At 44.5% G+C, this 144,179-nt stretch overlaps 1 protein-coding gene across 1 annotated transcript; it reads right to left on the reverse strand.

The window, feature by feature from the left end:
* Positions 1-3,414: 3,414 nt before the first annotated feature.
* On the reverse strand, positions 3,415-120,292 carry NPVF (neuropeptide VF precursor). Its single transcript, XM_069646747.1, has 3 exons — positions 120,111-120,292; positions 10,747-11,213; positions 3,415-3,870 (listed from the first exon to the last, which is right to left on the reverse strand). The coding sequence occupies exons 1-3, from the start codon at positions 120,249-120,251 to the stop codon at positions 3,774-3,776; spliced, it is 705 nt and encodes a 234-aa protein (XP_069502848.1). The 5' UTR covers positions 120,252-120,292; the 3' UTR covers positions 3,415-3,773.
* Between the last annotated feature and the right edge of the window lie 23,887 nt (positions 120,293-144,179).

Genomic DNA, 144,179 nt, shown 5'->3' on the forward strand with positions numbered 1-144,179 from the left:
AAAGCATCTTTTTGCTCTTTGTGTGTATTCCATGCACTTAAATGCACCTTTTTGTTAAATGATGTTTTAATACAATATCGGAATACAATCACCCCCACCCCAGGCAGGGACGTCATTTCATCCAAAATGCCAAGGGTAGCGGAAGTGACATCACATGACCTTTGAACTCTAATGACATCACAGGAAGTGATGTAATTTGACCCCATTCTCAAATGACATGGGAAGCAATGGAACACAACCTTTCATCCCTTGACAAAACAGGAAGTGGCATCACATTGTTCCTAAGTACGCTATGAAAGATACGGTTATGATATCACTGTAATGTGTTCTACATTTCATACAAGAATGGATCGCTATATTTATTGTTAATATCAGTGTGTATAGGCCCATATTACCAAACTGCTGTGAATGCAACCAGACGTCCAAGGCCAAATGATAATGATGTGGTATTATATAACACTTAAGTTTAAGACCTGTGTAGATACTTATTTATCAACCTCAGAATGAGTAAAGGCTGAGTTAACCTAGGATTCGTAACCGGCATCCTGCAGATGCCAAGCTATTGCAGCAGTGAACACTCAACCCACTGAGCTATCTTACAAGCTATAGAGCGATTACATGTCTGAATATTCTCGGACACAGGGCCCTATTCTCATCCAGGTGTTAAGTACTGAAAAGGAAGTTAAAAGACGTAACAACTTTTTTGGTACTTAAGACCTATTCTGAAGGTGGCACATTCCTCCGAAGTCGTAAGGAATGCGCCACTTTTGGAATACATGTGGCGGTTGCTCGGATGGGTTGAAAACCAACCTAGCAACCGCCACATTCGTAAAGTGGCTTTTTGGAAGCCTATTCTTGTGGCACTCTGCCAGTTTAATATGTACGCTAAACTAGCGCATATGTACGGTTGCCTTTTGGCTCTGTTAAACTGAAGGAGCGCCACAAGAAGCCTTGTTTGGTGTAAATGAAAGTGTTCATATACACCCATGTGTTGGATATGAACACTTTCATGTACACCAAAGCAAGCAGCTTCAACACTGATCTTAATGATACATATGGCGATCCATTCTTGTTCGAATGTACATCACATAGTGATATCCTAACTATATTTTCCGTAGTGTACAATGCTATGTGATGCCACTTCCTGTTTTGTCAACGGGTGAAATGTCTTGTTCCATCGCTACCTGCGATATCACTTTGGGGCGGGGTCAAATTACATCACTTCATTTGATGTCATCAGGGTGTCAAGGGTCGTGTGTTGTCACTTCCGCTACCCCTGGCATTTTGGTGAAATGACGTCCCTAAATGCCATGGTAATTCATGAATGAGGGCCCTTTTCTTTCACTTTGACAACTTCACATTTCTCAGAGTCTGTACTGCAAATTAGCTCTATCGAGCTATGCCTTTAAATTCCATACATACACTACAACAGATACACAAGTGTTCTTGGACCAGCCTGACATTTTTCAATTTTATTCATAATTTGTGATATAATAACAGATTTTATCTTTAATGTCATGTTCTGCAAAAAATTATCTTTTAAAAGCGATTTTTAAATATATAACCTACATTTTGCCACAAAGCATTTTGGGAGATTCTCTGATCATCTTGGAGATCCTCTCATCCATATGGCATCTTTACACTTTCATTTCAGAAATCTCATGGCTATCAGAAATAAAATGAAATATGATTGTCCATTGTACAAGAGATCCTTGGAATTTGATAAAGATCTAGGATACTGGAAACAAGAGTAGTCTTGAATTCACTGCATTTATTGAGTCATCAGGACATGTACGTTTGAATTCTTTAACAATCCAGTTGTGTTCATTATCATTCAGAGGTGCGCAGGAAAGATGCAGTTGTTTGCAACTAGGGTTAACAAACAGAGACTTAAATGCAATTGTATGAGAATTCGAAAAAAGATGTGAAGAAACATTGATTGAAAACGAGGCCTTATTATTAGTATACCGGCATGATAGAATATATATATATATATATATATACATATATATATATATATAGACATTATACATGCTTGCTGTCTGAATGGAGAATCAAAACCTGGCACATTGTAGTGAGGTATTACTCTCACGTAAACTAATTGCAGCCTCAGCACACATTTTGTAAAATTGCTTGCCTTGTCAGCAGGATATTTTTCTATTAACCGATTCTCCTTCAAAGGCCTAGTGATAAGAGAAATTATGGCACAGTTGAAAAATGAATGTACATCTGTAATGATATCTCTTGAAGGTGACAGGAGTGACCTTGGAAGGCCAATGATTGCTCGTCCCTTAATAAAGAAAACTTTTGTACTAACTGAAAGGAGTACAATCTTCCCTAGTGACGTCCTAAAATATTCTTTTGGTTGCCTTAGAATCAAAGCTTTCAAAAGCCTATACAAGTTGTTGTACTGTGGGATTAGGTAACACAGCTTTGGGATTGATTTGCGGTCATGTGCTGTCTGCTTCTGGCTTCACCTTGCAGCACTGCTATTAAAGATTTACTGAACTAACTTCACCCAAGAATCAAGTCTAGAGTTTGATTTCTTCTACAGTGGCATTCAATAACGTTGCTAACAACTCACAAGAACCCAATTCAGGAGAGTGAAAATGTGTTTGAGATGGAGGGGAAAAGCCAAATATAAGATTTTCTGAATTATTAATGATGCGTCCACTACTTCTAATACTTCTTCCACAGTACCAGAAAACACAAACATAGGAAAAGGCTTGCTTCCACAAATGGTTTTATTTTCCATTTTTCTCGATTAGTATTTAATCTAATGAAATGCCTACATTACACATGCACCCTTTTTATACAATTAACGTATTTAATCTTATGAAATGCCTACATTACACATGCACCCTTTCTATACAATCAACGTATTTAATCTAATGAAATGCCTACATTACACATGCACCCTTTTTTATACAATCAAAATCTCTTTGCCTCGATCCCATTAACAATTTGTTTATTCTGTGTGTTCCTATTCTATTACTTCTTCTCCCTACTCCAACCTTTGCCCTGTTTTCCTTTCTTCCTCCTCCACATTGCATTCCAGCTTTACAATAAATCATCAAATATATGAGCACCTGGGTACTAGGTAGCAATCCCTAACAATGGTATGAGTATGTGAACCTTTCATGACAATGGTGTGAATACCTAGGCATTGACGGCAATAGCTGGTATTTCAATGCAATTCCTGCATTATGATGTTACTACCAAAGCATGCAATAGTAGTGCCTGGGCATATAATGGCTAGAGCTTGCAGATGAGATGGTGAATGCTGGGAAAATGAATAGAGAAAAGCCAATGCTGGCTTTGATTTGTCAATGCTTATTAAATTGCACTTTCCATCATGGTTGTGGTCCTCTAGGAACAGTTCATAGATACATTGTGACACAAACACGTTTGGTTAACATTTTATTCATGAGGCACCCATTTGTCAAGTTCTGTGACAGACCAAAGAAAATACCTAAATATTTAAATTCTTGCTTTCATGAGACTTCCTGTGCACGTTAAAATTGTTAACTATTCAAAACTGCTTGCAGCATGCTTTGTATTTTGACCAAAACTTTCAAAGGTACAGCAAATCACTTAAAATGGGTTGACACAACTCGGGGAAATCAAGTGCAAAGTGCAGCAAACCATGCTCTCCAATTAGAAAACTGAAACAAATATATGAGTGCATGAATTGTCGACATGATTGCCAGTGTAATCAATGTGAGAGAGCACAGGTGTGTTCTTCCCATGGCAGGCAGTTGAGCTGGCGCCCGTCACATCAGCATTGGGTTGTGGTTCTGGTTCCAGTTGTTTGGATTTGCTGCACCTTCTTTTGCTTCTTCATCAGTGGCGTTGTCTAAATCTAGCATCCTGAAAGAAAAGAAACGAAAGAAAGAAATTTCAGAATTCCCCCACGTGGTCTGTCACTGAGTGCAAAGTCACGTTATGCAATTCACTTTCTTGCAGGCAAACACTTAAAAAGTGACCCACGTAAGCGGGAATACATGTTTTGTTGTTGAAACTACTTTCTTAAACGTTAATGTTCAAACCTTTGTAGCTTGTTTATGGATTGGTCCAACCATGTCAAACATGTTGGCCCTGATTCATGGAAGTGTTTTATAATGGCGCAATGCCATAGGAAAACGCTCTGTGAATCAGGCCCAAATAAGAAAGGACTGTATCGTTCTCTGAGGAACTGCAGATTTCGAAGCAAAAACAAGAAAAAATATCTTCAGAGACATTTGGGCCCTCATTACAAGTCAGGCGTTAAGGGTTTAACGGCGCCGTCGCCGCCGTTACCCCTTAACGCCTGATTCACACTTTAATGCCTGCTTTTTGCAGGCGTTAAAGTCCATGGCGCTAAGCGACCTTGGTGCTAATTACGGCACCGTAATTTACGGTGCCGTAATTAGCGCCTTCCCCATCCCCATTATGCCCTATGGAGCAAAAATGGGAACGGGGAAGGGCAAATGGTGAATGGGGAATTACCGCCCCACTCACCTTGGAATGACTGACTTGTAATGAGGGCCTTGATGTGATATGATACGATATGGCATTTATAACGCGCCTATACACAAGTGTTTCAAGGCGCTAATGTGATACATTGGGCCCGATTCATGTATCTTTTAGCGTGATGCTTACTGACTTTGCACTGCCAACAAACAGCCTGATTCACAGAGTGGTGCAGAGTGTATTTTTGCAGTGCAAAGTGACTTTGCAAGGTGGAAAAGTGGTGCAAGGTCACTTTGCACTGTAAAAATAGACTTCGCACCGCTCTGTGAATGAGGGTGTTTGTTGGCAGTGCAAAGTCACTTTGCAACGTGTTTAAAGATGATTCGGGCCCTTAATCTTTATAGACATGGACACAGGTCTGTACTGGGTTCTATGCGCCCTGAAGACTGAGTTAAATGCCTGCGCACAGCAAGATTGTTTAACAGGGTTCATGTGCCCATAACACAGAGTATGGCCCAACATCCAGGTCTATTAAGCTAACATTAACCCCCCTTTCAATGTGTAAAGGGGTTTCCAATGTGCAAGGCCCATTTTGCAAAGTGGCCTTCAGAGAAAGCAGTGAGAAAACATTTCAAAATGTTCTTTTATTTGGTGAAGGGTTTTTCAGCAATGTAATTGTAGCTGTGAAATGAATACACTTTAACACACGCTTCCTCTGGCGTTTTAAACCCGCACTCTGCAACATTTTTAACATGACCAGGAATATACATATTTTCAAATCCACTATCTCCACAACACTACTTTTCATGCATGCCAGTGTTGGGTGTAACTCTTGTAACAGTTTCTCCATATTCAATATACCCACGGATGAACGTCTTTGTGATTTCTAAAGTGAATGCACTATTCCACCACAGCACAATGTTTTCAGTTAGTCCAATAACTGTATCAATTCAAAACTCACCCTTTTGTGATTTTATTTACACGGGACTAACAGAGGCGGTTGGATCACGGTCTCAGTTTTTCTTACTGTAAACATTGCCGAAGCATTACTGTAAACTAATGACGTAACCGTGATTTCAACGCGAAGGCATGTGCTGATGTGCAGTAGACAGGGATCACTTTAATCAGAGGGTGGACTCAGTCCCCCCCCCCCTTCCCAGCTAAAAGGGAAACATTGGATGTCCTCTTTGAATTCATGAATTAAAGCCGACCTCAGTGATCAAACCGCAGTTGTCAGGTTTGTAGTCCAGAAACCACACCACTGCACTATATAACCTGATGAAAACTGACAAACAACTAAAGGTGAAATATCCAATTTCGCTACTGGAAGTCCCAGGGAATACAGTTGCATTGGATCTTGGAGTTTTAAAAATGCACACCTTTTAAGGTTTTCAAAAACACTATTAAAAGAAAATATCCTGTCTTGGTTGTGTGTGTGTGTTGATTTTATGAAAGGCAAACACCATTCGTCCTGTTCAATTTGGGTGGTTATGCAAAGCCAATTTAATGAAATGTTCATATTTCACCTTGATATGCTATTTTCTGGCAACGTCAATCCCATTGCGTTTGTTGATGAGTCCCCCGGCTTTAACTTTTAGGACTTGAGCCCTGGCAGTAGACATTCAAGAGGAGGAGGGTGCCAGAGTTGCAGGGGAAGCTGCAGAGAGCGGCTGCGTCCTTGATAGTCCCAGGCTATAGACATGTGCAGTGTGTGCACCCAGAGAGGTGCACAATACAATGGATGGGCAGCAGAGTGCAGTGAGTAATGGTGGCAGCATGCAGCCAGCGCGCGCAAGCTGTCTGACATGCTAAACAATAGGCAGACTATACGAGTTTGTAAAAGCTGAAGAATGTCCAATGATCAAACATTGTCAGACTGATTCATGGAATTATTTGGTGAAAAACACAGATTTGCGCGCATTTCTGCCCGAAAATCCCTGTTTGAAGTATGGGGATTTTCGGGCAGAAACGAAGGCGCGCAAATCTGCGTTTTTCACGCAAATAATTCCATGAATCAGGCACTGTATGTATCAGTGTCATCATTGGACGATGTTCTTTGCCTGGATGTTGCCTGAAGGCTGTTGAAGAATGGATGGATGCAGCCCATTTACAATGTAATAATGCTACAAGGGAATTTGTATTCTTTGGCACAGATTACCTGGGTATTACTGATGTTACCAAACTGTCTATGAGGCTTCATGTATTCACGAAAGGTAGCCAGCCCATTGGCCACTCTCCCTCCTGCATACCTTTAGGGACTACATTCTACCTTCTTCCTTTCGCTCCTTACTACACGCCCTGGGGTGGTCTCAGAATGACAGGGGGGAAATACCTTATTCGCTGGTGATTCGAGCTGCATTTTAGGGCCACTGCAAGTGTTTTTTTTTTAAATTCTGCAGCCAAAACTATTACAGGAGCCAGGCAGTTTGCTTGTGTTTCCCTCCTTTTGAAATACCTAATCTCAATTAGGATGAGCAATTTTGAACGCTTTCAGAGCAGGTGTTCTGTCGTGTTTAGTATCTAAACATCATTCTCGTGGAAGGAACTTGAGTTCTCGTAATCGAGACGAGGTTGATCTTAACAGCTCCTAAAGCAAACACAATATCAAACTCAGAAAAGGGCTTTTTCAAGTACAGCCCCTATTTTTGGAACAATCTTCCCATTGCTCTGCGCTGCTCCTTCCTTTGTTGTATTTAGGATACTTTTTAAAACACACCCAATTCCCAAATGAAGAATTGATTCATGGATTTACTTCAACTGCTTGCTCTTTATGGAACATGATGTGTGAGAAAGTATAACATAGGATTGTATATTACATTACTCATTGATTTGTAGCTAATGTAATAGTGGTGCTATATTTTATTAAAAGGTGGTGAATCATTGTTAGGCTACTCTTATAATGTAGTTTTTAAATATATTGTGTATTGTTTTATGAAATTGTTTTATATTGTTCAGCGCACGGATAATCAATTTTGGTAAGGTATGTGCTTTAGAAATGTCCTAAATAAAATATATATAATAAATAACATGCGGGCATTGCAGCAAGAGCTAAAATTGAGGCAACGTAACCTGAGGGGGAGGGCGATCCTGCAGGTAATGCCTCGCCACCCAAGTTAAAGCCCAAGTGAAGCGAAGGTCACTTAATGTGGGTGGCAGGCTGCTGTCGGCAGTGGTCGGCCCACCCCCAAGGGCTAAATCACCATTAGCACCCATGTAGATCCAGCGTAGGTGCTAAGGGTGTGTATAACTTAAGAAATAAGAAATCTTACCTTGGGGTGCAGCACTGTGATACATTTTTGAAGTCCACTTTCTGTGATGATGACCGTGACATTATCAACAAGGAAAGTTACTCTGAAAATGGAGCTGAGCACTGCACTGAGAGGTAAGATTTGTTTTTGTTTAATTTTAACACCCCCTTGCACCTGCAAATGAACTACACCGGTGGTGAGGGGTGACAAAGGAGCCGGCATGGGAATGAGGAGCAGGGAAGGGAACAGGGCGCTGCCCAGCAGCACTCCGGCTGCCTGGAACGTGGGCTTATACCAGAGAATTCCGCCCACATTCTGAGCTTCCTGTTTGGCCAGCGTCCCTTTCCAGTGTGCTTGTATTTGATAGAATGAAACAATTGCCTTCATCATAAGTTTAGTGGTACAGAAATAAGGGTGTCGCTAGCGACATACTCGCACCCTTTCTGGACCACCAAACTACGAGTCTGCTGGCAGGGGCATGGTACTCCTGGCAGGCCTGACCTGACGCTAACAGTGTACAAAAAGTCAAGTGATATTCTATTGCACAATATCCAAGGTAGGAAGTGTTCGACCGGCCAGTCGCAGCTACTGAGAAAGGTCTGACTCCTGACAATGGGCCTCATTATAAGTTTGACCGTATCCTGGTAGAGAATCTGCCAGGATACCCGCAAACGTACCTACTGTTTCCGCTGCCTGATATCCAGGTTTTACCGGGATATTACAGGTGGCGGAAAGGGTGGCAAACCCCAATTCCATGGACTCCCATGGGGGGATCTGCTGTTATTTTCAGCACCAGAAATAACGGTTCCCAAAATACCAGCTTTTTTATGCTGGTGGGGGCCCGAGTTACCTCCAGCTCTTGGCTGGAGGTGAGTCTGGTTACCCCCACTGGCATATTTGTACTCTGCTGGTCCGGTAAAGTGCTGGTATATGTAAATACCAGCACTTTATTACTGGACCGGCAGGGTTATAATAATGCAATGACTTGCTACCCTTTCATCAGATGAAATGTCGGGCCATATATTAAAGCCTTCCAGGATCCATATTTAAACGTCCAGTTTGATGATGTGAGGCACAATATTTGTCAAAAGGTGTTTTGGGCAATTGGGGAGTTTTCAAGTAAAAAAGTGGCTTGCACAGCAAGTATGGGCCAAATTATCAAAGCTTTGCACTTGTGCAAAAAAAGCAGAGCAAATTAGTCAAGCACACATTTTGCTGCTTAGAAAATCGGGAATGAAGCAAACAGTTTGAGCCCCAGTTTGTATTATCCTGACATGTTTTCCAAGGGCAAAACGAAACAGACACTTTTATTTACTAGGCTTGCTGGGTAACATGAAATTAAATGTAGTTAACAGATTTCTTTTGATGTTATCTGTCAAGCTTGACACAAAAACACAGTCAGATTTCTTTTTGATTATTGTTGTTATATTTGCAGTCTACTTATGCTGGCGCTGCTACCCAATGGGTTGCTCAGTGCTCATTATACCAAAGATAATATTAAGGACATCAAAGAGCGATTATAGTTTGTTTTTGTATTTTGTTGTATTTGTTGTATTTATGCTGGCACTACTGCCCAATGGGCTTCTCAGCCCTCGATAAGTGGCAAAGAGGGGCTGAAGAGGGGAAGGTTGTTGTAAGGTAGCCTTCCGCTACAAGTCATTTCTGGGCAGGAGGCACCAACATTTTACAGGAGCAAATCATAATTATTGACAGACCACTTGTCAGAAAGGGAGGACAATATTGTAAAACTTCTGTGTACTATAGAGTGTCATTAGCTCTGTTTGCTCCGTATGTTATGTGGGAACTTCAGGTATGTGCAAATTATCTGTAACATATCGCATGAAGTCATGAGCAGTGCAGTGCGGTGGCTGAGACACAGTTGCCTTGGTAACCATGAGTGCATTTGTGTTTTTTTGCAATACATCCTTAAGAGCCCTTCAAATAAAATGTTTTCATTTTTTTTTAATTACTGAGTGTGAACCATAATAGTACACATGTTTTCTTTTTCCAGAGGGTGGTGTTGAATTATATGCACTAACAGACCCACAGTGCATAATGTGGCCATGCTCGGTCTACACTGTCGGAACCTACAAGATCCCAAAGTGTCCCCTGTTCATGGCCACAGACCATTCCCACTGGACACTTTGCCAGGTTCTGGCCTTTGTTCATTCCCAATCACCACAAGAGACCCAATATTCCCAGTGGACACTATGCTGAGCCACCACAATGAGACCTACAATGCCCACTGGGCATGACATGAGAAGGAGACTTAGCCTGGGGCCATGGTGTTAGTCCACTCAGCCACGCCATGGTCTTCTCTAAAAGACTGAATATGACAATCGGTCTATGCAGCTTTACCCAGTGGACCCCTTACCGAGGGTGTGGGCTCAAAAACGTTTGCAAGGGGCCTCAAGGTATGGTGTAGGATTAGAAGGCAGTTCTGCAGACTGATGGGCGGATCGAAATCAGCCTTTCTGATTCACTTATTGTGGCATGCGATTGAGGTTCGGTCTGAGAGCTACACATATCTTTAACTCGATGTTGGCCATTTGCAGCTATGCTTTGGGTCATTTTAGAAAAGAACACTAGACACATATTGACCAGGCAAGTGAAGTTTGTCAGTTGAACCAGTCTGTAGCTTCTCATGCAGGTTTGGTTTAAATCCACTCAGCCACTTTTGCTGTAGTGCAGAGCACAAATGTCCCATGGGTGTTTGCCTGGGAAATCTTTGAGAACCCCTCAATACATTTCACCTCACTTCCCTCGAGACGTAACACTACCAAACTTTCCCAAAATAATCAAGGTCTGGTCTATATTTTCAGAGAATGTTTTGTTCAGTTTTGTTAAAGGACACAAAGGGTATAAGTTTCTGAAAAATTCTTCTTTCTACAGAGTGTCAAGCTTAGCCATAACTGCGGAGTCACAATCGCTGAGTCGCGAATGCAAATCATTATAGTTACAGGAAATACAATGTTGCTTTTGGCGCAGTGAAATATACTCTGAGTGGTGTGGAGTTTTCAGCGTGTCTCTCGTTAATTCCACTCACCTGTTTTCACTGTAGCCAGATTCTTGGCTTTCAAGTGGGCGGCTAAAGATGAGGTTTCCCAATTTCTGAAGAGACATTGATCTCCCAAATCTCTGCGGCAAGTTTGCTAAAGACGGCATAAACTTTCCCACAGATGGTGCTCTACCAAATCTCTGCGGCAAGTTGGCGAGTGGCTGGATGGCGCGTTTACTGGAAAGGTATCGTCCAAATCTCTGTGGTAAATTTGGGACACTTTTAGGGATTCTTTCTTCGAAAGCTCTTGCGTATCTCAGAGGTAAATAAGCAGCAGCATTGATGTTCCTTTCGTCCAGGAATGATCTGCCAAACCTCAGCGGTAGATTAGCAGCCGCTTGTGGCATTCTACTAATCCAAGGGACGCTCATCTTGATGATACTTTTTACTCCCCCGTCTTTGTCTTCACCAGAGTTAACACCTCTCTGTGTTTCTTCAAATATATCTTCATTGGACTGAAACAAAATGAAAATATCATAACTAAATTCTGCAGTTACCAAATGATGAATTTTCGTGAAAAACTAATAATCCACTGTGATGGCAAATATGAAGAAACAGATGATTGTGTAGAGAATTATTCAGACATCATGACTGAGAATAACATAGGTTCACAAATTCATGCAAAGGAAAACACAAACATGAATTGTAAAGCAGGCCAGCAGTGAACACTAAAATGCAGTTTTAATTGACTACTAGCTTTCCAATATCTGGTAGCAAATACACGGGGGTGGGGATTGTCGCCATACTGTATAACTTGTGACATATATTTCTCAGGAAAGTGGGAGAAAGTGGCCACTCTTCCTGAGGTCAGGGAACCTCCTGCTTCCCCTGGAAGCTGGCTGGTATTCGTGCCAATATGGAGAAGCAAAGGAAAAGTCACAGGTGTGTCTAGTTATTTTAGATTCATGCCAGGAGGATTGGCAAGCAACATTAGTTCTAGCCATAGGCCTTGCCTCCTAGTCTTAGGTCATGCAGAAAGCCACACCCCAAATTCATCCTTCTTCTGGCTCTAGAGGGACATTACCATTCGACCAAAGTGAGAAGCGGGAGCTAAATGACAGGTTGTAGATAGGGAGACGTAGCAGTAGGTCAGAAGTGCATGTTTCTTGACTTCTTGTAGTGAAAATGTGTCAGCAGCTGCACAGGAGGGTTTGTTATCCAAACGGATAGGTGTCAGCTCTACGGGGTGGCTTGTTGGAAGTCTAAAGGTGAGGAAATGGTGATATTAGAATGGCAGAGAGAGGAACGGGGGATAGCGAGGGATGAGGGCCTACAGGGTGTTCGCTAACTTTGCAATTTTGGGGTAGAGCTATCTGACAAAATAATCACTTGAGATAAGAAGAAGTGCAGTTGAGAGAGGCAACCATTGCCTGGAGGGTCATTCAAAACCTGTCAGTATTGGTGCAGTTGGAGGGGTTCACGTCAGTGCAATAGTTGTACTTGACTGAGTGATTCGCAGTAGTGAGAAAAAGTAGCAATTTATTGTAGGAGGCAAGGAGAGACAGGAAGTGGGATTTGTACAAGCAGTGAAGGTAAAGGTGAATAGATGTCCTTAGAGCTTGGTCTCTTGGGAGATCTATGGTTGGGGGTATGGACCAGGAAACTTAAGGAATGAGTCGAATTATGATACTCAAACAGAGCTAGTGGTGCTGAAATGCCAGCGTTGAAAAGAGGTGGAGAAAGAGCTTTAAGTGAAGTCCATTCGTTGAGCTAGATAGAAGATCATAAGGTTTTGTTTGAATTTTTGCTTAGTGATTTTAAAAGGAAGGGGGAGGGAGACTTGTGGAGGAACAGTGACATTGAAATGTAGAAGAGTGTGGTCAGAGGGAGATAAAGTAATGGGGGGCTGAGTGAGGAGAACATGAGATTGACTGAGTTGCCATGGTTGTGGGTCAGCAGGTTGTGGGAGAAAATGGTCAAAGAGTTGGATTGGAGATGGGTTTTGTAGGCCTTGGTCATGTTGGTGGGTCTGAGGTCTCTTGTGAGTATGACTTGGTCTTCAGCTGGAAGAAATTTGGTACTGAGAGTTTCAGAGAAGCCATAGATGAGGATTGAAGTGAGGTGTCTGGATATGAAAAGAAGAGAAATATGTTGAAGAGAAGATGGGTTACATTTACAGAGGGCAGTGGGGAAGATACACCTGGTTATTTGATCATAAGACCAATACCACATACATTCTTAGAATGGCAAGAGGAGTTAGAAAAGGTAGTGGAGGAACTTTGTTTCAGTGCCAGTTATAAGCCGAAGATGAAGCTGGTGAGAGTCAGAGTGATATGTAAGAAACTAGGTTTTGACAAAGAGTGATTGGGTGTCACAGATCGATTGGGCATTCCATGGTATCAGAATAGGTTTGGTGGGGGAGAGGCGGGAAGAGGTGGAGGGAATTGGGGATTCCTATTTATATAAACAAAAGGGGTAGGTGTGATTGGAGAAGGTTTAGGGTGAATGTCCAGTTTTGTCGTGAGAGAGGAGAAGGATAATGATAGAGTGAGAAGAGGAGGGAGAGATAAGTGGCACAGAAACAATGAGGGGAGTGTCTACAGACCCCAAGTGAAGAGTAGAGACCGAGTGGTTAAGTGGGTGAAGGGGTAATACAAGAACATGGAGCTAGGAAAACAGTAGAGGACAAGGAATGTACCTTGACATGTAGAAATAGGCAATTACAGAGGGTTGGTGCTTACTGATGCCAATGATGAGTACAGTTGCAGGGAGAAGAAGCTGTAGCCAATTGTGTACCCTTCTCTATACAGCACCAGACAGTGTGGATGTGCCGTGTTGGACACAGGGTCTCTAGTTCCTTTATGGCCCTGCCAGGAATGTACCCAATGGAGTTACTCCTGTCGGGGGGAAATTCTGCCGTGGTCGGCCGGGCCGTCCGCAGGCCTCCGGGCAGGGAGGCCCCAACTCCTCCCGTATATCCCAAAGGAGATAGAGTATGAGACACACACAAGAAGCAATGTGACTCTGCTGTTTATTAAACACAAATGGCAGGGATGGGTCAAGGATCATACGCGTCTGACCTGACACACACACAATCGTGGGGCTCGCAGGCCCTTTTTACTGTAGTATGACGCGCTACCTGCGTCACTTTAGAAAATTAACAAAAAACCTATCGCCACTCTTAATTGGTTGCTCGAGTGGTAGGGTTAGTATAGCATACGTATAGAGAATAATATGAGTGGCCGAGGGTTAGTCAGGTGATATATCTGGGTTGTCCCTACAATTAGATACATGAGAATTGTTACATGAAGACTCCTAATGATTGGTTGATGTTAATGGCGTCAGTGATAAGAGCCCCATGTTCTGATTGGTGCGCCCGTGAGCTTCCCAGCCTGGGACCATCGCTGTTCCCAGCTCTCGGTGTACCTGAAATTTGCAACAATGTTTCACTATTGGTACATGCAGACAATGTGAAGACTTATTCATGAGCTGGACGGCCGACTACTCCCACCGTTGCAGATGTCCATTGATCCTTTCAAGTGTATCTGCCTGTGTCTTGTAACGAGGGATCCAAACGCCTCCTTCCTCCTGGGTTTGGCATCTCGTCAGGTTCGGCTTGGTCACGTGGGATGGGACTGTGTTTGAGGCAGAATTCTGCACAATTAATATTGTTTTTCCACTGTGTGCCTGGTTTAATTGCAGGTGCGACTTTGATGTTGGTGCGCGGCGTGCGAGGTTGCAACATCGTGCCCTTGATGGTCTGCTTTTGGATTGTGGGTTTGCAACATTACGACCTTGGCTGTCTGCTTTCGCCAGGCTCATTCTGCAGGATCAGCAACCTGACTCTTGTTCTGTTAATCGTCCACGGGAGCTCTTGCTTGCGGCCTACTTAGGCCTAGTATATAGGTGGAACCGTCTGGTGCACAGGCGCTTTAGGTTATAGTCTCATATTGTCTTATGACCAGTATCGTGTCTTTGTTATAATTCTCATTACGGCACCTAAGTGTAGGAGAAGCGTAAGCAAGCTCTTTAGATGAGTTCATGGTGCGTCTTGCGTTTCTGCATTTTTGAAAGCCTATGTGGAAAATAATAAAGATGCACGTCCGTGAGTATGTCTGTCGCCTACGTCATAGCACTGAGTATATTCTTCATGTAGACTGGTGTGGGAGTGTCCAGTGTGTATGTTGGCACAGGTGTGCTATCCGTTGGCTAGGTCGTCATGGCATCTCTAACGACGTATAGTTTTAGTCCAGTTGATCCATGCCGCAGGCATCGGCATGGGCAGGGCGGGCTGCTGGGCAGGCAGATGGACACATCCGTATGTTCCTGTACCAGGGTATCTGGTCGTCTGGTAGATGGGCAAACTCTTCTCGTGGCGGGTGCTTGGGCCGTGAACCTTTAGGCCAGGCGCGAGAGGGGAAAGAGGGGAGTCTGTTTTTCCATTTTCCCACTTCAGTCCCCCCTCTGGTCGACTTGTCGACCACAAACATATCCTTTTCGTTATCTCCTCTTACTCTCCACACTTTAGTTATTCCTCCTAAATGTCCATAATGGTTAACATGATCTTCAAATGACCAATACATATACTCACAGGCTCCTCCAGGAGTACAGTATACCCACTTCCCTATGTAACTCCAGGGGTTTCTTGGGTTCTCGACCTTCACCGATGGTGGGTCCAGATGGTTGGTGATGATCTGGTTGTGCAATTTCTCTCTCTCTTGTATTATTATGCCTGTGTGTTGGCCGTCATCTGCTGGCATCAGTGTGTGCATACCGACCATTTCAAGCAACTCGTCAGTGGTGCGTGCCTTCCGGGCTTTCCAAAATCTTATTATGATCAGGGTAGCTCCAGCCAAAATAATACAGCCAACTATAATTTTCAGTCCATCTGACAGCCAAGATGGCATCCAAGACCATAATATCGAAAACCAGCTCTCATCCTTTTTCACACCCTTACTTTCATCCACCATTTTGGAGTGTAACTGGGCCAGTTGTGAAACTGCTTCTGTCAATGTACCGTTGTCAGCATCGTTGGCAGGAATGAATGTGCAGCATGATTGTCCTATCTTTGCGCAAACTCCTCCTTCCATGGCAGTGAGGAGGTCCAATACATATCTGTTCTGCAGTGCTACCATCCTTATTGTTCGAAGCTCTTCTTTTATTGCGTTGAATCCGTTTACTGTAGAATTGATGGTCATCATGAGTTCCCATCTAGTTATCTGGAGCCATTTTGCGTTTGCGTAAGCCTGCAGTCCCGGATGGATTATTGAGGAGAAGAACATTGCTGCTCTGCTGAATAGTCTGTGTTCTGGCGGGGTTGAAGTGAGTGCCGTTTCCGACCTTCCCCATAGGTAATTTCCTGTCAGAGGTTCCCCTTGTCTTTTCCGTCTGTTTAGGACAGTATCATTGCCGTTGGTGCTGTTTCCTGGCTCCCCCTGAGGCGGTGCAGATCTCTTATTTCTCTTGTCCCCTTCATCCATTTTGGGAAAGTTTGCCACATTCACATGCTTCTGGGGTACCACTAGCGATGGTACATTGACGTGCACCATCGTGCATACACCATTCCACAGAGGGGGCAGCGTGTGATATGCCTTTCCTCCACAGGCCCAGTAATGGTCCATTATCACTGCTGTTCCTGCTCCCCCCTCAGGTAACTCCGTCACGCTTCCACAATTGGTGTTATATCCTACGTCCACCTCTCCTTTATGTTGGTAGCATACTTTAGGCGCAGTCAAGGACAGTATTGTTATCGGGTCTTCATCCGTTTCTATCCATGTGAGCATGGGCACGTATTTGATCCAAGTCGTCCAACATCTGTGGTTGTGTGCATCGATAGTTGAAATAGTTTCTTTTGTTACCATGTTGCTGCCAACCAATCCTATCTCCCATTTGTTGTCCAAGTACACTTTCCCCGTTATCGTCACCAGTGGCCTCTCCCAGCATCCTAATTTACCAGGGACTTCAGTGGCGTACCAATCACATGATAAGTACTGCAGTGTTACTTTCTTTGTTTCTCCTTTTGCAGGACCACTTGTTATGTATCTAAATGCTTCAGCATGTAAACTGCTCTTGTGGTAACTCAAATAAGTCTTGAGGAAGTTGTTTTCGTATGGGTATGAGTCTCGTGTTTTCCACGTCATATGCACCACTGTTCCTTGAAATCTTCCTTCCGTTTGGAACAGTGCCAAGTATATTATGCACCGTGGCGTTTTTTCGTCTATTTTTGTGGCAACAAATGTTCGAGAAGCGCTCATGGCGTATGGTATTAATGAGCAAACGTAGCAGCTGTCTTCTGTTGTCTGCTTACCAATGCGGGTCATGTGTTGATACCATATGTTGTTTGAGACGTGTGCTGAATCTTGCATATAATTGTCAATACCTTTATTATCTGAGTATGTGCTGCGTTGTACTCTATTCTGCTTGTGCGCAACTTTGCTAATATCACCTGACGTAACACCTGTTGCAGCTGGGGATGGGGGTGTGTTAGGTTTGGGTACAGCAATAATATTGGTAGCATAGCTGTACTGCCATACAGAGGCAGCTACGAACCCGGTGATTATCAAAACCCCTATTACCTTTATTACATATGCTAATTTCACCGGCATTTTGCTCTTACCTTGCTGCAGTCCGGCAGCAAATTCTTGCGATGTTAGAGTTGCCCGCCTGAAAATTCTTAATATGCTGGTTAATGTTAGTTGTTAAGCTCTCCCTATCAAATAGTCATTCAGTGCCCAGGCGAAGAGCTGTTCCCACGCTACTCTTAGCGATCTATCTCTTAGGGCAGGTAAGTATGGGTGGAGGTGGGGCATCGAATATTCTATGGCCAAAAGGAACGCTGTGTAGTAAACTCGTACCCTTTTCCTTTTCAGGTACGTTGGCCTTTTTATTTCATATACAAATTGGTGTGACAATTCTTCTGGGTAATTATCGTCTGAGGGTACCATCTACTCCTGGGCAGTGAATTTGTTAGTTATCTACTTCTTAGCAATACAATAATGCGCGGTTCCTGCATGTGCGAGAGAAAAGAAAAGAGAGCATTCACGTGTTTACATGTGCATTTGTGCGAGGCAATGTCCTTTAGTACAGTTACTACTGTAATGGGTACAGGGGTCAGTGGACGGTGGGCAGGGGGTGTTTGGGTTCAACCGGTGGGCGTTGTTTTACTCTTTGAGCGTGTGATCATGGGGTGGGCTGGATGGGGATCACCCCTTTCTTCTTCAGTTATTGTCTCTGGGGAGTCTGGGGAGTGATGGGAATACTTGGGCCGCTGGCTGTGGTAGAACTTCCTTCTTCTGTTGTCGATGTTGTTGCTGTTCTCTCAATGGACCTGTCGGTGGCGCTGGGGCGGGTCTGTTGTCTGTAGATCTTTACGTCGTGTAGGTGGTTCCAGGCACGCTTGTCCTGTAACTTTACTGCTCTTGTTGATACTTCCTCTACCAGATGGGGACCAGTAAAGCGTGGGTCATTCCATCTCCTATTGAAGTTGCGAAGTAGTACGTGGTCACCTTTAGCAACCTTACACAGTCCTTCCTTTTCCAGTTCTTTATCCGCGTCTTCTTGTTGGCTTCTATTAGACCCGCCCCGTGTGCGCTCGAGCTGTTGAGACACAAACACTACACTAGTAATCAAAGAAGACACATATTGGTACATTTCATCACCCAGAACACTTACAGAGCTTTCATGGTCGGTAAATGCTCTTGACGTTGGCATTAGGGGAAGGCGCATTTGACGTCCGGTAACCACCTCATGGGGAGTGAGGTGGTGGTCGGTCTATTCCTCAGCTCAAATAATGCTAATGGAAGACAATATAACCAACTCTTCTTTGTTGTTTGCTGTATCTTTGCAATTGCCTCCTTTAATAGGCCATTCAGGCGTTCACATACACCGTTGGCCTGTGGGTGGTATGCACATGCAAATTTATGTTTAATGTTCAGCAGCGATGTGATGTGCTGAAACATCTCGTTTGCAAAATGTGGGCCGTTGTCTGACCTTAACACCTCGCACACTCCCCACCTGGGGAAGACCTCCCTCACAAGGAACTTGGCTGCTCTAAATGCATCTGGGTGTGAACAGGGCCCTGCCTCAATCCACCTAGAGAATGGGCATACTACTACAATCATATACCTATTTCCTTGACATATATTGATCATATCAACATAGTCAATGTGGAGATGCCGGAAAGGTCCCTCTGGCCGGGGTATAGTACCTCTTATCACCTTTAGAGTGTGGCCGGCCGTAAACTGTTGACATGTGATACAGTTACTGATAAAATTCGACACATGCGAATTTAACTCGGGGCAGAACCAGTCTTCCCTAATTCGTGCTGCAATTACTTCCTTGCCTGTGTGGGCTGGATGATGTAGTTGGCTCAGGGCAGTGTTCAAAAGTGCCAATGGTATTACAACCTTTCCAGTGCCACCCTGGCGCCATAGTGCGTCAGTTGGGGACATTGTACATCCTCTTTTTACCCATATTTCCTTTTCGGCCATTGGTGCAGCCGCTTGTAGCTCCATAATCTGTGTGGCTGGGAGATGGGTGTACCCTTCTCTTAACAACATCTCTTTTGCTATTCCCCTCCCTCTCCCTCTCTGTGACTCTGGGGGTTTCCATATCTCACCAAAGTATGCAGCATACTTCGCATGTGCGTCTGCTGCTGCATTCCCTTTTGAGACGTGATCTTCACCATTGGTGTGTGCGGTGCATTTTACTAAAGCTAGTTCCTGGGGGTCATTTATTACTTCAATCAGTTCAGCCAATAAGAGAGCATGTTGCACTGGGGTGCCATCAGCTCTCCTAAACCCTCTTCTTCTCCATTTCGACAACCCTGAGTGGACAGTTGATGTAAGATATGCGCTGTCGGAATATATAGTTACTTGTTTGTCAAAGCTTTCCTTCAACGCCAAGATCAGTGCGACCAGTTCAGCTGCTTGAGCGGAGTAATGCTGTGGTAATTGTACACATTTCACTGCCACACACACCTGTACCTCCATCATTTTCACCACTGCTGCCCCAGTCCTCCTCACACCATCCCCCTGATCGATGGTTGATGACCCATCAATAAATAACAGCTCACCCCCCTCTAGTGCGTTTTCCTCAACTTTTCTAGTACATGAGTACATTTCAGTTGTTTCAGTACAGTCATGGGCATAGTCTCCCTCCTCAATTACTTCTGCTAAGAACCTTGCAGGGTTGACCGTGCTACATCTAACAATTGACAGTTCAGCTCTGGATAGAATGATCTCATAACCTGATGCCCTTTGCGTGGTTAGGGTGGATTTAGGTTTATTCAATATTGCAAAAAGTGCATGTTCCACAAATAGTGTAGTCGGGCACCCCATGGTTATTGTTGATGCTTTCTCCACCGCAAAAGCGGCTGCGGCGAGAACTTGTTCGCAGGGGAAGTGGCCTAACATTACAGGATCTAAGTGGCCACTGTAAAATGCTACTGGTTTGTAGCCCATGCTTGTTTTTTGAGCCAACACGGCTTTCATTACTGCTGAGTCGCAATGTGAAAATATAAAAAATCGCCGCTCATAGTCTGGGGATGCCAGCACCGGAGCAGTTGATATTGCATCTTTTAATTCATCAAAAGCTTCTTTCATTTCCCTCGTCCACCCCAATTTGTTCTCCCCTTTATTAGCTTCCCGTAACGCCTCAAGAAGGGGTCCTATATATGAACTGTAATCAAATACCCAAGCTCTACAGTAATTGCAGAGCCCCAGGAACTGCTGCAGTTCCCTTACAGTTTGTGGCATTGGAGTGGCCGAAATAGCTTGTGCTCTTTGTGGTGCGATCTTTCTTCCATGTTGGGATATAAGCTGACCAATGTAAAGTACCTGTTCCTGACAGTACTGTATCTTTTCCATGTCTACCTTGTAACCTTTGTCAGCCAATATTGTCAACATCTTTAATGAGTCCTCTCTGCATGTTTTTTCGTTTTTACTGCAAATTATTATGTCATCCACGTACTGCAACACTGTGCTTTCTACTTCAATGTTACCCAAATCCATCTGTATCACTCTGTTGAAAATTGAAGGTGATTCACAATACCCTTGTGGTAATCTGGTGTGCTTCCACTTAGCGTTTCTGTAAGTGAAGCTCGTCAGATCTTGTGAGTCTGGGTGTAATGGTATTGAGAAAAAAGCATTTTTAAGATCGATCACTGTAAATCGTGATGCTTCTGCTGGAATGCCACACAATATTGTGGCCGGGTTTGCAGCTACGGGATATTCCGCTTCTACTATGTTGTTCAAGGGCCTGAGGTCCTGTATAAAGCGCCAAGACCCTCCTTTAGCCTTGCGCACTGGGTACACAGCCGTATTACATGGTGATTCTGAGGGGACCAATATACCATTATTTATAAGGGCCGTTATGGTTTCATATATACCCTCATCTGCCTCTTTTGATACTGTTTTACTCTGGGGAGTATTGCACCTTTTTTCAATTTTATTTGTACTCCCCCTATACTTTTTATGCAGCCCACGTCATAGGGGCCAGTAGTCCACAATGATTTGGGTACCTTTGACATATCGTCCTTAAAGAAAGGGACCGGGGTGCATGTGGGTGCCTCAAGTGCCATTGCAATTTTCTGTGCTACTTGTTTGTAGGCCACTCTTAGCCATATTTCCACACTCATCATAAACACCATTTCACCTTCCTCCTTTTCATCTGAAAACAGCTCTTCATCTGACACCTGGGTGAGCCTACATCCTTCTGCTAATGCTATCACTGCCCTCCATGCTCTTCCTTCTTTGTCTTGGGCATGTACAGCAATATAATCAGCTGTTGCAATAATGCTCTCAATATCCATTGAAACCACCTTCCCTTCTGGTTCATTAACAGGTGTTTCTGGTCTGAACAGATAGGCTGCTGGCCTTCACCATATTTTCCCTTCTATCCCTGGCATCCATGCAATTGCCATGTCGGTTCCATACTGGAACAGTTCACCATCTACTGGCTCCGCCCTTATCGCTGTCTGTCCACAGTATGCCTGCATAATTTGCCGTGCTGTGAGCATGTTAATCCCTGGAGTAGAGCAAATTATGCCGTCCTCAGTAAAGGAGATCGTCATATTCAACCTGTTCATTATATCTCTCCCCAGTATATTTACTGGTGAAGCACTATAATATAAAAGTGGAACTGACAGATCGTAATCTCCAATAGATAAGGGAATATTATCAGTAAAGGGAACCAACCCTCTAGCCCCAGAGAATCCTTGGGTGTTCATGGTCTCACCTGACATCTTAAATTTACCTTCCCTTATGCAAGACCGGGTCGCCCCGGTGTCAACAAGGAATGATAATTTTTTGTCACCTATCGTTACCTCTATGCGTGGTTCCTCCGCACTATTAGGTGTTACTGACAGGATGGGACAAACCAAGGCCGTCTGTGGGCTGTCCTATTGGGGGTACAACGACTGGCCATTCCCGGTATAAGGGTTGTGTCCCAAAACCGTCACCCTACCCAATTACGTTTGTGGTATTTGTGGTTGTTGTGTGATCGCTACCTGTTGTTGTGGCAATGTTTGGGGCTGTTGTTGTGTTAATTGTTGTTGTTGTTCATTTCCTTGTGGCAACATTTGCTGTTGTGGTATGCCTTGCTGTACTTGTGCGGGCCGTGGTTGTTCCTCATTACTCCATGATGGTGTTCCTGGTCTAACTCTACACGTGCGTGACATGTGCCCCAATAGTCCACAGCTCCAACACACCGGTGGTTCCCTATTCTGCCATGGAAAGCTCCCTGTGTTGTCCTGGTATACTGGTTGCCCTGTGGGATAGGAATTTCTAAATCCTCCCACCTGTGGTTGGGTACCATACCCGTACCCTCTCCCCCTCATAAGTCCTCCTCTCCCCCTGTTATAATTGTAATATCCAGCTCCTTGCATTGGGTATCCTCCTCCCATGTTGGGCGTGTATGGTTGGAGTGGCAGCACCTGTTGTGTTGTAATCTGTGAAGGTGGTATTTGGGAGGAATCTTGTGCAGCCACTACTTGTGTGGGGCTTTGGGTCATTGTTGTAGGTGTAGTTATTAGTGCCCCTTCCATTGTGTACTTAGTAAGCTTTTTTTGTACTAGTTTAGCCTCTTCCGTTTTCCTGTCCTCTTCTTTTTGTTTCATTTTTCCTTGCCATGTCCTACAATGATGCACTATAGTCAGTTGTATTTCGGGCCATGGTTTTGCTTCCATTCCCACTACTTTCTTTAGTTGTTTCTGAACTCCTTCCGGGAGCCCTTGTACCAGTATATGGTAAAATATTGCTGGTGTTTTATCCCATTGTTCTCTAGTTTCCATGCGCCACTTCTCTTGGATTTCCTGAATATAATCAACAGGATCTTCGTTCTCATGCATTTTGCGGGATGTGATTGCTCCTATATCTGAGGTGTCTGGGTACTGTACCCTCAATGCCTGCCATAGTGCATGTCTGCAGTTTGCGAACGGTGCCCCATCGTGCAATGTATTTGTTATTGTTACCCCATGAAATCCCGCTCTTTTCCATATGTCATCCGCTCTATCCCCTAATATTGATATTAAAAGGCCCTTTACATCTCCTACTGCTAGCTTCTGTCCTGCGGTGTGTTTTTCCATTTCATATATCCATTTACCCGCACCTCCCCTTAATGATGGGAGCCTACATTTGATATTTTCTTTATCGGTATGCTTCCAAGGGACATACTGTGGTCTAACTCCACCTCTCTCCAACAGTGGCATTAAATTATGTTTCGGTTCACCCTTTGTGTTCAATAATATTGAGTCCTCACACCCTTCCTCCTCTTCTCTTTCTTCCGCATTTTCACTTTCGTTTGTATTTCCCCTGCTCATACCTCTTTCTTCTCCATCTCTTCCCCTTCTTCCATCTTCCTCTGTATTTAATGTGGGCATGTGTACACCTCTTTCCTGCCTGCGACTAGGGAGGTCTCTAAGCCGCCATGTATAGGGTGTCAGTTCGTCTGTGAAGGGAGCTAGTTTTATTTTGCGTAACGAACGTGAGGTGGTTGAGCCTGTAGGGTGCGATAGGGGAGGGCGTGATGGGGATGATGGGGATGGGGATGTTGCGTCCTCATTTGCCCATCTTTCCTCTACTCCTGTCTTTCCCTCCTCACTTCTCTCCATCTCATCCTTTCTCCTACTGATCCATGGTGAGTCCATGTTGGTCCGGGTGATGTATAGTTTATCTAAGCTTTCCCTTTCACTGTTTCTTCCTTCATTTTCCGCTCCCTCTTCCTCACTACAAAAGCTAGTCATAAACGGCACCCCCCACTCGGTCTTTTTCCCCTTGATCGTTACTGTATGTAAATCTATTAGGTCCAGTTCTCCTCTTTCCCCTTTATCAACCGCTCCCCTTTGTGCTGATGTTGTTGCTACTTCTGTGTCATGATATATATTCCCCCATCTTCCACTCTCTCTTCCCCTATCTCCTCTTTCTCCTTCATACCTTTCCTCCATCTCCTTATTATTTTCCTCCCTCTTCCTTTTCAATTCCTCCATCACTTCACTTCTCATCTGTTCTAATATTCTCTCATCCTCTTTCACCCTCTCCCATTTCGCCCTTTCTTTTTCTACTATACTCTCCATCACCCTCTCTTCTTCGTATTTCTTAGTTGATTCTGATAGTAACCTCCTCCTCCGTATTGCCATTTCTTTTTCTTTTTCTTCTTCTTCCCTTTTCTTTTCCTGCAGTACTACTCTTGATACCCTTTCTGCTGCTGCTTTTACCCTGTCAGCTTCTCTCCTTTGCTCCTTAGTTCGTTCCCTTATTTTTTCCAATTCGTTCTTACCTTCTTTCCTTTTCCTCGCTCTCTCTCTCTCTTCCCTCTCAAGCTGCTTGGTCAATTCATTCTGTTCATCCCTTAGTTTTGCTAATCATTCCTCCAAAATCTCTTCCTTTTGTCTTAACAGCTCTTCCCCCCTCAATTCACTCTCCCTGGTATTATCCTCATCTGTTTTCTTCACTAACTCCCTCTCTTCTCCCGTTAATGAACCTCGTAATTTCAATAATATCTGTGCAGCTACCCATTCATCATTTCCTATCTCCACAGTCTGGTCTTCTCCAGTCCTCCCTTCCCCTGCTAGCATTTTCCTATGAGCTACATATGGTGGAGGGCTGTATGTCGGGTTCGAGTATCCCTCAGCCGCCCTTAACTGTCCTCTTTCTATTTCTCCCAATTCTCTTAAAGGGTACAACCCCCCTCCCTCTGTTTTTACTCCCGCTACTATGGGTATATCATTGCTCGGTTCCTTTTTTATTTCATCTGCTTTATTATTCTTTTATCCTCCCTCACCTATGTTCCCCGTGTTCTTTGGGTCCTCATACCCCTGTTTCCCATTCTCTTCTTCCTCCTTAATCTCTGTTTCTTCTGGTATTTCCCCCATAGTGAATATTCCATTTGGTCCTGGTCGGGACCCCTGGAACATCCTCCATAAGTTAAACACCTCCATGTGGTTTGCAAACTTCTTCCCTTTATATGTATTGTGCAGATGATTTAATAGTGAATGTTGGGCATATGGATCGAAGCTACCGTTAGGCGGCCACGGTGTTAGCATTTTGTTATCCGTCCCCTGGGTCCATTCTATGCTATACTTAATCAGTTTCTCCCTATGGGGTGGCAGTGTTGTGCATATGTATTGTAGTGGCATGGTGAGGGTGTTCCCCCACCCTCCCGATCCTGTTCCGTATGACATAGTAGCGCTCCACTCGCTACCCTCCCTTAATCTGGTGTCAGTTTATACCACTAGTAGTTTACAATATACAGCCTTATATCGTTACCTGGCCGCGTAAGTTTGGGGACTTACGATAGTCTGCTTAAGGGAAATTATAAAAATATAGTATGTTACATTTGTACATTTTCCTCTGCCCTTCTTCCTTTATACAACACCCTTACGGCCCCCTGCGGCCGAGGCGCACGTAGCCCCCTGCGGCTGCGTACCCCTTATTACGTGCTTATACAGTCGTCCTGTTTTCATGTGCTCCTCCCCCTTCTACACTTGCCGTGGCCGGCGTTCTCCGTGCGCAGCCACGTTCCCCGTTTCGCCTTTTCTCGATCAACTCGTTTTACCGTTTATCTCCGTTTCTACTCCCTTACCACCGTTCTCTTCCTCAACACTCTCACAACGAGGATGCCTCGTGTTTGCGATATCCTATGAAAACCCTATTGGTGACGTCACCGATCACGTAGAGCTACTGGTAAGTTCTTCATATACTCTTTAAATCCAGAATACACCTGCAATCTACCCCCGTTAACCCCACAGCTGTCTTCCTGTCACTCCTGGAACAAGGTAATCAAATCAACACTATAATCGGACTGTGCACGCTGCGTCGCCTCACGTGTGATATGCCCCTCGACAGGAGGGCTTAACCAGCCAATTATCTTCCGTATTTAGGCAACTTAACTAGCTACCGCCTACAGGGAAACGTCATCTACCTATCGAGTGTCTTGCTCGAACAATAGGGATCCTCATCTACTCATTGATCAATAAATGCCAAATCGTAGGAAACCACACACACACACACACCCTTACACGTAGTCGCGGCCTAGGCCAATCAGTTTCTACGAGCGGCCGCACATGATGTTTTCGTGCTCCGCCCCCTTCTCTCGCGTTACGTAGCCAACTGCTCTCGCGCTTGTTCAACTGTCATTCATTCTATTTCTAACACTAAACTATCAAACTTTCGCCGTTCACCTGTGCAACACCTGCCGCCTCCCGTATTTAATTCTTCCCCCCTCCCTCACAATTTCACATTGTTTGTTGTGCGTGGCATGCTCACCAAGTTCTCCTGATGCGGGGCCGCTCGACTGCGTGCACCCCTCCAAGCGGCTCGCCACCTCCCCTCGTCTGGACCACGTCTGGACACTCGCCAACCGCGGGCGGGATACTTCTCAACCGGCTCCCGAGGGCCAATATTCGGATTGCGCTGTTCGGTCTTCTCGCAGTTCCGCGACAGTCCTGTAGTCCTCAGAAGGGGGCGACGGCAGAGGGGGCCGTGCCGCCGGGCCTCCTCGCAACTGGAGTGCCTGGAAAAAGTAAAAGTAAAAATGCCGATCTTAAACAGATCTCAGCAGTGCCTCCAGCTTGTCGGGGGAAATTCTGCCGGGGTCGGCCGGGCCGTCCGCAGACCTCCGGGCAGGGAGGCCCCAACTCCTCCCGTATATCCCAAAGGAGATAGAGTATGAGACACACACAAGAAGCAATGTGACTCTGCTGTTTATTAAACACAAACGGCAGGGATGGGTCAAGGATCATACGCGTCTGACCTGACACACACACAATCGTGGGGCTCGCAGGCCCTTTTTACTGTAGTATGACGCGCTACCTGCGTCACTTTAGAAAATTAACAAATAACCTATCGCCACTCTTAATTGGTTGCTCGAGTGGTAGGGTTAGTATAGCATACGTATAGAGAATAATATGAGTGGCCGAGGGTTAGTCAGGTGATATATCTGGGTTGTCCCTACAATTAGATACATGAGAATTGTTACATGAAGACTCCTAATGATTGGTTGATGTTAATGGCGTCAGTGATAAGAGCTCCATGTTCTGATTGGTGCACCCGTGAGCTTCCCAGCCTGGGACCATCGCTGTTCCCAGCTCTCGGTGTACCTGCAATTTGCAACAGTGTTTCACTATTGGTACATGCAGACAATGTGAAGACTTATTCATGAGCTGGACAGCCGACTACTCCCACCGTTGCAGATGTCCATTGATCCTTTCAAGTGTATCTGCCTGTGTCTTGTAACGAGGGATCCAAACGCCTCATTCCTCCTGGGTTTGGCATCTCGTCAGGTTCGGCTTGGTCACGTGGGATGGGACCGTGTTTGAGGCAGAATTCTGCACAATTAATATTGTTTTTCCACTGTGTGCCTGGTTTAATTGCAGGTGCGACTTTGATGTTGGTGCGCGGCGTGCGAGGTTGCAACATCGTGCCCTTGATGGTCTGCTTTTGGATTGTGGGTTTGCAACATTACGACCTTGGCTGTCTGCTTTCGCCAGGCTCATTCTGCAGGATCAGCAACCTGACTCTTGTTCTGTTAATCGTCCACGGGAGCTCTTGCTTGCGGCCTACTTAGGCCTAGTATATAGGTGGAACCGTCTGGTGCACAGGCGCTTTAGGTTATAGTCTCATATTGTCTTATGACCAGTATCGTGTCTTTGTTATAATTCTCATTACGGCACCTAAGTGTAGGAGAAGCGTAAGCAAGCTCTTTAGATGAGTTCATGGTGCGTCTTGCGTTTCTGCATTTTTGAAAGCCTATGTGGAAAATAATAAAGATGCACGTCCGTGAGTATGTCTGTCGCCTACGTCATAGCACTGAGTATATTCTTCATGTAGACTGGTGCGGGAGTGTCCAGTGTGTATGTTGGCACAGGTGTGCTATCCGTTGGCTAGGTCGTCAGGGCATCTCTAACGACGTATAGTTTTAGTCCAGTTAATCCATGCCGCAGGCATCGGCATGGGCAGGGCGGGCTGCTGGGCAGGCAGATGGACACATCCGTATGTTCCTGTACCAGGGTATCTGGTCGTCTGGTAGATAGGCAAACTCTTCTCGTGGCGGGTGCTTGGGCCGTGAACCTTTAGGCCAGGCGCGAGAGGGGAAAGAGGGGAGTCTGTTTTTCCATTTTCCCACTTCACTCCTTTCTGCTTTTGGCTCCTGAACACACATGTCCAAGCTGCATGCCTATAGAAGCTGAATAAAGGACAGAGGGATTTGGTCACATAACTCTTTGGGAACAAGTCAGGAACTTCAAGATGGCTTCAACTGGGTCTGTGTAAATACTGGAGGACCCATAGTCTTTCAGGGAGAGGGGAGATTCATTGCTGATGAAGGACACTCAAGTGGTGGTCATGGCCCTTTGGAATGGCAGGATATGTCACACAAATTTGAGAAAATTGTGTTTTCATCTCCTGTCATGATACATTCAAATGGTCCTCTGGGAGCCGTTTAGAATTTTTTAATTGACTTTCACCAGATCGATTAAGCTGGCCCAATGGGTCATGCAGGGAGGTTGGAATTTCATCTTAGAAGCAGTATCCTTAGGGAATACCATGTCCTTTTTGAAAATGGATTTCCACTTTTCTGGGGCTGTATAAATGCTAAAATGGTAATTGAATCTTTACATATTTGGAATAAAAATGCTATATAATTACTGTATAAATAAATTCAGCTGTATGGGAAAAATAGTGGTAAGGTGGCAATAATGGAATTGTCTCAACCTTCCCACACTGTCAAACTCCGAGTTTAGAGGTGTAGTGGAGGGTTTGCCTCCAGCATACAGGTGGAGTCCTATGGACTTCAAAATGGGGATTAAAACCACTTTATTGCCACTCATACTCCAGCGGTAAATCTGCAGGACTGAGTTGTGTTAACAGTAAATGAGTTTGGCGATAATTCCAGCAGATTTACCATGAAAATAATAATGAGGCCCAATGTGTTTTATAGTGGAAACAATGCTATTGCTTTTTATAGACTGGAATATGCATCTTTGTTGGTGGAATTCAGATGTCATGACTGAAAAAGTGATGGGTGGAAGTCCTTGAATTAATCTGAACAATTGACACTGCTCTTGGGAAAACATCCACACCACCATATTTTTTCCCATCTGTACCTTTGCAAAAGGGAACCAGTCAGGGACGTCATTTCACCAAAATGCCAGGGGTAGCGGAAGTGACATCACACGACCCTTGATCCCTGATGACATCACAGAAAGTGATGTCATTTTACCCCACCCCGAAGTGATATCGCGGGAAGCGATGGAACACGACCTTTCACCCATTGACAAAACAGGAAGTGGCATCACATAGCATTGTACACTACGAAAAATATGATTACGATATCACTATAATGTGATGTACATTTCATACAAGAATGGATCGCCATATGTATCATTAAGATCAGTGTGTATAGGCCCATATTACCAAATTACTGTGAATTCAAGCAGACGTCCATGAAAAAAAAATAATGATGTGTTATTATATAGCACTTACTCGTAAGCGCTTTTTATAGAAAAAATATACACCCAATATCACCTAACCTGTGTTGGCATTCATGTATCAACCTCAGAAGGATGAAAGGCTGAGTTGAGGCATTTAAGAACAGACTAAATCAGTGACTCACCCACTGAAGTATGGCTGAAATAAACATTTAATGAGTCTAGCAATTATTGTATAGAATTCCAGAAAGACAGATTATTTGGTATTCCTATTCTTTCTTATTTAGGGTCAGTGCAGTGAAAGTGTTAGAATTGTGGCACTCCTGTTCTTATTATACTTCTTTTTTTTAATGGGCCTGAACAAGAAAGCCAGCTACTCCAGAAGTAAAGAGCGACATGGTGCTGGCCACAGCCCAGGAGCTTGCATAAAAAAAAAACTTTAAAAAACATTTTTTTTAGAGGTCTCAAGGGAGAACTCAGAGGTCGCAGTTGCGACCTGTGGCGACCCCCAAATGATGTCCCTGGAACCAGCCAAATGCAAATTAATCTGGAACTGCCACCAAAGACACTGCAAACTGCCAAGCTACTTCCGCTCTGCATGAAAACTCAAGCAAACCCAGACATGTTTTAGTCTTGTTGAGGTGCAGCATGGTTGCGTATGGTGCAGTGAACAAGAGATCCATGTCTGAGCATACCCTCTGTCAGATAGGGAGACATGCTATAACCAAAAACGTGATGAGTGTAAAGTTTTGAATTCATCTCAATCACTGGCACTGCTCTGGGCAACATTCTGCACCACTGTTTTTTTATTTGTTTGTGCCATTGCAAAAGGGGAACAGCTATATGCAAATCGGTCTGGTATTGCCACCAATGGCATCAGTTCAGCCCAAACTTCTAGGCCATTTTCCCTATGCACAAAAACACAAGCAACACCATGCTTGTTTTAGCCTTGCTGGCCCTCATCGGTGAGGTGCATCTTGGTTCCCTATTCTGCAGAAGCAAGGGACCCACATCTAGGCATACCCTCTCTCACATAAGGGGACAAACTATTACCAAAAAGTGATGTGTGGAAGGTGTAGAATTAATCTTAACCACTGGCACTAGTCTGGGCAACCTTATACACCACGTTTTTTTTGCCCGTATACACCATTGCAAAAAGGGGACCAGCCATATGCAAATCGGCCTTGTACTTTGACAAATGGAAGCAGTGTAACCTAACTGCTAGCCCATGTTCGCTCTGCACAGAAACAGAAGCATTCCCAGACGTGTTTCAACCTCGTTAGACCTCATCAGAAAAAGCAGCAACCACAGACATGTTTTAAGCCAGCAGTTCAGGATGGGCTGGCCCTTTTGGTGTGACACTAAGCCTGATTTGCGTATGATTTCCCCCCTTGTAAAATGGGATGGTAGGATGAAAAACAATGACCTGGAGGGTTGTCCAGAACAATTGCCAGAACAATTCATTCTTAACCTCCCATCCATCATGTCACTTGTGAACATCCAGAGTAAATTATAATTGTACTAAACCTAGGTTACACTATCCCCATAGCAGAAATACATAATAAAAATGATGCCAGTGTATTATAAAATCATAAAATTCAACTACCTAAATCACCTCCATTTATTACGCAATGTCGGTGGCACACTGCATGCATGGTGCTTTTAAAACTGCCTTAAGCATTTCCTCTTTGTCTTCTGGTGTGAATGTTCATCCGTGAATCCTTTTTCTCAGTTAGAGTAATGTGGATGTTTGTTTGGGTTAAGGGCCCTTTGTTTCTACTGAGGTCCAACTACCAAATCTATGTGTTGTTTGGTCTTCATGGCTAGGTGGTTTGACTTGGCACTGTTTCAGCACAGCATATTGCAACGATAATCTTTGGATCCCTCCGGGTGCTGTGGTATCATGTTAGAGGGCAGGCCGGAAGATTCTGCTTCAGAGTAGTAGAAAGACTACACGAGACTGGGTTTCTGGAGTATAGTGCATGCAGAGCTTCTGTTGTGGTGCAGGCACAGACAGCTAGGGCAATGGTCATATGAAAGGAGGAGATGCTGTGACCTCAAATGAGACTGCATGTATGGAATCACTTCCAGGATTGTGCACACAACAGGCTGGTGGCACTGAGTATGGAGACCTATCAGTTCGTGCTCCTGATATATAGCAATGTTGTCACTGCTGTTTGGTCTTTATCAAGTTAAGAGGTTGAATTTTGTGATATCCTTGGCAGCAGAGATCTTTCAGGAGGCCATCCACAAGTCACTCCTCCCTTATGTTTCACACTAAACTACAGTGATGACATCCTGATATTTGAGAGCATCAATTAAGAACACAGCAGAGCACTGGATCAGGTCTGCATGTTTTACAAGAACAGAGGCTCACACTGAATGCTGAGAAATGTGAGTTCCTCAAACAACATCTACGATTTTATGGGCACATATTCTCACTTAAAGATTGACACTGACTAAACGAAATCCCCTTTCTCCACCAGTGACGTGCAGTCATTCCTGGTAATGGCAGAAAACATTCATAACTATACCCATACCAATGCCTTTGAAGAAGGACGCCATTTTGAAAGGACAGCTCAATTTCTATCATTGTTCTACACAATCAAAAGGGCACTCGCATAAGATATTTTGCTCAGCATCCACACACCGAGGCCCTGTAGGTCTGGGTTGATAATGGCTCATATAAAAAAGGATGGGACAACAGCCGTGCAATTGTACAGTTTGAGAGCAGAGCACTATCGCCCACTGAAATGCCATGCTCACAACATGAGAAGGAGAGTCAGGTGGCAAAAAAGGTTTGAATGGAGGTTGTAGCAAGGCTTGCTGGATTATTCAGCTGCTGTTTACCGTGCTTTTGACACCTCAATATGCCTTACAGAGCATGTGAGGGTCCTACTGCTTTGCCTCTTAGGATGGTCATGGGGGAGGACATGTGCACTGCTGCTAAGGACTGCAATGTTTCCCTCAGTGTGAAGGAGGTAAACCAGATGGGAACAGGTTGTGAACACGGCCTCATTCAAGAAGGCCGCTCTCATGGTTGTGCCATCCTTTCTCAGTAATGAAGTCCTGAATGGGCTACAAATATCTCAGTCTCTGAAGCACATCTTAAAATCTGCAAGTAGAACCAAATTGATATTGCCACAGATGATGGATATCGCTCTTCCCGAAGGCAACTAGGGGGGCCAACATCACCAACCAGAGTCAGTCCATAAACAGTATAAATGATAGTAGCTGCAGGTAGTCATCATTCACCAGAGTCTCATTGAAGATTCCTCCCCAACCTCACTGCATGCCCCAAAAGCAAAGCACTGGGTTTCTCTCAACCAGCAGCATTCTAAACATTTAACACTTGTGCACACTTTTCTATCCCTATATGCTTATTCTGAAACACAACAAGGCCGTTATCCAAAGTTGAAGCCTGTGCTCTCATTACAGTCTTTGTTCATTTGTCTGGAATTTCAAAGAATAAGAGAGGTGAGGGAAAGGGTGGACTAGGTTAAACGCCAATCATAGCACTTGCGCATCGTGGAATGATAACAATATCACTTAGTACAGACTAGGGATAGTATAACAGTTCAAGCAAAACACGAACCTCTAGTCTTTTGACCAGTTCGACCAGGTACATCTTTTTGAGTTTTTTCTATGACCTTACCAATGAGGCTTGAGTGAGCTCAAATTCACATTTATATTGTGACATAGGAACCAAAACTCTGAACACTCTGCTTTTTATGTTTGAAGAGGCAGGAGTGTGATGAATCAATTTCCGGGTCACCTGTGGTCCAGGGATGAACATCGGTTTCTAAACCATCAATCATCCCCGCACCTCTAAAACACCAGAAGAGATCCAAAAAGATTGGAAACATAAGGAAATTATAAACCTCCTTGTCCAATTTTGGTAACGTGGACGGAACAGCAGGCTCATCTCTGCAAGGTCGTGGATCATTGGTGGTTCCAGGTAATAAAGGTGCAGCGAAAATGGCCATTTAAAAATAATGAATGGCAAAAAGGCTGTGGTGTGGCCCCTGCAATGCATGTAATGGGTGCAGGGGACAACCCACAACCCCCGTACCCATTACCGCACAAGGGGAGTGAAGGACACCCCTGTCATCCCAGCTCCCCTTGTGTGGTATAATGGAAACACTTTTACCGGGTTACACCACTGGCATTTTGACGCAATTCACCAGCAATTGTTCGGCAATCATATTACTGAATACCTCATTGGTTAGTTGCAACTCAGTGAAAATACAATTGTTATTTTTTTTTATTTTTTTTGCATTTATATAGCAATAAACAACCTCAGGCTTCTGAGTGCTGCTTATTACCCACAGTGTGTGGTGCTCATTTATCAACCTCGGAAGGATGAAAGGCTGAGTTTGGCCCGGCCGGGATTCACACTTGCGTCAACAGGCTCTGCTTAGATGTTAAAGCGACTGATCTACTCTCTGTGCTATCTGACCGGTTACCCAATAATAGTCCAGTCAAGGTTGTATGAAAATATCTGCTTTATTGTTAAAACAACAGACAGTTCTAGCACATTACGAAATACAACCCACCCTGTAAAGGAATGCAGAGGACAGACAGTTTCAAGAAGGAAGAGGGATGCACTCTGCATACTGACAGGAGGGTAGTCGGTAAAGTAATTAATCACAATAGTTGAAGGGTATTTGGTTTCAACACAAAGGGAGCAGTGGGTCGTAAAATGTCACTATGAGATTTTGGAGAAGAACCAGGGGGACAGAACCACAATGTACCTTGTGCTTGTAGACGTTTTTGGTGCTGGACAGTGTCAAGTCAGTTTCAAGGTGCTTTGCAGCCTCTGCGACTGAGTTCAAGATGGGAGACAGCTGCGGGTATGAGGCGGCAGGGAAATCCGGTGAGCGAAGCTGGACTGTCGGCTGCAGGCTGGCCTACATGGCGGCTCAGGGTTAGGAATCGTTGCCTCAGTGCTAGTTGGCGGGTCGGAAGCACTGGTCGAGGTGCCACGGATGGCACGAGTGACTCTGGTGCAACAACAGTCATTGGTGCAGCCAGTTGCAGCTGGTGGGGCTCGATTGGCTCGAAAATGTCCTTTAAGGCAGACCCTTGTTGATGCTTGTCCATGCACTCCTCCTAGCTCCTTCACTGGGCCTGTGTCATCCTTTAAGGTGGATGGCCCAAAGCTGAGGATAGTGTTGCAGGCAACAGCCACGTCCTTGGTTTGCTTCAGAGACTCTCTGGCACTTCCCACCTAGGAGGTTTGCTTGCAGAGCCTTGCAGGGCACCCTGTGTGCTGGCTGGGTACCAGTTCTGGAGCTGCTGGAGGGTCCTCTGGATTCAGTATCTCCCTCTGTTCCCTGGGAGATGTTTAAGAGAGGGATTTTGCTTCTCATTATGGAAATCCTGGCCTTCCTTCACTGGCAGAAGCTGTAAGGCAGAGTGTACCTTCAGCCAGGCTCCAATGCTAAGTTCTTCTTGTTACTCTTTGCAAAGTCTTCAGATGATCTGCCAAAACAGGGGCTCAACCCTCTTTTAAAGCCAAATGGGCCACAGTGATTGTGTAGGCTAAGCCTACCTTAATGAACCAATCCTGGGGCACCACCAACAATCTCCTAAATGCGTGAGGTCATAACCAGAGTGCTTTGCAACAGAAAAGGTAAAGGAGTGAAAACATGTAATACTAAGACCCACCCATCTTCATGTCTGTTGTGGATCAAAGGGTCTCTCTGATTATTTGAGCTCTTTGTGGTTCCTGATTAAAGCGGCAGGTCTCCCTTGAAGCTGCAGTGAGACCAGAGATTTGGTCTCCACCATACCACATACTCGTTCCTTCTGAATGGGTTTCCCCTGCAGAGATTACCACTGTAAATACATAGTTCCGGACATGACTGGTCACTGTCCTTGATACTGAAAGGCAGGAGCTGGCTTCAGGTTGACACTGTACATAGCAAAGTTTGTTGGGGTTTTCCTGTCCTTTGTTAGACCTGTGACCAGGCCTCCCGTGGGCCTGTTTGAATTAACTCTGATTAGTATGCGAGGCTGCCACCAACAGCTAACAAAGGAAAGGGTGGATCCATGGAGCCTTTGTTAGTTAATTAGGCTGGCCATGACAGGAGGAAGGTTTTGCCCTCCCCTTCTGAGACGCCTTGATGCACTCTTGGCTGCCATATTCCAGCTAAATATGACAGGAGGAACGGCGCCTGTAGGCTGTATACACGCAGAGTACACAGGTCTATGTGTATGTCGTGCGGTGAGCATAGGAAAATGTATGCAGATTAGCCCACACATTTTCTGGAGGTTGATCTACCATCATTTAATTTCATTTAAAATTTCAAAAAAGCCTAGGCGAGTGCACACCCGCTGTGCGAATGGTTGAATTCTTCACAAGGAGCGATAGGTTGGAGATTTGGCTTGTTATTGTAGGGCATTTCATAGCCACTGGTGGTCAAAAATTATCTGTGACAGGAAAGTTTTTTCTCGAACACACGGGCAGATTCTATTACTACTGCAGCCTCTGTATTTGTTGTATTATTCCCTCATCATCACTTCTTTCCAGCAGAAACACAAGTTACATTCTACACTGGTGAGTAATATTTTTAATTGCATTATCAACCATTTTTCCATCATCATCATTATTGTCTGACTTATCCATGGATGGTGGCGGGGGAGAAAGGGTCCTTACATTTGGAAACTCCTTTCTCTGTTTAACTACACTGAGTATTTGTTCTTCCCTGTGATTCAGTAGATAAGATCTGAACCCCACCCATTCCTGTCCCTGAGATAGTGGATGGTTCTGAAATCGCAATCTACTCTGTCGGTGTCGTTGGATGCTCATTGTTGCGGTTCAATACCCCTGTATGTACTTATACTGGTGCATGTAGATCAAATTGTAACAGGAGATGTGGAATGTGAGTTGTGCAACACCTTCCATTAAACACATGCATTTCCGATCCCGCCAGTGCATGCAGAAAGTGCTGTTGCAGATGTCAAAAGACCATAGGAAGCATGTGTGCAGCAGACCCAGTGGAGTAACTTTGCTGAAAATGTTGGAGGGGGCATGTCATCTGAAGAAAAGGTGCCCCAGACAAATGAATGGGGACAAAATAGTGTGCCATGAAAGTTGGGAGGGACAAACACCCCTGTCCCCCCTAAAATTACGCCCATGAGCAGACCCTAGCTTGTTTGAGTGCTTCAGACATTTTATTCACTCAATGAATGTTATCTTCCACATCGCTGCATAGCTGCTGCTTTTCCATCAAGATTTACAGAACTGTGAGACACACCAAAGCTTCCCATAGCTATTCTCCATTCCTCCTTTTACTCATTGTGTCAATGGTTTCTTGTGATATGCCTCATTTGTTCATTTCAAAAGATGCACACTGGCACGTATATCTTGCACCCAAATCTTTTCTATTTTTCCCCTCATAAATCATGTGAGCCTGGGTCTCACACAAGCTCTCCTCTCTGGTGCCCCTCAATGGCAAACGCCTAGTTTTATAACTGCAAGAGATGGACACTGACTGGTGTATCTCCAGCCCACTTGAAAGTCTTCTACTTTCTCCTTTAAAAATCAAATTAGCATGGGTCCCATAGAAACTGCCTTCAGGGATTCTCTGCTCCTCCAAACCCTCTCAAGCACACACTGGGCACAGATGATCTTTGATCTCACTACCACTCCCAGCACTTTTCCTGCTCAATCACACTTTCTCCGCTGCAGTTTATTAACCCTGACATCATTTCCTTATCCTGCCTCTAGCAACAACTTCCTGCATCTCTCAAAGCTGTCTTAGCCTCTAAACTCCACTGTGCCCCTTTATAACCGATAAGGTCGAACTTCTTAAAAAATGTAGCAAGCATTAATCTGGTTGAATCATTGAAATGTTGGTTGATTTGACATTTTTCTCTGGCATAGGTATGCCACTGGACCACTGTTAGAGTAGGAAATTGTACATTACAATAGACATGTAGACAAGTGCTCAATACATGGATTCAGGCCATTACCGAACACTGGAACGCCTTTCCATGCGCATTTCATCAGTAAATCCCAGGAGGACAGCTGCAGAATTACATTTGCTAGCAGTCCACCTTGAATATTCAAGGGTTTGACAAGTCCCATGGTGGGTTGTGCTCTGCTTTCTCTTTGGTAGGCTAAGGTAGTACAAGACCCATGACCAGGTGGGTGCTGCCATGAGTGGAGATGAATCCTGACCTGCTAGAAATGGGCAGGCAATGGTGCAGCATCTGCAGTCTCCTTCTGAGCTATTTGTTAGAAGGCCATCTCTAGCTCCTTTTCCAGCTGCTCTTCAGTCTCTGTTAGCACCAGAACCGTATATTCTCTTTCTCCATCACCCCCTGCTCCTCTGTGTCTTCCACCATATCCTCTGCGACTGCAGGGTCAACACATGGTTGTACATTCTGATAGGACTCTTGGAGCACACGTGCAGCTATCACATCCTGCTCCTTCATATTTGCGTAGTAGCAAATGTCTCCTTCCACCACCTCTGGCCCAAACACACACACACTAGACACAGGAACAACAAAAACCCTTTGTTGCAACACATACAATTATTTGAAAGTAATTTACTTTGAAGACATTACTTCAAAATACTTCAAATTATATATATGTAGTTGTGATTTAAGGGGCAAAAGGGGGGGGGTCGCAGGGGTTTGTGGTAGGGGTGGTAGTGAAGGATAAGGGCAGGATGGGGGAACCCCCAAATAAAAGAAACAATTAAAGTAACATTTTGCAGTAATGACTCAGAAGTTAATGACCACAACGTGATTTCTTTCAGCGAATTAACATGGAACCCCCAGAAACATCACGAACAACAACAAACATCCAAAAGGGGTTTGAACAAGGAACAACAAACACTACAAACATCACAAATATCTAGGAAACATATCAAAAACTGCTACAACACCTCCAAAATCACCAATGTGTATGTCTGTCCTGTCCACTTCTCTCTACAGCTAAACTAAACCCCATAAAGGAAACAGAACATTACCTGGTCCTTTTAAATGCCATCAAACCATAACTGGAAGGTTTGAGCCCTCTAATTGACACGTCAAACATACGTAACGAGGTTCAAACCACAGATTTGACCACATAACCCTCCTCCAAATCAAGTCAGATTTTGACACACCGGAAATGCTGTGGTATTCGCACAAGGTGGGTTGAACCCCCCCAAAAAAACAGCATGTGCATACCATGTTACTGTTACAGAGAGGTTGGAACACCACAGCATCAATTCTTTCTGGGTGCGGACCCGCATTTCTCTATCTGAGTGAAGAATTTCAAAGAAGCTTCTATTTGATTTGCAATGTCACCTGATGCTGCACAGATCAATTACAGCCTTCCCATACCCTGAGACAGATGGAAATAACCGAAATACCCTGCCAGAGAAATCCAAGTATTACATGGAATTTCCGAGTGTTGCTTCTAAGCTAAATGGGTGGACAAAGCACCAGAGAGATGTATCACTTTGTACACATGAAATATTCTGCAAGGTACAATGCCACTAGCGATTCTCTATTTCAAATGAACTTGAACGTAACATAAAAACAATTGTATTTCGATGTGTTTTAGCCAATAACACATTGTACAGTAAAACATGGCACAAACTGGAACCAATTCACCAATTTAATGGCGGGGGGAGCACATATTTTAAAACAGAGCAGGGACTAAACCAAATTAGGCAAGTGAGACACAGGACACAGAACATCAGCCAGGCATTGCTTAGATTCACACTCTTTAGTAGAATACAGGGGCCCTAATGCAGAACTACACCTCACACATATGTTCAACAAGACAAGGGCTCAACTGAATTCAGGATTTTTGCTTCATGCCAGTGGACGATAGGATGACATATTCAGCCCTTTACAAGGTATGTTATGATAAGTCATTTATAACGCGCCTGTAGGCAAGTGTTTCCAGGCGCGAGGTTTCAACAGGTCTCAATGGCCTTTCTAGTCCTAATTATTGATCACCAAAAAACAAACTTGTTTCAGTGCAGCTTTTATTAACCTTCGGTGATAAAATCGTTTGAAAGAGAGTAAAAAGAGTTAGTTGAAGGCTTGTCCTGGTTATCCTTCTATTATAACAACCTTAGATATTCATTGAAAAACTTACGTCAATATAACGTTATGGTTGCTACTCAAACCCTACAAACCACAGATATTCACCAGTTATGGTTAGAAAAGCAAACATAACTCACCCCCCACTACGCACAGAGTTGAACAATGTCCGTGGAAAATTCAACATAGCAAGAGTGCAAACTGGGTATCGCCCATGGCTGCTTTTTTTGGTATGTTTACTGCGACCAGGGCAGCGAGCATAGCAACGGTGCTTGCTGAGCACAGCCTATGGCCATACCAGATGACTGAGCACCAGGCACTCTGTAAATAGGAAGACTGCCCATTGAGCACGGTCTACTTCCATACCCAGATGGCACTTCACCTGCCCCATGGCCTCTGGTCATACAGGCCTGTGGTCATGCTCTGGGGCCAGTGACCTTTTCAACTGTACCTGTTAACTATAACATATGACCATACTCTTTAGGAACTGTGCTTGGGCATGATCATCGCCATGCCACTGGCAAAGTCCAAATTGGTCCAGTGAATACATCATCCATAAAAATCAGTGAACATGGCAACAGTGCGCACTGAGCCCAACCTGGGCACAGTGAAAATAGGGGCAATGCATACTGGACATGGTGTATGGTCATGCTCTGTGGATACTGTGCCCACAGGAAAGCCTTTTGGCATGCCACAGGTACTGTGATTCTACCTGCAGTGCCCAAGGCCTGAGGTGATGGCCATAAATCAATCAATGTACCCATGGCAGGGCCTTCAGCCATGTTCCGGAGAGATTGAACTTACCTGCCAAATGTTCCTTCAAGTTTGCCATGAATATATTGCACTTGGTTAACATTTCTGCATGGGAAACCGAATGGGAAGCAATGTGTTCTTAACCCTACCTTAATGGAAATTCATGACATGTTCCAACAATAATTAGAAGGGCCTCTACATGTTTTTACAACATTTCATGCAGTTCCACCCACAGGGGACAAAGTTAAAATAGAAATATTTTTTTGGGGAACCCCTATAACTTTTTACAACCTACACCTACCCTCACAAACCTTCCCACACATGGTTAATTTAGAATATATATGATCTTCTATCCATGATATAGACATATATAAGGGTAAGCCAAACTGTCAGTGGTGGATGGGGTAAATTATCTATGTAAAACATAAAGATCCAGCACTGAAGAGAGCAGCTGTGGACACCCGCCGAGGGCGAGCGAGCACAGAGGGGAGAGCAAGAAGGCGAACCAGACCCAGAGGCATACCGCGAGACCCGCGGCGCAGGCGGGACCCAAGAAGCCTCGCAAAGCCCACAAGCAAGTGGACGAGACATCCCGGACCAGCACCAGGAGGAAGATCCGGCAACCCCATCAGGTCCCAACGGGCGCAACGTCTCCCACAGAGGAGGAGGAGTCGTGGCGGCGAGAGAAGCGCCCGAGGCAGAAGACCCCAAGGGAACAAGCCGAGAGAAACACATGAGGTGAGAAAACTCCTGGGGACGCCGGGGGACACCCATAAGCGAACTCATCCGGGGAGAGAAGAAATCCCAGAGGAACCCGGTAGTAAGAACGCACGGCGCGTGCATTTAAAAAAAAAAAAGAAAAAAAAGGGCAAGACCAAGACACTTGTTGGGGACCCCCCACACAGGTGGAACTCGAGGGGGAGCGGACCGGAGGCAGCAAGGACCCGGGGAGCCAACATTACGACCTACACTACAACGGCACGATAAAAGTGGAGGCCGAGGCGGGGACCTCACCCCATCTCGGAACACGCAACATCCACACACAGGGACACTGAGGAAGGAAAGAAAACCCCAGGTGAAATCCACCGCCGGCTAGAGGGGCACTCGAAGAACAATAACCATCCAAAGAACGGGCGACGGAGCTGGGATACCCCTCAGACAAGTGCCAGACAGATTAGTCTGATCGATTGTAGCAAAACGTAAGAAGAAGAGGCATCAGTAGCCTACACCCAAGCAAGACTTTACGGAGATCCTGTTAGCAGGCGGTACGAGGAAGGAACAGGAGCGGACCCATACCCCTTGCCCGCATACCAGCAATGCCTAACAAGAAAATGGAAGCAAAAACCAAACAAGCCAGCATGGACGCTTTCGCTAAAGCACCTGGGAATAAGCAATCAAATCAGCTGGACGCGGCGACAGCAGAGGAGGCAAGAGCCCTACGTCGAATGGACATGGGAAAAGACGGAGAGATTCTAGAAGCGACCGCCTCCATAAAGACGTGTCTGGAAAACAAAATGGATGTGGCCATAGGAGCCCTGAAGGCATCCCTGGAACAAAAGATGGACACAGTCATGGTGGATGTGGGCCTCCTCCGCTAGGATGCTAGGAACCTGACAGACAGGGTTGCGATAACAGAACAGCAGGTACAGCAAAACACCACAGACCTCACGGTAACAACAACACAAATGTCTGAAGTACTGCAGAAAGTTAGGCTCCTGGAGTGGAGAGTAGAAGATGCGGAGGGCAGGGCAAGGAGGAACAACGTCCGCATAATCAGAGTGCCGGAAGGTGAGGAGGGAAACAATCCCCCTGAATATGCTCCTTCAGGAAATTGGAGCGCGGACACTATCCCAGGGCTTTGTGGTGGAACGGGCACACAGAGCACTAGCCAGGAGACCTCGGCCCGGGGCCCCACCAAGAGCAATGATCGCCAAGATAATGAACTTTAAAGATATAGAGAAGATACTAGCATTCTCCAGAGGTGGGGGTGAGATCATCAGGAACTCCTCCTGGATCACAATATATCCGGATTACATAGCGACAGTCCAGAAACAAAGAGCACAGTTTGGCCCTAAGAAAGAACGTCTCAGAAGAGCGGAGATACGATACATGCTCCTCTTCCCAGCCAAGCTGAAGGTGATACATAAAGGGAAATCATGCTTCTTCGAATCCACAGAGGAAGCGCAAACATGGATGGATGCACAAGGGGTCCCCCAGCTGCGGCCGAGAAACCCAAACAACAACAATGGGAGAGATCAGCCCCGGTGAAAGGTCCCCCTGCCAGCGAGCAACAAAGATGCCAAGCACTTAAAGCACAAATGAGGTCAGGAGAATAAGGACAAAAGCAAGGAGCGACTGGCTCTACAAAAACGCACAGGCTGGGTAAAGCCAAGCCCCCAAAGAAGGAGAGCGCGAAGCGAGTTCGGATGCCAGTTCCAAGGCATCACGCTGCGGTGAGTCTGCTTCAACCAACGGAGCGAGACGAGAGAAGCGGTGAGGCCGGAGCAGGGGAATGGTGGCTGGGCGTTAAGTTGGAAGTTAGAGTTCGGGTTCAAGAAGTTGCAGTTTATGAGTTGGTTGACAAAAAGCACGGCAGACTGGCACATGGCACCATCGACAGAGAGAACAACCCTTGCGGCCACAGAACAGCCCGTGTGGGCAGAGGTCAGAGGGATAAGCAGCAGTACATCCGGGAAGCCCCTCCGAGAAGGAAGATTGGGGCAATAAACAGAAAGAAGGCTATGGGACAACAGAGCAAAAGCAGACATCAGATACATGAACCTGGATAAGATAAAAATAGCGACCTGGAATGTGCGGGGACTCAACGCCTACGTCAAAAGACTCAGGGTCTATGCCTGGCTCAATAGGATATGAAAGTCAAAATAGCTATGCTCCAAGAGACACACCTGACACTGGAGAAACAGGCCAAGGTGGCCAAGAAGTGGGGAGGACAATTATATAGCACTTCATACTCGAACAACTACGCAAGAGGGGCACTAATTTGGATTGCACCAGGGGTGCCGTTCCAACTAATAAAGCATGAAAATGATCCAGAGGGGAGGTTAGTGCTGGTGCACGGAATGCTAGAAAATAAGGAAATATGTCTGATAAATACCTACGCCCCAAACCACGACGCAACCAAGTTCTTCAAGAAGGTGGCGCCTAGGGTGGCCCGATATAGAGACGCTACACTCATCTGGGCAGGAGATTTCAACTGCACCCTGAACCCCCTCTATGCTTGTCAGATGTGTAAGAGGATTCAATTCAGCACTACAGCCAAGTTAACGCCTAGTCTAGAATACTGAATGAAAACCCTTATTGATATATCTTTAGGTCCAGTTCATGCGTTCTGGATGACTACCCTTGTATAACACCCCTCTCTTGGAATCCCCCTGACCCCACTGAGCCAAGAAGTAATTCTGTTTTGCAAGTTTAAAAGGTTTATTTGATAAATTAAAATATATATCACACTTTTTAATAAATTAACAATTGAATATCACACTTAATCTGATATGGTAAATATTAAGAACGGAGAATCTGGCACTAGCACACTTCTTTAATCACTAATGAGTTGACATGAAATGGATAAGGTAGCACACTGGTAAATAGGAACAAAAGTATAATGTGGTAGAGGATGCTTTATGTAGGCTCAGGTGGATGCAATATTCAATGAATGCAGTACAGAAAATACGCAATATGATTTCAACCAAACAATGTAATCACTTTTCTCTGGCTACTCCCCTCCGCCCCTTGATGCAAGGCAAGGAAATGGAAGGAAAACACACAGTTCTCAGAAATGCAATCAACTGTAATTCAGTTCAATCCAGCAAGCTTAAACAGAAGTTTGAAAACACAGGCAAATGCTTTGATAGGTGCTAGCAATGAATGAGAAATATGCTGGAAACGCTCTTAATTCCCTTTTAGAGGTTCAGGATGAGTGGTATCTAGTTAATATTAGTCCAGGCTCACACTAGCAATGATGCAGGGATAGTTAGCAGGTTAAACGAATTTCTGGCAAATGAAATCAGGCAGCAGCAGTTTTTTTACATGTGAAGAAATTGCAAATCGCGGCAAAATTCGCGGATGCGCCGAGCGCTATTACAAAGGAACCGCAAGGACTATCTCTAGGGTCCTAGGAAAGCCTGGGATCTCAGCTTCCAAATGAAAGTTATTGCAAGTCTCTAGCCCAAACGGTTGCGGAGATATGAGTAATTTAGTAAAGGTCGTTTTTGGTTTTGTAAATTTTAAACGCACACTTTTTCAAAATGACAAATTTTACTAGAAATGACAGGTGACAGATAGGAGGCAGTTCTACTTAGGTTAAATAGATTGAATTAGATGAATTTAAACTAAGAGATGTGTTCTGAGTTTTGCTAAGTACTCACAAGAGATTTTGAACAGGAAAGCGACTTGGTCACGATCTTCAGTCTGGTCAGGTCTTTCCGGATTCTGCTCACAGCGCCTGGTCTGGTCTCGGCTAGGCACAGCACTGCTTTCTCTCTGGTCTGGTCTCTGCTAGGCACAGCACTGCTTTCTCTCTGGTCTGGTCTCTGCTAGGCACAGCACTGCCTTCTCTCTGGTCTGGTCTCTGCTAGGCACAGCACTGCTTTCTCTCTGGTCTGGTCTCTGCTCTGGATAGATTGAAGTCTCTAGTTTGGCTTTCTGGAGTTTGATGGAGGTAAGTATGGATTTTTCCGGCAGGGCTTCCAGCGGCAGATGAAATTGAATGTCTCTATATGTCCTGACTCTCTGCTTTTATCTGTTTCTTGAGAATGGGTGTGTGTGTTGCATCACTAGACTTGCCCCTCTCATTCGTCATTGGTCAGGCTTCCATTCCTCCGCTTGATTGGCAAACTGAACTGTGAGTCAGATTGATGTCATTTTATGATCTCTTGAAACAACCTCCCTTATCATCTGTGCACCCAAATATATATATGATCAAAATCCATACTTCAGAGTTACACAGTTGTTTGAAATTACATATACATGGTGTGGCTGAATTTAGCCATGTCTATGTCCAAATCTGCTCATTCTCGGAGCTTGCATTCAAAGAGTGTACATAATTGACTTTTTAACTGCTTTTTCAATTTCCGACATGGACCCAACTTTACATACATGTGTGCAGGGGGTAGGGACATTAACTGATAAAGTTTCAGATTTTTAACATGCACACATTTAGAGTAATATCCACTTTTCCGCTAAAACCCCCCTGAACATACCACCGGTTCCTACCACGTCTTAAACTGTGGGCAGAAAAATCACAAGAATTATGGTATCATTTATAAAATTTTCACATGTCCGCACTATGAATTATCCCCCTTTTTATAAAACCATATCCTTGCTGCAGGGGTGTGTCTTTTCAGGTCACATGGTACAGAAACCAGTCTTTCCAGTTTCTGCCAAGCCAGCTTGCTTCTCACAGGCAGTGCCCCTCCCAGCTTCTCCAGGAGGAAGCCACTTTTTACGACGTCTGTAATAAAAACCTTTGCCTGAGTGGAGAGGGCTTTGTTCACTCTCTGGCAGAGCACAGGAAATTCAATTATCAGATAGATGGTATATCCTTAGTGCGGGCAGCAAAAGGAACATTGGCCTGGGAACATAGTTGTGACTCAAGTTTCACTCCTGATGGGATCCGTTGCTAGGCAAAATCAAGTTCCTTAAGCCAGACCTTCAGCTAACTTTTTGTTGCTTTTAAAATAACTTGTAATTTTACACATGCAGCTAGAATGCTGATTCTAAGTGCAAAACTATGACATTTCAACAGTTACAAAGGCATGTGACACCAAACATAGGTCACTCATTTAATTTAACATTTTCGATTTTGGTGGTTTTAAATCCAGTTGCAGTTAGGCTTAAGCTGCTGACTCCATAGCATTTTTGTTATAAGCATTGTTTTGGGCTCTTCATTTCCCAGATTTTGTAGGCACACAAAACTCCATTCTGCCAAATGTCTGCTGGTGTTCAGTGAATATTTTGCACATGTTGCAAGGTTTGAAATAGGCATTTTGCTTGCCTTCAGAAAAACACACAGTGGGTTTTAAAACGCCGGCTTTTGGATAGTGGTGAGTACTGGTACTGCACCCATTTTTGGGATTTTCTTGGATTAATGCATTCTAAACAGGAATGGTTCTTACATGGTAGTAAATCCTTGCTTAACATTGTTTTGATGGGGCTCCTTACAGTAAGATGGTTATGTGGAACCCCACAAAAAGGGTTGAATCTTTAAAGTGGTCCAATGAGTCACGATTTCAGCAACTTTTTGACATCAGTAAAAGTGGATTTTGTTAACAAAGACCTTTCTTTACCCTGGTGGGTGGCAAGTTAGGTAACCATTTTGGTGTGCGCACAACTGCGCAGCTTTCCTGGATTTCGGCGCACATGTGGGTTTTCCGCCATCTTGAATTTCCTAAGCCCACAGCACCAAATGTTGTAGCAGGGTAGCTTAAACGTGGGTCAGGACACCCTACAAGCCCCCCCACGTGACTGCACTTTGAGTTTGGGTCGATGGGGAGTCGCGTGCCCAAGGGTTTTGACCCACGCACCGGTCTGTCCGCATAATCTTCTTCCTCTTCTGTAGATGGCACAGTTCAGCATCTTCTTCTCCATCCGGTCAGATCGATCAGTTCTCCTCGCCGGTCCTGATGGGAAGATTGGGCGGTACCCCGGGCCCGTTGTGTCTTTGTTCCCGGTCTCCGTATCATCCTCCTTGGCCCGTCTCCAGGTCTTCTTTCTCCTAGGACGACAAAGGAAGAGCGGCAATACCTACTCATAGACGTTTTTCCACCACTGTTGAGATAGTGGGACAGCATATGCATTTCATCATGACGAAACATTACATTCTTATTTTGATAAAAAACAGTATAACTAAGAGACAGTTTCATGCAAATCACAATATTTTAGAGACTAGATGTGGTATGTTTTATGATTGGAACTGAATTAGTCTGATACAGTACCCGCTAGGATTCCAGAGGATTCCTCCAGTTGTTGCAGAGTGTGCCTGGGATGGCAACATTTCAACTGGTTTATGTGGACCCACTTGTCTTCCCCCTCTGCCGAACCGCCTCTGGGGATGTGGATTTTGTAGGCCACAGGGGAGATCTTATCGACGATCTCAAAGGGTCCCTTCCATGTAGGCAAAAATTTGCGCTGCTTGGCCTGGTTCCTTTGGAAGTTGTATAAATAGACCCGGTCTCCCACCTGATATTCCTTCCTGGAAGTTTTCAGGTCATAATGGGTCTTCATGCTATCAGCCGATCTTTCTAGATTCCGCTGAGCATAAGCAAAAGCATGTTGGAGGTGTTTCCTTAAATTCTCTACATACTCATGAGTAGTGGAGGCATTTATCAGTGTCTGCTCTTGGGTCCTGTAGAGCAAATGCTGCGGAAGCACCATCTTGCGCCCAGTCATCAACTCAAATGGTGACATTTTGGTTGCAGATGAAGGGGTAGATCTGATGGCCATTAGGACCAGAGGTAATCGGATATCCCAACTTGGCCCAGAATCTGCCACAAACTTCTTTAATATGCTCACAATTGTCCGGTTATATCTCTCTACTGCCCCAGAAGAAGCTGGCCGGTAAGCAATATGCAACTTCCTTTTGACCCCCAGTATCTCCCACATCTTTGTCATTACTTCACTGGTGAAGTGGCTACCTCTGTCTGACTCAATCCTTTGAGGTAGACCAAAACGGGAAAAGATGTGGTTAATCATCAAGGCAGCTGCAGTTTCTGCCTTGCAGTTTGGGGCTGGGAGACATTCCACCCACTTGGTAAACAAGCATGTCACAGTCAACATGTACTTATTCCCCCTAGCCGAGCGAATCACAGGGCCTACAAAGTCGATTTGTAAATCTGACCATGGCAGTGTCATTCCCCTCTTTTGTAAAGGCGCCCGGTATGTGAGGGATGATGGCTGAAATTGTGCACACACAAGGCAACCCTTCAGGTACTGGTCGAGGTCCTGCCCCATGTGTGGCCAGTATGCAACCTCTCTTAAGATTTCCAATGTTGTGTGAAACCCCCTATGACCGGCAGTGGCCGCATCATGGGCGTGACTTAACATCAGGCTTCGGAATGAGGTAGGAACCACCCACTGATCGTGGCCAGCTTTGGATTTCCTTACCAACAAACCGTCTTGGATCCGGAACATTTTGGGACATTTCATCAACACTCTTAGGTCCTCTTTCCCAATGTAATCGGTATCCGTCAGGGGAAAGTTCTCAGGGTCCTCAAGGTGCTGGTAAAATTTACCAATTATTGGATCCCCCTTCTGAGCAGTAATCAAATCAGCATCAGGGGTCTCCTTACTCCATTGTGCAATTGAGAGGTCGTTGTGAGCATTTGTCTGGGACCTAGTGATGGCAGTGACCTGGATTTCCCCCAACAGGGACTCAATCTCAATTAGATCCCCTTGGATGGCCCCGGTTTTGGCCAGCTGATCAGCTAAGTCATTTCCAGTTTTGTCTGGTCCCTCTACTTTGGAATGACCCTTGATCTTCTTCCAATAGATGGTCATCCCATTCGAGGTGACCAGATCATCAATGTTTTGGATCAACTTCCCATGTTTCAAGGGTTTGTTGTTAGCACATAACATGCCTCTGGTCTTCCAATTAACCAGGTGCTCCACGAACCCGTTCCGTACATAATCCGAATCTGTGATTATGACCAGTTCGTGGAGTTGATGCTGGACAGCAGTGAGGATGGCCTGATGCACAGCCATCAATTCTGCCACCTGACTACTTCGGGGACCAATTTTGTATCCAGCGGAGGGTTCTGGGGACTCATTCACCCATGCATTCCCTACGCCGGCCACCAGTTCTTTCTCCCCGTTGTTGTCGACATGGTAAGAGCATCCATCCACATACACAGTGGGCATTCCCTCACACTTGTCTTCTTCAAAGACTTTGTGGGGGGAATTAAGGTATGCCTCCATGTTGTCCTTTATTTTTAGACTTTCGTCCTCGAGACAGTTTTCTCTGGCACAATCATGCAAGTCAGCCAGACCTTGCGCGAGGGGACTCTTCTTGTTTTGGCCATATCTGACCTCCACAGGAAAGCCTTGCATTGACAGAATCCAGGAAGTAATTCGGGAATTACTCACATTTCCGGCCCGGATTCTGTCACTTTGGAGATATTGCAGAGGCTGGTGTGGAGTCTCCACTATGATGTGTTCCCCCTGGATAAACGGGCGGTAATTCTTCAATGCCCACACCGTTGCCAGGAGTGCCTTCTCACAATCGTTGAATTTTTCCTCCACAGAGGATAAAGTTTTGCTCGCATAGGAGATTACTTTATTGACCTTGTCATGCTTTTGATATAATACTGCCGTCAAGCACGTATTAGAGAACCCCGTCTCCAGGAAGAACTCCTTGTTTCTGACAGGGTAAGCTAGGCAAGGCGCTTGTGAGAGGCTTCTTTTGAGTTGTTTTACTGCCTCGGCTTGTTCTGGACCCCATTCCCACTTGACCCCCCCCCTTCAGGAGATGAATCAGGGGTCTGGTGATCTCTGCGTAGCCCTCAATGAACTTTCTGCTGTAATTAGTCAGTCCAAGGAGGCTCCTTAGTTCCCGCAGCGTTGTGGGGTCTTTCAGTTTCTGAAGTGCTTCCACTTTCTTTTCCTGGGGACAAAGACCCTGAGGAGTAATCTCATGCCCCAAGAAGTTAACACGGGTTTTACACCACTGTGCTTTCTGAAAGGAAAGTTTTGCTCCGGCGGCCCTCAACTGTGTCAGAACATAACGGATCTCCGCTATGTGTTCCTCCACAGATGAACTTTTGATGAGGACATCATCTACATAAGCCAGGTTACCCCTTGCACCCAAGTCAGGCATGGCCTTGTGTAGAAAAATGTTGAATTCATTACCGGAGTTAAGGTATCCGAAGGGAGTCCGGGTCCATGTGTACTGCTGGCCCCCAAAGGTAAAAGCCAGCTTGTATTGGTCCTCCCTACTGACAGGCACGGTCCAGTATCCATTGGTCAGGTCTATTGCAGTGAATACCTGTGACCCCTGAATCTGGGCCAGCCCTTGGTCAATGTAGGGAAGAGGCCATCGGGAAGTGTGGACCCGTTTGTTGAGCTCCCTGAGGTCAGCGCAGAGTCTCCACTGGCCGTTTGGCTTCAATATTCCCAGCACCGGATTATTGAAGGTGCTGTGGACTGGACGGATTATTCCCCGGGACTCAAGGTTCTTAATTATTTCAGTAAGGGACTCCATTGATGCGAGAGGCAAGCGATATTGCTTCACAAACACTGGAGTCATGCCAGGGTCCGTGGGGATTGTTGTGGTGTGGATGTCGGTGCGACCACAGTCATATGAGTCTACCGCAAAGAGATCTTGGAAATCCAAGAAAACTTGTTTCAACTTTTGCTTTTGTTCCAGAGTCACACAGGCATCAGCTAGGTTGACTCTCTCTTCCACCATCTGCCTGAAGCCTGGAAAGACTTCTGGTTTGGCTATCTCCGCGGCCTCCTCCAGCTGGGTGGAGAAGTCCCTGGTCAGAGTGCTGATTTGGACCGGAGGCTTCAGGTGGGAAAGGCAGCCCTCATGGACCTGGAAAATCACCTCATCCCTCCTGAAGTCACAGGTCACATCTTCCTTACCATAGGGGCAGGAAGTGTACACCAGGAAGTTCCCCCCATGCCGGGTAAAAATCCTGTCTGGTGTTGCGTTGTCATCACTGTCACTGTCAAAACAGTCCTTGGGGATGGGTCCTAACAGTTCATTTACAAGATCAATGGAGAAATGTCGGTCATCAACCGCCATTCCAATAATGGTGCCTGCGGCTAGAGTAATACTCTTTAAGTCGCTGTTATCCACCTCTATTGGAATGGTGTCATGTTCTATGTTGACTAATGGAGTTGGGTTTACCCCCAACCCTTGCTGTTGGAGAGAAGCATTTAGATGTATGTAAGCATCAGGGTTTTTCAAATGTTGTCCTCTTTTAACTTTCACTTCCAGGGAGAATTGTCGAGTCCTTTCGGGGATGGTGACTTCCTCTTTGATCTGAATTTCAACTGCATAAGGTAGCAATTGAGCTGACCTAAATGCCTTTTCTGGATCATCAAAGCCCATGGGATTATCCGCTAATCGGGACCAAGCTTTGAAGTTTATTAGGTCCAAACTAATGGCAAAGCGATTGAGAATGTCACTGCCTAAGTAAAAGGCGGCAGGGACGTCTCGCACGACCCAGCAATTGTGGACTATGCTCTTGTTGCCAATGGAGATTTTGAGCATACACCTGCTTGGCAGGAGATGTTTGGAATTAGGTGTTTCCAGGTCCATTTCCCACTTGTCTATCAGTTTGAAGGTGGGAATGGCTGGATCTTTTGGGAGTTGGCGGAACATGGCTTCGCTGATGAAGCTCTTACCGTTGTTCACACACACTCGAGCGAGAACAGAGTCCTTCCCATCATTTAACTGAACAGGGATGAACAACTGCTCTCCAATTTGCTGAATATCAGCCAGGCTCTGAGCTGATTTCACATCTTTCTGGACTATAGGAGTGGGAGTTTCAGGTTGTGGATTGGTATAGAATTTCAGAGTGTTTCCTTCCAGCGTGGAATACCACTTTAGACTGGAAGGAAGGTTGATTTTCAGAAATAGAGAGGACCCCCCATCACCAGTCTGTTGTCCTACTGCTATTACTGTCACGTCTGGAATTTGGCTATTCTGGAAGTGAAATTCTACTTGGTCAGATTTTTGTTCAACCATGTGGCAGGTGCCGTTTAAACTAACATGGTTGACACTCTGTTTTAATTTTATCGGTCGGCTAGTCTGGGTCCAGAGGACCTTGTTTACGCAATCTATTAGGGGTGACAACCTTCTCAGGAGGTCATTCCCTAGTAAACAAGGGGTGCCCTCTGGAGTCACAACTATGACCGGGTGTTTCAACTTGTGTCGCCCGATCTTAATGTCCAAGTCTGCTGTCCCCTCGACGGGAATTTCCTTCCCGTCAAAGTTCTGGAGTTGCCCAGGAAGAGAGGTGAGAGGAATTTGATAATTCTCTCCCCTTCCTGCATTCAGTTCATCAAAGGCCCTTCTGGACAGAAGGGTAGCTTGAGATCCAGTGTCCACCAGTGCCGAGATTGTACCCTGCCCCTGTACTTGTACCGGGGCATAATATCTTCCCTCCTTCTCCTCAAGGGGGCACAGATAATGCACATTTTTGGACAACTGGTGGGCTAACTTTCTGGTTTTGGACATCGCTAGCGAAGAGATTTGGGCAGAATTCTGTGGAGAGTCTTGGGAATCTGAAAGAAAAAGTTGGCAACTGGAGATCAGAGCCATTGTGGGTTCCCCTGGCTCCGGTTCTGGGCCGCCCCCCTCTTTTTGGAGGCAGTCACCAGGATGGGTTTGAACCAGGGGATTTTCTTGCTGTTGGTTCTGGGATGAGATGGTGGGCGGCGGTAGCTCAGTCTCCACATCTCCCCAGTCTGGATTTGCATCCCTAGGGACCCATTTTTCTTTGGGAGGAGTTCCCCCCTCTCTGAAGGAGAAGATCCTTTTCCCAGGATCCTCTGAGGATCCCTCTCCCTCAAATTGGAAGATCTGTACCTCCTCCTCAAACTGAGTCTGTTTGGGTCTTTTGTTTCTCCTACCCCCCCTCTGCTCCTTAGGAGGCAGACTTTCAGGGGCAAGAGATTTTGTTTCCGGTTCCTGGGTTTCCAGGGGCTGTTTACAAGTGAGGAAGGAAGCTTCCTCCAAGGCTTTACACCCCCCTTCCCTTTGTGCCTCCTCCCTGGGAACCGGTGAGTTATCGGGGTGCTGCCCCCGTCATTGTTCTGGAGCAGCAGGTCCAGAGTTGGGTGCGTTGTGCGCCGGCATGCTGATCTGAGGGTTCTGCTGTGCCCTCAGTATATGACCCATATCCCGCGCCATGTTTTGAACCTGGCGCTCTAACTGGGAAACCCGCTCAGGCTGATACGGGGCCCTGTTTTCTCCCCTGGGCTGATCCCGGGAAGGGTAGCTGTCCCTCCTCTGGTAGTACCCCTGGTTGGGAAGATTTTGGTACCCCTCCACCCTTGGCCTCCCCTCTCCCGGATTCAGTGGTCTGGGCTCAGGGAATTGAGGAAAGAAGGATGGATGATTTTGGGGTTGGAAGTCGGGTGGATATCTGGGGAAAAAGTTCTGCCCAGGGTTTGGTAAATTTCTGCCCTCCTGTGGGAAGTTTGGAGGGAAGTTCCCTGGGTTAGGTGCTTGGCTGGATCCCCCCCCTTGGGCTGGAGGAGTCCACACATAACCCAGGATGGGTCTGTTACCTTTGTAGCAAGGACTTACATAGTCAGGAGAGCGAGGGACCCCATTTGTGGGGCTGCCTCCCTGGCTCCCTGTCTGCGACTGGCCCGAGGACCTTCTGGGCCTAGCATTATTAGGTGCAGGTAGGTTTTTAGGCCCCCCCATCTCCAAATCCAAAACGGGGGTGACCTTTACCTCTGCCACCTTGGCAGCAGCAGGGGTGCTGTTGGCTTTGGGGTTTTTCTGGGCATTGCTTTTATTTTCTATGGGCTTCTGCACCTCATAGATGCGGGTAGCCTGTTCAATGACCCAGTCTAAAGATCTTTTCTCGTGAAAATCCCTCACGAGCTGGGTCATGATATATTTGGGCAAGGCATGGAAAAACGTGTTTATAAATTCACGGCTATCCGTGCGCACCCTTCTTGTGGTCTGTGCAAAAGCCCGCTTTAACTCCTGCACAAATTCTTGTGGGGCCTGATCCTCCCCACATTGCAAATTGTAGGCTGCCTTGCGAGCCTCTTGAGGATTTCTGTGAACAGAAAAATGTTTCAGGATGGCCGCCTTATAGGTGGACCATCTTAAATGATTTTGGTCCTCCAGCCCCGCAAAGAAACTGGAGTATTCCGGGGAGAAGGTCCACTTTACATATTGAATGCAGCTTTGGCTGTCCTTCAAATGGAAAGTCTCCATCATTTGTTCAAACAACTCTAAGTGCTCCCAAACAGAATACTTAGCGTTCTTATGGTAAGGCGTGATGACGCTCCTGATCGCCTTAATCTGCTTTAAGGGGTCCTTGAGCAAGGCCCTTTTTGCCTTATTGGCCTTTTTGGTTCGGGTAACCCTTGTCCATTCTTCGTCGGACTCAGAGGCACTGCTCCCAGAGGTTCCCATCTGTTCTTCCAGGTTTTCCCGGATTCTGCGAGCCTGGGAATGGCTGGCAGAATGTGGGGACCTGGTCTCCTGTGTCCTGCGCAGTTCAGAGGAGTCTTCAGATTCCTCCTTGCTGTCAGGATTTGATGGGTACCCCCTCCACTGACCTAACTGGGCAGAGGTTTTCAGGATGCCCTTAATGGGCCTACTCTCCTGGGGTTCCCCACTGAACTGTATTGTACTTGGGTGCCCATACCCGGATGCCCACCCCTCCATTCCTGGATGGTACTGGCCTATGAGCCCCATGCTTCTGGCTGGATAGTAATCTGCCATCCCTGTGGCCCTGTGCTCATGTGCGCCAGGGGACATGGGGGTGGCAGAGTCCAGGGACTGAGAGGTATGAGGGCCTCTGGTACTAGGGCTCCTGAGGTTATGCTCCGGAGTTTCCATTTCCCAGCGAACCTCATCTCTATCCGCCCCTGCTCCCTGTTGCAATGCAAGAGCCTGCATTTGTGCCTTCAGTTCCTCAGTTAAGGCCTTACTCGACTCTATCAGTCTCTCCTGCATCGCTACCTGCTGTTGGAGCCTATCATTGTGTTGACAGAGGGCCTCATTTTCCCTCTGTACTTCCTGGTTGGTCCTGGAGAACTGGGCCAGTCTTTGCTGCAGGAGGGTTACCTCCTGAGCTGTGTCCCTATTGGCCTGCTCCTTTCTTGCTAGAGCATCCTCCACCCTCCTGGTGTGCTCTAGCAAGTTCTGGTTTTCTTTTTGGAGGTCACCCAGTCCCTGGTGGGCCAGGTGATTTTCTTCCATTTTCCTTTTTAAATGGCAGACTTCCTGGCCTAAGGCGTCTCTTTCCTGACTAAGAGCCTGCATTTGTGCCGCCAGGTCGTCCCTTTGCCTTTGGAAGGCACCAGCTTTCTGGCGCTCCTGATCAAACTCTGCCTGGGTATCCAGGTCTTTCAGGATCAGTTTATTGCTCTCCTCTTTCTCTCTGTCTAGTTGGATTTGCAGGGTGGCTACCTGCTCTGTGCATGCCCTGTTGAAATTGATCTGTTGCTCCAGCTTTTTCTGGCTCTGCAGTAAGGAGTCCAAACTGTCTTGGTGCTCCTTCTGCAGGGCCAGAAATCTAGTATCCTGTTCTGACTTTTCCTTTTGCAGCACATCCATATCCTCCTTTATTTTAGTAATGTACAGTCTGCTGTCATTTTCTGACTCCTGGCTCCTCCGCAGCCTCTGCTCAGAAGAGTCCAGATCAGATTGGACCTTCTGTAATGCCATCTGTTGCCTATTTGCCAGATTTTGGCTTTCAGCACATCTATCCTGCATGTCTCCCATATATAGGTACAGGTATGCTGCTATCCTGGCGATCTTATTGTGTTCCTCTTTGGCTTTAGGAGCCATATATAGTTCACTCAGGGCCACATGTAAGGGACCCTGATCTCTATATATATCTGACCCTGTTTCAGTGACCTGTTGTGTGATGGCCTGCAACCACACATCCTGGCCCTGTTCGGTCCATTCACCTCTCACAAATAGCTTATGCAAGAGGTGCTCTCTGGCTATTTTCATGTCTACTAAGGTCGTCATTCTAGAGATTGGTCTCTGTCCTGACTTACAGAAGTTAGTATTTTATTTTTGCAGAACAGAACTTTTCTTGGAGTGTCCCTTTTGAGGAATGCTTCACAGCGTAATGCAGTGTGGTGATCCGACCGGGTGTATGTATCCCGTCAGTTAGCACACTGTATTAAGCTGCACAACTGGTAAATCTAACCCAACATCCCGGACGAGCCCCCACTTTGTAAGAGGATTCAATTCAGCACTACAGCCAAGTTAACGCCTAGTCTAGAATACTGAATAGCAACTTTTTGACATCAGTAAAAGTGGATTTTGTTAACAAAGACCTTTCTTTACCCTGGTGGGTGGCAAGTTAGGTAACCATTTTGGTGTGCGCACAACTGCGCAGCTTTCCTGGATTTCGGCGCACATGTGGGTTTTCCGCCATCTTGAATTTCCTAAGCCCACAGCACCAAATGTTGTAGCAGGGTAGCTTAAACGTGGGTCAGGACACCCTACAGATGACAAGCATAGAGGACCAGCACCCCCGGCCAAGGAACTCCAGAGGACTCTAGCCAGACTGCAGCTGGTGGATGTCTGGAGGCAGGTACATGGAGATGGGAAAGGGTACACACACTATAGTGCACCCCATGGAATATTCACGCGAATAGATTACCTATTTACAGGGGCTGAGTCCCTGATAGAATTTACAGGAATTGACATTAAGGCACGAACATTATCGGACCATGCCCCGATAATAGCAACATGGGCACACACCTTTAGAAAAACCCCAATACCAACATGGCGCCTCCGAGCAGAAGCGCTGGAAGAAAGCAAACTGGCAGAACACTTACAAGAGGCGATAGACGATTACTTCGAACACAACGAGCGGAATGTAGATAGTAATGCTACGCTCTGGAACGCATTTAAGGTGGTTATAAGGGGGGCAGCAATTGGGAAAACAGGAGGGCTAAAAGGAGCAATCACGGGGGAACTAGACAAACTAGAAAGAGAAATAAATAAGGAAGAAAGAAGAGCTGCAAGCGCAGGCGAGGAGCCCAGGGAACTACTAATGCTGAGAACGAGATGTATAGAACTCTAGGAGAAACTGGGGAAGCTAAATTATGGGAAATACTTACAGAGACTGCACACAGATGGGGATAAACCCAGAAGACTCTTGGCGTGGCTTATAAAACAGGAAAATAAAAGGGACCCCATAGTGGTACTGGAGGATGAGACAGGGAGGGAGGTCAGAAACCAAGAAGAAATAAACAACCTTTTCGCCAGCTTTTATGAGAGGCTCTATGCACCCAATCCGGAAGTGGAACCGGAGGATATTCCGGAAGCCCTGGCAGAGATACAGTTACCGAAACTGACAGCAGAACAGGCCCAACAATTAGATGCCCCCATTACATTAGAGGAAATTGAAGCAGTGATCTCAGAGCTCCCCACAGGAAAAGCCCCGGGACCAAACGGACTCCCGGGAGAGTTTTAAAGGCATACAAGAGCACCATCGCCCCAAAAATGCTAGAAACATACCAGGAGGAATATGAGAATATACAACTACCTAATAGCATGTCAGAAACGACAATCATACCGATCCTTAAACCTGGGAAATCCCCAAGAGAATGTTCCTCATATAGACCGATCTCCCTCATCAACCAGGACACCAAAATACTCACAACGGTTTTAGCGAACCGCCTGAAAATAGTGATACCCACGCTGATCCACACAGACCAAACGGGCTACGTCCCGGGGCGTAACACGTCCTGGAACCTCCGTAGATTACATCACGTTATAGAGCAGACAAATCAGAGATGGGGCGAGTGCGCGGTGGTGTCACTAGATGCCGTCAAAGCATTCGATTCGGTAAGTTGGAAGTGGCTGTTGAGTGCCCTGGCCCACTTTGGGATAGGGGAGGGGTTCCTTAGATGGATTAGGCTATTATACAAAGACCCCAGAGCAAGAGTGAAGACGGGAAGACACATGTCGAAAGCCTGGAGAATATATAGGGGTACCAAACAGGGTTGCCCACTGTCACCCTTGCTATACATATTGGCCTTAGAACCGTGGGCGGTCTTCCTAAGGGCAGAATACGGAGACACAGGAATTGACATAGATGGGGTAGTACATCAGATCTCGATATATGCAGATGATGTCCTCCTCTTCGTGGGGGACCCGCGCGCTAACCTGCCCTGCCTTTTAGAAGCAGTGGAAGCATACACTAGACTCTCAGGGATAGCCATCAAAAAGGAGAAATCTCTCATCTTCCCCCTGGCCGACCTAAAACAAACCCCCCCAGACAAACTCCCAGACTTGGGTCTGACATGGGCACCGAGCTCCTTTAAATACCTAGGTATAGTGATACATCATAACACTGTGGAAAGCCACAAACAAAATACACAGGTGGCACTAGACTAAATACAGAGAGCCATGATCTTCTGGGAGACACTCCCACTGGGGATGATGGGGGGAGCAGCCATCTTGAAGATGGTGGTACTCCCAAGACTGCTTTATCATTTCACAAACATCCCACATGCCATTCCCAAAATATTATTCAAAAAACTGAACACGATGACGAGGAGCTTCCTGTTGGGCGGAGGAAGGTGCAGGATCGCAATGACAACCTTACAAAGGGAGTATGCAGGGGGGGGCATCAGGCTGCCAGACTTCGAAAAATACTACCTGGCAGGCCAACTGCAATTTGCGGTTAAGTGGCTGGGGGAAGACGAATCTATAGACAAAACACTCTTCCAGCCAGCTCTGAAAACATACTACCTACGAGAAATCCCATGGCTAGACAAATCCATACTTAAGACCCTACCTAACATTCTCAAGCTTGCAATGAAATTGTGGGCGAGGGAATGGACACTCCAGAAGGATAAAGACCCTTGCTCGTCACAGATCCCATTAGCAGGGTTACTCGGCACAGATCAAAACACACTCGCAACATACAGATCCCAATGGGAGGCCAAAAGAGTAGCTCAAATAGGAGATTTGAGGACAGACGAACACTCGGCAGGGTTTCAAGAAATGGTGGAAAGCTTTGACATACACGAAGGCCAATTCATCCTATACAATACAATGATATTGACAATCAAGAAGAGGTGGCCGGAATGGCCAGAACAAGAGGATACAGAGGGAGAACTGGATGCATGGTATGATATAGCAGAGGGGGGACACACAACCTCAAGGCTATATGAACAAATGCTAAGACCCGATAACTCGAAGGAACTACACAGAAGAGGGAGCTGCGAGGAGGAACTTGGAAGACCCCTGGGCGATCAGGAATGGGCCAGGACGGTGAGATATCCCAAAAAAGTATCGAGGACCGCAAGGTTCAGACAAGCACAACTATATGTCACACACAGGGCTTACCTCACGCCCAAAAGAATGAACAGCATGGGGCTAGGGGACATGTCCTCGCTGCTCGGAGGCGCAAGCGGACATGACACATATGTTTTGGACCTGCCCCGTGATACAGGTTTTCTGGGACGAAATCAGACACAGGGTGGCAGGGAGCGGACTCCAAATACAGGCGGGGAACCCCGAGCTATACCTACTGGGCCTCTTCCCAAGAGGAGACAGGCATAGATCGCACCTGGCAAAAATGAAAGATTTAATATGCATACTAGCCAAAAGGCTAATAGCAATGGCATGGACCTCTAAAGAGGGCCCAAGAATAGAATCATGGTGGGCGGACTTCAAAAAGTGGGCGATAACAGAAACGGCGGTGTGGATAAGAGCGGCTCAGAAGGGAGCAGTGGATGCAGGGGAAGCAGGACATAAGTTTATTGCATGGAACTCTCTGATGCAGGACTTGTTCGAACAAAGGGAGGGAAGTGAAGGGGAAGACCTGAGGGAGGAGGCAGAACAGTAGGGGAGCTCACCCAGAACACCCCTCAGAACAAGTAGACGAAAACAAAAACTGCTGAACCACTATAAGGACAAGGGATGATGAAAGCGATGAAACCGTCTGCCCACCCGGAGAGGTAGATGTGGAAGGACATTTATGCGTGGTGCCAAACAGCCAGTCAAGCAATATCTTGTATGTTGTATGTTATATGTTATATGTTATATGGCATATGTTTGTTTGTTTTCCGTACTGTTAAGAAAACAAATAAAGAGTTTTAAAAACATTTTTTTTATCTAGCACTGAAAATTCTGGACCATGCAGCATACCTGCAGATTCAACAACATCTAGAAACCAACAACCTTCTTGGTCTCAGGCAATCAGGCTTCAGACCCAAGCACAGTAAGGAAACGGCTCTGATTGACCTCAAGACACAAATTGAAGACCTAAAGGACAAAGGCAAACTTGCCCTCTGCCTTTTATTAGACCTGTTGGCTGCATTTGACTTAGGAAATCACACAATCCTATCTAATCACCTCACCTCAGCAGCACCTTTCTCTGATAAAGCCAATGCATGGATCCAGTCATTTCTTGATAACAGATAAATGTGGGTCTTTGCACCATTTGCCTATGCCGTACCAGCACCAGTCACCTGTGGAGTTCCCCAAGGATCCTGCCTGTCTCCAACCTTATATAATGTGCTTACGAAGCCTATGTTTGATGAACTTGACTATTTGGGTGTCACCTACACCAATTATGCTGATGACACCCAAATACTCATGCCGATCACCAGAGACTATGCAACTGACGCTAAAGTACTTAATGATATCTATCTTACCATACAAGCCTGGTTGGCTAAGCATGGACTCTGTATAAATAATGGTAAGACAGAGTTACTCCTCCTTGGCTCCCATACAAAACTCTATAGACTAGATGGACAGTTTAACCCCTTCAACATTGACGGTAACACCATCAGGGTTTCCAAGGACGTGACCACATTAGGCATCTACATTGACCCCACACTAACTCTAACAAGACAAATCTACGCGACAGCCTCCGTTACAGCCACACCTGCAAACTAATTACTGCGTGCAGACCGTTCCTGGCCACTACTAACTGCATAGCCATAGCTAGAGCTCTAGTGCTCTCAAAACCTGACTATTGCAATGCATTATATCTGGGAACTAACCAACAGAACTTTAAAATATTGCAAGTATTGCAACACAACGCCATTAGATCAGCCCTGAACATCCCGAGATCCCAACACATCTCTGAATCTAGACGCAACCTGAATTGGCTATCTGTCAATCAAAGGATTGCATTCAAAACCCTGTCACTCACACATAAGTGCCTTGCAAATTCAACGCCTAGATGCTTGACCAACAACTTCTCTCACAACATCTCAGATTGCCTCTCACCAGATCGGCACAGGCCCATCACCTCAAAATCTCCAGATGCAAAATTCAGAAGGCAGGAGGTAGCAGCTTTCCGGTAGTAGCAGCTAAACTGTGGAACCCTCTACCTATGACTCTAAGAACAGAACCTACCTACCAGAGATTCAGGAAAAATGTAATAATGTGGCTCTTTGCGTAAGAGACGTAGAAATCTTCTCTCACTGGCTGTTCATTTGTCTGTTAATCCTTGTTGCACTAGCTTTGTTCTGTACTTCACTAATCTATATGTAATTATGTAACATTGTCTATGCAGGAAATGCGCCCAGATGCCTCAGGGCTTGGTGCACTCTACAAATAAATAAAAACCAAAAATGCTGGAATATCTATGTGTTTGAAAAAAATCTGATAATTTTACATTCACGGGTTTCTAACTCTGATATCCCGCTTGGTGACATTCTAGCGTGACACTGTAGAACAGAACAGTAAAATGTAATTTGCACTGTCATTAAAAAAGTGTAGCATAAGCAATCATTTGGTTTAGTGATTTGTGACTTTATTACGTATTTATTATCCATACCAAAACAATATAATAAAAGTAAAAACGAAATTAAAATAACCGAAACAGCATATTATTCAAAAAACCATGAAACATAGAAACACAAATGTGCCTAGAACCAAGGGATAGATCCTTGGACAACAGATCCAAGGAAAGGAAGGGGGGAAGAGAGGAGACCCGAAAGACAAAGAAAGAGGGGGAGAGAAAAAGTGGGACTGACTCAAGTCTCGGCAGAACTTTTTTTTTCCCTACCCGAAATAGAATTAGGTGTGTTATAGGAAAGATAGAGCCAGAAATGGTATAGAAGAGCTCATTCAATGGCAAAAAGTCAGTGGGCCTCATTAAAACTCTGGCGGTAGCCGTGTCCTTATTAAGAGCATGGCTGCCGCCGGAGTTGCATTTTTTCCGGCACCCGCGAATGGGCAAGAACCGGGTCATGCCGAGCTCGGTGGACCCGGTAATTGCCCATTTGCGGGTGCCGGAATCAAGGGCCTCCCGATCCTCATTCTGCCCCATAGGGCTGAATGGGGATGGGGACGTCGGATGCACCGGCACAACTGTGCATGTGCCGGTGCATCCGACATGCTCTGCTCGCGGGTGCCGTTACACCCGCCAGGGAAAACCTGGTGGGTGAAACGGCACCCACGAGCAGAGCACGTAGTATGGCGGTCCGGAAACTACAGTACCGGCATGCTTCCCGGTACCATAGTTCCCGGACTGCCATGGTTGTAATGAGGCCCAGTTACTTGCATTCAAATTCTCTTTAGCTAGGACTAAACCAATTTCCCAGTCCTTTAATTTGTTCTACATACAGAGTAGATTCAATTAAACAAATGGATTAAATGTAATTCATTTTATTACATATTGTGACTGGTATCTCCTACATTATTTTGTATACCCAGTTATCAATGTCTAGTATACAGGGGGGTCTGCCAACATGCATGGTGTTGCTCAAAATGAATTGTAGGGGTCAAGTACTTTGATTAGACCCCTATAGGTAAGACGTTTCGGTGTCAATGGTAATAGTCCAATCGCCTTTCTCATGCTTTTAGGAAATACCTTGTAAAGATAAATAGTAGTGTATCAGTGTCACTCCAGAATAACATCTAAAATGAACCAAAAAGCCCTGCAGGGCACCCTGTGTCGCTTACCCTGGAGGAGGACCGGGTGTGCTTCAGACATCCACAACCGTCCTGTAGGCTTTGGCGGCAGTGAGGCTGATACTGCATGTATACTTGGAAAAGGGTCGGGACGACTGAATGTTAACGTCCCTCATTGTCTAATGAGAGTTCATCAGTCTGTAAAACAAGGACACACAGGCAGGCGTCTTCTTTCGTGCCTTCGTTCCAGCTGATGGCTTCGGCAAACACATAGACGCAAGGCCACTGTGGCCCACACAACGCAAGTGCAACCATCTGCACTGGTAGATGGGCGCCCACTCTAAGGCCTTGTCTCTGTCTGGTTTGTTCGGCCTGGATGGCGTGCCGTGCCACAGCTCCCCCTGGCCCTCTCCCTTGACTCTTCCTCCTGCCGCAATGTTGACTGCTCATCTTCAATTGCCCGTTTGCCTTCTTTCTGGGCATCTTTGCAGCATTACGATCACTACGAACTTTCACCTGCATGCATTCTTTCTCTCTCCATCTGCCTGAGCTGGCAGCATTGACCCTGCTGCCTTCACATTCTGCGATGCCTTGACGAAACGGAAACTGATCACTGCATAATGGAGGTAACACCATCATTGGGATTTTGTGATGCATATGTGTGGTCTCTGGGCATTTGATTCATGCTGTGTTTTTACATACCTGCACCCTTCAATTTGTATTGCATATGTGTGCTCTCTGGACATTTGAATTATGGTGTGTTTTACATCCCTGCACCCTACATCCTATACTGCATATGTATACTTCTACTTTCCTTTCTACTACCCTCGTCTTGCTCCCTATCCTGTCCTCTCCTGCCTCTCACCCCCTTCTAGACTTCCTGTATGTCACAGCACTTGCACTATCTGAAATGTCGTCAGGCCTAGCACAGTAGTTCTGCTCTACATTGTGTCTGTCTGTAGGTTCTTATCATGTGTCATATCACTTGCACTATCTGAAATGTCATCAGACCTTGTACTGTAGTTCTGTTCTATATTCCATCAGTCTGATTGTTCTGTATCACTGTCTATGCTGTTCCATGTCGGTATCAATATAACACTTAGCACTTGCCCAGTAAGATTGTTGTCTGATTGCATTTACTCCTGTTCCCTTCCCTGCCTTGAAGCACTTTGAAACACTGTTCCTTGTGTATAGGAGCTATACAAATAACCAATAAATAAAATAAATAATAAATAACCCACCATAGTTAGGTGAGTGTTGATATTCAATGTAGTGATTTACCAAAGGCGCCATAATGCTTCTACATTGAATTTTTGATCTGTGTTCTGAGATCAGAGTGTGGATGGATATCATGGTTTGTCCCACAGATCGCAGACCACAGAGGTATTCAATGCAATAGACTACTTGGTTAGTCTTGCAATTGGTGAGGTTGCAGAGTGTCCAGATCCTATCACCTATCGTTAATGATTTCACCTTCATGGTAAATTTGCAGGTGACACAGTTGCCACAAGTTAAATGTCCTGTAGGGCACACACATTATAAAGGCCTGTTCTTGTGGTTTCTTGCTTGAATTGTGAGCGAACCAAATGATCTTGCAGGTTCTTTTCCCATTTAAAAGCAAAGTGTGGTCATGGTTCACCAGGTAATTTCAATTGTACTAGTGGGCAATACTTGTTTATGTGTTTGTGACCTGAAAAGTATGGCTCCCATACGTAATGACACATGTCATTTGCTTGTTGTTCTCTTCTTCTGTGCGGTTCCAGGGAGTCAACAGATCTTCTCTATCTGTTAACCATGCCCTTTTTTGGGATTTAGCTAGCAATTCTTTGGGCCATTCTCATGACTTCTGTTTTGTATTAAGATTTTCCACATGTTTGTAGCAGTCTCCCAGCTTTGAACAGTCCTTCTAATTCTCAAATATAAGCCGTAAAGTAGATTTTCTTTGATGTGTCTAGGATGGTTGCTTTGAAAGCGAAACAAGGTATTCCTGTCATTAGGTTTATGATAGAGGCTACAGTCTAGTTTCCCATTTTGATGTTTGATCACAAGGTCTAGGAAGTGAATTTCTGAATGGCTATGTTCTATCATAAATTGAATATGTTGTTAAGCCAAATGAGTAAAAACTAATGTTTTTAATCGGAGTCCTTCCAAATAAATACCACATTATCAATATAACTTTTTCAATTTATGAACTGTTCCCTGAACATATTTTTTATCACAGAGAATGTGGTCTGACTCATATTTGGCCATGAAAACAATCACCAAGCAGGGTGCAAAGGCTTCCCCCATTGATGTTCCTTTAGTTTGTAGGTAGAATTGTTTATTGGACATAAGGAAGTTCTTGCACAGTCATATGTTCCACAATAAAGTTCCCAGGTACCCTAGATTGTAAATTATATATGCACACAGGTGTTCTAGTATGCACTCAATGGCTGCATCCTGTGGAATGCTTGTGTATAATGATATTATATTCATAGTAATAAGTAATTGAGATGTGGGGTTGATGTCTTGTTGTTTAAATATTTCTGCATGCTGTCCCTCAAATATGATATGATAAATATGATCATTCATTTATAATGCACCTGTACACATGTGTTTCTAGGCACAACCAGACAAGGGATGTTATGGAGGGGTGACAAGACAAACAATCTTACTAGGCCTTGTGTCATTCAAATTGTGCAAGTGCGGAAACGCAAAGTGCAGGGGAAGGGGACAGGGAAGTGCAAGGGGAAAGTGCAATCAAGGCAGCATTGCTCTGAGTAAGTGCAGGCAGGACAGCTCAGGTCTGGGTAAGTGCAAGGAGAGGGGACTGAAGAGGTTACATATACAGCCCCTAGTGCGCGACAGGCTTGGAGGCAGTGAGGGGAGACTGGCCAAGAGGAGCCAGGTACTCAGTGAGACTAAAGGATAACCAAGCAACCAGTCGGCGCAGCAGGCAGGTAGGTTAGCAGGGGAGGGAGAGAAAAGGAAGGTTTTGAGCTGCTTCTGGAACTTCAGGTGGTCCAGCTCAAGTTTGAGAGGGGCAGGGAGGCCATTCCAGGGGGAGGCACCTGCAGATGAAAGTGATATGCCCCCTACTCTCTGGCTGGAGAAGCATCTGACCGTCAGAGAGTTGGAGGCAGCAGAGCAAAGGACCCAAGAAGGAAGCTATTTAGGAAGAGAGTGAACCTGTAGGCTTTTTAAGTGAGGTAGCGCTATATGGGATGGATGGGGATGCAGATTTTACTCTTACACCAATAATAATACTGACTCAAGAAATTGGCAAAAACATAACTGTTTTAGTGCAATGTCATAAAACAGGGAGTACAAAGGACATCAACGGACATTCGCTCAAACTCAAATCTCTCTCAAGAGTTCTCTCAAAGCATTTAATAAATAGATGACATTTATATACTGAAAATTCATCTTCACTGACATCATACTACGTGGCAAAATAAGAAAACCTACTTGAGGTTTTAATAGGCTTAAGGGGAACATCTAAGTATTCTTTCCTTGGAGAATAGGATTGTGATTGGGTCTCTAAGGTCAGGTGGACAGGTATGCCCACGCCTAGTGCAAGTCATCTTCGCCATCATAAAATACACATTTCATTGGCTTTCAAACTATAGGGCTCTTCGCTATGTGGCTCGCTATGATTGCTTGCTTGTACCCTTCTGGAATATTCCACTCGTTAGCAGCATGCAAGCTGGTACCCCAGGTGCTTGTGGGTTGAACTTGACCATACCTCCCCACCCAATTAGCCCATCATCCATCATCACTCCTGCTGTCTGCCATTCGAATTGTCTTTGAGGTTGGCCTTGCAAAGTATCACTGCGCCTGACAATAGAAGGGAGTGTGAGCATGGTCTGATCTTCAAGTCTCAGTGTAGCTTGCCCAAAGTCTATTTTCATCTTCACCATGTGACAGGAGACTGTGTTTGAGCTCTTTTCTTCGTATTTAACACTATTAAATGAATAAAACCTGCCACTTCTAGTGTTTTTCCATTACACCTCAACAGGAGCTCGCCACGCTTCTCATGTTCATATCTTCCCAAATAGATAACCAGTTTCTTGGCTGCCCCATCCCTTGACACTGGGCCAGACAACCTTTCTCGAATCTTCCCTCATCGTCAACTGTTTTCTTCTACTGCGCCACATTGTAAAAATCTTTATTAAATTGTTTTTGTGTCCTTGTGGCTTTAGCGGGTTCGCCCTAATCATTTGTAATATAAAGTGGTGTATATATCGGCCAGACATGGCACATGTACAGTCAAGCCTATACAGAGTCAAGCACCAAAGATCCTTCAGCCAGCTGTAGCACATTCTTCAGCCAGGCCTACAACATGCCCCAGGCACACCTTGGACACTCCTTAACCATCCTAATAGGAATGAAATCTGGACATACCCCACGGGCTCTGGTGGAGTACAGGAGAGATGCAACAATGAAAGGTCAGACAGATGTGTCAGAAGGCAACCAAGTGAAATAAGGTGACTTCATATTTTCCTTCATGCTAGTGACTATGGCCATACTAATCATACACTATGAATATCACTCTGTTCTGTGCAGATAAATTAATAGTGGGTCACATCAAGGATTGGTTAGCATCACACACAGTGACAGAAGCTCTTACACTGCCGTTAAACAAACAGGAAATATAAGACACCTGTTAGTCAACTGGCAGGTGCATGGCAAGGAGCCCAACCTGCCACCATGGAACCTTGGGATCCTGGAGTACTATTAATAGTACATTCTGTTCTAAATCCTTCATCACTTAAGTTTGATAACATACATATTGCATACAATGAGTTAGTGATAAATCTGAATGTAGAGAGAGGATACATAGCAGCCAAATGGAGTGCAAATATGAAGAACTATTAAACAGAGAAACTACATAAGTAAGAATTCCATCAGCGATACGCTATGAATAAGAAGCTGAATGGAGAATGACATTTCATATAATTCTGAATGAGAGAGGAAACAAAATATAGAGAGAAATTAAATTGGAGCTCAGATGAATGAAAGGAAAGATTAAGCCAGAACAAAAAGAGGAGGTGAATAAGAGCCTTCATACACAGCACAGCAAATGAACAAGTGTCCAAATAAAAACTAGAGATGAATAAACACCAGAATGGAAAACAATGACAAATAAATGCCACACTGGAAAAAGGACATGAGCAAAAGCCAGAATGGAAAGAGGAGATGAGCAAAAGCCTGAAGGGAAAGAGGAGATGAACAAAAACAAGAATGGAAAGATGTGATGAGTAAAGGTCAGAAAGTGGAAAAGAAAGATTAATAAAAGCCATACTGGATAAAGGACATGAGTAAGGCCATGTATGAAATGAGAACCTTCAGAAGAATGTAATTCAGAGAAGAGATAAATAGGAGGTTAAATGAAGAGAGGAAAAATGTGCCCAAATGGGAAGATGAAAGCTATAAAAACCCAAATGAAGAAAGTGTGTAATAAACGCTGCAAAGCAGAGAGAGGAGAATATATACCCAGAATGGAAAGAGAAAATCAATATGATTCTAAGCAGGGAGATAAGTAAGAGTCTCTTCCCCTCAACACCTAGGCCATCCCGTGACCCCCATGCCACCTGACTCACTACACAGCATTCGCCCCTCTCCTCCCCGCCACCCTGTACCGCTGTACCCTCCTCTGTGCCCCTCTTTATCCTACCCCCGCTATATATCTGTTCTGTTGTTACCTCTAAAAAGTGCTCCATTATGCATCTATACTGTTGTATACCTCTGTAAAGCACTCTGTTGTGTATCTGTATTTTTGTATACATGCGTAAAGAGCTCTGTTGCTTCTCGAAGTGAGGTCCACCCTCAATAAATACAATAATAATAATCATAATAATAATGATCAAAATATCATTTTTAATGGACAGAATTGATGTATTGATGTTCCTCTGCATGGAGAAAGTAAATTAATATGAGTGTGAAAGGATTTGCTTTTAAGTAGACGTTAATCCTATAAGAAGTGCTGGAAGATGCAGGAAATAGCAAGCACAACCCAAAACAGACAAAACGTGAAAAGCAAAAGGATGACAAACGATAGTAAACCTGTATTAAATTGAAAGCAAAAAGCACGTTTTAAAATAGGAAAAAGAAATGAAATAAACATAGGAGGAGGATTGGCTATTATTATGAAAAACTGTTTCAAATGTTCCCAAATACATCACAGACCACCCCATCTTTTGAATGTATTTAACTTCATACACTGATGCTCGCTGGGTAGAGGCTCCCCTGCTGTTGCCCCCATACAGCTGCAGAGGCCATAGGGCTTGGGCGGTTCTGATACTGGGCCTGCGATGACAGTAGAGGAAGCGCGGTGGCAGGCAAAGGAACCATACTGGGTTTGTGTACCATGAGGCCTCTCGGGTGGGGTAGCATCCTAGTGGGAGCTGTGGTGTGCTTGGGGGTGGTGGTGCTGTTCGCTCGAATGTAGGCGGGGCAAGGGACTCTTGAATGGGTGGGACAGTAGGGAGAGTCTGGACACAGGTGGTTGGCCCTCCTCCCGAAGACATTGACTGTCCTGGGGGGCATCTTCTAAATCTTCTACCATTTTTCACAGTTCCAACACTAATTTTCAGTTTTTAACGTTTTCCCCTTATATTTTGATGCCAAAAAGGTACACATGTGACCTAAAACCTCTTTGTTATATGTTTCCTGCTCAGGCGAGGGCTCAAACAACAACCACCCCCCCTTATCTCGGCCATCCACTCTCTGGGGTATTTTAAAACCTTTTCTTCGTACAGTGATAAAGCCGTGCACATATATTATAACGGGGCAATTGGTGCGATTTGGCCACCCTGGGTGAAACGTATTACACCCAGCACTGTCTGTTTATTAAATACATTACAGACCACCCCATCTTTGGAATGTATTTAACTTCATACGCTGATGCTCGCTGGGTAGTCAGGGTGGATTTGGATCATTCTAAGATGGCAAATACTGCATGCTCTACATACAGCACGACTGAACACCCGATTGTAATAGTGGCTGACTTCTCTATGGCAAAGTATGCTAAAGCAACAGCTTGCTCACATGGGAATTGTACCTGTGGAACTGAATCTAGCATGCTACTGTAATATGCCAAGAGCTTATGGCCTATCTTGCTCTTCTGTGTTAATACAGTAGTTATCATCTGTCCGTCTGAATGTGAAAAAATATCAAACATCTTGTGTGCAGTCAGGTGTGGCTAGGACAGGGGCTGTGGCAATAACATTTTTCAACTCTTGGAAACTAGTATGTCCTCTGTCTACGTGATGGAGCTCTTCACTTTCTGGGCATCATTAAGTGCTCGCAGCAGGGTCGTCTATAAGCCCCATATTCAAAGATCCATGCCCTGCAGTAATTAAACACCCCAAAACATTTGTGCTTTCACTGTCACTGGTTGCTGCGTGCTATGTATTGCTGCAGCATGTTTGGGGGTATTTTCTTTCCATAAACCTAAATAAGGTGACTGAGGTATAACACCTCCTGTTGACAATACTGTACCTTCGCTCTGTCCACCTTGTACCCCTTGTCAGCAAGTAGTTGCAATAGGGTGATAGAATCGGTCCTGCACTGTTGTTCATTAATGTTACAAACTAGCAGATCGTCTACCTACTGTATGATGGTACTTGTCATGTGTATGTTCCCCAAATCTTCGTGCAAAACCCTGTTAAAGATACTGTGGCACTTGCAGTACCCCTGGGGAAATCGTGAGTGCTGGAACAGCCTCCTTCCATGCACAAACACTGTGTGATATTGGGAGTCTGGATGCAACGAAACTGAGAAGAATGCATTTTTCAGGTCAATGACAGTGAAGTGGGTTGCCTTTGTGGGTATGTTAAATAGTATTGAACTACTGGTAACCCAGCTTGCAATATGTCCTTCACAGGGCCTAAATCCTGTATCACTCTCCAACTAGACCCTTTTGTTTTCAAGAAGGGGTATATAGCCGTGTTACAGGGTCAGTTTGAGCATACGATAATGCTGTAGTACAGGAGTGCACTGATGGTGTCATTTATTCCTTCTTCTGCTTCCTTGGATAATGGGCACTGTTTCACTTGGGGTAATACTGCTCCTGCAGTAATATCTATTGGAGCAGTGCTCTGCAGAAGCCCTCCATCATGGGGATTGGTCATTCACAGAATGTCAGGGACTTGTGCAAGGTCTTCTTGGGTGAAGGATGGGACACTCTCTGCCACAAACATGGGTCATGGAACCTGATGATACTGCACCATAATCTCACAAGCAACACACAAAGCCAACACTATTTTTCTGTCATCGTCCTTTTCCTTAAATAACTCTGAGTCAGTCACTTCTTTCAAGGGTTGAGCTAGTTCTATGTCAGAACACTGTGCACCATTGCTCTCTGTCTGTATGTACCCCTATTGGGACAATCCTCTTCTTTGACACCACCACCCCTTTTTATGTCCAAAGCGAGAATCATCCCAGCTACATGTTCTTGGGGCAGAGCAGGTTGAAAATGAAATCTGAGGGTATCCTCCAACATTAATTTCCTAATTGTGGAATTGCATTCAACAACACTGTGACCCCACAAATAAACAAATCTGGGTGATTGGACTCCCTCGGGCAGCCATGCAATTTCCTAAGGCATGAATGACTTACGTGACACATTCCGTACTTCCGGTGAACTAGATAGTTCTGTTCAGCTTCCAGTTCTGTTTGTCTCATCCTAGTAGATTGACAGGGGATGTTGTCAAGAACAACAGGGCCTGAACCACCTTGATCCACACCTTTGTGGCCAATTCTTCTGTGAATGAACCCGATTTTACTGCCCCAGAACCATAACCTCACCTGACAATGAAAAATTTCCTTTGCTAATGCATGATTTAGTTGCATCTGTGTCTACTATGAAAATAAAAGGGTTCCTCTTCTGTGTTGGCGGTGACTGGCAGGACTGGGCATGCAACAGCTCTCTGTGGGCTGCCCTAACCTAGATAAGTGTTTGTCCCTGGGAAGATGAAAGGGCGCTCTCCTACCCAATGGCCCCTTGGAAATGGTTAAAAGTGTCATTGGGAACTGCATTGCTGTTGGGTATTTGTAGCGCTTGTGGCAGGGCAGGATGCATGGTGTAAGATATTTGGTCACTGGGAACTGGTGCCTGCAGTTGCGGGAACTGTGGGGGGGAGCTCACTGAGTCGATGGTTGTGTTGTACCATACATAACTGCTGCGGGGACAGGAGAATATGGCCGCTTGTATGAGGATGGTGCTCCTGGAGCATATGGGGGAATCTGCTTGTATCAAACTCCTGGCCTGCTTCTACCATCCCGTAAGAAATGTCCCATCCTCCCTCTGATCCAACACTGCCCGGTATTTCCCACCGGGCCCCATTCCTCCAAATTCTCCTTTTCCCCTTTGTTGTACTGCAAATCTCCATCTTCTGTGTGGGTACCCTCCATGGGGCTACCCTGAGACTGTGTATGAAACGCAGTGTTCAACTCGTATCCTCCTGCCCACGTAGATGCCATCCTCATGTCTGCCTGTTCTGCCCTGTGCTCTGTCTGCACATCCTGTAAGGCTTCTACTACCACCCCTTCCACTGATATCTTGACTAATTTCTTCTGCACTCATTTCCCTTCCTTTGTTTGTACTTGCTAAGCAGTTTTATTCTCCTTTTCTCTCAACCGTTTGCAATGATGTATAATTATAGACGTTTATGTCTGCCCACCCCTTTGTCTCTATCCCCACAATCTTGTTGAGTACTTTTTGTACCTCGTTGGGAGGCCCCTTTTTAACTACAAAATAAAAAAATGAGATTGCCTGATTCCATGATTTGCCCAATTTCTGTCCTCCGCATTTCTTGTGTTTGTAAAATGTACTGGGCGGGGTCCTCGTCATCTTGCATTGTCTGTTGCATGAAGGACTGGAGATCTGGGCTGTTGGGGTAGGCATGCCATATGACTGCTCATACCTGTGCCCTAATGTCATTAAAATGGGCCCCATCTTGAATGTCATCCCACAGTTGCATTCCAAGATACCCTGTCTTTACCAAGATGTTGTCTGCCTGGTCACTCAGTATCGTAACAAATATGCTTTTCAGATCACCTAGAGCCAAAGTGATACTGGCGGTCTGTTTTTCACATGCATACATCCATTTCCCTGCTCCTGCATTGAGAGACGACAGTGCTTTCATTAGGTTGCTCTTATCCACATCCGGCCACAGAACATACTGAGCCCTTCCTGGCCCTTTATGTAATGGAGGAACTGTGTCCCCATCACCTTCATTGCCTTTCTCTTCTCTGTCAATTTACCCCTTGCCACTGCTATGCGCCTGTATTGATTCCGCAATCGGGGCCCCCAAAAAATGTCCACACGTGGTGGTATCATGGGTGGTACTTCTCCCTCTCCTATCTCATCCACTGTGTCCCATTCTTCGTCCTCTGGGTCCCCTCCCATCTTGTTCTCTGACCATACAGTCCTGTAATCCAGACTTCCTGTCCGCTGTCTTCCTCCTCCCCTGTCCTCTTTCTCTATGTGCTTGTCTCTAATCGCAGTACTATCAATCCTAAACAATCTAGCCCTGCCCTACATTCATCCAGCCTGTTAGATGCTTTCTGCCCATTCCCCTGTCCATTCTCAATCTTGTTAATTCTTCCTGTGTTCCCTTCAGCACTTCCTGTAACTACTTTTGTGGTTTCTTATTTTGGCTCCCCTGCTGTTGCCCCATACAGCTGCAGAGGTCATAGGGCTTGGGTAGTTCTGATACTGGGCCTGCGATGACAGTGAAGGCAGAGTGGTGGCAGGCAAAGGAAAGAATACTGGGTTTGTGTCCCATGAGGCCTCTAAGGTGGGGTAACATCCTACTGGGAGCTGTGGTGTATTGGGGGTGGTTGTGATATTTGCTCAAATGTAGGCAGTGCAGCGGACTTTTGAATGGGTGGGGCAGTAGGGAGAGTCTGGACACATGGGGTTGGCCCTCCTCCCGAAGACATTGCCTGTCCTGGGGGGCATTTTCTAAAACTTCTACCATTTTCCACAGTTCAAACACTTTTCTGTTTTTAACGTTTTCCCCTTATATTTTGATGCCAAAAAGGTATACATGTGACCTAAAACCTCCTTGTTATAAATTTCCTGCTCAGGCCAGGGCTCAAACAATCACCCCCCTTCTCCCGGCCACCCACTCTCTCTGGTATTTTAGAACCTTTTCTTCGTACAGTGATAAAGCCGTACACAAATATTCTAACAGGGTAATTGGTGCCATTTTGGCGACCCTGTGTGAAACCTATTACACCCAGCACTATCTGTTTATCAAAGGTCTGATCCAGCAGTAGCTCTATTGTCCCATATCCCCACCCTGTTCAGTCCCAGTATCGTTACCTGTTCCCCCTTCTCTACCTCATCCCTTGTAATTGCCTCAATCAAAACACATACCAACACACCCCTATTATTTATCACATCAATTGCTCCTACCCTCACCTCACACAACTCCACAACAATTCTACACCACCAACCTCCACCCTCCTCAGTCCACACCAATAGAATATCAAAGTCTTATACAAAACACCCAAAATAAACTACTATGTCTCATTCCAACACCCCCTTATATCAGGCCGGGTGATCCCAGGCCCACTCAATATAGAGCCTCTACCCTTCTTTTTTTTTCATCTTAAAGATACACCACTGTCTTCTTCCCCCAATCAGGAAGCATCCCGTCACTCCATTATCCTCGTACACCGTATAATAATAAAACATATTTTAAAAAACAAATCGCCACATGCTCTTTCTTTTACGCACCCACACCTCAATTGCTGCATCACCACGTCCTTCCACACTTTTCAACATTCACGCTTATCCCTTCCACACATTGTTTTCTCCCACAAAAGGTGCACTTACATCTTTGTGCTCTCCCGAGCTCCTGCGTCACTGGGTCCCATCAACGGCCTGCACAATTCAGGAGCAGTGCCACGCTCCAAATAACAGACCGAAATTCTGGCAACACAGCTCCTGTAAACCACTTCAGGTTGTGCACTTAGGGACTGGCAGCTGCAGGTGGGTGTGGCCTCTCTGGATTTGCGGCCAGGAATCCTCTGTCTCTGTAGAAAATCTGGGATCACGTCGGGGGTCATCAAATTATGTAGGGCAGACCTCCGGCAACCAGATAAGAAAAGACAATCCTCTGATGAAAAAGGCTAGGTGTGCCTCTTGCAAGGATAGAAAGGTTTTATTACTCATACAGAATAAAAAAGGTACATGTCAGCAGGGGCATTCAAACCCGACTGCCATGGAGTGAACTGGTTAGTTCAATGCAGAACAATACATTTAAATAGAGTTGTCGTCACAGATGATGCAAGCAGTATATGGTACTAATTCCCCCAGCTCATTGGTTGTCCCATATACACATACTACCCATTTCATGTGGGATGCCAGATGATTAATTTTGGTTTCTTCATGCCCGTCCCCTTAAACAGGGTCTATGGCTTTGTCACTTCTGATTCTAAAGACATGATTTGCAGTCCTCTGAAAGGACAGGTACTTCTTTGAAGCCCAGACATGGGCACCCCTGCCATGCCTCCCAGGAACTGGCATAGATTTGTTAGCCTTAACCCATGCACCACATAATACCAATCACAGGACATCCTGTTACGTGCTTCTCCTTTGATGGTTACCCCCTCCCTGGATCTTCACCTGGACTCCTCTAGGACCACACTAATCAGTCAAATGGTGAGGGATTTAGGAGTTTTGATGGACGGGCATCTGGAAGTTAAAATGGACTGACCATTATCTTGGGGGGAGCTAGTGCCCTAAATCTGGGTTGCCCTATTTTGGCAACTCGGGACCTCTTCCCTAACTCCCATGGGATCATCCTTCAGAGGCAGACGCAACCCTACCTGTGCTCAGCTATTTCCATTCCTTTCTAGTTGCATCGGCCTGCAGTGTGAGACAATGGATAGTTGTGTCTGCCTGTCCTGAAGACCTTCTTGTCTAATGCCTGGGCTGGGAATGGGGATGGTAATGTGTATTAATGCTGAATGCCACACTTTACTGTTGCTGGTACCGGGCCTGGCCTTACTAGGCCTCAATTTAAATATGGTAATTTTCTGTGTTTTCTGACACAGGATGAAACTGACTACACCTGGTTAATTCATGTTGCTCACTACCATATTCCACCCCCCCCACAGGTATCCCCCTTCCATGGGCCACCTAAGGACCCATAACCCACCACCCCCTGTCCATGTACCCTCCCCATATGTCACCTATTGCTCCTTCCACCCTCATATAGCCATGTTTCTTGGTTTCTTTAGGCCCATAACATATTTTCCTCAATCAGAAACGTTTTGGGGAGCAGAGGGTCTGGACATGCATCCCAACAGTTCCAAGGCAGTGCCAAATGATGAACAAGTTTTAAATGTGATTTTCGTTTAATAAATAATACATCTTTGTCCATGGCTCTTCCAAAGCCAGCAGAACAGAATGTTACAAATTGCTCTATAAATGAAGCATGTATCAGGTTTCATAAAGTCATGCAGACAGCAATGGATAATATTGCCCCACTTCATGGTAAAACATTCAGCTCCCTGGCTTACAGAAGAATACATCCCTGAGAGACAAATAGTGTGGAAACTAGAATGTAATTAGAGGTTAAGAACATTTTAAGTACATATAATCACTCTGAAAGAGACTACTCTTTGAGTATTTCTAAGTCTAAACAAGTTTTATATTGATCAGCCATTGAATTGACTTCAAATAAGATTAAATCTTTATTTTCATGATTGAAAGTCATGTCAAATCTTCATACATCTAACCATTCCTTGTCTACCAAATAGAGTTGCCAAGATTTTGCTAAATGTTTCTCTGAGAAAATGTCCAATAGTTGTAATGAGATACCTCTTGTATTATATACTATGGGTGAAAGTAAAACATTTTTGGGAATCTTTTCCCTACCTGATATGGAAGCAGTTTACCCTTTAATTATAAAAAACAAAACCTTCCTATTTTGGCAGGGACCCCTTTCTGGCTTCAAAAATGAAACAGGTTTTTTCAATCCTTCTCCTGTTTTTTTCCTTCAATTGATTTATCTCACGCTGGAGTAGGGTTGCTTTCCAGACATATTGAAAACAGTAGATGTGAGCCCTAAAAAAAGCATAATTTGGATGCTGAGTGCTTATCCAATAATTGTCTAGTTACCTCTTTCCCCTTTTTGGGGAATTCTTTTAGCGAAAGTAGTTGCTGATCAGTTGAACACTTGTATTAAAAAAAATATTTACTGGATCTTCCAATCCAGGCTTTAGAGCAGGATGCAGTATTGAAACAGCAATGCTGCACATTCTTGATGGCATGTTCAAAGTTCTGGATTATGGGGGCGCATGTCTGCTGGTTCTTTTGGACTTATCAGCTGCATTCAATATGATTGGACATGAGGTACTCCTGGAAATGCTTTTACAGTAAATGGGAATCAGAGGAGCGGTACTTGATTGGATGCGTTCCTTTTTAACTGATCATTATTGATTAATATTAATTGGTCAAGTAAACTTAGACCTCCTTCCAGTGACATTTGGAGTACCTCAAGGATCAATCCTATCATCTATTCTTTTTAATCAGTTTGTGTCAAAATATAATATGTGCATTCATCAATATGCTAATAATACTCAGCTTTATATTGAAATTTTGTCTGCTGTTGACCTAAAATGGCTTGCAAATTTCATACATGATATTGAAACCTGGATGGCATCTCCCTTTTCAAAGCTGAATCCATCTAAAATGGAGTTGGTAACATTTTCTCACTCTGCAATAAACCCTTCTTTTCGCTGAATGGTTTTGTAATGCAAACATTTTAAAAGCCTCTTTAGAATTTGCTAACTCTGCAAAATCGCTACATTTTATTTTAGATTCACATTTATCATTTCTTCGACATATTAATTTGGTGAAGTCGGCTAATTATCATTTGTTTTCGTTGAAATATTTTAAACACTACGTGTCTGATACTCATTTGCATTTACTTGTGCAAACCTTAGTTGTTTCACTTATTGATTTGGGGATTTCACTTTTAACTGGTCTCCCTAAATTCTCATTGGCGCCTTTAAAGGCAGTTTGTAATGCTGCCACATGTTTAATTTATGGTGCAATGAACTGTTACCATGTTTCACAAACATTGTAAGATGTGCAACTGTCCTATTGACTAGAGAATTAATTTATGTATAAAACACTCAACTTTCATTCCTTTGATCAATTGAAAATCTCTTGAGGTATCTGAGGTCTTCATTGTCAGGAATATTTACATCTTAAAGATTTAAAAGTTCAGTAACACTGGACAGTTATTTCTCGAGTGCAGTGGCAAAATGTTGGAACGTGCTCGCAAAATGTTGGAACGTGCTCTGTATACAAATTACATTTGATTGTAGATTATCTGAAGTTTGAAACAAACTCTAAAATCCTGGTTATGGAATATTGCTTTTTAAGAAATGTTTTGCTTTATCTGGTTTCTTGATACCCCTCAAATTTGTATATGGAATAGTGACGAAAAAATTGCATTTATAAGGTTCCTTTATGTTGCATTGTACTTTTTTGCATTCAAGTTTTATATATTTTTTTGGATCTTTGATCTTATTTTTAATCTTAATATGAGAATTGTATGTATAGATTTTTTATTTTATATGTGTTATTATTTTACAGCATTCGATCATCATGTTCACGCTTTATAAAATCTCAAAATGAAATAAAATAAAACATAAAACAAAGAACTGTAAAAGGACAATAGGAACGGAATATATTGCCCTCTAAATAACATGTATTCTATGGGCCTATGAAAGTCATAGCGGTAGAACGAATTTCTGAAATATCTTAAGTCTTGAATTAGAGAACTTGTTGGAAGCAACACTTTATCTAGGAACCAGCGCTGCCTACCGGGACTGTGGAATGTAAATCACTGAAGCAGACAAGTGTTATGGGAGGAGGTTTCCACCTCTTCCTGCACTCTCTAAAGTGTTGCTATGGATCTTTTTATGAAAACAAAACCATGGACCAAGCTGTGTTCCAAGTGTACCAGCCCTTTGTGTAATGGAGGTTGGGCCCACTCAAGAGAGTTACCTTCACAACTATCAACTTTTCTGGATCTCAGTTCACTCACGCCAGAGAAGGTCAGAGGGTTTGTAGCCAGGGAGCATGGGGAAATATTTTCATCCGCACTTAATGCCATCAAATTCTTGGCCAGAAGTTGAAGAAAAAACAAAATCCCTCCAAGCCCTTGGGATCAAGCATGTTGTATAGTTTGCATAAAAAGAAAAAAGTGAGTCAACCTCCTGAGAGGGGATGCACTATTATATTGCCTCTTGGGAAGAGTTACTCCTCTGAAAGGAGGTTTCCATTATCCCACACAAGGGATCCAGTGGGCAGGGGTCTGTTAGAGTAGTAGCCTGGCACCTTCAAATAACCATTATTTTCGAAGCTCAGGACTTGTGATTGCAGACAACTTAATGTATAAATGTTACCTTCAGCTGAGTTTTATGTTATTTTTTGAAACACCACAACCTGGTTTTATACTCTAATTGACATGATAATTGTTACCATCCTTTAAGATGTATCTTCTTAATGTTGGTGATTAAATGTACCTGCCACATTTATATATTAAAACCTAGTTTTGTGTAGTAGTGAAGCAGCTTTTAAAAAAGTATTTTTTGATGCTAGTATTGCTAACATATTCCGTCCAAACAGATAAATCTCAGGCCATGCTATCAATATCCGGGAGAGTCGTGATTTGCAGAGGCTCAAACTGGCCCATAGTATTGGGGCAATAAGCACCATGGTGGTGGGTTGTACTGGCCAATAATATTCTGTGAGCCCTCGGTTATGGCCTGATCAAAGTGAGGGCCTTTACAAAAGGCAGCTGTACTGTTACCAGCAGGTATGGCCTACCGCAAGATGTTTCTGTTCATTTGCATCTACGGTATAAGCAGAGTTGCGGTGCGGATGCTAAAATAAAAGAAAGGTAGAGGATAAACTAAAAAGTTATCAGGCTAGGTGGAGAATTGGGTGAATGGAAGAGTAAAAGAACTTAAAAAGAACAAATACAGTTGTTGGTAAAAGAAACTCTGCAGCAAAGCTGAGAGGGGAAAGAATCACAAACAGATTTCATGGTAATGCCTCCAGTCCTTCTTTTATGTCTAGGTCTCGTCTACATATCAAGATCCACAGGATCCCCAATCCCTTTTAATGTATATAAGTTGTTGCGGCAGGGACAAATACAATCCTAAGTTGACAAGAAATATGAACGTTAAGGCAAGCACGATGGGAAGCACAATCTACTAGCTGAGACAGATGCAGAGTTATACCGGCGTCTCAGCTGGCCAGGTCCTATTATTAAAAAATGGTGTTTCAAGCAGTGCTCTCTGTTGAAGTTAGTGGTTATGAGGCTCACTGTGGGGTGAATCATCATAGAACGGTGACTGCACCCACCACTCTACTGCCGTGTGCACTAGTAAGAGGGCCCACAAGGTAACATATAGTCCAAGAAGGAAAATGTGTAATAGGAATTGTGAAAGAGGGCAGAGATTTTAGTGTATTTTCCCAGACCTCACAAAGATTAACAGGGATTCTTCTTCAAAGGCCAAATGCAGGGTGTCTCCAGCTGTACCGCCAGGATTTCCCAGATCTACCCAAAGGCTTCACTTTTGGAGGAGATAAGGCTGTTGCCGTCCATTATCATTCAGACATTGGGTTCCTCCATGACCTCCCTGGGTGGGTGTGGAGGACATTTACTGAATGTCCACAACCCGTTTGGCATCAGACTTTTAGCATGCCTGCCAGCTTCCTTTTTACAAGCCTACATTGCATTGGCAATGGGAGCTTGTGGATACATATCAGGCATTCCTTAGTTTGCATGGGCAACACCCTAAAATGAGGAAACATCTTATAATGTTTGGATGCAATGGCTCTAGTGCCGAGGACACTTCAAAACACGTGTGTGTGTCACCTGAGCCCAATCTGAGGGTATAGTAATGTGTCTATGCTACTACGGGTATAGATGAAGCTGATTGTGTGCTTCATTGAGAATTATATTTGAGACACATTTTGCATCACTCATGTTGGCTCTGCCAAACTTTTTGGATGTGTTGTCGCTCGCCGCTTGTGGTTTTCTTGGGGGGGCAGAGGGTAGGGGCACATCTCCACTAGCCGCTTGACCTTCTTTGTCACTACAATAAGCAAATATCAGGGCATCATCCCATTCACTGTTTCTAAAATGTCTGCTTTGACTAGTTTGTCGAGCTCCTCGACCACCTATTTTTCAATCTAGAGCAATTTGTGACGGTGCCAGAGGGCTACATGCTGGACTGAATCTGTGTGATTTTCCTGCGACGGAAATGTTCGAGGGAGAAATGACTGAACATTCCCGATGTGCCCAAACCCCTACCCAAACCCCCACCCACACCCCTACCCCTACCCCCACCCCAACACACCCACACCCCCAACCCCATCCCCTTACTTACCCTCCCTTCCGTCTCGCTGGATCCTGAGACGCCTGTTCCCTTTCACTTGCGTGATCGGGAACTGACGCTGCAGGCTCCTTTTCTTTTCTTTTTTTTGGGTAGCTGTGGGGGTGTCCTCCGCAGCTCCCGCTCACTATACTGTATAGTATGGTGAGAGGGGTTTTGCAGGGGACACCCCCTGCAGCTTTTTTTTGTTTAAATCGGGTCAGCTGCGGGGGTGTCCCCCTCAACACCCTGCTCACTATAGTGGGCAGAGTGTTGCAGGGGACAGCCCCACAGCACCCTGTGGGATGTTTTCACCCACGCATCCAAGCCCTACAACATCGCTGGCAGCAGAAACATTAGAGTGGCCACCGGAAAGCATGCTGCTCACCAGAATTCATCCAAAAATGCACAGTAAAAATCTGAAAAATAGGTGCCACCCACTTTTGCCTATATCAGTGAGCACAGGAGGTCACTGCCTAAAACCACCATTGGGCTACACACACAGTAACCTGAAACCATTTGGGAATAGCAATACTGATTGCCAAAAGCAACCCAGAGCTGTTGGGAATTCATTTTCTTGATGTCAAAAATTGCTAAAATCATGGCTCACCAAAACCACTAAAAAGGTCCCACCTCCTTGTTGGGGGGTCAAAATCATTCTCCCGCAAGAATCTACATGAATCTGAGGTCCACAGAAGTGTATATATATTTGAACAAAGTATATTTTGAGGATTGCTTACTGGTAAAACAGCTGTCAAAAATAGGTGCAGTACCGGTGCTCGCCACTGACCAGTGCTGGTGATCTAAATTCTGACAGGAGACCTGTATTTCAGAAGCTAAACAGTAACCTGAGTTAGCTGAGACTTCAAAAGGCTTGCTTTTCTAAGAGAACTCTTCACACCTAGTCTTCTCAGCAACAAGGCAGGAAATCGCATGGTCCTGTTAATCAGATGGAGAGTGGCACCCTGGTATGCTAGCAGGAACACAAGACAATGGATTCTTTCATCTGAATAGGATATGCTGATTTGGGTGTAACTGTCCACACTGCTCTAGGAAAAACAAGACATGTGACCTCTGAGTCAAGCCAAGTTTCTAGGGGCGGGGACAAACTAATGGGTGTACTGAAGTGAAGGCAAATATATGTTTTATAAGAATACTGATAACTAATTGTAACCAGCTGATAGAAATGTACAATTTTGAGATTCTTAAAATGACACCTTCACTCACAGTTGAAGACGAAGTTGGACGCTGTGGGATGTTCTGAGGCCAAGCCCCGTATTTATTAATATTGTAGACACTGTGTTTATGCTAGAAAGATGAAAACTTACTGTAATATGCCCAGAGAGGGGGTGTACCCCCGTGTAAGATTTGGTGCAAAACCAATATTGCGAAACCTACCAAAATCGCGAATAAGTTGTCATTCCTGAACCCAAGCTCTTAGAAAGAGCAGGGTTAAACAGAGACCTGTCTTAATTAATATGTGATATGTACATGTATTCTCAACAACTTGTGTATCTGGGAAGCAGGTTTGATTATGAAAAATGGATTATCTTGAGAAACCAGAGGGGAGTGTTCTTTCCTTCAGCCATAAAGATGATACCTGATGACTCATTCTGACTCATTACTCCCTTCTCCAGTCAGAGAACAGTAAATCCTTTAACCTATCAAATCCTCAGAGGGTTGGGCATGGAAAGTCAGCCTCCACACCCCTTTGGAAACACATAAAAAGAACCACTGAAACCCAGATAGGGACTTCTCTTTCCACTCTTTAACCGATTTCATGTGCAGCACTTTGCCGGAAGACTCCAGATCCAGATAGTATTCAGACAGAGACTCCAGATAGATCCACAGACCAGACTCTAGGACCCAGCTCTAGAACCTTAAGCAGAGGCCTAACCCAAAAAGCTGAACTCTTCTCAGCAGGTCTCAGAATCCAGCAACCTAACTAAACTATTCAACAGCCGGGAGAGGTGTTTTGCCAGAACAATCCTGTGCCAGAACCAGACCCAGAAAGCAGAGCTGTATCCAGAACCCGTCAGACCCAGACCAGACCGCTGTGCAGTGCCGATAGCAGACCAGAGGCCACGCTGTGAGCAGAACCAGTGCCTGACCATCCGGTGGCGAGAGTGCAGTCCAAACCTGACCAGATCTGTGACGAGGTCCATTCCAGTCCAAAACTAGGAGTGAGTATCCAGTCTAAGAACTGTACAGAACCAATCTCTTAGTTAAAATAATCTTATTTAAACCATTTCAACCTGTCCAGAACTGCATAGAAATCGTGTGTCCATTCTGTGATTTCAAATCTGTAAAAGCGTCATCTGTCATTCTGAAATCTTGACTTTATTTTTGAAAATCTACCTCCACAAAAACGTCCGTATCCTTTGAACCGCACGTCCTAGAAGTGAGATTTAACTGTCATTTTAAAGCTAAGATCCTCAGCTTTCCAACCATTCCAACTCCTTATAGTTTTTCCATAATCGCGATATACGCACTCGGTAAAAGTGATGCGAATTGAAAATTAGCTTCATTTCACCACTTGTAAAAATAGATGCTTCTTGATTTCCACTGCTGAAATTCGTTTTCAACCTGATAATCACTCATGAGTCATTGCTAGTGTTGATCTGTACCAATCTAAAGTAGCTATCTCCTACCCTGAATCTCCTTTAGTGAATTAAAATCACATTTAAACATATTTTGCCTGTGTTTTAAACTCATACCGGTTTTCTCTAAGCTTGCTGGGGGGAACTGGAACTGAACTTCATTTGATTGTATTCTGTAAACATTTTGTAGTTCGAACCTTTGGTGGTATGTATTTTAGGTCTTTTGGTGGGGTCGGTAATTTGTATTCGGAAATTTTGCATATTCCGCTGGATTGACTCATCAATTTGTACTCTACATTTCTTCGTTATAGTCTTTGCAGAAGGTCTCCATATTAATCAAGAATATCCTGCAGCTCAGAACCTACATATTAAAATAAAAACTGATTGGCCCTAGGACTGGTGGTGCAGTTGAGGAGTCTTTCTGTCCCCATGTAGGTTGTGTAGATGTGTTCTAACATTGCTTCACCTTATTACCTGATACTTGAGTCAGAAACCCTTTTGTCAAATGAGTCTGCTTTCACCCGAGCTTTCTCCAGTGTTAGGGGGAGGGGACAGTGCAGTCCTGTTCTTGCATGGCCTTTACAGATTTGCAAGTGCCAATCCACCTAGTAACCTCCAGATGCCAGATTTCTTAATCCCACCAGATTCCCACAGTCAGTATCGTGGAGCTGCTATACAAAGTTTAATAAAGTAGATGAATGCAACCCGTCACAAAATATTGTCCATCATGACACTCGCCTCTTTAGCTGCATCACATCTGAATTTAGATTCTAATCTATAACAGGGGTAAACACACTGTTGCTAAAGCTCATTCAAAGGGGGCCAGTTTTGGACCAGAATCACATTGTAAAGGTGAAAACTCTTAATGCTCTGATTCCTATCTCGTGTCAGGGACTCTGGCAAAGGGATTTGATGGCACTTTATAGTAAAGATGAAGTTTAAATTGGGCCACTTAACCATTTCAGTCAAATACTAGATTCTGGAACAACCCCTCATGAAGATGGAATGGTATCAGGTAATAATGTTCCCATACATAATGTCCTCATACATAATGTCACATGGAAAAGCCATTGGCAACATTATGTATGGTGACATTATGTATGGGGATGGATTACGGGGATGGACCCTGCTCCCCTTGTAAAAAATAAAAAAAATGTGGGGTTTACGGGGATGTCCCCTGCATGTTCAATGTAATAATGTCTCTGCAAAAAACAGCAACATTTTTGACAGGAGACATTTTTGCAGGGAACCAATAGAATGTGGTCATTATGTGAGTTATGTGTCCAAGACGGCAACGGAAATAGTATATGTTACAGTCTGAAATATCCAAAAGGCTTTCACGCATGGGCTAAAAACTTTCAGCAATAATTGATTGGAATTGATATTTGGTTTAATATATCATAGTAGCCCTTATTTGAGACACGTGTTTCAGCACATACTGTGCCTTTTTCAATTAGGGCAGTTAACAAAAAAATGTAACATTTTAATTTGAGAAAAGTAAGAAATAAACCAACAGAAATCAAAAATCAAAAGGTCAATTTGAAAGAAAGTAACAGAAAACATTGAAAATTAAATGCATTTGCAACATATTAAAATATGTGATGCACAGTTTACCACAGAGATTAGGAATGGGGAGAGGGGTGGAAGTTTTTAGGTGTCCATACATATCCAGGGAGACTGCACCAAAATATGCCACTATTACCATGTAAGAACATACTCCTGTTGGCTTTACCAGTACAAAATGCCACGCCACAGTAAGAAAATACACCATGGATGGCTGCAGCAAATTGAGGTAGTCTAGTCATGTAAAATCACTTATCCTGTTTGATCTTTAGTAATAAATGCCATGCAACGGTAAGAAAAAATATCTTGACTGGCTGCGCAAAGGTAGGCCTATCTAGCCACGTGATAATACTCATCATGAAGGATTCAGCCTTAAGGCCAGTGTAAAAATGGCATGACACAGCAAAGACATATGTTCAGACTGGCCCACCAATGTCAGACATTATTACATATGGACACTCATCGTGCTGTCTTCACCTTTGATGGCAAGTAAAACATGCCATGCCACAGAAATGAAATATGTCCAGACTTGTCCACCAATGTGGGCCGCCCAGTGCTGCTTATGCACAATCATCATGCTACCTTCACCCAAGATGCCCAGTAAGAAATGCCATTACACATTAAAGAAATATCATAAGACTGGCCTGCCAATGTGGGCCTATATGATGAAGAAATACTCTTCATGCGTCCTTCAACCTTGATGCCCAGTAAAACATTCCTTGCCACTGTCTTTAAATATGTTTAGACTGGCCCACCAATGTGGGCCAGTATCACGTAGGAATCAATATCCGTATCAGTATCATGGTACCTCTACCTTCGATGCCCAGTAAAAAATGGCAATCCACATTTAAGAATTATGCTCAGACTGGCCCACCAATATAGGCCATTGCCATGTAGGAACCCTCATCATGCAGCCTTCGACCTTGATGCCCAATAAAAAAAGCCATGCCATTCCTCAGTAAATACATATGTCCAGACTGGCCCACTAATGTGAGCCAGTAACACCTAGAAACATTCATCATGCTGCCTTCACCATTGATGCCCAATTAAAAGAAAACACATGTTCACTATAAGCACATCATTTCTTACTGTAGCAGGCTTGCTGCATACATGCCGCATCCCCACTCCCCATGTGCAGGCAAAGTCCGCGGTCCTCTGATGAGAGCGGAGCCAAAGCAATGTTTGTCCTAATGGGTTGTGATGCAGAGACAGCTCATTGGAACTTCACGGACAGGCAAACCCCAATGAGGCTTTCCCAGGACTGAGCAGCGAGCGCATATGTATGCATACCAATGTGCCCTATTCCAATCAGGAGATGGCAATCCAGTCCTGCTTTTTTTCTCTACATTCTGCGGCTTGTCGTCCTTGATCTACAGTGGGGAAATCCAGGACTACATGTTGCAGCATGCAAAGAAAAAACAGAACTGGAGTGGCGTATCTTACATTAAATGGGCCGTGCTGGGACGTCTGCATATTGCTCATTGAACTAAAAACCACAGGCATGGGCGGTCAATCACCTGCACGCGCGTACACCGTCGGAACCTTTCTCAAAATAAATGAACACGCCCCTAAATCTTAACAGCAAAGTTATTCAAAAACAAAATTAGCTCTCACGTTTCCCAGTTCCATGCATGATAAAGCCACCCAATCACGGGTGTTTTCTTGGAAGTCTAGGATTTGTACTTTTAAATTTAAAATAGAAAAAGACAAAACTACGAGTACCATAATTCCAAGGGAAAAAAACGGGACTTGGGGCTTTCCCAAGCATGCAATTGGGAAACCTGAGAGCTCTGAATAAACACAATGTAATACCAAAGTGACAGGTGGAGGGCTACTTAAGCGCAGATGGCAGCAGCAAAGATAAGGATGTGTTTAAACACCTTTCATCCATTAACTCCTGAAGTTTCAAGTATTGGATGGTCCATGTTATTTTTTGTGTTCCTTGTTCAAAACGTTGTGTCTTTGCTGCAGGATTGAAAAATAATAGCCTTCCTTCTTAAAGTATTATTTTGTGATTCTGGGCTGCTCACGTTGCTTCCCTGTGCAAGAAATATTTGTAATGGCACAAATCATTTCCAAGACTTGTCGCCGTTACATATATCCGCTGCCTGCCCTCCACATGTTTTCTCTTCTTCAGTCCCAGCTGGAACCCACACAACACACTGCTGTGTAGCACCTCCAATGGGCATGCTCAAGAACAATCATCACATTAGCTTTTCCCTTAACGCCTTGGTAAAATGCCATAGTAAGAGAACATGTCTTGGCATCTTACAAAGGTGTTATAACCTGGGCATGTGTCCATTATTATGCTGACCTACATCACCCTTGCTCCTTCCTCTTAGCCCCTTTCTTTTCCCTTAGTAAGGTGCAGAATGAGACATGTCTTCTTTTTGGCATGAAAAGGCAGCAGATTTATTTTCATACATAATAAAAACAAAGAAAACAATTGTGAAAATAGTTTCAAAGGTGCAGCGACTGCTCCGTGTCCAAAACCTGCTTCCCACTTCTCGCAAAAAAAGTCCACAGTAGGCACAACTACCCCAACCCTTTGTGTCTGAGCCCCGCCTGCCCCTGCAGTTGTTCCTGGGCTGAGAGAGTGCAGTTTATTCGGGGAAGCTGAGCCCTCATTGCTACCACCAGACACCCCCACCGCTTAGGCTCCCAAGAGGCACTGGTTCGAGAAGAACGAAGACCTTTCCGGCTCAGCAATGGCTCATTCGAAGTCTGTCTCTTGTCACTGGTCGCCAAAACACTGCCTCACCGTCCCGCGACATCAACAGCCAGGCCTTGCTGTAGCTGCCCCTTATGTTGGGTGGGTGGGTGGCAAACGAAATGCCTCTCAGGATCTGCGGGCGTCCTTCTATTTGTAGATTGTACCTTCTCTGCAGAAAGTGCCCCGCTTATATGGGGCTTGTCCCGCCCTTTCTTTTGTTTGCCCGTTGCAGGCTTTCCATGCACTTTGGACCGCTTGGGCTTATGCCTCCCCCTTACCCAGACGGGAGGGAGGAGGAGGACCCTGCCCCGGTTATCGGGGTGCCTCCTCCATCTTGCTTTTCATTTCCGTCATCACCTTCAGACTGCGTGCCACATTGCCCCTCAGAACCCATCTTCCATCCACATGTGCACTCATTCATACACATTCACACAAGCAAAGTCACACCCATACAGCTTCGGTACAATCAATTATTCACACGCGTCCTCAGAACATTCACATACTTACGCAGATACACTGTGTCACTCACATACGCTCCCTATATCTCACATACATACAATCCCACTAACACCATACAAAACATTCCTTTTATTATTTTCAAAATGTGCCTGGCCTCAGCTGTGTTCTTCACTTGGTTTTTCCTCTTCCTCCAGACGTCATCACGTTGGGGGAAGAAGGTCAGGTCATGCCCTTCACCCCGCTCCTGCCTATTCTTGAATCAGGCAGAGGGTAGGGGACCTCATCGCTGGCCTGAGAGCCAGGCAGAGGGAGGGGTCAGGAGGCATATGTAAAGTGCTGTGTAGGGCATAATGGACACCACCAGTCTTTGCATTTGCGAGGGATTACAAGGCTTATAAATTCTTTGCAAAGGCAATCACTACATTTGCATTATAGAGCGAGTTAAAATCACTCTCTCTATCTTGCAAATCGTGTTGCATTTACGTTATGGACCTAAAGGGCCTTGACAACTGAAGAGGGGCTCTGCCCTAGCGCCCACTATGGTTGAACCACTCCTGGCATCAGCAAAGAGTTCAGAGGCGTCCACCAGGGTGCCCACAATCAAGTCTGCACGATGTTTTTGATGTACACGCTCCACTGCTCTCAGAATAGGCCTCGCTGACTTCTATGACTTAGTTCAATGTGTGACGGACATGTGCATCAGTTCCAGGACCAGGTTCCCCACCACAGCTCCTATTTTCACTGAATGGAGATGAGCAGGGGCATGGGTCCTGTACTTGAGTAAGGTGCCTGAGAAAAAGATGCTTTGTTCCCCCAAAATCTATCTCAGTCGTTAAGTGACAGCCTTGAATCACCTATGCCCCTGCTTGATCATCCGTAGTTCTGAGTACTCAAGTGCAGGCATGCAGAAAAGGCACCAGTCGACCCAATTTCTAAATGTCCTGGTGTTGTTTACATCGTTCCTAATCAAGCTTCTCCCTCAGGCTAAATTATGCCATCAGTGTTCAAGCAGCTAGCTGTCACATACCTTTGCAACTATGTAGTGAACAGCTTTCCCATCAAAGAGCAGCAGCAGCAGTTTTTTGGATCTCGGGTCTGACTCTTGCTCAGAAAATAGTAACTGTTCTAACCATAATTCCCAGTGGCACTCAAAGAGGAGCTTACACATGAGAACCATGAAGCAAAAGCTTCATCTGACCCAGGCCTGCGGTATCACAAAAGGGGAATATTTCACAACTTTGTCTTTTAGTCTAATGTATATTCACACTTTGTGACAAATGCCTTTGCAATTGTCTGCCATTAAACATGTTCCGTTCATTATATATCTTTTTGTGAACTGACCGAACTGAGAGGAGTACATCTGCTTTCATGCTCTGCAGCACACAATTTTGCTGTAAATAGAATGAATATTTTTCTTATTGTGATGCTTTAAGTGCAAGAGGAAAAAGGTGCCAACATGTCTTGAATTGAACTGCACAAGATCACATTGCTTCACATCACAAATTCACCAAATAGAATGATATAACAGGAAATCTGCCTGCTTTTTGTTCTTTACACTTGAATTGTGATGATATCAAACAGGGGTCAAGTCCTAAAAATTAAAGTGGGGGGATTCATCAACAAATGCAAAGGAATGCGACATTGCCAGAAATTAGCAAATCAATGTGAAAAATGCACATTTCATAAAATTGGTTTTGCATAACCACCCAAATTGCACAGGACGAATGGCATTTGCCTTTCATAAAAGCAAGCAACGCACAAACAAAACTAAGAGAGGATATTTTCTTCTAATAGTGTTTTTGAAAACGTTAAAAGATGTGCATGTTTTAAACTCCAAGAACCAATACAAATGTTTTCCCTGGGACTTGCACTACCAAAATGAGACATTTTGCCTTTAGTTGTCCGTTAATTTGCATCAGGTTATATAGTGCAGCGGTGAAGTGTCCGGCCTACAAACCTCATGACCGTGGTTCACTCCTCGTGGTCAGCTTTAATGCATACATGCAAAGAGGACATTCAATGTTTCTCATTTTAGATTGGGGGACTGAGTCCACCCTCTGAAAAAAGTGGAGGAACTCTGTCCCCCCACGTGTATCCTCGATTTGAGCCCTGATATCAAAGCAGTATCACCATACTCAGCCTTCATGCAATGTATATCTGCACCTGCTGTTAATACCACATTCCTCAAACTATTATTGATAAGAAATCCGGTGTCTGCCATGGATATCTGCTCTGTAGAGAGGGACAGTCATTTTATGTGTTTTGTAATAACAATTGGAACCATGTGTGGAATTGTATCTGATTCAGTTTTGAAGGAATTCTGGTCATGTTTAACACAAGAACTGCCTGATGGTGTTAAAGTGGGGAATCTTATAACCAGACATGTAGTTAGCTGTGGTTCACTGTCAAAACATGGACAAAGAATCAGGCCTTTAGAAGGAGTGCTTGCAGGGCATTTTCTAGCATAGCGATCAGTTCTCTTGATTTTCGCAGGACAATCACTGGTTTCAGCCCAAAATAGTGATATTTCACAACATACAAGTCAATTGGGAAGGAGGGGAGGGATGCTCCATCATTCTGGTGCAAATTCTCCCCCCTTAACTGTGTTCAAATGTTGGACAGTCTTATTTCGAGATACCATAACCTCCCAGGTGAAACACCAGAATGTAGAATGCACCCCTACAAGGGAACCCTTCACTCCATTTCCGCGCCAACATATCAATGCAAAATTATGGACATATAAACAAAAAGCAGCTTTAACGTGTAAATATAAATATAATAAGTAAGGACAGCAAATCAGACAGCAGTATTGCAAACATTCTCTTTTATTACAACTTGTCTAAAACAGCAATCACACAGATTGTGATTCTGCAAAAGTATTTCTTGCTGGTATGATTTGTTTTGTAATCATTCTGCTCCCAAATTAATGTACAGTGCCAATTACCTCTCTTCAGCCATTCAAGACTGTTAATATTTTTTATCAGATTTAATTTACTGAAAATCCTCCCAGCAATCAGCAGCCGCACTTGTAAAAAAGATCTTCAGGGCAACCCACATATTTTCTGTAAAGTCATACACAGCATGTACCTTGCTATGCACTCCTCACATATCTAATCACACAATGTTCGGACTTCTGAAAGGACATCTCACTAACAAACGTTACTGCCAATTACCCACTAAATGTGGTATCTACAGTCTTCTACGACTAATTGTTCTGCTTTTAAAATGTTCTGATGACAGCAGAAACACCTCAAGAACACACTTGACTGACTCTACTTGAGATGCAAAGCAAAAGAAACAGGTAAACAAACAGGTAAACAGGAGCAAAGACTGTAATTTAATCTCTGGGTGCTTGCTGTAGGGTTTAATTAAAGTCCCCAACAAACAACTGAATGGCCCACTGGAAAAAGGACCAGCCAGCATTCATAAAAAGACCTTCACACTGAAAATAGGTCTATTAAGGCAGACTGTGGAGGTTTCTGCAAGTAACAAAAGGAGGTGCTATGTGAAAAAGGCCTATCTGTCATTACAAAAGGAAAAGCAGCCTTTTAATTCACAGTAGAAGAAGAAATTCAAAGGCTCCCTTTTACATGAAAAGCTGGATTTTCAAACATTGACACCAAAATGGCTTTGCTTGTGCGTTTGCAGGTTGAAAGCGCAACATGAGAACAATTTCCCCCTGCCAACTAAAGATGTCAGAAAAGAAAACGTAGTGTGTGTTGACAAGATGTAATGTATATTATGCAAAAAAGGTAGCAGGCGCCCCTCTCTCGAAAGAACAAGGCATGATAACCTGTTCAGTGGTTCGCAGCCATTGCTTTTTGCTCACTGTACCTTCACAGATGGGAAATATCCATTTGCATATCAGTCTTTGTCCCGCCCACAAGGGCAGTCCAGCACCGAAATGCTATGGCAATTCCTATCTGAACAAGAGTACCACCAGCAACCCCATACACGTGTTTCAGCCTTGTTGGGCATCATCAGTGAGGTGAAGCTGAGCCTCTCTAACCACTGAACAGGTTATCATGTCTGTTCTTGCGAGAGAGGGGCGCCCGCTACCTTTGTAAAACTATTTGTTAAGGAACCTGGGATTGGTAACCCTAGGTCTCCTGGGGGCAACCAGACGTGGTCTCCCTCTCACTGTGCTTAGAGAGGCATCAGCTTCACCTCACTGATGATCCCCAACAAGGGTGAAACACGTGAATGGGGTTGCTGGTGGTACTCTCGTTCAGATTGGAATTGCCATTGTATTTCGGTGCTGGACTGCCCCTGGGCAGGACAAAGACTGATATGCAAATGGATATTTCCCATCTGTGAAAGGCACAGTGAGTAAAAGCAGTGGCTGCGAACTCTCAAGTGGTTAATAACCACTGAACAGGTTATCATGTCTGTTCTTGCGAGAGAGGGGCGCCCGCTACCTTTGTAAAACTATTTGTTAAGGAACCTGGGATTGGTAACCCTAGGTCTCCTGGGGGCAACCAGACGTGGTCTCCCTCTCACTGTGCTTAGAGAGGCATCAGCTTCACCTCACTGATGATCCCCAACAAGGGTGAAACACGTGTATGGGGTTGCTGGTGGTACTCTCGTTCAGATTGGAATTGCCATTGTATTTCGGTGCTGGACTGCCCCTGGGCAGGACAAAGACTGATATGCAAATGGATATTTCCCATCTGTGAAAGGCACAGTGAGTAAAAGCAGTGGCTGCGAACTCTCAAGTGGTTAATAACCACTGAACAGGTTATCATGTCTGTTCTTGCGAGAGAGGGGCGCCCGCTACCTTTGTAAAACTAATGTATATTATGCTTCACATGCAAAATACTGGCAATTGAAAAGAAAAGGCCACTTTGTTTCCATAGGTCACATGAACATTTAATTTCGGCCTGAGACCCTTTTGCTTGTTGTTGGGCAGACTTCACTAAAGACTCTCTGACTGCAAGAATGGCTCTTGCTTCCCCCAGCTATTTACAACTCCAGTAAAGTATGGCCTGCTAAAGGTGTTGAAAACAAACTTTCCCCAGACCGGTTGACTCTGAAGGCTAATTTCTGTGAATGGCAAGGGTCCTAGCCAGTGCATGACTGAAATGAGGGAGGAGCTGCAATCAGGAGAAGCTCAACTCTAAAAGAAATACAAGAACATAGGAGGTATTTCAGATCGAAATGGCTGTCCACTTCAGCTAAGAGAACAGGATGCCAGATGGCAGCAGGGCCTTATGACATCACTGAGCTCATTATCTGCAGTAGGAGAACTATGTGTAGGTGATGTCTCCCAGGTTTACGACCGGCAGCTTACTAACTTCAAAAAGCAAAGAGCCTAATAAAAGCACAGTCCCGGAAGTTCTGGTCACATGCTGCCCAGGAATGGCAAATGGCCTGGAGGAAGGGGAGCTCACATTTGCATGCCATGAAGATTTCCAATTAGTTTAAAAGGTCTATCATAATGTAAGTATTTTTCTCAGCAACCACAAGTCATACTGCATTTATTTATGTGTAATTTTTAAAATAAATTCCAGGCAATTTTGTTGAAATAAAATTCACCCACCTGCGACTTAACAAATTGTAATGGCAAGCTAAAATGTGTTTCTTGCTGCTCTGAACATGTCCGAATTTAAGAGTTGGCAGACTGGTGGACTGTAAAATTAGATATGTGAAGAGTAAATTAAATGTTCCTAACTATTATGCTTTTTGTATAAACAGCGGAAAATTTCCACATGCCCGTGCAATATGGTAGCGACGCGGGTGGTGTTTTATTAAAATCCCCACTATTAGCTCAAGCGAGTATTTATATATTATGGCACTTACAAATAAATTATGAAGTTTTTCCACATAACTATTTTTTGCCAAAATGTTGACTTGAAAAAAGGGGATTTCAAATGGGAGATGCCATATTTCTGCTCTAGACTCCTAGACCAATACTTCAAGATAGACTGGACTTGGGGGGAGAGCGAAGGGTAACTGTCCAATCCTGGTAGCAAGAATTCTTACAGGGCACCAGCCAATATTGAAATCTTGATGGTTTCACTCCTAATATATAAAGCGGATACACTATGAGAGAAGGGGGAGCCGTGAACAATTACCACCTGACAGCCGCAAGGAAACACCAGAGGAGATTGTTGAAATTGCATCTCGGGAGAGTTGTCTATTGATGGAGAGGCCTAAAAGCTCACTGGCCCTATGGCGAAGAGCTGGGGAGCATTCCTAACAGTGGTGTGACCAGACCCCTGCCCTGTCCTCAAAGAGGGTCATGAAATGCAGCTGGCTTTCCTGAACTTTAAAGAGAGGTCTTAAATGTAAGTAGAATTGGGCCATTTGAAACCAAACAGAGTCTACTTGCCTTAAATCCTTTCCCTTTATAGTGAGAGGTGGGGCCAAAACTGTGTAGGTCCTTAGCCTATTTTGACTAATATTAATGTAAGTAATTCCCTTTTGGCGGAACACCATAGGGTGATTTTTGTTCAAATTCTAAATTAACTAAGCTCATTCACACTGTGTGCGGAAAACAATAGACTGTAATGAAATCCTTTTGGGCATTTCTATTTTTACTGTTAACCCCAACTTCTTTTAGGAAGAGGGGTGTCTTTGTCCCTAAACTAAAACAAAAAAATCCCTAAATTGTCAACATAGGCCTTTAAGTGGAGGGGGCTGAAAATCAAAAATTCCTTAATCATCCCAATGTTTTCTGTCCAGCTTCCCCAACACAGACCTTTAAGTGGAGTGGGGTCTGAAATCCCAAATTCCTATAAATCATCCCAATCTTTCTGTCCAGTTTCCCCAACACAGTCCTTTAAGTGTAGGGGGGTCTGAAATTAAACATTCCTAAATCATCCCAATTGTTCCGTCCAGCTTCGCCAACACATGCCTTTAAGTCAAGTCTGGTCTGGGTTGGGGAAGCTGGACCAAAAAATTGGGATCATTTAGGAATTTTGGATTTCAGAGTAGGGGAAGGTTTGAAAAACAAACTGCTAAATCACCCTGTGTTTATTTTAAAGCAAACGTGTGGGTGAAATAATAATTCCCATATGCATTTGTACAAATCTGTAAACCAAACTGCTAGCCTTTTGAGTGTGCAGAAACATCGAAATTGCACTGCAATGCATAAGTAAATTGATTGTTCATTGACCAGTGTTGATTATTTCTTGAAGTTAATTCTGTAGAAATTAAATAATTGTGATTTGTGTTTTTCCCAACCTGCTTGTTTGATTTATTTATGTAACAAGTAGTTTAATTGTGAGCCACAAGGAAGGTGGCATGTGTAGTTTAGTGTGGTCTGTATTACCTACAATGCGAATAAATACAAATATATTTCCTGTACACTGGCCTAGTTCTTGGCTCATTGGTAGATCAGGGGGAGGCATCCAAGGGACATGAGATGAATCAGAAATAGGGCTGAATAAAGAATTGGCATTAAACAGTTTGTTGTGTGACACCTCAATTGAGGAGGGAAGGAACTCCCCTGGTTGAGGGTGGCCTCTCAATAAACCGTTAGAATGCTGGTAACATCTGACCATGCACCCTCAAAGTACCTATTCCCCAGGCATCCACCTGCTTTGCCTATTCCATGAAAGGGTCTGAGTGTCCGTTTGGTGCAATATTTCACAGACAGGGAGCTATAAACCCACACTAGCTAACTGTAGATAGACTTTTATTCATGCTGGACTTTGGTTAGAGTCACTGTCGGATACAGAAAACAAAGCAATGTTACGAGACTATTGTACTGTGAGACAACTTTCTAGGTTGTTTGCAGCATTTCCACAAAACTAGACCACACCGTTGCTCTTCATGCTCAGATACAAAGAATTGCTAACTTCAGAGGCAAGAATTCCAATAAGTTATTGTGTATGTGCCTTACAAAACACTAGTGACACTAGTGAACAGAAGTGAGTTCCAAAAAGATGTCATTGAGGCAACAACATTTAATGCAAATACAAGAGCTCTGCAGAGAGGAACTTTAAATTCATCTGGGACTTTACTTTTCGGCTTAGCCGCCAGATTTCCTTTGTTTCACCTAGCATTGATTTTTGTTTGACATCAAAAACACAACCTGTGGGAAGTTTCCAAACTTCTCACAAATCCCACTCCCTAAACTTCACATGTTTAACATTTTGTCCTTTACTGGTAAAGTGCCAATATCGAGGGTTATGCTATGTTATGTTATTGCATTTATAAAGCATAGCCTACACCTACAACGGCACACTTGAAACAGGGTACCAAGATGCATGAAGCAGCCACGGAACAAAGAGAACAAACTGGAGCATAGGGACAACATTTGGTCTGCAAATATTCAGGTCCAGTTTTGTAGAAAGCCTGATGGACAATACAAGGAGCCTTGACATTGACATGCTTGATCACAGGTATCCAGTGGGGAGAGGAGTAAAGTAGAGTCATAGATGCAAAACGAGATTCTCCAGTGGCCCCCATAGCTGCAGTATTCTGCTAAATCATCAAACTTTGCAAGAGATAAGCCGGCTGAGCAAAGTAAAGCGAATTGAAGTAGTCCAGCAAGCCAGAAATTATAGAGAATACTATCAGGGGATGAAGCTGAAGAGTAAAGTAGAGCAGAAATTGACATAGAATCCTCCATTTAAAATGAAGAGCCTGACAAACAGAGCTCACCTGGGCTTCCAAGGAGAGTGAAGCTAAAAGCCTCACACCAAGATCTTTAACCACAGAAACTGGAATGGGCAGAGGACAAAGATCAAGGGGCCAAAAATCAGCTGACCAAAGAGCAGAGTCAAAGGCAGAACCAACTAAAAGGACCATGTTTTTTTCGCCGTTAAGGCAAAGCCACTTGCAACTCATCCAGGTATGTACAGCAAGTAAACAGGAGCAACAGCGCTCAGCTGTAGAAGAAAGGGATAAATCGGGACCTGGGGGGGGAGGTCATTTCAAATATACTTCACATATTCTTTTTCATCTGACTAATCCTGTACTCTTTAAAACATTGCATATAATGTTAGAAAACAGTATCCCTCCATCCCAAGCAAAACATGGAGCACTGTTCACTTTATGAAAATCACCTACAGTTGGTTAGATGGCTCAGCAATTACAGATTCCAATCCAAGTCACATATCTCTGCATGTTTCGTAAGGTGCGTGCTACAGAGATTGGAGGGAAACCTGCTGGTCCCAAGCCTACTTAGATATCTCATTTGAGTAATGTGTTTGCTGCAGAAATGCTCTCAATCACAGAGGCCCATCAAAATAATTGCACACTGATACCCAGAACGCTTAGTCCAGCCCTGCATGAGTAAAATGGATATATAGAATTAGTACCCCGGAGAGGAACAATCAGATTGTTACATGCAATCTGATTGGCCTCGCTGGGGCTTTATCCGACCGGGAATCCCTCAGAAGGGATTACTTTCCTTTGTTCCCGGCGGGGGGTGTGGCAGCTTCTCAGCCAATGAGGATGCTCGAAACGGGGCACTCCCCACTCCGAGCCTTCACACAGCTGGAGGCTGCCACCCCCCCCGGGGATTCAGTTAAGTGTTTGGTGCCTCCACTAAAAACCCCCTCCAAACAATCCCCCCCTGCCCTCCCAACCCCACTTACCTTCTTTATGGTCCTATTTCAGGAGCAAATGCACTGGGAACACGTCTGACTCCAACGCGTCCGCTCCCGTTGGCCGGCATTGAAAGGAAAAACGGACTTCGTTTTCACTTCCCGGCGGCCATTTTTTGGATTTTATTTTTTTCTTTTCTGAAACACTGCAGGGTTTTGGAACAGAAAAACAATACCATTAGTACCCCGGTCTTGCAGGCTGGGGCACTAATAGCAATAAGTCTCAATCCACGGGGGCATTACCTGCCTCGGTAATGCCCCCGCAGCTTGGGGTTTATTGCTTGATTAAAAGCTGTCACAACATGGTAGCAGAGGCCTATCCGCAACGCCGTTATCATCATACTCTGTTGTCACTGTTTACATGTTGCTCTGAAAAGGTTTTGCATTCAGCACATAACACAACCCCCCGAAAAACCCTACCCAGAAATGGGCACCCTTCGTTTTAGGTTTTTCTGTTAATGGTGCCGTCAAAGAGATGGTATCACCAGGGTCCTTTGTGGCATAACTGTGAAGCACTCATTGACTGTGCCAAATTGCTAAAGAATATGCAGCTGCTAAAAAACGAGGTTCAGTTGTGTTCACAAGAAAAGGTATCACAATCGGGTGTCGGAATTGAAACAATATTATGCCTCCTATCGCAGCAATTGTATGTGTATTGGCCTACGCCAAGTTGTCTAAAACATCATATGCGAACAAACTCCGCGGCAAGGTCTTGACCTTAGAGAAAGTAATGTAAGTCGCCATCTTGGATTAAGCCGCCATTTTAGGTTCTCTTGTGATGTGGAAGTCACCCTGAACATCAAAATGGAGGCCGAATGACATTCTGAGTAAGATTCTGGCCGTTGTGACCTCCGCACACACAAATAATTAATATGCCTGCAGGCCACTTGTCGGGGTCGTGAACTGAGACCTTGTCCTATTGCTGACCTACGTGTAAATGTACAACTATATCAGCGAAACAAATCAAATTGCATAAATTATAGGATTGACCTGGCAAGGAACCCTTAGGCCCGATCCCAAGAATGGTTAACCCGCGAGAGGGTTGGCCAAGGGCTGGACAAATCATATAAAAGACCCAAGTATTCCAATGTACGGTCTCTCTTACTAATGCATCGAACCTTCGTTGAAGTTCGTTACGTTACTCTGAGAGCCGAATAGCTATCCGTTTGTCAATTGACTTTGGTAACTGTTGTAGCTTTTAAATAAAGCACTTGTATGTTCTTTGTAACCTGTGTTGGTGTGTTTCTTTTGGGCTTCCCGGCCTCATATTATTTTTATGTTTCCACACGGGTAGAAAGCAAGAAAGCTTCTGAAGGAAGGTCTGCCATGTCACTGCCTGCCAGAGCTGCGAAAGCCTGTAGGTGGCAGAGATGGGAGGAAGGGGCCTTTTAAGTGGCAGATAAAATGTGCATGAAGTAAGGACATTAGTCTTTTTTTATTTCTGTATCATATGTGACAAGCTCAAATGGAAAAATCTTGCACCAGCATAACATGATTTAATTAAGACTTACAAAGAGGTAAACCAACAAGCGGATGAAGTAATTAAATATACAATTGCAATACATATGTTAATTTTTGTTTTATAGAGGAGATACCCTAAGGGTATGTTACAATGCAATACACCTTTTCAGTCATTGTTGTCATTGGAGAAGTTGGTTTAAATGGTGCAAGGAGATGCGATCCTGGCTTTCCAGCAATTGGCGAGGAGATACGATTTACCCGTGGGATATATATTTACGTTTTTGCAGAGATCTTTTCGGTTAAATATTGCCACATTTATGGAACCGGCCCAGGCTGTGGATCTTTTTTCTCCAACTCTATAATAAGCATGGGTTCACTATCTATGTTTAATTGGGCACACACCGAATATAGCTGGGCTGGGGATCCAGCGATTATTTTAGGAGCAGCCCAATTTAATATGGGCCGATCCATGTGTCCTGCTAATAGGAAGGTTGCTAGCTACTTAAATAAATGTGTTGCCTACGAGCAATCACCTTCAACACTTTAAGAACCTATCTGGTGGTAGTAATGCTCAGCAAGGCTGAATATGTGGAAGGCTAACGGCACTGATGCCAAAGATGTGGAGAGGAAGCTGCAGACCTGGTTGATATGTGTGTGGACTGCATTGCTATCAAGATTCATTGGTCGGCTGAGTTTCCAAAACTGCCACGCATTTTTGAGAAGGATAGTGCCCCCTCGCTGACAGATAGGCCTAATACTTGGTAATACTTCAACCGGGGGAATACTTTAGACATGGGGGCACTATATGAGGGTGTTCTGCCACTGAGGACCGAAGTTAGAAATTGCAAGATGGTGGGAACAAAATGATCCACTACGGGTAGGACATTGGTATGGTTAGAACTACATTTTTGCAATAAGAATTCTGCCCAATTGGCGCTCATTAAGAACTTTATGAGGATTTGGGATACAATGGACAGGTATGTTTCTGTCTTTAGGAACTGAGACTGCACTGCAAAACGTGAAATTAATGGTATATAGGCACGATTGAACTTTAAAATTACTGGCGGTTTCCATGATCATGGGGAGAGCTTCATGCAATGGATGGTGACCTTACACAACCGTTGGTGGTCCTATTGCTTTCGATTTTTTTAATATTTCACCTTCTATCTCTAAAGTAATTTTTTTCTTTTTGTACGTATATTTGTGAACCTTACTATGTATATGTATGTTCATGAAAACGCATCACTGCTCCAATTTTCAAAATGTTATTAACGTAAATATCAAAACCAATGGGGCTGGATACACATTGGATTTCTGCAGTTCGGAGCCAAATGATCCGTGGGGCGTGGAGAAGCTACTCCACGCCTTCTCCTTTATTTCTAGAGGTGTTATTATATATCATGTATTCATTTTAATGAAAACGATCAAAGTTTTTGTTACAATTTTTCAGTTTTTATTATTTTGATAACATTTGGTTCGGAACTGCAGAAATCCAATGTGTATCCAGACCCAATGGTTTCGGTGTTTGATTGAGTCTGGGGTAGGGATGGAGATATAACACATATATAGAGGTGTGTGTTTCCCGGGGTTCCCTCTTGTGTAATAGAGATTAAAATAAATATTACACATACAAAGACGATTATTATTAATATATGCAGGTAAACACTAAATAGCAACACATCAATTACGCTTCAATTAGGCTTGACACAGATACATTCTCGACGTCACAATATACAGCTTGTAAACACTATATTAATTCTATAACATCGTTTTGTTAACTATACAAGACTTCTTCATGACACATACTTCGTATTTTTTTTTTAAAACCCCATGAAAAACCGATGTTTACATTTGTGACGTCACGTTACGCCACAACGTAGTGACGTCATAACCCAGCCGCTATTTAAACTGCCATCTTGGTACGCACCACACCCACGGAAACGGACGCAAGAAGAACTTCGCCTCACCAGAGACTTTACCCAGGAGATAAGCTTTCATCTACCTCTGCAGACACTACCACTCACATTATTATCCTTTTATTTACTCCTCTATTTTCATCTTATTGATTCTAGAACACGGAACTTAGACTAACAGACAGACACATACCTACCTTGTGTACTTACTTTAACGACCGCCTTCCTACGTTCTGGCAATACCTTGACTATTTCTAAGGGTAAGATTTTTAGCTATTGCCTTTCCATTGATGTTAGAACTCCTGTTAACTGAACTTTAGTTCCCCTTTTAAACCACTACTTAAATAGAACCAGACTCCAATCGTGATCTTGTCATATTACTTTAACCATGTTTAATGCTTCAAACTGGGGCAACATTTCCCCCTAACTAGGAACATTTGATGAAATATTTGACCATAGAACTAAGAACACACTTTTAATGCATTAGACTGTGAGCCTTGGAGACATCTACGGAAGACAAGGAAGGTACTTTGCCCTAACTTACTCCAGTGTACACCCCCACTTTGAATAAGCAAAATGTATGTAACAGAAGATTCACAACCATAGATTGGCAATTTGAACATTGTTTATTCAATTGTTCTAAATGAATGGACCTCAATGATCTTAGATGAGTGTTTTGTGGACCTCACTATCCAAATGGATAGCACATCCAAAAGGTTGAAATACTGAGCTAAATACGTTACTGTTATTTTTTAGAATTAAATTGTACCTAAGACAAGTATTGACCTTTTCTAAAACACAAGTGTGTTGAGAATACTATTGCATGCAGAATCTATAAGTACTTTGTCATATAAGTAATTATGTTTTTTTTTTTTATTTTTCTTTAGATGATATGTAAATTGTTAAATATACCCCTGAAGAAGAGATGATTATCTCGAAACGCGTTGGGCCACCTATGAACCTTTGAAAAATAAAAAAAACTAATGAAGAAACATCCTCACTCTATGTGTTGAAGTTCATCATTGGATACCACAAAATGCCTATGTACTTACCATATAATTGAACTATTGTTATAATTACTCCACATACTCAGAGAGAGTATATATAAAAATCTACCTTAACAGTTTGGCTCATCTTTTGAGCTTGTGAAAGTGTGCAGGGGACGGGAGTTCCTCCATAAGGAACTTATCTTGTTCAAAGTCATGCACTTAGGACAGCTGCAACATGTGGGAGCTGACCGAATCGATTCCTCTATTTTCGGCATTATTGTTTTTTTTCATTTAAAAAAATGAAACTAGAATCCACGAAAACATCAGTGACACGGGCGCCGAGTATGCGGGTCCTTTGTTCCATCCATACTCTGTCTCTCTCTGGTGGCCCAGTGGAAAGCCTGGTAAAACACATTGTTTAAAAATTGAGGGACAGATGCAAAGCAAGAGGCTCTTGCTTTGCATCTGTCCCTCAATTTCTAAAAATCGTTTTGGTTTGGGTATACTTCTACATCTGTGCACCCGGGTGCACGGATGTAGAGGTACACCCAACGCAAAACGATTTTTAGAAATGGAGGCACAGATGCAAAGCAAGTCTATCCCTCAATCTCTAAAAATCTTTTTGGGTTGGATGTATTTGTACATCTGTGCACCCCTCTTCACAGATGTAGAGGTACACCCAACCCAACGATTTTTAGAAATGGAGGCACAGATGCAACACAAGTCTGTTCCACAATTTCTAAAAATCGTTTTGCGTTGCGTGTATTTGTACATCTGTGCACCCCCTCTTAGAAAAAGGGGTGCACAGATGTAGAGGTACACCCAACCCAAAACGATTTTTAGAAATGGAGGCACAGATGCAAAGCAAGTTTGTCCCTCAATTTCTAAAAATCTTTTTGGGTTGGATGTATGTGTACATCTGTGTACCCCTCTTGCATTGCATCTGCGGAGGGAGGTGGCAGGGAGAGGGCAAATGAGACTGTTTGTATGTCTCTGAGTGTGTACGTGGTGAGGGCGAATGCTATGCTATGGGCGGGGAACGAAGGCGTTGAGGGAGGTAACTCTGCAAATTCTAAGGAAGGTAACAGCGTGGGAGAGGGTGGGAGTGTTGGGTGAGGTGGGATCATCTTCTTGGGGGGGTTTAGCAGGGTGGGGGACAGTCGAATGTGATAATTCGGCCTTTTGAAGACCACACAAATCGGCCGAAATAAATCAGTCTTTTTTGTATTTGTTCTTGAAAATGCAGAATTATCACATAGAACCCAGTATGGGCCTTGCCATACTGTTGACCTTGTTCAGTGTAATAGCATTCAATGGGACAGTACTTGCAGGGCCTAATGGTGCAGAGCTAATGGGCTTCTATATTTTTAAAGAGAACAGCACTTCTCAGCAGGGCTGTGTAATCTATTTTCTATTAGAGCTGCCATATTTGAAATGGGCCAATGCTGGTACTCCTCAGCTCGCTAAATAGGGCTTCTATACTTGTAATACTATGCTTTTGTTGAGGCAATGCTAGTTCATCTTAGTGGGGCTGCTATACTTTTGATGGGACAACATCAGCACTTCTCAGTTGAGCAGCTACACTCTTATTGACAAGGCCCCAGCACTTCTCAGCATTTATTTTTATTTGTATTGGTTATTTATAATGCGCGTAATACCCAGAGGTTTCTAAGCACGTACTGAGGGATCGAACCTGTGTTGCGCGGACCGAGGGATCGAACCTGTGTTGCTACATGTCGTCTTGCTTCTAAGGTGAGCACGTTGCCCCTGAGCTATCCTCCCGAGACTCTGAAGATCTGAAGTACATTTAATGATACAGAACCAGAACTATTGAGCAAGTCTAACATCATCTTCATCATCATCAGAATAACTCAACACTGTTGTGGTTATACAAGAGTTAATATATTTAAAGGGATGCCATTACTCAGAATGTAGCAGCACTATTCAATAACCCAAAGTGCTTAAGCATAGTTAATGTGAAAATACTACACTTCTCACCATTGGGCTGTACTGCCACTTCTCACAGAGGCTTCTACACATTTTTATGGTGCAGCACTGATCCAGCCTACTGGACAGCTTCACTTTTAATGGCACTTCTCAATAGGGCTGCTATACTTCAATAGGAAATGACCAACACTACCCCACAGGGAATTGCATACTCTTGATGCCACCGAAGCAGCACTTCCACCCACCACAGCTGCTTTATATTTAATGGCACAGTGCGTGTACTTCTCAGCCACTCTGCTTTACATTTAAATAGACCGAATTGTCATTTCTCAGCAGGACTGCAACACTATACCACTGTGTTCTGTATGTTGAGTGCTTCTTCACCACCAATGTGGGTTCATGGCACTCTCTCAGTGTCTAAATAGTAGATCTGGCTACATTCAATTGGCAACAGGCATGTCTCGAGCTGCCTGCTGTACATAAAAACTGCTGCTGGACTTCAACTTAGGTCATAACGACACCAAAGACCACAATGCCTCAATCCTAGCAAACACAATACTGGAAGCAGGCCTTACCATCCGTAACAACGGCCCTACACATGTCAAAGGCCGCACTCTAGATCTAGATTGACCACCTGATCTTGCTGACCATCTCTGACCTACCCCAAACTAACACCTCCAAACCTCTGGCTCCTCCAGCCCTGACACTCTGCAAAAGAAACATAACATTGACAAATATCGACCCTCAAATTTAGCCTATCATGAATCACTCCTATCACACCACTAATCCTAATGAACTGGTTGACCTTTACAACAAAACTATTAACGCAGCTACAGATGTCATTGCCCCATTGAAACCAAGTAAATCCAAACCTCCTGCCCATCTAAACACCTGGTTCACCCCAAGCCTTAAAGCTATGCGTAAAGAAAAAAGACAAGCAGAAGCCCACATGATAAAAAAAAACTCCCCTCTTAATAAAAACCTCCTTACCACCCTCATCAACAACTACAAGAAACAAATCATCCAGGCAAAAAAGAGTCCTTCAATGACATAATTGAAAAACCTAACTCTAACACAAGGTAAATATTCACCATGCTTAGAGAATTAGAATCACCCATCACATCCACTGAATCCTGCACTAAAGATAAAATGTGGTGCACCAATATCCAAAACGCACTATGCAATAAAATTACTATGCTACAAGATAATATCTCTGCCAGAAAATCTTCCCTCCACACCATTGCACTCTCTACCCAAGAAGCCATTCTTCAGGAACTCTCCAGCAACTAAACCAAACCTCAAATCCAATTTAACTTTAGAGCTATCTCCAACGCTGAAGCTAAAAACATCATCACGTCTCTTAAACCCTCTCGTTGTCTTGGAGACACCTGTCCAGCCCCTAATATCAAAGAAGCTGCGGATGAACTAGCCACATTCGTCAACTCCTTCATCAACTCCTCCTTCAAATCCTGCACAGTACCCACTAACCTCAAAGATGCCTGGATACTACCTCTCCTAAAAAAACCTAATCTCAACCCTAATACCCCAACCAATTAATGACCCATAACAACAGTTCCATACCTCCTTAAAATCCAAGATAGAGCTGCCTATCTACAGATCCAATCTTATCTGGAGATTAACAACCTACGAGGCACCAGAAAATCTGGATTCAGACCGAGACATGGAACTGAGACAGCTCTCCTTGATCTCAAAAACCAACTAGATGAGCGTAAAGACAAAGGAGACACATCTAACCTCCTACTCCTGGATCTATCAGCCACATTCGACCTGGTAGATCCTAAAGTACTCTGCAAACACCTCAAATCAGCTGCCAATTTTTCCTCCAAGGCCATGGTCTGGATAAACTCCTTCCTGGACAAAAGAACTATAAGAGTCTTCTCGCCTACCTCAGCTGCCGACCCAGTGCCTATCACTTGTGGGGTCCCTCAAGGGTCATGCGTTTCCCCCCAATTTTTTACAATATTTTTACAAAGCCCCTCTTTGATATCTTGGACAAACTGGGAGTCTCATATACCAACTACGCAGACAACACCCAGATCCTCATTCCAATCCAAGGAGACTATGACAAAGACACCATCCTCTTAAACAAAATCTACCAAATCATCCAAACCTGGATGGCCACACACGGTTTATGTCTTAACGTCGATAAAACCAAGCTCTTAATTATTGGATCCACTAACAAACTAAACAATCTTCCCCATCTATAGAAATCCTTTGATATTGACGGTATCAGAATCAATGTAGCCAAGGAAGTCAAAACGTTAGGTTTTTACCTTGACTCAACGCTCAACCTCAACAAGCAAGTGAATGCCACAGCTTCAGCAACTAGTTACACCTGCAAGCTTATTCATGCCTGCAAACCATTTCTGTCTATGGACAACTGCATTACCATCGCACAAGCCCTTATCTTATTTAGATTAGATTATTGTAATACACTCTATTTAGGCACCAGTAAACGCAACACCCACAAACTCCCAACCTTGCAAAATAACGCCCATAGAATGGCATTAGTCATCCCCAAAGATCAACATATCTCGGATCACAGAAGAACTGTCAACTGGCTGTCCACCAATGACCGCTTCACTCATAACTGTCTTAACAATAAAGCACCGGCATACCTTACTGAGAAATTCACTAGGCACACAACCTAACGCCCCATTAGGAAAGCCCAAGCAAACAGCATCAGAGTCCCTCACTTCAATCTGAAAAGAACAGGAGGTGCTAGCTTCCCAGTATTAGCTGCCAATCTCTGGAACTCTATTCCGGACCCATTCAGAGCCATTCCCTCCTTTTCACCTCTTCAAAACGAATGTCAAATCCTAGCTTCAAACCAAAGACTGCTGACAACCCCCTATGAATGTCCTATGAATGACCAGCCTCCTAGACACCACTCCTTATGACATCCTCCCATCTTCCTTCTTCTCACCATTCAACTGTGTATATATCCTAATTTTCATTTATGCAACTTGTAAGATATGCCTGCTACTGTAACATAAGAAATGATAAGATAACTGTGACATAAGAAATGTGTAAGATAAGTAATGTAAGATACTCATGTAATACTAACTTGTATTATAAGAAATGTAAGATATCTATGTAACTGCACCCAGTTGCCTAACGGCCCGGTGCGCTCTATAAATAAATAAACAATGAAATACAATAAGCTGCCGCTCAGAATGTTGGAAGCTGTGATGGGGCAAGGGATAGAAGGCTCGAGCCTGTAGGATATCAGAATCAGCAGACTCTTAAAAACTGCTCACTCATTCTGGAGTGAGGGGCCATGGGGCAAAATGAGCATGATCCCACATAGTGGCACAGCGAGTAGAGCGCTCGCTTTGACATCCGTGCAGAGCGTGCTAACGCAGGTTCGAATCCCGGCGGGGCCTAACTCAGCCTTTCATCCTCCCGAGGTCGATATAAGCAGCGCTCAGATACCTGAGGGTTCGTAGCGCTATATAAATGCCAAATCATTATCATTGTTATTATTATTATTATTATACAGAGGGTTGCTACCCCTTTATCTCTCCTGAATGAAAGAATGAGCTCTCTCAGACACAAGTTATCAACCCTGCGCACACAATTAATGAATATCGTATGGATCTATAGATGGAGAAAACTGGAGTGAGAATTCAGAGTGTTTTAACAGAAATATAATTGTCTTCCCAGATGGCAGACTGACTCCATTATTATACATGGGGTCACTGAGATGACCAAGAGTGAAACTGTACGTTAATTTGTGAGATTACCAGCAACTGGTGGTATACTATGCTCCAAGGAGTGAGGTGCCTACTCAATATATCACACTGTTTAAAGGTGTGAGACCCAGCCTGAATGCTTGCCCAAAGGGCCGTTGCCAGAGTTTCACACTGAAGAAGTGAGCATGTGATCCGGGGTCTGCAGCCCACACACACACATGGGATTCCCATGCACCCACTTGCGAGATTTACACCAAATTAGTGAGATTGTCCAAGGTAGGAGACACACGCACAGTCTTTGCTCTGAGGTTTGACACACTCACAGGATGGGATGGCACTTCGTTCTCCCATCCTAGTTGTGTTGCTCTGCCTTTTGAGGGCTACTACAACCTGGATGATTATAGAGGGCTGGAGTAGGGGCAGTGTTGGCCTACTGGAATGCAACTGGAAGGCTTAATCCTCCTTCTTACTTGACTTTAGTATATGCAGCACATGCTAGCCAATGTTTCCACTGTTCTGTGCCCTCCCCGCCCCCCTCGCACCAAGTTGGTGCGAGGGGGGTGCAAATGCGGTCATATAACTGCTGGTGATGTCACTTCCTATATTTGGGAACCCCCCTGAAAATTCATAAATCGGCTCCCCTGATCAGTGATATCATATCTTATGAATAAGAAACAAATGCAGGAGTGGCAAGCTCTGCAGTTTCTTTTGCACTGAGCGTTAGTCACTCTCTCATTGCATGGCAGCTTCCAATGAGGTGGACCGCTGTCGCCACACAGAGCATTTTGATTGTTATACCCAATATTGCTAAATATGTCCAGACAGCATCCAAGCCGAGGGCTAGAGTGTCCGCCAAGCATTTGAGAAGCCATATCCCGTATTCGCCACAATTTGTATTGCAAAGTTTCATGGTCCAAACATAATGAATCAGGTCAGATTGTTCATGTAAAACGCTGTACACCTAATATTGCTTTTCACATCTCTAGCTCCTAGAGGTGGGATCCATTGCCTCACTCGAATGCAGGCAAATGGGGGTTTTAATCTCTTGTATTTTCATAATCAGAAGTGGTGCTGGGAGCCACCATCATGCATGTGATGGGGGAAGCGCTGGGGCTTCTGCTAGTCATGTGGGTGCGGCCCGGAAAATTGCTGAAGGCAAAGGGATGCAATCTGCCAGCCATGCATACTGGCATGTAACACTGGTACAAGTTCATGCTTCAACCTGCCCCTGGAGGGAAGGGGCAATGGGTTGATATGTTGATGTGTAATTTAAATTAAAAAAATACCTAGTGACTTGTTCTTTCGTTCAAACTACCACCATATACAGAACGCTGCGCTTTTCAGGAAGTGAGGATCATACAAACTAATGCTGACACCCAGCATCCCGCAAATTTGTAGAGGAGGGTTTCCGGGGGTCAACGAATCTTGCATTTTGTTTCCAGTGCAGGACCAGAGGGAGAAGGGGCATGGAGAGTGTGGGGTCTGCTGCGTGTCCAAAGGTAACGTGTTTGTGCAATTGCAGAGAAAGAGGCATGTAAAACCACTCTGCTTGACCCATGACACAAAAGACAGGGCATCCGGCTTCATGAGTATGAGTTCCTCACTGGGGTTAAAATATATTTAAGCATCCATTCATTGGCTGATATGGTGGAATGGAATAGAAAATACCATATGGTAGTTTGTCGATTTGATGCCGCAGCATAGCCAGTCAGAAAGCCAAATAGATATTCTGCTTCCTTGCCTCTACTCCCTAACCCCGCCCCCCTTCTCTGCCAGCATGGTTTGGGCCATATGCTGTTGCTTTGGGGTACTAAAATGCACCAAAACCAAAAGTCACTTCCCTTGTATTTTAAAAAGGATTACAATTCAGTTGAAAAAGTGATTAAATGAAGCAAAGAGATCCATAATTTTACCAGAGGAACGTTGGCTTCTTTCTATTATTTAGTCTAAGGAGAGCCTGCACATCTGAAGCAGTATTCATCAGCAGGCCTCTAGCTGCAATAGCCTGTGAATATCTGGTCTTGTCCAACCAAGCAGGAAGACATTCATATAAGGCCCCATCCCTCCCACAACATGCAGGGAGATCCTTAGTTTGCATTTAGGACAGGCCCTTGTCTTGTGGCATGGATGAGCATATGCACTGCACAACATGCGCTGTCCATGTGCTCAAGAGAATTGAGAATTTGGCTTTCTGTTTTGTCATTTTTTTTGTTATGCGTCCTTTAGAAAAAAATAGTCCAAATGTGAAAAGCAAACAAAGACATTAAAAAAAATAAAAAGAGAGAATTTACTTTTGGGCAATATCTGTTTAAACATACATTTGGGAGTTGCTGTGGAGAGAGCATAATTTGATTAGAGTCACTAATAATTATAACTTAAACAATGAACACTTTTTGCGAGGTGGCTGAATAAATCAGTTGGTTTTACAGCTGGGTATCTATATGCTATGGATACAATAATTAATTGTAATTGATAAAACAAAATGGAAAAAGAGGTTGTGTTTAAAGGGGCTGCTTAAATGAGATTCATTATACATTTTGGACCCAATTCATTGAATTATTTGTGCAGAAAATAGGTAAATTGCGTGCCGAACTACATCCACGGCCCTGTTGGTTAGTTCAAGGAAGATAATGCGCAGGATTTTCCTTGGACTTGTGTGGATTTTGGAACAGACTGGCATTCCTGTGCGAGCGACTGAGTGCCTTGCATAAGACACCACACAGAGCATGGGCGTGTCTTGTGCAGAGGGCAGGGAAGGGGTGGAACGCAGAAAATTGGGAAAAACATGCGAAAAAGTGGGCATTACGTGGGATTGTCCGAAGGCAATCCATCACATGCCCACTATTGCATGCAACAATACCTATTCATGGATCTGACAGTGCAACCTCCTGGCAGGGAAATGGCCATACAAAGCCCTCATACCATCCGCCACCTGAAGGCAGGTGTACAGACACTTGCACATAGGATTCTCCAAGCAGAGGTAAGATCATGTGTCAGATTTAGGGGTGCATGTACGCAGCCGGGGTTCTGTTCTAACGTAGGGCTGCGCATATGCAGTGTAGCGGGGTGCAGGGACGGTTTCTGGGGTTTCACACGCAGATCTTCTGAGTTTTACCCGAGTTCCAATAAATCATACGCATGTTGTCGGGTGCCAGTAACAGTTACAGGACACCCCACACAGGGTCCCCGAGATGCAGGCCTGCTTGCAAGGGACCCCATGCACTGTTTGAAGGGTGCATATATTCGCGCGCACAGCACGCACAGGTAGCTGTTTCTGGCTGGTTTTGCTTTGTGTGGGAGCATTTCGCGGGCATTCTGGACGTGCCTTCTGGACGTGGCATTTGCGCAAACAATTCCATGAATACGTGAAGCACGCATTTTTTATTCTACACGCAGACTCGCTCAGTGTCATTCTCGGCGCGCAGCCCTTGCAGGATGAGTGCGCACTTTTCCATGAATCGCACCCTTTGTTTTTAAGGTAATTCATAAGAAATTCCTCACTTTCAAGCTCATGCTCAGTGAGGCGTAACATACGAAACATGCGTAAAAGCTCTGCTTAAGGCTTTTACGTATGTTTCTTACACCGCGCCTCATTTTCAAGTGTTTTTGCACTACGTTTTTGCCGCTCCTTTCCTCTCTGCCATACAAATACTCCAGCAGTTGAGCCTGCATGGACTTTCATGCCTGCAAAATGCTGCTGATTCCTATGGAGTCCTCTGGCTTTTTGCAACAACAAAACACCAGTGGACTCCATTGTAAATGCTGCCTGCCATGCAATGTTTACCCAGTTTGCTCAGCGGAGTGCAAAAGGGTGACATACAAGTGCAGGGAGGATAGCTCAGGGGCAATGTGCACGCCTTGGAAGCAAGACGACACAGAGCACCACAGGTTCAATCGCTGGGTCCGCGCATAGAAACCTCAGGGTATTAGGCGCGTTATAAATAACCTATTATATCTCATATCATATGTCACCTCTTTGCCCTCCGTTTAAGCAATCCGCCATACAAATTATGAACATTGTCTGAGTTCGTAGCGAAAGAGCAACATTAATAATGTGTTCTGCAAACTTCAAACACCAAAGCTGAATTGGTCATAGCCAATGTTCCCTCTAATTATTTTTCTCTATGTGCGGAACTGGTTGGTTGTTGTGCACACATTATTTTCCATGTGCTCAACTGACTAATGAGGTAAGCCACTGTGTGAGCTACGGTCGCAGAAGAGAGTTTGGAAAGGAATTTCCTCTTCCCAGCCACTGCAATTCTTTAAAAATCTTACAACACTTTTTCCAAACACATAGGATAAAATAAAATATGTCTCCTGTGATTATACAGAAAACTCATCAACCAGTTGAATGCTTCAATATCTGCCACAGTACCTTGCAAACGTACTTCTGCGCAGAGAAGAAAAATGTCGGCCTCATTACGAGTTTGGTGGTAAGTGATAAAGTTGGCGGTAACTCCATTACTGCCAACTTTACCACTATGCAAAATTACGATTTCGGGCCTGGAGTAGAGGATTTATCTCCAGGAAAATTCTGGAGGTAAATCCTCTACCTCAACGCCAAAATTTGCGGCTGTAATTCCACCAAAAAAGCCACTGAGTCCAATGGACTCAATACGAAGGAGGAATTACACCACCACCACCAGTTGTAATCTAGTGGAAATTCCTCCGGACCAAGTGGCAGTAACAGTCATTCCTTTGAGCGGTATTCTGGTGGATTATTCCGGGATACCGTCCCAAGTCGTATGTTTTATGCCACTGGAAAATCACTCATTTGTATTACAAAACACAAATATCTCTTGTCATAACTGATGTGGCCATCAAGAAAGTCGGACAGAATACATTTGCCGATGGATTAATGGCAATTAAAAGCAATATGTCAATAACATGCTGAAAGGAGTTCTAATGCCACTTTAATGAAGTCATTCAAGGGCCCGGAGAACATACTTCTATTAATTTGTGTAAGGATGATAATTGCATCAGAATAACTGCACCTTATAATATGATGATCCAAAGTTCCTGTGCCTCTGCTTACTATCCACATTACGTTCTCCTGTGGGTAGTGAGAACATGAGCCTTACAGCTAAGAGACATATGCACCATGCATTTTTACTCCCTAAAAAAGGAAAATGGGCCTAACAAAAACGAGAAACAATGAATATATCATTGCTTCAACCCACCAAGCTCCAATGACATTTTTTCGAATTAGTGACCAGTAGAGCAGTGGCATAGGAAGGAAGGAACTCTAATAATATTAATGCCCGATCTCAAAAGGAATTTTATGGGAAAGAACATCTTTCAATAAGCAGAAAGTATCCCTATTGGCAAAGCTAATTACTTCTTTACTCCTCGAAAAATCATTTGACCTCAAAGTAGGGAGCAAAATCTGATTAGAGCCCTGCTTGTACCCCTGACATAGGGTGTGAAATGACAGGGCAAATAATAAGGTGCATAGTTTTGCCCACCCTTATGCACCACAGCCTAGATAAAATTATACAAGAGCCTTACTGAGGTTTATTGCGGAGACATGTTGAAGAAAATCACACATTTGCCTATTAAGTTAATTGCATCAATTCATCAGAGATACAACTGATTGAGTGCCTTCTTCTGTAACTATGGATCTCTCTTTTGTAATTATTTGTGATCTGTTAAATAGATGCAGGGAGAGGGTAGAGACTGCACACACAGAACACATAGTTATATTGAAAAGCCCTCAGCAGTTGAGCATATAAAGAAACAGAAGGTGCTGTCCCCTAGATGGGTACTACAATTGCCTATCCTTTAGCAAACAAGCAACACATTTACTTCAGTGTACTGCCGAAACATCTGACTTGGTCTTTGAAATGTGCTGCTTTGTTCATCACCCTCAAGGAGTGATGCTTTGACCCATACCCTTCCCCAGCCCCTGTGCTTGCCTCCAATACTAGTTGATAGAGCACTGTAAAAAGTTAAGGATTGGAGCAGTAAACACTCACTGGGATATTTGCAGACCCACAATACTTTGCAAGCCAGGCATATTTAAATGACTCAACATATGATGTGCATTTTAAGAATCTCATGACTCTGCATGTACACAATTCCTTTGCAGTGCATACAAGATTGTTTGCAACATACCCCACCCGTACATCATTGTGTAGGATCACACAAGTGCTCAGTGAAACTGTTTTTGTATAGATGCGAGTTACCATATCATTTGTGAAGGTCTATGTCCAGAGGAAATCTGAACACTTGTGTGAAAAGCATTCTCCTGTCTGAATATCCGATGCCTGATACTATGGACGAGTAATCCCAGGCACAGTCCATATCCATTATCCCTTGTGGGCTAAGTAAATGATATTAAAATGTTTCTCTCTACTTATATGGTAATGTTAGTAGTGCTAAAGTAGGAGACGCTGACCATCACATTTGTCTTTTCAAAATCTTTAGAGGGCAAATTAATATTTGAATTTTACAATGCGCTAATTTACAAGGGGGCCACTTCAAAGCACTTGCGTGACATATGAACAAAGAATAGGAAGTATGGGATTTGGTTACACATCCAAGTAGCCTGCATACTTACAGTCAGTATCCGATATTTGAGCTGGTAGTTCGATTATATAGTGTGGGTGACGCTTTTGGTAAGGCACAATGAGTAACAAATTCTGGCGTGTGAAAGTTATTCATGTTACAACAAACATAAAACAAGTGGATGTAGGTACACGTCTGCTAAGCTTTCGCAGAGCCAAGAGAGGAAGAGTCATGGTTCTTTGGTAGTATCGTGATGTACTCTGGGGCAGAAGTTTGAGTCATACGGTAAAAGTCTGGTAGAGTCAGGTCAGGTTTAGGAGTCATGGGTGGGGAGGGAAAATTGTTGGTTAATGTGTGCAGGCATATCTTGGTTAGATTCTTCTGTTCATGGAGCCCGTTTTTCATATTAGTTTTTAACCCCTTGTTTTGTATTTTACTGTTAGGGAGTTCAGGTGCATAGTACTTTAATGCAAATTAGCAGAAAATCAAGACTAGTTGTTTATTTTAAGAGAAATACATTTTCAGGTAATTGCTGTGGCTTCTGCCTTTTTAAATCATTTCGAATAGGTGAGAACTGTCTGTGTGCGCTGCTAAAAATCTTCTGAGCGGCACCCAGAAGGAAGCTGGGCAAGCGCACATGCGGAAAGCTTAGAGGGAACATTGGTCATAGCTCCTCTTTTCCATTATTGAATCTGTGATGCTATGATCTATTTTGCTGAATAAATTACACATGCGCCTTTCTTCGCTGCAGAATTCCACAGGAAACCAGTAGAAACTATTTGCATTTAAAAATACTTTCCTTCTTGCTGTGACATTAATGCAGGGCATTACGACATTTTAATCCGGTGCCGTGACTTGAAGGAACGAAGATACAACAGTTCCTCGCTTACCCGGGTCTCCTGGGATACGGAGAAAGTAGAAGAAGTAGCCCAAACGGTCACCAAGAGAGCCATGCTTCTGATAGCTTAACAAAAGCTGCGGTTGCCGCTCTGACAGTAGTGTCTGCTCCGCCATTTCCTGACAATGTCCCGCAGAGCTCCCGGCAGAAGAGCGGCTGTCCAAGGACCTGACACTGCTCTGTGTCTTAGAAGTGAGAAGGGTGCATAATTCTGCATGCGTACTTAAATAAAGACTATGGCTTTAAAACCCAAGGGGGGTTTGTTAGGCTGCATTAACCTGCATAATGCTATTGTGACTTGGCATGCAGGATGGGGGAGAATAAAGCTAAAGCCATATTCTAATTGCTCATCATATTTATATGACCATTTTTATTATATATTGTGAAGTTTATTATGACAGTCTAGTTTATTATGTTATGTGGTTTGGTTCCAAGGCATTGCAATACATTAATTATTATTTAAGCTGATGAAATGCAAAGCGAAACCTTAATAAATATCTAGATCAACTAAACCTGGGAAGATGGGTTCAGTTTCCTAAATAGTCCACACCCTGGTTTCACCATTTAACCAAAGTGTATGATCCTGGGCAGATCATTTAATCAAACTGTGTCGTATCTGCAGCCCCGTAAGTGATTCACTTCTTAGCTTATGTTAATATATCATGCTATCATAAAAAAACACAGAATGACTCTAGAGTTGCTCCATATATAATAAAAAAGCAATTTAGTGATTTTGCAGCACAAAGTTATTTGCCACTTGGCTTACTTATGTCAAGTTCTTCTAAAGTCACTTCCATGGTGACTCCCAGTATCGAAGACTGCTCATGCTCCTTGCAATGCCCTTTTTGGTGAAGTCACTTCTGTTGGTGCAATCCATCTGCAAATTGGGAAGTTTGCACACACTTTTCCCCACAGAGCTCTAATAGATGCTTTCCCTGCATCTGCAATGGTCCTGCAGTTTTCTTTTTTTATTTTGTTATGTGTATGTGTTAAAATGCCAGCTACCACTAATTTTACCTAAATAATTCATTGGGCGGGTTTGAATGATACCGTATGGAATCGTGGCATTGCATTGGGGGGAAAAAGTAGCAGGACTTTTTCCGTGGCTTGCCCCCACACTCTTGCAATGCTGGATACTCCCGTGAATGCGCAGGCAGATTATTCCCAGGTGCCAATAATGGACACTGGTTCCGTAGTAACAAAACACCTGAGAGCACAATGCCTTCAGAATGAATTTTTGCAGCTTCAATTAAAAAGTGGTTGATTAAAAACTCCATTTAGTGCACATCATTTTTCCCCAAATACAGGGCGTAGAGTAAAAGGTGCAGGATTTTATTCTCCCTATATTTAATCGCATACAGCGAAAGACATAATGAGGGACTAAGTGCAAATGCAAAACAGTAAGCACATGGCTTTCTTATAGGATGTTTGGTGGAAAAACATTTTTTTTATTTTTGCTTTGGGTTTTGAGAAGTAGTATTTTTCCTTCACTCTGTTGCCTGGGGTCTACGTATCAGCCTTACCCACCTAACCTCTTTGCCACCCACTTTTTCTGAATTACAACAGCGTTGGAGCGCACAAATGCTTATGTGTTCACCCCTCCTCCTAAATGTGTACAAAAACCACTAGTGTTACTTATTCGTATGTTCTGGAGATAATATATCATGTTTACAACTGCTGTCAAGTACAAAATAACTGTAAGCATCACGACCATCTTAAATGATGTTCTCGCCTTCTGACCCAAACATAGAACATACAGTAGGGTCACACCACCAAGAAGGATATACACACATACAAATAATCCTCACCTGCTAGCTATGACCTTACCAGAATGCACACTTAATGCAACATTTGCAAGAGGCTCAGCCACTTACTAGCTCTCTAGGCGTGCTGGTGCTTGTTATGCAGTGTCGTACGAATGCCCCCGAGGTGTTTCAGACCGGTTACCCTTTGGCATTGATTTGTTGGTGAGGTCCCCTTTTCCAGTCCCAATTTCGTCCCCCTCAAACATTTGGTGAATCTTCATCTGCATTGCAATGATCTGTTTTTCTAAATCTCCCGGAAATGGCAGTGCTTTGACCCCTGATGTAAGTGTACAGTGTTTCTGATTCAAGCGCTACGTGTTCTCAACTAAATAAACGCAAATACAAATGGTTGCATGGTCCAGTTACATTCCCTGCGGCTAAAAATCTCAACAATCTGTAGGTTGGCGTGTCTTTCAGGTCTTTACTGCAACGGAGGTGTGGGAGTGTGTGTCTGTGGGAGGGGGAAGTGTGTGGATAGGCGACGGGAAGGGGATGTTTATGAATGGGTGATCGGAGGTACCATTCCCACACGGCGTGAATGGAGGTTTGGAACCCCGCCCTTCGAGGGTGCTTGAAACTGGAGGGGGGAGTAAAGAGGAAACCCCCTTCCAGGTAGATGGCCATCGAGGGACCAGGCAGTAAGGGAGAGTTCTGATGTGTTTACTGCGTCGACAAAATGTGTACAGTAACTACAGAAAGAGTAAAGATGTGACTCTATAGATGTCAGTTCCTTATATTTGACAGAAGAATTTACAGCCCAATTAATGGAAAAGTGTGAATTTCTCCTGCAATTGCCGCTCGCAGAGAACAACACTGCACGACCCTGCATGCAGAATAAAAAATGCGTGCCCCGTGTATTCATGGAATGTACTGCGCAAAGTAACCGTATTCGCAAGTCACACCAGGAACGCCCCTGACATGACCCCAAAGCATTAATAGCTAACTTTGCATACTCCCCTGGGCGCGAATACACGCAACCTTCAAACAGTGCATTGGGTCCCCCATAAGCATGCCTGCATCTCAGGGACCCTGAGCAGGGTCCCTCGTAACTGTTGTCGGCACCCCGACAACATGCGTATGAAAATTCGTAGCTCGGGTTAAACTTGAAAAATCTGCATTCAAACCCCCGTAAACCATTCCTGCACCTTGCTGCATTGCGTACGTGCACCCATATGTTAGATTGGAAATCTGGTTGCATACACACACCCCTAAATCCAACATGCAAACCGATCTCTCTGCTGCGATTCCTAGTGTTTTTATGCTTGCCGTCGGGTGGCATAGAAATCGAGAGATTTGTGTGGCCATTTCTATGCCGACAGGCTGCATGGATGGTTCCATGAATATGTGTCATTTGGTGCAATTTTGGGCATGCTGCCTATGGGCCGTCCCTCAGAATGCTACCTTTTTCGCATGTTCTTCCCCATTTTTTGTGTTCCACCCCCTTCCCAGGACTCTATGCAAGCCACACCCATGCTCTGCGTGGTGTCTCGCGCAAGGCGATTGACGGCTCGCAGAGACGTGCCGAACCTACGCAAACTCCATGCAAGTCCTTGAAAAGTGCAGCGCATTCAATTCCATGAATCGATGAGCAGGATTTTGCACGCAGTTTGGCGCGCAAGTTCCCTATTTCCCACGCACATTATTCCATGAATCAACCCTTAGTCTCTAAGAAAATACACACATGGGGCCGGATTCGTTGAATTTTTCGCACTGCTGAAAAGTGACTTTGCACTGCCGACAGAAACTGTGATTCATGGAACTGTGCAGAGTGTATTTTTGCAGTGCAAAGTCAGTACAAAGTCATTTTTGCAGTACAAAATGACTGCACTGACTTTGCACTCCAAAAATACACTTTGCACAATTCCATGAATCTGGTTTTGTGTCGGCAGTGCAAAGTCATTTTTTTGCAGTGCAGTCACTTTTCAGCAGTGCGAAAAATGCCATGAATCGGGCCCATGATATGTAGGCAACATTGAATAATGCAAGAAATGCACGTGACAAACAAAATCATAAGACAAGGGAGTTTAAAAACACAGCAAACATCACAAGCAGAAAATACGAGGCTTTAACTAAAATTCTGCAATGCCATTTCAGCCCATCTTGGCTTTTGAGCTACTAAATGACATCACGTGGCTGCAGAAATTTAGAATCCACATCCGAGAGAGCTAATGGAACAAACAACTTTAAATGCTAACTGCAATGTATTTTCATCTTCAAGAAGGACCAGGCAGGGGCAGTAGGGCACCCTGGAAGGGTAATCTTGTGCTAGTTGCGCGTATTAGTTTTACAAGCTTTCCGGAAGGCCTAGGCCCCTTCTTCAAGCAGTTCTCATACAACTGAGATAGCATCTCCTTTTCCAAGAAAGCCAGGTCTGACACAGAATGAAAATCTTGCCTTTTGCTAATAGTACAAAGGCAGTATGCCAGTAACATGTAACTCTGATAAGTAGAGGAAAAGTGCAGCTGTGCTCATTTCTGGAAAGCTCTCGTAAACAGGTTTTAAGAGCGCAGCCCGCGCCCCATTATTGAATTCACATAAAGTATACCTTTCCGCATATTGACAATATGCCACCGGCAATCATTAATCCTACCTCAGAGAAGTTCTCCTGATCACCTTCCTGCCCGTAGAGCTGGGAACGCGCTGCGTCATCAAGGCCGAGGATCTGGGCCGCTAACACGATGAAAGCAGACAAGGTAAATACCATTAGCCTGCTAAGGGAGACCATTTCCATTTTCCTGGACACTAAAATGGCGCGGCAGCACAGAAGTCCTGATCTCTGTCCTGCTGACATTGGTCATGTACTTTATACCCTCATGAAACAAAAGGAGCATTCCTTACATTGTGTGATCCTCGCCAGAGGCCCTGTCTTGTATTAATTAAGGCTGCCATTATTAAGTTACAGAAAGGAAGCAAGTATGTTGGGAATTTTTTTTTTGAATGTGTTTCAATACTCTCTTATAATACATTGGCCTTTGAAAGTATTTGCCTTCCAACATGACACCTATTAATTAGCTTCTAAGGAGGTCAGGCAATTCGGTTTTGGCGCAGCTGTCGTGAAGCGTGGCCATATTTCCATTCAGAACCCGCTGTATCACACACAACTACGGTCAGGAAAAGAACGTTCATCTTATCTCATTTAAATAATGTATCCAAACATCATTATCGAGATAACATTTTTTTATCTAAAAAAAAAACAAGACAGTAGATCATTAGTGTTAATGTTTGTCAAATTCAGCAACATTTAGCCATCAAATAAAAGTGGGGGCTAAATTAATCCTCAGGGGCATTCTGAGTAAGGGGGGGCAAACCTCTGCCTGCCCAATCTTGCGGGTCGATCCAAGAACCCACAAGATCTGTCAGGATTCGCCAGCAGCCCAAAACACCACCTGAAATCACGCAACAGTTTGGTGGGGAAGCTGTTTCGTTTTGTGTTTCTACTTATTTAGTAAAACCTAAATAACCTTGCTCTTGTGTGCGAATTAGAGAATCCTTACCTGTTTCAGCTGCCTTCCTTCCGGCCTCATAAGTTTGCTGATGTAGTTAAAAAGGCAGTAATTCGGTAACCATAACATGTTTTCGTGGGAACGGAATTACTTTTAATTAGTTTTGCGGCATTGCCGAATTAAGAGTTGCCATCGAAGTACAAGATTTACTAGGCAGGCGCTGGAGGTAAAACCTAAACCCCAATCCCAAAAATCATCATACTTACTGTCGGCGAAAAATGCAGTCCATGGTCATTCTGCAAATATTCCCAAATGTACTGAACGTAGTAGCAGTAACTGTAACTGAGTTTGGCAGTAACTCCTCAGAAAGTCAGCAGAATTACAGCAAGACTCGTAATAAGGCACTTTCTGTGTGTGTTTGCCCTGTAAATCCATTTGTTTGCCTAACTTGGCTGATTTGTCTACTTGGAGCCAGGGATGTTATTTCATCAAAATGGTAGGTTTGGTGGAAGTGACATCACACAACCCTTGACCCCCTGATGACTTAATGGGAAGTGGTGTCATTTGACCCCACCCCCATATGACATCCCATTAAGTGATGGCAAACGACCTTCAGATTTCTCAGATACGTCTTGCACCCGTGTTTCCAGGCACTCTCATTTCAGCCAGAAATAGAACCGAAGCACAGAGGGAGGCATGATTTGTCCATGATCACACATTTGGTGAATGTCATTTTCCAGATTCGACATGGGGTTTATATGTAAATCATACATAATGCAGTACTTGTAACAGGGTAACCGAAATCTCTAAAGCAGGCTACAGCTAGTGTATGAAACATCTATAGATCAATGGGCACAGAAGTACTCGTTATCTGTGCCATTGCTGTGTTAAACAAGCCAGCAAAGCACTGACCTGGAGAGGCATGTGCTGCTGTTTACCCAGGAGAAAAATACCTGGAAATTAAATCATTGACCAGGATTTAGTATAAATAAAAATTCTCTGGTTATAAATGTATCCACGAGTCAGCTTCCACTACGATAGAAGAACCTATTAGACTGGTCTGCATGCACACTGGGGAGTCCACCTGATAATCTTATATTTGCTGGAGTACAATACCTGAGAAAGGTTCTTTCAATAGTTTTTATTATCTAAACGTGATACTGGGTGCCAGAGGACATAAACCCCCACCACTTAACGTAATATCATTGCTGCACACATAATATCATTGCACAATAGTTATTATAAATTGAAAACACCCACAAGTTGCTTCTCACCCGGGGACTTACTGGCAGACTTCAAGGCGCGCACTGCATTCTACACCTTTGTCAGACCCAGTTTGTGCCCAATAGCGTAGCACCAAGTTTGGGGGCTCCCCTGTGAGCCACAGAGTGGGCCCCCACCCAGCTCCTTAACAAAGCACATGGCACGCCACACCTTGGGCCAGACCACCACGTGTGAGCAATATTTATAATGATTATGCCACTGCAGGGGCATGCACTATTGCAAGTGAAAGAAGCAAATATGTCTTTTAATCAAAGCTTAAATGTTTACCATAACATAGAAAGAAGGGGGTGGTGCCTGGTCCACAAATATACCAGCTACCAATGGTGGCAGGTGAGTTGTTTTTTTGGAAGGTGTAAATATTTGCCACAAGTATATGATTGCGACCAAGCTTAGTGAGGGAACTCAAACTAACAAATTGGGTTTGGATAGGGTCAGGGGGGATTCTTGATTGATTGATTGATTGATTTATTTATAGAGCGCTTTACACCAAGGTGCTGTGCTGATTCTCCCTCCCCAGAGAAAATGTTTTGAATAATGGTGCATTACACAAAACAGTTTCTGTGAAAATGTGGGTAAAAGGCCAACCATTTTGGTAAAAGGCCAACAATCGGTTTGGTGGCTTTTTGGTGCAGTCAGTCTAGCCATTAATTACTGTGGCATAACATTTATTATTCGCCATCTTTAAAAAAGCAAGCCTGATATGAAGTGTTAACTCGCTAGACTGATGTTTTGGTGTAGCAGCCTGTATTACATGGCCTGCGATAGTGGCAGTGTAGTTATGGTTAAGTTGCTTAACTCACAAGAAGAGCACTTTTTGGGTGGCTAATAACTTTGCTCCCCCTGGATGAATCCTTACCAAACTTTGCAAAAAAAGTATATGGCCCTCACATGTATGGGGGCACCTACCTGGGCGCAAAGAAAAAAGGCTAAACCACTGGTAACCTCAAGTCTTTCGGCAGAGCAGATTTTGAGGAATTTTCGTCTTGAGAACAACCTACAGATTTGGGCCTGTGGTGTCGCAGCTAACAAGGAGATCAGGGAACCCCATGCATTTCCTAAAAGAGGACACCCTTGGGAATCCACAGAGGTCTGACATGCGCAAATCGGCCCAGAATTTATTACCGACAATCCCTGGCGAATCCAAGAATCACTGTGTAGTACCCACTGCCACCTTGTTTCTCCTCTTGAAGCCCATTCACATGCACCTTTGCTCATACTTCTCATACATACAGTTCACAATGCAGTCGGACAGGCAGGGTTGGGTTTAGCACAAGGAGGAAAATCCTTGTGAGCAGTGAAGCCATGTCAAGGCACCAACCCGTTTCACTGGCCATTCATACACATTTTGTGTCTGCAGTCAGTAGGCATTCATTTCAGCAGTCGCACCACTATGAAATCACTTGCGCCACAACAACCGTATCTGCACACTTATACCATGTGGACATCTGCGCACAATACAATTGTGTCTCTAGCGATATGTTTCAGAACATTTTCCAGTACTTGCATATCAACTGTGTCTGCATTCAAATGTCATGTGGCACCAATCGTATCTGCACACTGATAGAAAGTGGACATTGGCTCACTTGGTTACCAGGCCTACATGCACTGTCTTTCACACCAATTTCAAATACGCCCATAGCAAGTATGCCTGCCTTCACCGTTCATGTTGAAACATTCATATCTGCAACCTTACCCACAATAAACACACATCCACTAACATGCTAATCATTTCTGCAGTGCTGGGAAAGTGCATTCACAGAAATCACATCTGCATGTACTATGTAGCTTTACCTCACTCAAACACCAATTGTATCCAATTAATTCCTACAGAAGACATTTCAGTCACACCAAACATGACATTAGTTCAGTTACAACAATAAAAAAGGCAGGGTGGTACGAGATACACAAGACACTGCCGCCATATAGATGGTGTCCAAGTACCATTTTCATGACACTTAGACCTCAAGGGAGGGAGCCAAAGTGGCGTGTACTAATTTCGAAAGACACCCCTTGAGTGGAGGGAAACAGACTGTACATATAGTACAGAAGTCAAAATGAAAGATTTGGTTGGAAATGAAATGCATCAGTTTGAATGGACATCGAGAGTAATGAGTAGCATTGCAATTAAAAAATCTCAAATGGAAACCTAGCCGTCATTGCTTTAGGTTTCCACAATTCTGTTTGTTTGACCCCTACCAACACAGACGAGAATCTCATATCTACTGAAGATGTGAGTGGATCGGTAGTTATATCTAATGAAAAAATGCCTTGTAAAAGGAAATATGATAAATGAAAGTACTATTTCGAAAGATGATCTGGATACGGTTAGCCTTGGCTTACCAGAGAGTTGTTCACTAGATAGACCCTGGAAACCACCAGCAGTTAACACAGATGAAGAGGGAAGTAGAAGAGACAACTGCATGATTGCAACTCAAGTTGTAACTTACTATTGTGTCGTTCCTCAGTTGGCAAACCGGATGCAAGAAATTAGTCAGAGTGGTCGTACAAATTGCAAAAATGACCATTCTTTGGAAACTCAAGTAAAAAAAGTAGGTACAACTGCTGCGCCTTGTAAAAGGAAATATGAAAATCAAAGCACTATTTCGAAAAGATGATCTGGATACGGCTAGCCTTGGCTTACCAGAGAGTCGTTTACAAGATAGACTCTTGAAACCACTAGCAGTTAACACAGATAAAGAGGGAAGTAGAAAAGTAGAAGAGACAACTGCATGATTGCAACTCAAGTTGTAACTTACTATTGTGTAGTTCCTCAGTTGGCAAACCGGATGCATGCTTCTTTGGTCTAAAAAAGAAATGCCTGCCTGACAGAGGGAATTTGCGACCGATTCTTGTAAATAAATGAGTCAGAATGGTCGTACAAAATGCAAAAATGACCATTCTTTGGAAACTCAAGTAAAAAAAGTAGGTGCATCTGCTGCGCATGTCAACAATACAAGACAAAATGATTTTGAAACAAGTGATACAAGTTTCAGACAAGACTGTGAAGATGGTAACTCCCATGAAAATCAAACTGTCCCCTCTGATTCTGACTTGTCTGGTTCCTCATTTTGCAGTCCATATGACATGCTAGATTTTGTAGAAAAGTGAAACGCATCTACTGAAGTGGGAGAATGGGAGAAAAGACTCCCCCCAATCTCCTTGCGCCCCTGGCCTAGAGGATCACGACCCAGACACCCGCCACAAGATGAATTTGCCTACCTACCAGAGGACCAAATACCCTGGTACAGGAACATACGGATGTGCCCATCAGCCTGCCCACCAGCCTGCCCTGCTCAAGCCGACACCTGCGGCATGGATGAACTCGACTAAACCTTTCAACAGTAAATAAACCCATCGTTAGAGATGCCATGATGACCTAGCCAACTGTCAGAACACCCGTGCAACCATGCACACTGGACACCCCCACACCAATCCACATGAAGAACATATTCAGTGCTATGACGTAGGTGACGGACACACCCACTGACGCGCATCTTTATTATTTTTCACATAGGTTTTTCAAAATGCAGAAACACAAGACGCACAAAGCACTCATCTAAAATGCTTGCTGACGCTTCTCCTAACCCTTGCATTGTGATGAAAATACAACGAAGAAATGATACTGCCTATGAAGCAATGTGATACCGCAACTTAAAGTGCCGTGCATTAAACATCCCCACCTATGCACCAGGCCCAAGTAGGCCGCAAGCAAGAGCCTCCACGAACATTGAACGAACAAGAGTACAATTGCTGACCCTGCAGAACAAGCCCAGCGAGAACTGACAGCCAAGGGGGCAATGTTGCAACTCGCATGCCACAAGCCAAAGCCAAGGTCACACCTGCAAGCTAAACCAGACACACAGTGGAAAATACAACTTTAAATGTGCAGAATTCTGTGTCAACCACGGTCTCTCCTCACGTGACCAAGCCAAACCTGACAGGGTGCCAGACCCAGGAGGGAGAAGTCGCCTGGGTCCCACGTTTGAGACACAGGCTGCAACAATGAAATGACCCAATGGACACCTACAGCGATGGGAATGGTCTGCTCTCAGGCATATGAGCAAATCCACGCATTGTCTGCACAAACACATAGTTACATATTGTTGCAAATGACAGGTACACCGCGAGCTGGGAACAATGATGGTCCCAGGCTGGGGGGCTCGCGAGTGGACCAATCAGAACATGGGGCACTCATCACTGACGCCATTAACCATAGCCAATCATTAGGGGTCTTCGTGTAACAATTTTCAAGTATCTAATAGAAGGGACAGCCCAAGTATACCACCTGACTGACCCTTAACCACTAACAGCGTTCTCTATACGTATGCTATACTAACCCTACCACTCGATGAACCAATCCAGAGTGGCGATAGGTTTTTTGCTAACTTTCCCAGGTGATGCAAGTAGCGCGTCATACCGAGGCAAAAAGGGGCCTGCGAGCCCCACGAATTTCGAGAGTCTGGACGGACGCGTACGATCCTAGACCCATCCCTGCCGTTATTCAATAAACAGCAGAACTACCTTGCTTCTTGTGTGTGTCTCATACTCATTTTTGGGATAGGCGGGAGGAGTTGGGGCCCAGCCGACCCCGGGAGAAACCCCCCGACAAGTTGGAGGCACTGCTGAGATCTGTTTAAGATCTGCCTTTTATTTTATTTTTCCGAGTGCTCTCGTTGCAAGGAGACCCGGGTGCGCGGCCCCCTCTGCCGCTGCCCCCTTTTTGAGGACTACAGGACCATCGCGGAACTGCGAGAAGACCGGACAGCGCAATCCGGATATTGGCCTTCAGGAGCCGGTTGAGAAGTATCCCGCCCGCGGTTGACGAGTGTTCAGACGTGGTCCAGACGAGGGGAGGTGGCGAGCCGCTTGGAGGGGTGCACGCAGTCGAGCGGCACCGCATCAAGAGAACTTGGTGAGCATGCCACACCCAACAAGCAATGTGAAATTGTGAGGGAGGGGGGAGGAATAGAATACGGGAGGTGGGAGGTGTTACAAAGGTGCGCGGCGAAGGTTTGATAAATTAGTGTTGACGGTGAAGTGAATGGTAGCTGGACAAGTGCGAGAGCAGTCCGCTACGTTACAAAGAAGGGGGGGCGGAGCATGAAAACATCACGTGCGGCTGCTCGTAGACACTGATTGGCCTAGGTCGCGACCACCTGTAAGGGTGTGTGTGTGTGTGCGGTTTCCTACGAATTGGTGATTATTGATCAATGAGTAGATGAGGATCCCTATTGATCGAGCAGAAAACTCGATAGATAGATGACGTTTCGCTGTAGGCGGTAGCTAGCTGGTTGCCTAATACGGAAGATAATTGGCTGGTTAAGCCCTCCTGTCGAGGGGCGTATCACACGCGAGGCGACGCAGTGTGCGCAGTCTGATTATATTGTTGATTACCTTGTTCCAGGCGTGACAAGAGGACAGCTGTGGGGTTAACGGGGATAGATTGCAAACTTATTTCAAACTTTTAAAACAGGAAAATAACTTACCGGTAGTTTTGGAAGAGGTCAGTGACGTCACCAGTAGGGCTTTCATAGGATACCTTGAGCACAAGGCATTGTTGAAGAGTGGTGGCGAAGAGAATAGTGGTAAGGGAGTGGACACGGAGATAAATGGTAACGATTATATCGGGGCAAGGTGAAGAGAGGGACGTGACCGCGCACGGAGAACGCCGGCCACGACAAGTGAAGAAAGAGGAGGAGGGGTGAAATAAAGTGGGACGGCTGTATAAGAACGTCACACAGGGCACGCAGCCGCAGGGGGCTACGTGCGCCTCGGCCGTAGGGGGCCGTAACGGTGTTAGGTGAAAGAAGAAAAGAGAGAAAAGAATATATAAATGCAAATGCTATATTTTACAATTTTCTTTTAGCGGACGATCGCAAGTCCCCAAAATTACGGGGCCAGGTAAAACATCTGAAATTGTATAGCGTTCATTATTAGCAAGATAAACGCTACCATATCGAGGGAGGATAACAACTCAGTGCTACTATGTCATACGGGACAGGATCGGGAGGGTGGGGGAACACCCTCACTACCCTGCTACAGCATATATGTAAAACACTGTCACCCCATAGGGAGAAACTGATTAAATACAGCATAGAATGGACACAGGGGACGGACAACAAAATGACGACACCATGGTCACCTAATGGCAGTTTCGACCCATATATCCAACACTCACTATTGATCCATCTACATAACACATACAAGGGAAAGAAGTTGACACACCATGTGGAGGTGTTTAACTTATGGAGGATGTTCCAGGAGTCCCGACCAGGACCAAACGGAATGTTCACTGTGGGGGAAACAAAGGAGGAGAAGAAGGTTAAGCAGGAAGAACAGAATGGGGAAAAAGAGAGTGAAGGCACACAGTGCACGGGAAAAGGACAAGAGGGAGGAGAAAAGAGTAGCAACCTAAACGAAAAAGAAATAAAAAAGGAACAGGGCGACGACATGCCCCTAGCGAAGGTAGTGAAAAAAGAGGAAGGGGGGTTATATCCTTTAACGGAACTATGAGAAATAGTGAGAGAACAATTAAGGGCGGCTGAGGGGTATTCGAACTCGGCATACAGCCCACCACCATATACAGCTACAGGTGGCTACACGGGAGGGGAGCCGACAAGTACGGTAGGGTCAACTTATACGAAGATGTCCGCAGGGGAGGGGAAGAATAGCGAAGAACAAATTGCAGCAATAGGACATGATGAGTGGGTAGCTGCACAGGTATTATTAAAATTGCGAGGTTCATTAACAGGAGAAGAGAAGGAGGTAGTAAGGAAAATGGACGAGGACAATGAGAGTAAGAGCGAGATGAAAGGGGAAAGAGGGAAAAGAAAGGAGGAAGAGCTGTTACGAGAAAAAGAAGAGGTTTTGGAGGAACGATTAGCAGAATTAAGGAATGAGCAAAATGCCCTGATCAAACAGCTTGAGAGGGAGGAAAGAGAGAGAGCACGGGAAAGGAAAAAAAGTAAGAATGAGTTGGAAAAAATGAGGGAACGAACTGAAGAACGAAAGAGAGAAGCTGAAAGGGTAAAGGCAGCAGCAGAAAGGGTATCTCGAGCAGCACAGCGTGACAAGAAAAGAGAGGAAGAAGAGAAAGAAAGGGAAATGGAAATATGGAAGAGGAAAATACTATTAGAAACTACCAAAAAATACAAGGAAGGAAGGATGATAGAAAGCATATTAGAGCGAGAAAGAGAGAGATGGGAAAGGAAGAGAGAAGAGGAAAGGCTATTGGAAAAGATGAGTAGTGAAGTAATGGAGGAATTAATAAAGAAAAGAGAGGAAATAGGTAGAGAAATAGTAGAGAAAAAAGAAAGGGAAAGAGAAGATAGGAGAGGGGAGAGTGAAGTAAGGAGATATGTACGCAGAGACACAGAAGTAGCAACAACATCAGCACAAAGGGGAGCAATTGGTAAAGAAGAAACGGGAGGAACGGATTTAATAGATTTAAAAACAGTGACGATTCGGGGGAAAAAGGCAGATTGGGGGTTGTCGCTCCTGGATGACTTTTGCAGCGAGGAAGAAGAAGGGATGGGGAGAGAAAGAAGAAATAGGGAAAGGGAAAGCTTATATAAATTGTACATCACCCGGACTAACAGGGAATCACCATGGGCCTGCAGAAGAAAGGAAGAACTGGAGGGAAGTGAGGGGGAAGAGCAAGGAATGGCGGGAAGGCACACACGTGCAGCTACACCCTCATCATCCCGTCCAACATGCTCCACTACCCCACACTCATCCCGTGCAACATGCCCACCTACACCCGCACCCGCCCCTCACGAACACACACCCTACGCTGGTAGGCTTAGAGATCTCCCTGGACGCAGGCAGGAAGAACGAGTACACACGCCCACATCAAATAAAGGAAATGATAAAAGAAGGGGAAGAGATGGAGGAGAAACAGTTACGAGCAGGGGAAATATGGACATAACAGACGATGTAGACGACACGGAAGAAGAGGAGGGGTATACGGATTCAACTCTGGGGAACCCAGGGGGTCAGATAGGACACAACCTAATGCCACTCGTGGAAAGGGGAGGGGTTAGACCACAATACGTCCCTTGGAAGCATGCAGACAAGGAAAATATAAAGTGCAGGCTCCCATCATTAAGTGGAGGTGCGGGGAAATGGATATATGAAATGGAAAAACACACCGCAGGACAGACATTGGCAGTAGGAAATGTGAAGGGCCTACTAATATCAATATTGGGGGATGCAGCAGATGACATCTGGAGGAGAGCAGGCTTCCCCGGGGTCACAATAACAAACACATCACACGACGGGGCGCCTTTCGCAAACTGCAGACATGCATTATGGCAAGCACTGAGGGTACAATACCCAGACACATCAGACATAGGAGCAATTACATCACGCAAGATGTGTGAGAATGAAGATCCTGTTGATTATATCCAGGAAATTCAAGAGAAGTGGCATATGGAAACTAGAGAGCAATGGGACAAGAAGACACCAGCAATATTTTATCATATACTAATACAAGGGCTCCCGGAGGCAGTGCAGAAACAGTTGAAGAAAGTAGTGGGGATGGAAGCAAAGGCTTGGCCGGAGATACAATTGACGATAGTACATCATTGTAGGACATGGCAAGAAAAGATGAAACAAAAGGAAGAGGATAGGAAAGCGGAAGAGGCTAAATTAGTGCAGAAAAAACTTACTAAGTACACGATGGAAGGTTCACTAATAACTACACCTACAACAATGACACCAAACCCCATGCAAGTGGTGGCCGCACAAGATCCCTCCCAAATACAATCATCGCAGATCATAGCACAACAGCTGCCACCACCCCCACCATACACGACTAACATGGGAGGAGGATACTCAACACCAGGAGCTGGATATTATAATTACAACAGGGGAAGGGGAGGAATGATGAGGGGGAGGGGATACGGCTATAACGCACAACAGCAAGGGGGAGGATTCAGAAGTTTCTACCCCACTGGGCAACCAGTATACCAGGACAATTCAGGGAGTTTCCCATGGCAGACCAGGGAACCACCTGTATGTTGGATTTGTGGATTATTAGGACACATGTCACGCACATGTAGAATGAGACCCAGCACACCAGCATGGGGAGAACAGGGACAACAAGGGCCTACAAGGGAACAGCAGGGCCACCAACAACAGCAGGCACTGCAACCGGGAAATATGCAGAAACAGTTAGTAACACAACAACAGCCACAGACATATTCACTACCGCAACAACAGGTAGCGATATCACAATAACCTCATGTGCAGCAAGTACAGCAGCCTACTCAAATTCAAGACCATAAGATAACCTCTACCAATACACAGCTACAGCAAACACAACTGGGAAGGGTGACGGTCCTGGGACACAGCCCTTACACAGGAAGTGGTCAATCATTATACCCACAATAGGACAGCCCACAGACGTCCTTGGTGTGTCCCATCCTGTCGGTAACACCTAATAGTGCGGAGGAACCGCGCATAGAGGTAACGATTGGTGACAAAAAATTATCATTCCTTGTTGACACTGGGGCAACCCGGTCTTGCATAAGGGAAGGTAAATTTAAGATGTCAGGTGAGGCCATGACCACCCAAGGATTCTCTGGGGCTAGGGGGTTGGTTCCCTTTACTGATAACATCCCCTTATCGATAGGGGATTATGACATGTCCGTCCCGCTTTTATATTCAATGGACTTGCCAGTAAACATACTTGGGAGAGACATAATGAGCAGGTTGAATATGACAATCTCCTTCACGGAGGACGGCATAATTTGTTCCACTCCTGGAATAAACATGCTCACTGCACGGCAAATTATGCAAGCATACTGTGGGCAGACAGTGATTAGGGCTGAACTGTTCCAGTATGGAACAGACAGGGCATTCGCATGGATTCCAGGAATAGAAGGGAAGATCTGGAGGAGGCCAACAGCCTATCTGTTCAGACCAGAAACACCAGCCAACGAACCAGAAGGAAAGGTGATTTCAGTGAGCATGGAGAGCATTATAGCGACTGCTGATTACATCGCAGTACATGCCCAAGACCGGGAAGGAAGAACATGGAGGGCAGTGATAGCACTAGCTGAGGGATGCAGGCTCACCCAGGTATCAGACGAGAAGCTCTTTTCAAAAGAGAAGGAAGAGGGTGAAATGGTATTTATGATGAGTGTAGATATATGGCTAAGAGTGACATACAAACAAGTGGCACAGAAAATTGCAATGGCATTTGAAGCACCCACATCCACCCCAGTTCCCTTTTTCGAGGAGGATATGGCAAAAGTTCCAACATCATTGTGGACTACTAGTCCCTATGACGTGGGGTGCATAAAAAGTATCGGGGAAGTAAGAATAAAACTGAAAAAAGGTGCAATACTCCCTAGAGTGAAGCAATACCCACTATCAAAAGTGGCAGATGAGGGCATATATGAAACAATAACGGCCCTTATAAATAATGGCATATTGGTACCATCAGAATCACCATGTAACACGGCCGTATATCCAGTGCGCAAAGCTAAAGGAGGGTCTTGGCGTTTCATCCAGGATTTCAGGCCCTTGAACATCATAGTGGAAGCAGAATACCCCATAGCAGCAAACCCGGCCACAATATTATGTGGAATTCCAGCAGAGGCCTCACGATTTACAGTGATTGACCTCAAAAATGCCTTTTTCTCAATACCCCTGCATCCAGATTCACAAGATCTGACAAGCTTCACGTACAGAAACACAAAATGGAAACACACCAGGTTACCACAAGGGTACTGCGAGTTACCCTCAATTTTCAACAGAGTAATACAGATGGACTTGGGAAACATTGAATTGGAGAGTACAGTGTTGCAATATGTTGACGACATAATAATTTGCAGCACAAGCAAAAAAAGGTGCAGGGAGGACTCATTGAAGATGCTGACAATATTGGCTGAAAAGGGTTACAAGGTAGACAAAGAAAAGTTACAGTACTGTCAGGAACAAGTATTATACATTGGTCAGCTGATATTCCAACACGGAAGAAAGATTGCACCACAAAGAGCACAGGCTATATCAAATACGCCATTACCACAAACAGTGAGGGAGCTGCAGCAGTTCCTGGGATTGTGCAACTACTGTAGAGCATGGGTATTTGATTACAGCTCATACATAGGACCCCTACTTGAAGCATTGAGAGAAGCAAACAAAGGGGAGAAAAAATTGGGGTGGACAATGGAAATGAAGGAGGCCTTTGACGAATTGAAACACGCAATATCAACTGCTCCGGTACTGGCCACCCCAGATTATGAACGACAGTTCTTTATCTTTTCACATTGCGACTCAGCAGTAATGAAAGCAGTGTTGGCTCAAAAAACAAGCATGGGATACAAGCCAGTAGCATTTTACAGCGGTCACTTGGACCCTGTTATGTTAGGTCATTTCCCTTGCGAACAAGGCCTCGCCGCAGCTGCCTTCGCGGTAGAGAAATCATCATCTATTACAATGGGGTGCCCAACCACACTATTTGTGGAGCATGCACTATTTGCAATATTGAACAAGCCTAAGTCCACACTAACCACGCAGAGGGCGTCAGGTTATGAGATCATCTTATCTAAACCAGAACTATCCATTGTTAGATGCAGCACAGTTAATCCTGCAAAGTTTATAGCGGAAGTTATTGAGGAAGGTGACTATGCTCATGATTGTACCCAGACTACTGAAATGTACTCATGTACTAGAAAAGTTGAAGAGGATACGCTAAATGGAGGAGAGCTCTTGTTCATTGATGGGTCATCGACAATAGACCAGAGTGATGGGATAAGGAGAACTGGGGCAGCAATTGTAAAAATGACAGAGGAATTGGTGTGTGTTGCGGTGAAATGTGTACAGTTACCACAGCATTATTCTGCTCAAGCAGCAGAATTGGTTGCACTGATCTTGGCGTTGAAGGAAAGCTTTGACAAAAGAGTTACTATATATTCTGACAGCGCATATGTCACGTCAACTGTCCACTCGGGATTGACAAAATGGAGGAGAAGGGGGTTTAGGAGAGCTGACGGCACCCCAGTGCAACAGCTCTCTTATTAGCTGAGTTAATTGAAGTAATAAATAATCCCCAAGAACTAGCTTTGGTCAAATGTCCCGCACACACTAATGGAGAAGATCATATCTCAAAAGGGAATGAAGCAGCAGATGCACATGCAAAGTATGCTGCTTATTTTGGTGAGATCTGGAACCCCCAGAGTCAGAGAGAGGGAGAGGGAGGGGGATAGCTAAAGAGATGTTGATGAAAGAAGGGTATACCCACCTCCCAGCCACACAGATAATGGAGTTACAAGCGGCTGCACCAATGGCAGAAAAAGAAATATGGGTAAAAAGAGGATGTTCAATGTCGCCAACTGACGCACTATGGCGTCAGGGTAACACTGGAAAGATGGTCATGCCATTGGCACTATTGAACACCGCCCTGAGCCAGCTCCATCACCCAGCTCATACAGGGAAGGAAGTTATTGCAGCACGAATTAGGGAAGACTGGTTCTGCCCCGAGTTAAATTCTCATGTAACAAATTTTATCAGTAATTGTCTCACATGTCAACAGTTTATGGCCGGTCACACGCTGCAAGTGATAAAAGGTACTATACCCCGGCCAGAGGGACCCTTCCTGCACATTCATATTGATTACGTTGATATGATCAATGTATGTCAAGGAAATAGGTATATGATTGTAGTGGTATGCCCATTCTCCAAGTGGATTGAGGCAGGACCCTGCTCACATGCGGATGCGTTCAGAGCAGCTAAATTTCTAGTGAGGGAGGTTTTCCCCAGGTGGGGAGTGTGCGAAGTACTGCGGTCAGACAACGGCCCGCATTTCGCTAATGAAATGTTTCAGCACATCACATCCTTACTGAACATCAAGCATACATTTGTGTGTGCATATCACCCGCAGGCCAATGGTGTATGTGAACGCCTGAATGGCCTATTGAAGGAGGCAATCGCAAAGATACAGCAAACAACAAAGAAGAGTTGGTTGTATTGCCTTCAGCTAGCTCTATTTGAGCTAAGGAATAGACCAGGCTCCGACCACCACCTCACTCCTCACGAGGTGGTGACCGGACGTCAAATGCGCCTTCCTCTAACGCCAACATCAAGAGCATTCACAGACTATGAAAACACTGCAACTGTTCTTGGTGATGAAATGTACCAATATGTGTCTTCTGTGATTACTAGTGTAGTGTTTGTGTCTCAACAGCTCGAGCGCCCGCGGGGCAGGTCTAAGAGTTATCAACAAGAAGACGCGGACAAAGAATTGGAAAAGGAAAAACTGTGCAAAATTGCTAAAGGTGACCACGTGCTACTCCGCAATTTCAATAGAAAGTGGAACAGCCCACGCTTCACTGGTCCCCAACTAGTAGAGGAGGTATCTACGAGAGCAGTAAAGTTGCAGGATAAGCGTGCTTGGAATCACCTACACGACGTGAAGATCTGCAAACTCCAGACCCGCCCTAGCGTCACCGACAGGGCCATTGGAAGAGCAGCGACAGCGTCACCTACGGAGAAGGAGACGTCTACCACAGCTGACGACCTCAGTGTCTCCATACCCTGTCACCCCCCAGAATCCCCAGAGACAAGTACTGAAATAGACACTGGTGATTTGCATACCGCCCATCCCATGGTCACAAGATCAAAGAGTAAACAGACTTCCGCCAGTTGAGCCCCAAACCCTTTGCCCACAAACCCCCTGCCCACTACAGCCACCACCCAATTGAAGGACATTGTTTTGCACACATACACATGTAAACACTTGTATGTTTTCTTTTTCTTTCTCGCACAAGCAGGTACAGTGTGTTATTGTATTGCTAAGAAAATAGGTAACTAACAGCGTACATTGCCCAGGAGTAGATGCTACCCACAGACGATAATTACCCTGAAGCCCTATCACACCAATTTGTATATCACATAAAAATGCCAAAGTACCTAAAAAGAAGGAGGGTACGTGTTTACTACACCGCATTTATCTTGGCCATAGAACAATCAATGCCCCATCTTCACCAGCACTTACCTGCTCCTAGAGACAGATCGCTTAGATTAGGGTGGGAACAGCTCTTCGCCTGGGCACTGAACGACTACCTGATAGGGAGGGCTTGATAATGACAACTAACAATAATAACAAGCGTATTGAGAATTTTCAGGCGGGCAACTTTAACGTCGAAAGAATAAGCTGCCGGACTACAGCAAGGTAAGAGCAAATACCGGTGAGACTAGCTTTTGTAATAAAAATGATAGGGGTTTTGGTGATCACTGGTTTTTTGGCTGCCTCTGTATGGCAGAAAAGTTATGCTATCAATATTTTGGCTGCACCCAAACCTAACGTACCCCCACCCACGGCTGCAATAGGTGTTACGTCAGGTGGTACTAGCAACCCTCCACATAAGGGAAGTAGAGTTAAATGCAGCACATACTCAGATAATAAAGATATTGATAATTACATAACAGATTCAGCACACGTCTCGAACAACATGTGGTACCAGCACATGACCCAAATAGGTAAGCAGACAACAGAAGACAGCTACTATGTCTGCTCATTGATCCCATACGCCATGAGCGCTTCTCGAACATTTGTTGCCACAGAAATAGAAGAAAAGACGGCACAATGTATAATATACCTGGCACTATTCCAAACGAGAGGGCGATTTCAAGGAACGGTGGTGAGACTGGTGTGGAAAATGCAAGACACATATCCATACGAAAACAACTTCCTCAAGTCTTATTTGAGTTACCACAAGAGCAGTTTGCATGCTGAAGCATTCAGATACATGACAAGTGGTCCTGAAAAGGGAGAAACGAAGAAAGTAACGCTACAATACCTACCATGTGACTGGTACGCCACTGAAGTTCCTGGTACACAAGGCTGTTGGGAAAGACCACTGGTAACAATAACGGGGAAGGTATACATGAACAGTAAATGGGACATAGGAGTGGTTGGCAGCAACATGGTAACAAGAGCCCCCGTTCCCCCAAAGACTAGAGACCAACGGGCGAGACTGTGCCCCCGAGCACTGGTGCAGGGGGTTCCCTCCTCAAAGCCTGCAGCACTGAGATGGATGTTCTAAAGTGCCTTCTTTATTACAAGAAGCAATAGACAGACACTTTCCACTGTTCTAGCCCGAGCTTGTTGTGATTTTAGTGTGCGGTCACCTTGGCGTGTCTCCTCCTTCTGTTCACCCCAAGGTGGCTCCGACCTGGAGTCATGAAGTCAAAGATGCATTGTACTGACGTAACCGACAATAATATGCCCCTCTCCCATGGAAGAGACCCCCCAAACTCCCAGTAGGTCTATACTCCGCGTTGTCATATGCGTATGTCTCTGTATATATATTGTGCTGTAAGTTTAATAAAATGCTGACGCTTGAGGGTAGTGACGGAAGTTGCCCAGCAACGTCCGAGAGCCATGCCGCCTTATTCTGTTTTTTCGGAATTTTGACTTTTTTTTTAAAGACTATTTAAAACGCTGTTTGTTTGCATTTTGCAGTCACAAGAATGTAAATATTGAATTGCTCGCCGTCTTGCCGCACGAAGAACTCCAAAATCTTCTCGTTCATTATTTGTACATATTTATCAAGCTGTGTACGGCAACCTGCGAATAAAGTAATTTAATTTCTATTTCTCTAGATTTGAGGGTCCTTTTACGGTGGTCGTTTGTATGAATTGAATTGAGCTGCATGTGGTAACCCAGCTGTGACGCAGCAGGGCTCCGCGTACAAGGAGCTACAATAATGCATCGTGTGCTGGGGTGTTTCAAAACGTCCCACAGCCAGACCAGTCCCAATAACATCGATACAATTAGAAGAACAAACTATTAAGGGTATAGTTACAATATGGAGCGAGGGGATGCAGAGGCTGCGGAAATAGGGTCGGGAGGGACAGATGCACTCGGGCCGGCTCAGTCATGTGCGGGGAGGGCCTTGGGCGAGGAGGGCCTGGGTGTGTGATGGCCCCTCTGCCCCAGGCCAGGGGTTCCCGTGTTTCTGCTTCTGGTTGGATTGGGTTCTGACCTTCTAAAATGCGACCGAACATTCTCTTGTACTTCGGTTAGACAACTTGACCAAGTGGCTGAGAGCTAATGACATCTAACTAATCCGACCTGCTTGACCTGACTGTCCCTACTAGCTTTCCACCTGCATGCCCCAGTTCTGATACCACATTCTGTATTTTACTCCATTGTATATTACTGTACCTATTCCACTGTATATCACCTCCACATTGTGAATATTCCTGTACCTTGATCATTCTTGCTTATTGTATACTGTATTATGACCATGCACATGTACCTGTATATATTTTATTTATGGCAGAATGTATTATGTTTATGTAATTGTACCTGTAACAAAGCTGAGCATATTCTTGTCTTGTGCGCCCTGATGCTCCAGGGCCTGGCGCGCCCTACAAATAATAAACTAAACTAAACTAAACTAAGAGTAAATATTACCACCATTGATGAACACAATAACAGATGTTGGATGATTTAGGGCAAGTACGTACCCATGCTGACATGGATGGAGAAGGATGAAGACCCAATGAGCATACTGCCGCTGTCTGCACCTAAGCTATGCTACCAATACAGAGGAGAAGTGGACGTGGGATACAACACCAACTGTGCCAGCGTGTTAGAGCTACCAGAGGGGGGAGCAGGAACAGCAGTATTAATGGACCACTACTGGGCCTGCGGAAACAAGGCATACCACACGCTGCCCCCTCTGTGGAACGGTATATGCACAATGGTACACATTAATGTACCATCACTAGTGGTGCCCCAGAAACATGTGAACATGGCAAACTTCCCCAAAATGGATGAAGGAAACAAGAGGAAGAAGAGATCGGTACAATCTCAGAGGGGGTCAGACAACGAAAACAACAACAACAATAATGTCCTGAACAGAAAAAAGAGACAAGGAGAACCTCCTACAGGAAATTACCTATGGGGAAGGTCGGAAACAGCACTTACTTCAATCCCACCAGAACACAGACTATTCAGCAGAGCAGCAATGTTTTTCTCGTCAATAATACACCCTGGACTACAAGCTTATGCAAACGCAAAATGGCTCCAGATAACCCGATGGGAGCTGATGATGACAATTAATTCTACAGTAAATGGATTCAACACAATAAAAGAGGAACTGCGAGCAGTGAGGATGGTAGCACTACAGAACAGATACGTATTAGATCTCCTTGCAGCAATGGAGGGAGGAGTTTGCACAAAGATAGGACAATCATGCTGCACATTTATTCCTGCTAACGATGCCGACAATGGTACACTCACCGAAGCAGTATCACAACTGGCCCAGATGCACTCCAAAATGATGGAAGAAAGTAAAGGAGTGAAGAAGGATGACAGCTGGTTTTCATTGTTATGGTCATGGATGCCATCATGGCTGTCGGACGGGCTGAAGATTATAGTTGGATGTATAATACTGGCTGGAGCTGCACTGATCATAATAAGGTTCTGGAAAGCCCGGAAAGCATGCACTACAGACGAAATGATCGAAATGGTTGGTATGCACCCCTTGATGCCAACTGATGATGGCCAGCACACAGACACAATAGTAAAGGAAAGAGAAAAACTGCGCAAACAGATCATCACCAACCACCTGGACCCGCCATCCGTGAAGCTCGAAAACCCAAGAAACCCAAGGAGCTACATCGGAAAATGGGTATACTGCACACCGGGAGGAAGTTGTGTGTACATGTATTGGTCATTTGAGGACCATGTCAACCACTATGGACACCTGGGAGGAGTAACTAAAATATGGAGAGTAAGAGGAGATAAGGAAAAGGATATGTTTGTGGTCGACAAGTCGACCAGAAGGGGGACTGAAGTGGGAGAATGGGAGAAAAGACTCCCCCCAATCTCCTCGCGCCCCTGGTCTAGCGGATCGCGACCCAGACACCCGCCACGAGATGAATTTGCCTACCTACCAGACAACCAAATACCCTGGTACAGGAACATACGGATGTGCCCATCAGCCTGCCCACCAGCCTGCCCTGCTCAAGCCGACACCTGCGGCATGGATGAACTTGTCATGATCACTGCTTCCAAGGAGCTAGGACCAGCCCAACGTCCTTGGAAGCAGGCCCCTAACCTTCATCCTAGGCACCAGCCGGTCCCCACTGGGACCTTTTGGACCTTGTCCTGGCGCCGGTGGCACCAGGCTCATCAAAGTCACTGGTCCCGGCACTGGAAGCGCCGGGCTCATAATTTGTATGAAGATGCTTGGGTGGACTTACCTGCAGCAGACCATGCTGCTTACTTACCAGCCACATAGGAATCCTCTGTGAGCCGGGACTACTTTCTTACCTGGGTAGGGCAAGCTCCACTCCCTGGATACAACACTGGAACTCTCATGGAACAGGAACTCTTTTCTTACCTAGGCGAGGCCGTGGAGGAAGACGCCTCATCACTCCAAGGCTATTTAAACCACACCCGATTGATGAAACGTGCTTCGCGTTATTCTGCATCTGCAGCAGAACGCTCACCGTGTCTGTTCCGGTTTTCTTCTTTCCGATCCTGAACCTGCAAGAACAAACGCTTACCATTCCTGTATCCAGCCTTCAGTAGCACCTGCAAAGACAAGAAACAACAGGTTAGCACGGCAACCTTCACGCGCAGCGCTTTCCGCACCTGATCCATCGGCAGCTACCATCTCTTCACGCTGCTCCTCCGCCTGTGAAGACAAAAGCATAGTTATTCCTGTGTGGAATTATTTACAGGCACTCCGCGAATTCCGGTTTTCTTCAACGCTGCAATCCTGCACCTGAAAGACAAAAGAAGAGACAGTTAGAGAGCTTTTGAAAAGCAGGCAACCGGCATTTACTTACGCATTTCCAAGCGCGTCATTCCAAGACTCTGGCTCGAACTTCGGCTTTCTTCACACCATCTTCTACCTCAAGAGCCCTGCAAGACAAATAGAAAAAGCATTATACAGAGCCCTGTTCCACATTAACGTGCCCACGCACCTAAAGACTGTAAGGACTTAAAAGGTGTCCGGAAATTCACCGTTCGTGCAGTTAACGACGGTAGCAATCCTCTGATGTCAAGAGGCCTACGTTTCACCCAGTGAAGGAACTGGCAATGGCACCCTGCACCAGACGCAGATGGAGAGTCCAGCATTCACCTATCTAAGGTGAGCACGTTGACCTTGGGGCTCCACGGAAAAGCGAGGAAGGGAAAGGGAGAGAGATACCCGACAACCCCAGATCATTAACCCCATATTCTTTCACCTGCAGATATCTCACTCTTCGAGTTAGACACACAGTGCGAAGAGGCTCAGCCCCGGAAGCCAATCGAGTCCTGCACTTCACTTTTCGAGTCACAGACACCATCCTGCCAAGACCGGCGCCTCCGTGGGAATCAGGTGAGCGTTACAGAACTCGACTAAACCTTTCAACAGTAAATAAAGACATCGTTAGAGATGCCATGATGACCTAGCCAACTGTCAGAACACCCGTGCAACCATGCATACTTGACACCCCCACACCAATCCACACAAAGAACATATTCAGTGCTATGACGTAGGTGATGGACACACCCACTGACGCGCATCTTTATTATTTTTCACATAGTTTTTTCAAAATGCAGAAACGCAAGGCGCACAAAGCACTCATCTAAAATGCTTGCTGACGCTTCTCCTAACCCTTGCATTGTGATGAAAATACAACGAAGAAATGATACTGCCTATGAAGCAATGTGATACCGCAACTTAAAGTACCATGCATTAAACATCCCCACCTATGCACCAGGCCCAAGTAGGCCGCAAGCAAGAGCCTCCACAAACATTGAACGAGCAAGAGTACAATTGCTGACCCTGCAGAACGAGCCCAGCGAGAACTGACAGCCAAGGGGGCAATGTTGCAACTCGCATGTCACAAGCCAAAGCCAAGATCACACCTGCAAGCTAAGCCAGACACACAGTGGAAAATACAACTTTAAATGTGCAGAATTCTGTCTCAACCACGGTCTCTCCTCACGTGACCAAGCGAAACCTGACAGGGTGCCAGACCCAGGAGGGAGAAGTCGCCTGGGTCCCACGTTTGAGACACAGGCTGCAACAATGAAATGACCCAATGGACACCTACAGCGATGGGAATGGTCTGCTCTCAGGCATATGAGCAAATCCACGCATTGTCTGCACAAACACATAGTTACATATTGTTGCAAATGACAGGTACACTGCAAGCTGGGAACAACGATGGTGCCAGGCTGGGGGGCTCGCGAGTGGACCAATCAGAACATGGGGCACTCATCACTGACGCCATTAACCATAGCCAATCATTAGGGGTCTTCGTGTAACCATTTTCAAGTATCTAATAGAAGGAAAAACCCAAGTATACCACCTGACTGACCCTTAACCACTAACAGCATTCTCTATACGTATGCTATACTAACCCTACCACTCGATGAACCAATCCAGAGTGGCGACAGGTTTTTTGCTAACTTTCCCAGGTGACGCAAGTAGCGCGTTATACCGAGGCAAAAAGGGGCCTGCGAGCCCCACGAATTTCGAGAGTCTGGACAGACGCGTACGATCCTAGACCCAACCCTGCCGTTATTCAATAAACAGCAGAACCACCTTGCTTCTTGTGTGTGTCTCATACTCATTTTTGGGATACGCGGGAGGAGTTGGGGCCTCCCAGCCCGGAGGTCCGCGGAAGGCCCAGCCGACCCCGGGAGAAACCCCCCGACACTACTCTTGTGGATGATGAGGCACTTTCTGATTTTCAAATGACAAACACTGACATTATCCAAACCTGTAGCCCCATACTTTGCGGGAGCCTGCTGTAAGCGATATTCCATCAACACTACAGCTAAGTCAATGCCTAGTCTGGGATGCTGAGGAAAACCCTTATTAATGTATTTTTATATCCAGTTCAGTACTCTGGATGACAACCCTTGTATAACACCCCCCTCTTACAACCCCCCTGACCCCACTGAGCCAAGAAGTAGGTTTGTTTTGCAAATTAAAAGGTTTATTTGAAAAATTAAACAATATATATATATCACACTTTTATAATAAATTAATATCTGATAGTACACTTAGACGTATGATGTTGATGAACAATGGGTAATCTGGCACTAGCACACTTCTTTACAATCAATGAGGAGTTAGTATAGGATGGATAAAGTAGCAAAAATACTTTTATGGTTTCAAGTGAAAAGCAATGAGGAATAAAATGCAGTACAGCAATACTTGATATGATTTTAGCAAAAGATAAGATAATCACTTTTTCTCTGGCAATTCACCCCCCTCCCCTATGCAATGTAAGAAATGGAAGGAGATGGAAAGAGGAGCACACAGTTCTCAGGAATGCATTCAAATACAATACGAAATTCAGTTCCCCCCAGCCAGCTTAGAGGAAACATGTAGGAGTTTGAAACACAGGCCCAAAATGCTTTTTAATTGTGATGGCAATGGATGGGAAAATGTGCCAACTGATTTTAATTCCCTCTAGAGATTCAGGGTGAGTGGGAGATGCGTGTTGGTATTAGTTCAGGCTCACTTTAGCAATGCTCTATGAGTTATTACCAAGTTGCAAACAGATTTTAACAAAAGAAAGAATGGAGCTGCTGTTTTGACAAGTGGAGAAATTGAGCCAAAATCGCAAATCGCGGTAAATTTCGCGAGTGCGTGTCTCGCGATTACGGAAAAAGTATAGGGAGTAGGAAGTCTAGGTTCTAAGCTTTCAGAGGAAAGTTAAATCTTGTTCCTAGCCCAAACGGTTCCAGAGATACGGACGATTAAATAAAGGTAGTTTTTCGGATTTAAAGTAAACTCAAAATGACAGGTGACAGCTTGCAGCTGCAGAATTGACAGGTGACAGTTGTGCAGCTTTAAAAATGACAGATGAAACGATTCTAGGAGGCAGCTCTACTTAGGTTAAAATAGTTTGGATTAGATTATTTTAACTAAGAGATTGGTTCTGCGCAGTTCTGCTAG

Source organism: Ambystoma mexicanum, chromosome 2q (genome assembly GCF_040938575.1).
Source record: "Ambystoma mexicanum isolate Mex_15411 chromosome 2q, UKY_AmexF1_1, whole genome shotgun sequence".
Lineage (NCBI taxonomy): Eukaryota > Metazoa > Chordata > Amphibia > Caudata > Ambystomatidae > Ambystoma > Ambystoma mexicanum.

Coding starts and splice junctions, on each gene's coding strand:
- NPVF (XM_069646747.1), bottom strand. CDS start 120,251: ATGGAAATGGTCTCCCTTAGCAGGCTAATGGTATTTACCTTGTCTGCT. Junction 11,214..120,110: donor ATCAGGAGAACTTCTCTGAG/GTAGGATTAATG, acceptor ATTTTGTTTCAG/TCCAATGAAGATATATTTGA. Junction 3,871..10,746: donor TCTGGCTACAGTGAAAACAG/GTGAGTGGAATT, acceptor CTTTTCTTTCAG/GATGCTAGATTTAGACAACG.